Source organism: Bactrocera tryoni, chromosome 3 (assembly GCF_016617805.1).
Source record: "Bactrocera tryoni isolate S06 chromosome 3, CSIRO_BtryS06_freeze2, whole genome shotgun sequence".
Lineage (NCBI taxonomy): Eukaryota > Metazoa > Arthropoda > Insecta > Diptera > Tephritidae > Bactrocera > Bactrocera tryoni.
The window spans coordinates 44,501,163-44,645,341 of NC_052501.1; the positions used below are offsets into that span (position 1 = coordinate 44,501,163).

A 144,179-nucleotide genomic window follows, 5' to 3' on the forward strand; every position below is an offset into this window, starting at 1 on the left:
TATTAGAATTCCTTGACATAGCATGTCAAATGTCTTTACCACTGAAGCACATTACACCCGCTGAAATACGTACTGAAATAGAGAAATTGTCTAACAAGAAAGCCCCAGGGTATGACAAAATTGATGCCAAAGTAGCTAAATGCTTACCTAAAAAAGGAATTGTGTTGCTAACACTTATATATAATTCTATTTTAAGGCTTAACCATTTCCCTACCCAGTAGAAATGTGCTGAAATTGTGATGGTGCCTAAACCAGCTAAATCTGAGAACGAAATCACTTCATATAGACCAATCAGTTTGTTGTCTTTATTCTCCAAAATATTTGAAAAAATATTTTTGCGCAGATTATTGCCAATACTAAAAGAGAATAAGGTGATACCTGAACACCAATTTGGGTTTCGTCGATATCATGGTACTCCCGAACAATGCCATCGTGTAATTAATCACATTATTGATGCTTTAGAACGTAAAGAATATTGTTCAGCTGCGTTTTTAGACATACAACAAGCATTTGATAAAGTTTGGCATCATGGTCCACTATACAAATTAAAAAAAGTGTTTTCCTCTCAAGTATATCTAATTCTCAAGTCCTATTTAACAAGCAGGTCGTTTTATGTAAAGATAAATGACGATACGTCTGACATAAAATACATTAATGCAGGAGTACCACAGGGAAGCGTTCTTGGCCCTGTACTATACACCATCTTTACATCTGACATTCCAGAAACTGAAAATGTATTAATTGCTACTTATGCTGATGACAAGCCAGTCGCCAATTGAAGCAACTAATTTAGTGCAAAGAGAATTAAACAAGATTCAGACTTGGTTAGATTGCTGGAAAATGAAAGCAATCGTGAGTAAAGGCGAAGCGACTGCCCTCCTTTGCTTTTAAATGGTAATACTATTCCTAAAAGTGATTGCGTTAAATACCTCGGCATGCACTTGGACAAACGATTAACTTGGAAACAGCACATACAAGCCAAAAATAAACAATTAAAAATAAAAACCAAACAACCTTATTGGCTATTTGGGCATACATCGCAGTTATATCTTGAAAATAAAATACTATTATATAAATCTATACTAAAACCTATATGGACATACGGTGTGCAACTTTGGGGCACTGCTTGTAATTCAAATATTGAAATTCTACAAAGATACCAATCGAAAACTCTAAGATTAATTACAAACGCGCCTTGGTTCATAACAAATAAAGCCATTCATTCAGATCTGAATGTACCTTTTGTTAAAGATGAAATTAAAAGATTTAGTTCAGCATATTTGCACAGGATAAGTTATCATGACAATCCTTTGGCAGTCATGTTATTAGATGATAGTAATGAAACTATTAGACTTAAAAGACAACATGTTCTAGATCTCCCATTTAGGAATTAAGTAAATGTTTAATTATATATGTTACTACGAAATTAAATGTATAATTAAAATTTTTTATATAAATTTAGAACATATTGTTATATTGTATATTAGATTTACAAAACGTAATTTAACATCCAAAAGCGTCTTTATTCATTCGATAAATGATTTTCTTAAAATCTTTCTTTAATTCGGAACTCATTAAAAACTTTAATAGTACTGCTTCCAAATGTATTCATTTGCAAGTTTTGTCACATTAGTACACAGCTAATTCGAATATTGGTTTTGCGTATGTTCGAAAAGACGAAAATCCAATCAGATTCTGTGACACCATTGAAAATCAGAATTGGTTTGCAATTCTGACAGCTAAGCAATTCTGTCTTGGATTCCACAACACCCCTGATTAAAAAAATGAAGGATATGGTGCTTGGAAATCGTCAGGCAAGTGTTACAGGGATGGAAAGAGAGTTCCACATCTCTCGCGAGTCTGTTCGTATGATGTTTCAACCATCATATTCACCAGATTTGGCTACATGTGATTTTTTGTTGTTTCCCAAATTGTAATTGCCGCTTCGTAGAACCCTTTTTCAGTCGATCGAAGAGATAAACCAAAATTCGCTGAAGCAACTGAAGGCCATCCCAAAAAGTCCTTAAGAAAAGTTTTTCGAGGACTAGAAAAATCCGGGCACTTTTTTGCCCCAATGTAAATCGAAGAATCAAGCCATATTTTTATTAAAAAACTAGATCGTAAATTTAAATATTTGTATTCCATTTTCATGCAATGTATATAGCAGTCAACTCATTTACCTTCGTTAAGATTCTATAACAATTAGATCACGTTGAATAGTAACCACAGGCATTTCCCAAGTGCAAATGATGTTACAAGAATGCATTTTCAATTGATATTTTCCACGAAAATAATAATATTACTTTAGGGTACTTTATTATATTTAGTGCATATTTAGAGTGCACAGCATATGATGATTTAAACCAGAGCGTGAAAATATGCAACGGTCAGTTGAAAAAGTTATGGTATTTGGATTCGAATGCAATAATTTTCATCGATTAATTTGTATAGTAAAATCCATTATACTATTACACTATTATTGGACTGTTTGAAGTACAAAGCGCGGTCCAATTTGAAGAATAAGAAAGCTTTGTTGTCCAAGAGAACGGTACAATGGAAAAACATATAGTACGTATATATGTATGTAAGTTTACACCGTGTCGCAAATCAATGAAAACGATAGAAAACTGAATGAAAAATTAATTGGTATTCGTTTAGTTTCCACCGCATACTTTCTGGTCTCCAGCGAGCCACAATTTCTCTGGTTCTCTGATCTCAAGGTAATATTTGCTGGAAAGAAAATTATTGGTGATGAATAAGTAATCGTCTAAGGTTAACTAAAACCTAATTTAGAGAAAATGACATATCGTCCCATAAAGTCCTCATGTAGGGCGATGTCAACCGATTTTCCTTCGACATGAGACAATCCCATTTTGTCCCCGCTGTCCTGAAAGCAGGGTCCAGCTGCCCCGGAGCTTTTGCCAGCCTTTGGGCAGGGTTACCGTCTGCTCTAAAATGGCGAACTTATTTGTTCGTCTGTGACCGGGTTTGGAACCATAAAAATTTGTGCCTCTGCCACAGCCGAAGCTTAGATGGTTTACAACTTGTGTGAGTGACACCTGGAGTATTAATCCTTATGTTGTTACCTACTCTCATTTTGGTTTAAGCATTTTAGCTTCAAAGCAAATCAAGTTTTATTTTCATTTATTTCATTTTATTACATAAAGTACATTTTACATTAATTTTTCCTAAACAAGAATTGCTTCAAATAGTGATAAGTATCAGCCTAATGTGCAATAAGTTTTTAGTTTGGCAATTGTTCAAGTATAAACGAAAATAATAAAACCATAATAATTAATTTTCAAATGCTTTTCTGTCCCAAGAAATAAAAATTAAACCACATACACTAACATCGTTTGGTACGGAATTTTATGACATTAATTGTAGAGATCCCGTCTTCAGTCTTCTTAATTCATTCTACCTTATTACTGCGTTGTGTTTGTGAAATTTTTAAACTTAAAAAATCTGCGTTCGAATCCAATATTTAGACAGATCCAAAAGGAAATTTGTTCAGTTGTTGGTTGGTTTAATAAGTACTTATTCATACCGTTAGATGGCGAAATTTGCTATGGTATAGATATAACTGTAGACGACTTTCTCAAGATTTCCAGCAGAATCGTACTTATAATTCCGTTTTGAACACATGTTAAAGCGGATCTATGGGGATTTTAGAAAATGGAAAAAGCAAATGTCGGGAATCCGATTCTTGTTTTTGGAAGGAAGTTCTCATTGAAGAGCTTTTGCGTGCTGAATACGGTGGCTCTTCTTCTTCGGTGGCGATCAACTTGGTTTCAACGTGCTTGCATACGTGGTTTTTATGTACCATGCATGAAGTAAAATCTGAACGCTCATCATGTGGCCATGTCCCACCTTACAGCAGTATTTGCCGTTGTTTAAGCGCAATACGAAAGAGTTCCTGCTTTGTTTCGTAACAGTCGACGAAACATGGCTCCATCGGTATGCAATAAAGCCCAAGGAGCGGTACAATTAGTAGATCCGTAAAATGTATGGCCACCATTTTCTTAGATTCACAAGATCACAGTGTTCTACCAATATCGATTTACTGATCGTTTCGATGCCCCATTGCACAGGAAAGCTACGCTACAAGGTGCGTTCCAAAGTAAACAGGATTAAAAAAAAAAAACAGAAGAAATGGTTTTTTCGGCAAAATCAATTTATTTTATTCAAAATAGTCTCCTTTTGCTTCAATACAGCTTTTTGCACGGTCCAAAAGTATGTCGAACGAGTGTTTTAGCTCGTTGGCCGGTATGGCCGCCAGTATGCCGGTGCAAGCCTTTTGAATGGCTTTTACGTCTGCATAACGCTTTCCTTTCATGGGCAAATGCATTTTTCCAAAAAGGAAGAAGTCACACGGTGTCATATCATGTGAATACGGGGAGTGATTAATGGTTAAAATGTGATTTTTGGTCAAATAATCGGTCACAAGCGTCGATCGAATGTTGGATTCTGAGCAATTTTTGGTCGTTAGTCAATTTGTGCGGAAGAAACTGTGCACACACCTTTCATAAACCCAAATGTTCGGTCAAAATACGATGATTCGATGTTTTGGAGATGCTCAATTCCACTTCCAAATCCAATGATGATTTCGGCTGATTTTTGATGAATTCACGCACAGTTTCGATGGCATTTCCGGTGATCACGGATTTTGATTAGCCCACATGTTGATCGTCATTTATGTCCTCACGACCATGTCATGAAATTCTCACTGGACAATCGATAAAGATAGCAGATTCTAACGCACCAGTCGACATATAGATGACGCCACCAGGGGGCGCTAGATTCAAAAAGTCCTGTTTACTTTGGAGAGCAGGTCGCTTGTATTTGGCGTCGAATACTATGTTCGGACCGACAACGAAAACATGTTTTCGTGGGAAAAACTGGTTTTCGCACGAAAACTTGTGTTTTCGTGCATGTAAAATCTATCAAACGAAAACACAGTTTTCGCTGAAAACTACTTGAAAACTTACATTCCACTCATTATAATCGGTGCCTGCTCTAGTTTAATTGATGTTTTTGGAAGACATACATATTTGCCAGCTGCCACTTGATATTCTCATATTAGGGGAATTCTCTTGCTCTTGCAATACCTTGCACGGTGGAGAAATTGCAGAATTTTTCTCTGGTGTAACGGCACAACAACAAACACACGCAGAAAATTATTTGCAATGGCTGTAAAATATGTTAGACCAAAACCCATGTTTATTTTCGTGCCGTCATATATCACTAGATTCTGCAATGGGTGCTCTCTTGGCCTTGCATATTTCGGTATAGGATTTTTGCATTTTCTGTCATCGTGCAATCTTGCAAGAGCAAGAGAATGCCGCTATTGATAGTTGTCAGTGAAAACTCATCGAAAACACATATTGTCGGTCCGAACGACTTAGATTCCACAACATACAAATGTGTTTTTAAAATGTTTTCATTGTCGGTCCGAACACAGTAGAATAAAGTTATCTTTCCCCATCACAATACGCCAGATAACAGCTTCATTGTTTCCACAAATTGGTTCAATTACGTTATATCATATTCTCTAGATTTTACCCATTCTAGTTTTCATACAGGTTTATAAAGAATCGCGGTAGCTTATATCACAACAACTTATCATTTCATAGCACACCACATTCGGTCTCCTTTATATAATATGATTGTATATCGCATCACTTCTTACTACATCATAAGTCATCATCATATTCCATCACATCACTCCAATGACAACTTATCATATTACATCAAGTCACGCACATACGTCACATCACATCATATGATATCACATCGTTTGATACAATGGAAAAAATTTTTTACAAAATACTTTATAAGATTGCCAAAGCTGCTTAATTTTTAATTTAAGCGCATGATCTCATCATGATGTTGATTTAACTCAGATTCGAAAAATGAGCGAAGTTATGTGACCAAACATTTCAAATTTCCTGTTGGGTCTCTGCCTATATATTAATATTTGATCGTTTCTCATGGCAACGATGTACTAAAAAACAATAACAATATAATATTTTGAAAACGAAAACAACAAATTTTAAAATCATGAATATATTTGTCCACACCTATGATGACATACATATGTATGTATATATATGTATACTGTTTATACATACGCACAATGCTAGTTTGTTTGTATGTATGTATTTAACCCTGAGTAAGATCGAAGTGCTGCTGTTTTCATAATTAGCCCAACGCCGCTCCGCAATGCCCCGGCCAACACAACGAAGGTATTGCCCAGTTGGTGAGCAAGCGCTACATGTGCATTAATGGCATCTGTTTAGAGTCACAGTGTCAAAGTGACGTCATCACGGTACGCATGGCATAGAATAGTATGAACGTAATGGACGCGTTCGAGCGAAGCGAATGACGACTTCAACGTTGGCGTCGACAGGCGGCATAGTCGCTAAGCTAAAGAAAAACTGAATACGCGGCAAGTGTTATAGGAAAAAACAACAATGCCACGGCGAGTCACAATGACAACAGCGGCAACAACCACAATAACAACAAGAGCAGCGGTGGCACTGGCAGTGGCGGTGGCGCCAGCGACCACGCTGACTTCAATGAAGCATATTCGTGAGCTTTTATATCAGTCGGCGTTTGAACGTCTAACGAAAAAGTTTCGAGATATTTTTTACTCCAAGTGAAAGTCGTGAAGAACGGTAATAAGAAAGTGAAGAGTGGTTTTATGTAAACATATTTTTATATTATATGCTCGTAAAATATTTGTATTAATTAAAAATAAAAAAAAAATTGTGAGAAGTAAAGCTTTTATAAATATATTTCTCAAGAACTCAAAACATTTAGAGAGCAGCAGTAATAAACGGCATTTTAATTAAAATAAGTGCATCTGTAGTATTGGGAGACCGTCGGAGCATCGCCTACGTCTACTGAAGAGCTCGCCAAAACACCCACGCAATCGACGCCGCATTTGAGACAACTTAATTTAGAAAAAGTAAAAAAAAAATTAGAGCAAAATTTTTGGAAAATTGCGGTGAATTTTATGAGCCTGTTTAATTAACACAAAGCATATGTGTGTTTGTAGCTCATATTTAATTTTCGAATAGCAAGTGGCGTTGCAAAGAATTTGACTGCACCGATATTTTGTGGAATTCAAAAAAAAAAATAAAATTATTTATGAGCTTTTAACAGCTGTTAACTGCTTGTGGTGATTTTTCAAAAGCAAACCGTGTTGGAAAAATAAATAAACTGCAAAGTGTATAAACAAATACACAGTGGTAACATACAAACCTAATAAAATCGTAAAATAAATAAACAACGATCCACTAGTAAGCCACTAAAGGTGAAAAATGGGCTGTGCTACGACCACCGTAAAAATATCTTCGATTCTCTTAAACACACTTTTGGCGGTAAGTTTGTTGACTTTGTGCTGTTGTTGTATTGTTTTTTTTTCAAACATTGTACTGTTATGACTGCGATTGGTGTTGCGCGTTGGTGGCGTTTGTACTATGATGTCATGGTCGTCACCTCAAAAGTAAAAAAGCTATAAAAAACGAATGGCCATTGGTATGAAAAAGACAAAATTAAATTGAGATTTTACTAGGCAATACATAGCAACTTAACCGATTTGGGGGTACAAATGCGATTTTTTGATGAAGTTTTGCGTAAATTCCCATTTTTGGTATAAACTTTAACTTTTGGTATAAAATGTTATAATCATAAACTGTTTCAACCGAAAAAAGATTTTTGGCTGGTAAATGAGGGGCAAACAACTCGAATATAATTAGAAATTCTTCCAGAAATGATTTGGAGTAAACTCTCAAACGCTTAGGAACACCACGGAATAATCATTCGAATGAGTCGTAACGAGTGATCATGAAAGCAACTCGAAGGAGAGACAAAAGTGATTAGAAAATAAAAAAAAAGAGAAATGGGGTAGAGAGATACTTTCTTAAAGGAAAAAGGAGAATCATATGTTCTGTATTAAGGATCCATTGCCATGAACTAGGCCAAGCATCAAGCATTCTACTTACCTGTTTGAGCTCGTTTCCAAATCCAGTAGACACCCTTTAGCATTATTTGAATTAATTACAAGTTCGTAATAGTGTACGCTGGGTTAATATGAAACTATTTAGAAAGTATGTGTCATAAAAAAACGAGTTTTGAAAAATTAGTTAGAGCACTACAAGTTTTAAGGCTACTTCCGAATGGCTAATGGTTATAATAAGAAAATATTTGTGATGTCAGAATGATTTGATGATAGTTGGCAAGTGTTTGTCATTGCCTGCCGCTATTAACAAAAATACCTTTTTCTGATATACAAGGTGCATTCCAAAGTAAACAAGACCTTAAAAAACAACAGAACAAATGGTTTTTTCGGCAAAATCAAATTATTTTATTCAAAATAGTCTCCTTCTGCTTCAATACAGCTTTTTGCATGGTTCAAAAGCATGTCGGACGAGTGTTTTAGCTCATTGGCCGGTATGGCCGCCAGTATGCCGGTGCAAGCTTTGAATGGCCCCTACGTCTGCATAACGCTTATCTTTCATGGGCAAATGCATTTTTCCGAAAAGGGGGAATGGTTAATGGTTAAAATGTGATTTTTGGTCAAATAATCGGTCACAAGCGTCGATCGTCAATTTGTCAATTTGGTCGACAGTCAATTTGTGCGGAACAAACCGTGCACACACCTTTCGTAAGCCCAAATGTTCGGCCAAAATGCGATAAATCGATGTTTTGGAGATGCTAAATTCCATTTCCATGAATTTCAATAATGATTTCGGCTGGTTTTTAATGAATTTATTGTAGAAACTTTAACGTAATACTGAATCTATAAGAAATTATTGCTTGTCGGGAATACACCTTCTATGCGGACTGAAGACTTTTAGAAGAATGAGTAGCTGGAACTATTTGAAAAATTTTGTTAATAAATTGTATTGGGCTAGAAGGAATTACTTTGGTTTCCTCGGGTAAAAACAGCATTTTCGAAAATTTTTTCACATATAAAAAATGAAATACTATTATATTTTTTAAAATTTTTTTATTGTTACAAACATACACAATTAACAAAGAAAATCCGAAATTTTTGGGAAAAAATATTTTAAACTCGCCAATTGTGACGCCATTTCCGGTGACCCCTCGGAAAAAATAGGCCTGCGTTGGTAGGATAACTCCTTACAGAATCATCTAAAGTGAAAAAATACGTTTTTTAGTTAAAAACTTTAACTTAGAACTTGGACGGGGGAAAAAACTAAAAATTGGATTTTTGGCAGACATTTTTACAAAATAATTAAAATTTCAGTGAAAATTTCGTAACATTTTTTTTTAAATTAATTAGTTGTAATCGGAAAAAACCTTCGCCCAAGTCTTTAAGAATTGTATTTCCAGGCCTTGTGCTACGCTAGCTAGCTTCGAGCGCACACGTTCTCAAGGCTGTATCTCCGAAACTATTACTCGGATCAACTTGAAGATTTAGGAAAATATTCTAGAGGTGTTGTAGAATTTAATAAGACAACAAAAAAAATCGATTTTTTGAAACTCGTAGGCTTATTTAACCCCTTAAGAGACATGAGAGGCATTTTATTTAAATTGTATATCTGTTATAGAATACTTATATCTTATTTGAATACTGTAGTGCATTTTAATTTATATCTTATGTTTCTAAGAGTAACCGAAAATAGAGACAGACCTTGGAATAGTATCCCGAAATGATCAGAATTGGCCAAGCTAGTTCTCAAATTCGTTTTTTATATGAGTAGAAGCTATAGCCTTAGTATTAAAGATATCCGATTGAAACTTGATATACGGTTGTATTGTAAAAATTTCTTAAACACTTGTTTAAACTGATCAGATGTCCTTGAAACATATTATGTTGAGTAAAAGTATTTTTACAATAGCCTTATTTGACAGATTACGCGTGCGTCGTGTCAAGCAGTTACGTTATTTTTGTTCAGTATTGTTTGGAATTTCATTATGAATAGACTTACGGGACCCAGCCTTCATTATTGTATAAAATTCGACCGAATGGACCACGTCCACTATGTAGTGAAGAAAATACAGATTTGAAGCCGCTGGACCTTCCCAAGCGACATTACTTCGTTCTATGAGCTCTTGATCCAAGAAGATCCGACGTTTTCGAGCCAAATTTTGTTCAGCGATGAGGCCCGTTTCTGGCTTAACGGTTATGTAAACAAACAAAATTGCCGCATTTGGGACGAAGAACAACCTGAACAGATTCAAGAGCTGGAATCAATGGATTGGGCCTTGGAGCAAAATATCACGCGTGTCATGCGCCATTTACCAGTCAAAAGCGAGCGCTCGAGCGAGTCATCGAAAATTGAACTCAGCGGATGGACCATCTGGGACGTAGCCGTGGCCAACATTAGAAAGAGATAATCTTTAAAAAATAAATACCAAAGAATGATCTTTCGCATTATTTCCATTGAATTTGAAGTTTCAGGGTGTATTAAGTTCGCTCTGAAATTTGTAACACCCAGAATAAAACGTCGGAGATCCTATATACAATATAAATTATCAGGGTGACGTGTTGAGTCAATTAGCTCTATCCGTTTGTCTATATGTACATACATACGAGAACTACTCCCACAATTTTTGAGATATTGAGCTAAAATGTTGCACACGACCCGCTCTAGCCAGGACTGCTGCTAGCCAACTGCTCATTTGTCGGAACCACCGATACAGATGCTATACAAACTGAGCGATCAAAATCAAAAAACTTTTTAATTTGACAAAATATCTTCACGAAATTTCGCATAAGTTATTATCCAAGGCAAAGATACAAGTTTCTAAGCGATTGCTCGTATTTAGCTGCCATACGAACTGACCGCGCAAAATCAAAATGAAGATCTCTTTATACCTTTTATGCTATAAGAAATGTACCTGTGAAGGGTATTAAGCTTTGGAGCAGCCGAAGTTAACGTTTTTTTAATTTTTTAGTTTTTTTTGGAAAAAATATATCCAAAGCTTAAAGCAATATATGTGTGTTTGTATGTAGTATCAAGGTCTGACTTTGCGCACAGATGGATATATGTACATATGTATGTATGGTAAAGCTCGATTTTAATGCTGACTATATAACAAAAAGTTAACATAAATTAACATAGACAAAGGTTAATCACGTTTTTGTTTTTGTTTGATCTTTTAACAACTCATTGAGTATCATTTATTAAAATATATACATGTATGTATATATACATACATATATCTGCTATTATTATTGACTCCAATGTGTGTTTTAATTAAATGTGCACAAAAGTACAAAATGTATTTAGGCATGGCTAACCACAGTTATATGATCTGGAACCACATATATACATATTTACGAGTATAATTGTACTGAAAAACTATATTAATATATGTAGAAAAATTTGCGGTAATATTTTGCGATATGATTTTTTTGTTTTTTCAAAATTTTTTCATTGTCTCATTCGTTGAAGTTCAAAGAGACACTTCAGTTGTGTTTGTTTACTAATAGTATGTGTTCTGACATACATACATATTATGACGCCAAAAGTAAACAGCAAAACTACAAAAATCAACTGTATGTAAAGTATATTAGGCTATACATAGCAACAAACATAACCCACCCGCCATTCATACGATTACGTGTACAAAAACCATCAAAACCACCACCAATCTCACTTGTGAACATTCGCCTGCAGACACCAACTTGTTAACCGCACCACCATTGACCTATTTACCGTTATTTACCAGAATTTTCCGCCAACACATACTCACGCAAACACATATAAGTACTACGTAGACAGTGAGAAATATGACAAAGTTGACTTTGGCGCCTCCCTTTCCACGGCAAAAATCATAGTTTAGTACAAACTTGTAAGCGTCTTACTTTCTAGCGCCACTATCATCGGCGCGCTTCTTCCCGCACTAGACATAACTTTATTGCGCAGCAATCCAATTCTACCCAATTCATGTAATTGTGGCTTATTTATTGTTATATGCTTGTGTGTGTGCATGTGGGTGTGTGAAAATTTTCGAGCTGTAGTTCAAGTAAACACTGTATTTTCACTATAGTGCAGAAAAACTGTACTTTTGGTGTCATTTCACACGCTCTTTTGAATTTTGTATACCATTGGCATTCTCTTTCATCAGCAATATAGTTCTTACATCCTGAACAGGGTATACATATCAGTGATCTGCAGTGAATACTTGGCTTATGAATACACTCTCATATTCATGAATCACCCCCAATATTCACTCACACTTGCTCTCACTAAAAATATTATCTTCTCACAATCACATGGCTTGCTTCTGTAATAATGAGTGTGAATATGTCTCACAATCACTTAGCGCTCACACTTGGCTTGGCTTGCTTCTCTGTATACAATTGTCTGAGCTATTCGTTGCATACTATTAGATGAGTTGAAAGGCTCATGAATACATTCACTAATAAGTGAATCATTGTTTATTCATGAATATATTCACGAATTCCGTGCCTATTCAAAATATATTTTATACCTACGCGAGTGGGTTTTAAAAGGAACGAAACGCGTGATTGTAATGACTACAAAACTGAAACTTCTTTATTTCTTATCCTTTTATTCAATTATTTTCTTAAGCTTTATCTTACATTCTAGAAATTGGAGAGCTGAGGTAGATGAGTCCCTGAAGTTTATACCTACGCGGAGGGGTTTTAAAAGAAACGAAACCCGTGATTCTAGTGACTTCGTAAAAACTACAAAACTGAAACTTCTTTGTTTCTTATCCTTTTTTTCAATTATTTCTTAAGCCTAAATGAAAAGCTTTATCTTACATTTTAGAAAGTGGAGTGCTTAGGTAGATGAGTCCCTGAAGTTTATACCTACGCGGAGGGGTTTTAAAAGAAACGAAACCCGTGATTCCAGTGACTTCGTAAAAACTACAAAACTGAAACTTCTTTGTATCTTATCCTTTTATTTAGTTTTCTTTTAAAATAGCACAATAAATCACATTAAAACATAGTAAAATACATATATTCAAGAAATGTCGGCGGGTTATGTGTCAGGCAAGATGTGTGCTTACGACGGTCCGAGTACTCTCCTACCTATTTGAAAAGCGATAAAGAGGAAAAGATTTTCAAAGGCGAGTACAATTTGGTTTGAAGCTTCGAACAGTATACAGATTTAAGAGTAAGAAAATCGGAAAAGTAAGTCTTAGTAAATAAATTATTTGGTAAATATCATCTTGGGAATTAGTAAAAACAATAAATTACATTACTTAGTTTTAAAATTAAAATAAATTATACGAGGATTTGTTCATATTTTGTTGTTGTTATATTTTTTTAAAATCATGTCTGATCAAAATAGAATAATTGAGAACATTGATAATGGTACTTATCAATTAACGCAGAAAAGAGGTAAAAGTGCAGTTTGGAGCGTGTTTGCTGAAATAAAACAAAGCGATGGAAGTATATTGGAAGGGTTTGTTTACTGCCGAAAATGCAAGCATTTGTTGAAGTTTAATGGCAAGCAAACAAGTAATTTGATGCGTCACAAATGCTTCGCTAACACTTCTGGACAGGAAGTGGTTATAAGAAATGTAAGCCAAGAAGATAAGGAATGCGCTATCAATGGATAATAGAAGATTGCCGCCCTTTTATTGCCGTTGAAGGATCTGGATTTAAAAAGTTAGCAGAATTTTTTATTAAAATTGGATCGAAATACGGTGAAAATGTTAATATACATGATCTTATTCCAAATGCAACTACTATCTCGCGGAGGACCTATAGAATGGCTGAGGAGAAGAAAAATGAAATTAAATCGTGTTTAAAAAAAGTTGTTGATGAAGGAAATGCTTCTGTAACCACGGATCTATGGACTGACAATTATGTGAACAGAAATTTTTTATGCGCAACACTTCATTTTTTCGACGGTTCCAATTTAAAAAACATAGTTTTGGGTATCAAATCTATGGATTTCGAAAAATCAACAGGTATAAATATTCAGTACAAATTACTGAGTATATTTTCACAGTTTGATATTTGTAACCTCGAATCAGTTATATTTGTGACTGATAGAGGAAGTAATATCAAAACTGCATTACAAAACTACACGAGAATCAATTGTTCCAATCATTTGTTCTCTAACGTAGTAAACGCTGCATTTGAGACTGCAAATGATTTAAAAGCTTTAATTAGTTCTTGCAAAAGCCTCGTAAAGTATTTCAAAAAATCGAATCTCCAACATGCATTGCAAACATCTTTAAAAAGTCACTGTCCCACACGATGGAACTCTTACCTAGTAATGCTTAAGTCCATTTCAGACAATTGGCCGACTATCGATGGTATTTTAACGGAAAATAATCAACAAAGTCGTTTGTTAGATATTAATATAAATATCGTCAACTCTTTAGTAGAATTGTGCCAATACTTCGACACAATTTCTAAAAAATTATAGGGGTGTAATTTTGTGTCAATATGTTTTGTACTTCCTTCAATTTTTAGATTAAAGACGATATGTGAAGCAGTTCAAACAGACGTTCCAGCAATAGTCAGCTTTAAACGTAACATATTAACATATATCGACAGTATATGGCTTGCTAATTTAAGCATTTACCACAAAGTGGCACTATTTTTATATCCTCCAGCAAAAGCTATGAGAGATGTCGATATTGAAGCTGTGAAGCATTTCTGCATTGAGGAGATATCAGGCAATATTGAGTTTTACACGTCCGAACAAAATGAGACCCCACAAATTCCATCTTCACCAATTACTTCAACATCAAATACGTCTTCACCTGCAAACGACCTGAACTTATTTTTTCCAAATATTTCAAACATGGGCGCGCAGGAACGTATCGAAGATGAGATAGATCGATATTTTACAGAAAGAATACAATTTGATAATGACTTTGACGCAATTCAATGGTGGAAGCAACATAAAGCTAACTTTCCACGCATATCAAAACTTGCACTTAAAATATTAACTATACCTGCAAGTAGTGCGGCATCTGAACGTGTATTTTCCTTGGCAGGCAATTTAATAACTGATAAAAGAAATCGACTTGCACCCAAAACCGTAGATAATATAATATTCCTGAATTCAATATTTAAGACTAACTAATATGGCAATAAGACCTTAGAAACTTAAAAAACAAAAATATACAATGATATTGAGAAGTAATTTTGTGCAATACCTCAATCTTAATATATATTTAGAAGCTATACTTATAATATATACTTGTATCTTTGGAGTTGAATCTTATGTATGTACATAAATCTTGAAGTAAATTTTATGTTTAGTATTTATATTTTTTTACCGAAATGAACTGAATTGTGTTATTTTGTTTTTTGTTAATAATTCACGTAATTTTTATACCATTAAACTGACGTAATTTTTATTTTTAATTTTAATTCCATTGAAAGGAACTGAATTATCATTTTATAAAATAAAATGTTATATTATAAGTGATAACATGAATGTAAGTATGTAAATATATGTAATTTTTTTAATAATAGAGAAAATTAATACAAAATATGAAAACCCCTTTTTTTATTTCATTAGATCTAGTCATTATTAGTTAGAACCAATTACAAAATCCTTTTTGTTATACAATAATATAATAGTAACTCTTAGTGCTTTCGTAATGGATTTTCTAGCCTTTGGTTCATAGCGTTACGGCTCAAAAGGCTTGCAAGTGGCTTGCAAGTGGCTTGCGCACAACTGAGCTTCTTCGTATATTCACAAGTGTTTTGTATTCATGAATGTCAGAGAATCCTAAGCAAAGATTCATAAGTATTGTGAGCTCATAAGCAAACACTTGTGAATATATGCTTCATACAAGCTAATCAGCTCACAAGCCAAAACTCTCTCTCTCATAATTGTAAGTGAGCAGTATTCACACTTATACTCATTCCGTGAATAATTTGCTTGCTTCATACTCAATTTTTCGCAAGTGGCTCAAAGTTGTGTTTAACTCATTCACTGCAGATCACTGATACATATAAAGTTTGCCACGATGTTTTTAAGACTCAAAAAAAAAAATGTCAAAGGCCTCTGTATATACGCGAACTAATCTCTGAGTTTTTGAAATATCAATCTGAAATCTTGCACACGTCCTTTTCTCTTCAAGAAGCTGCTCATTTGTCGGAACCACCGATATGGGACCACTATGGCATATAGCTGCCATACAAACTGAACGATCGGAATAAAGAGCTTGTATGGATAACTTTTTTTTGTGACGAGATATCTTCATCAAATTTAGCATGGGTTATTTTCCAAGGCAACGGCACAAACTTCGAAGAAATTGTTCAAATCGGGTCACTCTAGCATACGAGTATAGCTGCCGTAAAAACTGAACGATGAAAATCGAGTTCATATGACGAATCTTTCAATATAGCTGCGGTTTTAGTTTTTTTATAAATTAAATTTTTCTTCCATTCACACTCGCATGAGCCTTCTTTGCACTTGGCGTAGATTGTTTGAGCGTCATTTTTAATTAATATGACTAATTTCATTTGAAATTTAATTAATAGCAACATTTACGCTTGGTCGCGCTTAGGGGGTATGACGTTTTTAGATGTAAGAGTATAATAATTAACTGTCTTTAATTCACAATTTTTCTCTCGCTACATTTGAGCATTATTTTATCAAAATTTTGTATGTCAAAGCAACAACAAAGTTAGTTTGTTGAATTTGGTATACAAGATACCATATGGTAAACCGCTTTCTTCAACGCTACCGAATTTTGGTTTACAAACTTTAGACAAGTTCTACCATTGTGAATGGAAAATTCTAGTTTGATACAAATATTTTATTATTATTAAAAAATAATTCTTGAAATAAAATGCAATTCTTTTGCAAAATATTTATAGCGATACATGACCAGATGAATTGATATATTAGAACCGTCAGTTTGTTTGTACAACTGATATCGTTTGTTCGATTCGCTACTCTCTAACACTTGTCAAAACAATTTCAGTCAATATTCTTAATTATAAGGTTATTAATCAATAAAAGTATTCAAACTATACTTTTCTTCCGAGTGACTTATTGAAATCCATTGTTTATTTATTTTAATGGGCTAAAAAGTTAATAATCAGTTTAATTTTGATTTGACAGTTTGTGGTCTGTTAGAGTATTTCCAATGCTATACTTTTTCCATTTGTCGCGAAATTAGTTAACTGATATTCGTTGAGTTGCACATTTCGTTTCATCAAAAAAATTCCGCTTAATTGGAAATCTTAATGAATTAAATGATGCATTCGCGCGCTTATAGAGACAAGACTACGACATGCAATGTCATTTACAGAAGAAAGCGAAGATGCTACAAAAAAAAACTATCAAGTTGCATTAAAATTGTAAACAAAAACATAAGCCTTTTGTAAAATCGTTCAAAAAACTGACGTAATTTCTGTCAAATGCGAACCAAAAATAGTAATGGAGCAAAATTGTCGTAGTTTCGATTTCTATAATTTTTTACCCATTGTAAGATACAATTTAGTTCTGAATGTAACTTCATTCAAATGACCTCCTTCTTTTCCCGGAACGAATTCAATGAACCCAATTTTGGAGTACTTTTTTCACTAAATCAAGTCATTTGTCATGAATAGCACTTTCAATATTGACTTCTAAAGCTTGAAGAGAGTCTGGTAAATTGCTAAAGACCAATGATTACAAATAGAAAGAAGTAGTCTAATGGTGCTAAATCACAACTTCTTGAAGGCCATTAAATGCCACAATTTTTTTAAATAATCAAATCTTCAAACTTCTGGCAATAATTTGGTTGTTGCACATGCGGTGTGCCACATAGCCCCGTCTTGTTGTAACCAGACCTGACCCTAAATTAAACCAAATTGTCAATTTGAGTGAATGAAATATTTGTTCATGTATGTTTTGTGGATTTTCTTCGTACCAAAATCGTCAGTTTTGTCAGATGAAAGTGAGCCTCATCCGAGAAGGTGATTTTCTTAAAAAATTCGTTATCGTTTCCAAGTTTTTGCAAAGTAAAATCAGCTAATTCCCGACGTTTATGGTGGTCCAATGACTTCAGTTCTTGAGTGAGATCAATTTTATATGAATGCAAAACTAAATCCTTTTTCAAAATCCGCCAAGTTGTGGTTTGGGACAGTCCCAATTCTTGAGAATCTCAAGAAGCTGACAATTCTTTCATAAAATGGCGGCTACTCAAAAACAAAGGTCGATTTTTTCACAAATTTTTTAACTTTGTCGAATTTTTTCAAAATAATGCAAATTTGTATTATTATTTTTTTGTTGCTTCATGAGATAGATAGTCATATTCCAAGAAAATCGGGTGATTCGAATTTATGATATTGCGGCAACTATCACGAAATAAATACTTTCGAGAAAAACGCTTTACGTTAAGATTTTCTATCCGAACAGTGATTCTTAAATATACGAGAAACTATTTCGGAGAACTCTAGTACATAAATGAAAGTAGTTATTATATGTTGTGGTGGAGTTACTTTGATGCACTATATTAAATGGTTCCAACAGTTTTAACAAATTGTCAGCTTTTGGATACTTTTCTAGCAGATATTGATATAGTAAATTATTGACGCTCGTTCGCTCACTTGGCAATTATATAATATTTACGTGCTGTGGAAAAATGAACAACTGTTCTTCCCAGCTGTGGCCGCTTGTTAGTTCTCTTATATACCTGTATGCACTCGTATACATGCATATGTAATAAACTGGTGAACTAGTTTTCGAGCAGTGAATTGAGTTAATTTGTTATGTACTAATTGCTATATACTTATGTGAAAGGATAATTTTGTTTGCATTTATAATTTTCCTGCCATTATAAAAAATATTTTTATACTCCAATATCTAGGTTGACAGTAAATTGATCAGCTTATCTGACTGAAATTTAAAAAAAAATTAAGTAACAAATATACACATATTAAAAGTCGAAAAAATGTTCTGGCTTGTTAACAGAGAATGTTTGATAAAAACTCAATATTTTTTAATCAAAAATTTTAAATATAGTTTCTTCTAATCTAAATTTTTAAGAATTTATAAAGAAATTAAGCTTCATTAGTTGATCAAAAAATCCAAGACTGCAATTAAATTTTTTGCTCCTGCAACAATGAAGGATATTAGCTTTAACATCATCATGGTTAATCAATAATTACAATTTTGCTTAAAGTCATCCTTAATATACATACATACATATATACACTCGACAGTAATTTAAAAAATTAATTGAATTATCCTGATCTTCAAAAAAATATGCTTGCGCTGGATCTTATATTGGGACACAGTGAATTTCGAAATTCGATTTATTGTATGAGGATAGTAGATCTATATAAAAGTCGTACCAATTACACTGGTCAACAAATTTGTAATTTTTTTTTGTCATATGAAAATTTATATAAAATTTTGAATATACTAGAGCCACCAAATAATAATAAATCAATGAAAAAAATGTGCACATCATGTTTTTTTGTGACATCAAAACGTATATTTCCGTAAAAGGTACAAAATTCAGCCACACTTACAGAACTATTTCCTAATATCTAATAGATACTTATGGTTTTCTTGAATATTTGGCTTCCGGTAGGTCCCTTTTAAGTCTCCAACAATGGTCTGCTAGCATTCCTGGACTCCATTTCCCTTGATAATGCTTCTCCATTAAGGAAATGTCTTGATGGAACCTCTCACCTTGTTCGTCACTCACAGCACCCAAATTTGCAGGAAAGAAATCCATATATATTTTCAAGGACATATTACACCCCAAAGCTTTAAATGATATCATAAGTTCATTTATTAAATCTTTGTAATTTTCCGCTTTATGGTTACCTAGAAAATTTTGAACAACATTCACAAAACATTTCCAGGCGAGTTTTTCCTGATCATTCAGTTTTTCTTCAAAGCTTTTATCCTTCATCAATTGCCGTATTTGTGGGCCTACATATATGCCCTCTTTGATTTTCGCCTCGCTGAGTTTAGGGAATTTCTCTTTTAGATATAAAATCCATCTCCATCTTTAGGCATAGCTTTTACCAAATTTTTTATCAGGCCAAGCTTAATGTGCAACGGTGGTAATAGTATGTCATCAGGGTTCACTAGAGGATCATTTTTAACATTTTTATGGCCTGGAGTTAGTGATTCACGCTTGAGCCACACTTTCTTTGTATAGTGACTTTTTCTGTCTCTACTATCCCATTCACAAATAAAACAGCAAAATTTCGTATAACCAAGCTGTAGTCCAAGTAAAAGTGCAATGACTTTAAAATCACCACAAATTTTCCAAGCGTGTTTACTGTATTCAATTTTTTCAAGTATAAATCTCATATTTTCGTAGGTCTTTTTCATATTAGAACTATGAGCAATCGGCACTGAAGGAAGTTTGTATCTGTTATGCAGTAACACTGTTTTCAAACTAGTTTTTGAAAAGTCAATAAACAGTCGCCAGTGACTTGGATCATATTCGAAATTTAATAAATTCATCACAACAGGAACGTTATAACAATAGACTAAATCACCTCCTTCAGAAAAGTAAGGTTTTATTTCATCGTCACGACGTCGAAAATAAGAAATCTTTGTAACACGAGAAAGTAAAAAGCTCAGCCTGGTTTTTAGACAGATTTAAATCAGGTACTAAATCCCGTTGTGTCAATAAGTGCGGTTCTTTTGAAGTTGAAGGTTCATAACTTGAGTCGCTATCTTCAGATACCTTATTATGCTGACTGAGAACATATTCCGGACTAAAATTCTCAATTTTTGATCGATTTGGAGGCATCGGCACAGGCATTTCGGTACTATGTAGGATGGGTCTCTTGGCCGAAGACAAGTTTGGATACTGGATAGTGTGTTTGGATTTGGTAGTAATACCTTTTGTTTGAGTCAAACAAACATAACAATCACTTACATGATTCTTTGGTTCCGTCCAAATCATTGGTATAGCAAATGACAAATGTCTAGGTTCTTGTTTAGCCCAACCTAAAAGGAGCCTCACACACGTTACACAACATTTATGTGGAACCCAGTATTTGTCTTGATTCCTCACAGCAAAACCAAAATAGTCTAAATAGCACTGTTCAATTAGTGATGTGAAATTTCGACGCTGAGATGTAAAAGTTAATTCTCCACACACATAACAAAAATTTTCCGGGTTGTTCAAACACTTTCGTGGCATATTTACGATCTAACTAATGTAAATAAAATGTAATTTAGCAAACACAATAGTTCCACAGTCGACTAAATGCAGTTATGTAAACAAAGAAACGTATATGAAGTCAGAAATGAATATGTAGCTGTCACAAGAAAACTGGATGTGATAGAAACAAAACTGTTATATATTTTTAATGAGGGTACACCAACATGAATAAAAATCATAACAAAGTTCATGTGACAAAAACAGTGTTTACCAGTGTTTTTTTTTTTAAATTTGAGGGTGTTAGAATGCTTGAACGAAAGCAACATTGAAACATAGTACCAAAAAAGTTGGGCCTAAGTTCCAAATGGATACGGAGTCCTGAAAATAGTCCTCCCAAAATAATTTGGATGGTAACACAGACCTTGTACTTTCAACCACTTGATAAACAAATTTGTTCAAAATATGAGAATTCTTTTAAAATGGAAATTTCTCGCACAAACTTGAAGAAACTGTGGGCATGTGCATTTGTTCGACTTTTATCTATGGGTTTCTGCGATCAGTGCTTGTTTTCTAATTACACAGGTCAACAAATTTTTTTTTCATCATGGTCCATCTCCACCTGTTCTTTCCAACGGAGTGGAGGTCTTCCTCTTCCTCTAATTCCTCTGTTTCGGATGACTTGACCTTGCCAGCATAGCCGCTGCCTTTCTCTCGAAAACTCGTAGCATCGACTTATCAGATGTTGTCATCGTCTATGCCTCTGCACCATATAGCAGGATGGAAAACATGAGTGATTTATAAAGTTTGATTTTTGTTCGTCGAGAGAGGACTTTACTTCTCAATTCCCTACTCAGTCTGAAGTATCACATGTTGGCAAGAGTTATTTTACGTTGGATTTCGTGGCTGACGTTACTGTTGGTGCGAAGTTATGACTGTCAACAGTGACGATGGAGCCAAGTCGTGAGTGCGGTGACTGTTTGTTTGATGTCAGGAGATATTTCGTCTTACCCTCGTTCACTACCAGACACATTGGGTTCGCTTCCTTATCCAGTTTGGAGAAAGTAGAACTAACGGCGCGGTTGTTGAGGTCAATGATATCAATATCAACGGCGTTCGCCAGCACCTGTACACTCTTATAGAAAATAGTACTTTCTATATTTAAAGGACGATTACAAAACGAAAATATTCAATCATGAGTTCGAAGATTTCACCTGTATGAAAAATTATTTTTCAAAGCTTTCAGGAGCTAAAATGAAAACTGGAAACCCATAGGGCTGCTAATTGAGACGAATTGATCACTGACATGCTTACGAATTTCTCAATCATCGAATTTAGAATACCTTTAAAGATAAATTTAAAAATAATATAATATCTTGGAAAAAGAAGCAAAATATTTCCATTGGGTTATACCATAATGTGATGTGGTTTGAGAGACGTTACCAAGGCCAGTATACTGAAAGCATAATGAATGACGAGATATTTTCAACAAATTTGGCGGGACTATTGTCTAAGAAAATATGTAATGGAATGTCCAATGAAATTGTTCCAATCGGATATAGCTACCGTATAAACTGAACGATCAAAAATGGAAAACTTTCTCATTTGACGAGACATCTTCGCGAAATTTGGTATGGGTTATTGGCATTGTTATTGAAAATAATGCACTCTCCGAAGAAGTTGTTCAGTTCGGATTACTATAGCCTATAGATGCCATATAAATTGAACGATCGGAATCAAGTGCTTGTTAGGAACCTTGTGTATTATAGCTTCGGTGCAACCGAAGTTAACATTTTTTCTTGTTTAAATTTTTTAGCTGCTGACTGAGTGATATGAGACTTTCTAAATATTTGAAGAGTCGGTTGAGACTATCGTTAACAAAGAAAAAAACAATGTGTCTGTAATCATATGTGTTTATCAGGCAGTATCCAACTACACGTGCGTGTGATCTGGATTCGGGTTATCACTATAGCCAACTTCTTTCACTCTGGGTATTTTTGATTTCATTCGGATGGAACTTGATTAGTCTAACCACAAATATTTGATCAATTTTGTAGTTGGTTTTCTTTTACTAAATAGAATTTGTTATTTCGATCATCTGATCTAAGCTGATTTTTAGGCAATAACGCCTAAAAAACTCGAATAATTGATTCATAATTATTAAAATATGCAAACATACCAAGTTTTCGAAACTAGTCTGCCCAGTGCTTTAAGTTATATAGTGAGAGTTATTATGTTATTCAGTAACCAAAATGACAACCTAGTTTCCAACCCAACAGGAAATTCGACATATATACCATTTACATATATTTAAATGCCTTTAAAGAATTCACAGAAAATATTCCATTCAAATTGATTGCTGAAACGCTGAAAACTAATTTGATTATTTCTCGCTTGCAGCTTTTTAGTATTGCCGCCATTGTGCTGATCGCCATCAATCCGGGTTCGGTGCCAGACGACTGGGACATACCGGCATACATCATCTTCGGCTTAGTCATAGTGTTCGCCGTAATAGGTTGTGTGGCAGCGCTGCGTGAGTCAATTTGCCTCACTGTGACCGTAAGCGTTATACCAGTTCAAAATTAAAAACTATTTATTACATAAATTCTATTCTTAGTGCGCCGTTTTCTTGCTGCTGTTGGCAATTCTGCAAATCGCCGTTACGATCAACATTTTGAACGATCGTCACACGCAGAGCGGCATAGCAATCGTGGAAGATGCCTGGGATCACGACAAAATCGACGCTTTACAGCGAGAGTATGAGTGCTGTGGCAAAGATAGCTCGCAAGATTATATTTTACTGAATCGTCAGATACCGCTCAGCTGCTATGAGGGTCAAAATGATGCGGATGCAAATAATATTTATACCGAAGGTTGCAGCGCCAAGTTGCAGCGATACTACGATAGCGAGACCACGAGCATCGCTGTGTCGTCGTGGATAATTGCGGCCATTGAGGTGAGAGAGCCATAATTCCTACAAATAAATATTTACTTTAATTTGATTACATTTATTCACCCACAGATAATTGGCTTTTTGCTGGCCGTATTTTTGGTCATCAATTTCCGCAATAAACAAAGACGCATGCAGTTCTAAAATGTGGCAGCGCTGGCTGTGGTACAGTACAAATTTAACCTGAACGTCTCGAATATTGCGATTGTGTTGCGCGAATAATACTCGTATTCCGCTTGAAGAAATTGCCTTTTTATTTGTGCAATAATTGTAATTTATTTGTTGTGTATTTATTGTATTCAATACTTATTGATATTGCTGCAGAGTAATCGATTATATTAAAAGAAAAATAATGTGTGATTAAGAATTTATTAAATATTTTATAATTAAAGCTATGATAGATGCTCATATAAAGGACTCCAGAAAATATGCTTTTCCAAATTATATGTATTTAGACTAAGCAGTTAAGCCAGTCTAGAGTTCACAAAAACGCCCCACTTTGATAATTTTTATCTGGAAGTAAGGCAAAAGGAGCCTAGCTTCGCTCCTTCTGGCTTTGTTAGACATGTAGTTAGATTAGGTTAGATTATTCTAACCAGCTGTCACGTCATGGAACATATATCTTGTGGTCTTTAATAATGCCAGATGGCGGTTCAGTTTAATTCAACTGAAGTATTAGTCATACCAAACGTCAACGCTTTTTGCCAACTTTAAGAGCATCTTGATACTTAATTTTGATATTTGATCTAGTGCCTGGAATTGTGAAGATATCTGAAACGAGTTCTAGCTAAGGCTGAACTGAAGCATAGAAGCTGTTCAGGCGTATCTCTTATGCCTACTGCCTTGCACTTTCTGTATTTATCTTTCTTATTTATGCCCATCCGGCTCGCATGTGTTCTCAGTAAGTTATGACCTGTCTTTAGACCAACAAGCGTTGTGTAGTCGTTTTGAGACCATGTGAGTAAAAATCCTGCGTATTTCTATTCGGACTCTCTTGCTTTTCCTTATGGCATTTCATCTGACCCCTTATCCGTCGGTCAGAAATTTCATTGTGTATCGTTTTAAGTGACTTACGTATCTCCTCTACTGCTTACTAAGGATATTCTCTGGCATGATGCTATGTAAGATTATTGCCCTAATGGTCAACTTCTTAGCGACGTATATATTTATCTTCTTTAAGTTGTTTCTTGCATTGTTAGCTATCTCAGCCGCTTTCCTGATCGGAAATACTTCCACCTAGAAAATACTGCAGTATTCCGCATGCTTGAAGGGTGCGAGCAATGCATTCTGGCTCCCTCTCCATGGACACCGTGTACTCGGTTAATGCCGAGTTTACAACAGCGCGCCGGTCTTTATTCCTTTTTGCTCTTTGACGCTAATTGGAGATTCCACGTGTACCCAAGTCCTTCTCCACCTGATCTCTCCTACGGAGTGAAGGTCTTTTTCTTCCTCTGCTTCCCTCGTGGAGTACTGCGTTGAATACTCTCTGAGTTGGAGTGTTTTCATCATTCGATAGCTCGTATCGTCGACTCAGAGTGACTTAAAAAGTTTAAGAGAGGATTTTACTTCTCAATAGCATACTCAGACTAAAGTAGCACCTGTTGGCAAGAGTTAATCTGCATTGGATATCGTAATCCTAAATACGTTTACAGTGGTCGTCATCAAAAGGAAATCTTGAATATTAAATTAGTGAAAGAAATAAAATTTCAAAAATTTTAATAATATTTTAACGGGTAACGAATTTTTTATTTTTTTTTTTTTAACTACAATACAATAGTCATATAGAATTTAAAAATGAAAGAATTCTAACTTAAGTTACTTTTTTGAGCGATTTGAAGACGAATTTTTTGCTTTGTTCTCTATAAGCCATTAATTACTCGTATTTGTGAGGTTAATGCACTCGTCAATATTGAATGGTGTATAGCAATAATTTAAGGAGAGAATTAACTTTTCACAAATGATATTTTTAAAAAATTGTGTTGATTCCAAACATTAATATTTTACAGCAAAAAATACGATTTTATGTCAAAAATTCTAGAAAAGATATTTTGAAAACCTAATTTAATTTAAATATTTACAAATATAACCGACTATGTATGCATGAAGAATTTAATCCATTGCGTTCTCTATGAATAAAATTATGTATTGCCATAATTCGCCTGCACAGAACATGAACATAAAAATGTTACGTATACGCCCACGTGTGCGCCGTGGCAAATCACAGACAGTTTAATATGGCTTTCGCAAATATTTACACAACAAACCGCTATAAGCTGCTAAAATTAATATCTCTTGTTTGCAAATATTTTCATACACTAATTCCCCGAGTCCATTTTCAGGTATTTTAAAACGTTTCAAAACATCAACGTTTCGCCACGGTGTTTATAAATAAACAAACATATCAATCAACGGTGTCACATAAAGCGAAACACACATAAATTAGTAAACACGGAGAAAATATTTACATACCGTAATGTGCGGTTTTGCAGTGTAAAAATTCTGCTCTTAACTCAGATGTTATTGCGAGTAGCCACAGTGGGGTTGTTAGTGGTTGTGGCAAACAAATGGTTTCAGTTGTGTTTGTGACCAGCAGTTGTAAAGGCAATAACTCGCCGAATACTCTCTTGCAAAGCGTCTATCGTCCCGCGCTTATCTGCGTAGGCAAGCAACTTCACGTAACCGTGTGAAATTGCATTATCTTGGAGGATACGCCACAGGCTCACGGCGCGAGACAATGCGCTCCTTAATACTTAAATTGATTGTTTCGTTGGCGTTGGTATGGCATTTGGTGTCGCCTTGGTGGAACCAACAGAATCAAAGGCACGAAAAAGTTATGAATCATGGTGCTATAGTGTTCCCCATTGACTCCAAAATTATGAACGTCTTCATTTTTGAAGCAATGTGGACCCTCTGCTTATAGAGCACACCAAACAGTGACTTTGTGAGTTGAATAAAACTTTCTTGTAAAAATCATGATCGGCGGCCATTTTTTTCTTGGGATTGATAGTCGTTCATTTCATTCATCAAATCACGTATCAGCTGTCAGAAAGATCAACTTCGAAAAAAATACTTTCTCATTCTTGACGTCGACCATAGGTGCTCCAACAAAAATCTGAATCTGTCACCAACATCCTAGATGGGTAAAAAACCATCCTAGTACTATTCGATGAAGATTGTTGACAAGTATCAGTAGGGCTCGTAGAAAAAACCTCGGGTAAAAAAGTCTTTTTTCAATAATTGTTTTCTCATATAAAAATGAAATATTTTATTAGAATTTTTTATTGCTACAAACATACACTATTAACAAAGAAGTTCTGAAATTTTTGGGAAAAATATTTTAAAGTCGGCCATTAAGACGACATTTCCGGTGACCCTTCCGAAAAAAGAATTGTATCTATACATATTCCTATACAAAATTTTATGAAAATCGGTTGAGTAGTTTTCGAGAAATCTTGCCAACCAACCAGTTTCGAGGAAAACGCGTTTAAAGACGGCGCCCTTAGCCTATTTAGCCTCGAGCTCACAAGTTCTCAAGGCTGTATCTCCGAAACTGTTACTCGGATCAACTTGAAAATTTAGGACAATATTCAAGAATATTTTAATAATATAGTAAGAAAATCGATTTTTTGAAACCTTTAAATCCACGCAACCCCTTAACTTAACTCTATTTCGTGCTAGGAAAATGAGAAGAGTTGCCATTGAAGCTATTTCATGTAATTTCTTGCAAAGTTTCCAATGTCTTTAAACGTAGTTTGAGACTGCGTATTTTAGTTCTTACATTTCCTTTTTCAAATGAACTCGACTTTTCTATATAATGCTCATTTCTAAATATTCATATAACCCTCGGATCATATTATTTTACCTTGCAGAGACTTAAGTCTATTGCATAAGATTAATTTACGGACAACAAGTCAGTTTTAATTTCTTTGAGTATCAAGGGAGAAAAGGTAAAATAGAAATACGTAGGTTGCGTTTTATATTTCGGGATTCGGCAACCTTAGTGTTTCAATCTGAAAACTTGTGTTGTTTACAGTAACTTAAAATATTCATTTCACCTAAAATAAAATTAAATTGCGAACATTTTCGCACGATTATGTGTTACACTTTTTGACGCTGACTAACTTAATCTAATTTTTGGCGATGAAGCTCCATCAAAGGCCAGTGTTTAACGATGTTATATTGAATTCAATCGAGGTCTTAGATCACTCCAAAACGGATATCGTGAAGCTCGTCCAAAATCAGGTGCTGTGTACAAACTAATATTGCCAAGTAGCCATATATAGCAACCATACCACTAGAACAACGTAGAACTGTAAATGTGGTACATAACCATTTGTTTGGCAGTTGTTTTTCAAGAAATCAGGAAAACCAACCACCGAAGATGGATCACTCTTCACCACGACAATGCAGCCTCTCACACATCGACTGAAACAAATGCATTTTTGAATACTCAAACTTTTTAACACTTGACTTGGCACCGAATGACTCCTTTTTATACCCGTTCGTAAAAAATATACCAAGAGGTCAATATTTTCCGATACCTGAAGCGGCGGTTGATGCATTAAAAAGGCATATTTTCGAGGTACCTCATTCAGGGTGCAAAAGTATATTATAAATCTTAATGGAGAATATTTTGAAAAACAATAAAGCGGTTTTCGATGATTAAATTTTGTTTTTATTCTCTAATCCCCAAATATAAAAGGCAACATATGTACGTTCTTTTTTGCTAAATAAAAATGCTGTGGGTTTTACTTTAATGTTTGGTGGGCTGAGAGCTTAAATATGAAATAGTATGTACGTAAGTGCGATTTAATACAATATTAGTAGTACTTAAAGTTGGAAAATTGTAAGGTGATATCAAGATTTCTGTTATATATTTTTTTGCTGAATTCTTAAAGAAGCAAAACAATTTTCGGGAACATTTCTTGTATAAAGATCATAACTTAACATCATCCACCTAAGACATCTTTCCAAACAATAATTCGCTACAAAAATTAATTAAAGATGAAATTCAAGATTTCGATTCCAGCAGTGCCACTTGTTACTGACATAATTGATGAACCACCGGTTGTCAAGGGAGCTTTAAGGGAAATCACTGGTGAGCCACAACCACAGCCACTTTAGCGAGACCATAACCTAAACAATGTCACGAGAAATAAGGATTTGATTACACAACAATATGGCGCGTTTCAAGAGCAAAATGTGTGTGAGTGTGTGCGTATCCACTACCGTTTATGTACACTTATGCGATACGAAATGCTTTTTGCACAATACGCCGCTAACAAGACAACCTCATATATACATATGTCATATGTATGTATGTATGTTTGTATATGTATATGATGTGTTGGTCTGTTAGAGCGCCCGCAAGAATGTTGGAGACAATGTCGGAGCCACTTGTTGCTTATACAATGAATGCTCTGGATTGCGATGACGCAGCTCACCTTGAACTTTCGCTTCATTCATTTCTATGTTTTTCTGCTTGTGTGTATGTTTGTTTGTGATTGCATTCATCTTTGTAAGTGACACACATAAATTGCATGCGAAATATCGTCACTAATCAAGTGATGATTAGAAGTGCGGCAACTGTCTGGCGCATGGAGTCAACCTTATAAATTGAAATAAATCGAATAAATTGTAGTTGCACATAATTGAGCATTCAGTGCGCTTGCAGTTGTGTACTTTTCTTTGTTGTCCGTGGCAGATGTTAGGTGAGTCAGCTTGTACGGTTAGAGACGATAGGAAATAAAAATTAAACAAAAAAAAGTATATGCATTTATGTACATATGTATGTCGTATACTTGAACCATATTGAAATTGAAGACTTTGGGTTGAAAAAAATATTTGAAAGCGTTTTTGGCTCGGAAATAAGGTTCAATCTCGCACCTCTGAGCACAGGAAAAAGTCGCTCGAGATCAGACCCGCTGATAATTGAGAATGAAGTAGCTATTGAAAAAATATTCATGCTATTTTGCTATGGTTTTCATTGATTTGTGTCGCGGTAAATCAGATGGCTGTGAGATGGCGCGTCACCAACTTTAAACAGACTTTTTGCATACAAAAATTGTGATTAATGCTATGTCTAACAAAGTGTAGTGTTTCTTTAAAGTGTTAGCTATCCTGATCAACACCTTTTTAGGGCCATCTAAAATAATTTTGCGAATTTGGACTTTCCACTGCGTACATTGTTTTTATGTGACATGTATGGAATTCAGCAGCACCCTTATGAATGGTTTCTTCGCTTGCCTTGCAGAGCCGGTAAACAATAATCAAAATATTTTCTGGCTGCTGAACTTTTTCATCAGAAATCATACTTCAAATTTAAAAAAAATTGTGTCTTTGAAAATTTTATTATCATGAGTTAATAGTCAAGTGCCTTCACCTTTTAGAAACAAGTACTGTGGACAAAAAATAGTAAGACAAAAACACATTCGTGGAAATTATTTTTTCTAGGCTGGTATGACTGTCAGTGATGTACTCTGTGCTTCAATTAAAATTTTGAATTTGTAATTTATACTGCGCGTGTTTTTTGAATCGGTAAATTTCTATAACCAGAACATGGTATATTAAGTTTGTCACGAAGTTTGTAACACCCAAAAGGAATCGTCGGACACCTTATAAAGTATATATATAAATGATCAGTATGTCGAGCTGAGTCGATTTAGCCATGTCCGTCTGTCCGTCTGTCTGTCTGTATATATACGAACTAGTCCCTCAGTTTTTAAGATATCATTTTGAAATTTTGCAAACGTCATTTTCTCTTCAAGAAGCTGCTCATTTGTCGGAACGGCCGATATCGGACCACTATAACATATATCTGCCATACAAACTGAACGTCGGAATCAAATGCTTGTATGGACAACTTTCACATTTGACAAGATATATTAACGAAATTTGGTATATGTTATTTTCTAAGGCAACAATGTAATATCCGAAGAAATTGATCAGATCGGTTAACTATAGCATATAGCTTCCATACAAACTGAACACATAGTTACTAAATGTAAAATTGTTTTTCTGTAAGTTGGTAGTACTGTTAGTGACATTTATGCTAAATTTCCTCAAAATATTTATTAGTATTTGAGATACAGGTCATTTTGTGAGGTTCTAAAGGGGAATTCTTCGGTTTTTCTATATCTGAATTTAATGAACAAAGAAGTGCGATAACGCAGCATCTCATACTGCATCGGTTATTCGTGATCACTTCGCCACATTCTAAACTAATATCGTGCCGCAACCACCGCATTCGCCTGATTTACCTTCGTGTAACTTCTTGCTATTCAGCAAATTAACATGACTACGCCGAGAACACCGTTTTAACTCAATTGAGGATATAAAAGCTGAATCGAAGAAGGAGGTTTTTCCAAGTGCTATGATGACTGGAAAATACGTTGGTATAAGTGTATTGCAGCGGGAAGGGATTATTTTGAAAGAGGTGAAATGGACAAATTCACCTTTCAATTTGATCACAGTAGTATGTGCCAAATGTCGCATCAAAATAATCATTAGTGTGTAGTATTAGTAGGCTTGCCTTTCTGAAGTACATAAAGGGCATTCGGCGATTTTCACGAAGAGTGAAATTTTTCAACAAAGAAGTTCCATTAAATTTTGGTTGCGCAATAAAATTTCTGATTCCGAAAAGTTCAGAATGTTGGAAAAGGTCTTCGGTGATAATTGTTTATCGCGAGCAAGTGTTTTTGATTGGTACAAATTATTCAAAGAGGGTCGAACCACATTCAGAACGGCCATCAACATCAACTGACGATCAACGCCTCAGCAAAATAAAGGAATTGATGCTTGAGAATCGCCGATTAACAGTCAGAGATCTGACTGACATTGTTGGAATATCGGATCAGTGAAGCAGATAACCCATTTGAAAGATCACTTGAGCCTAATAAAAGTGAAAGTACGATTGTTACCAAAATCATTAATTTTTTCGAAAAACAACGTCACGTTAACATCTTAGAAACAATGCTTTCCTTCTACCAGCCTGTCATGAAATATATTATTACTGGCGACGAGTTTTGGATCGATGCAACGACACAGAAACGGGCGATCAATCGGCCGACTATTGTGGCAAATGTGAGCCAAAGCCGAAAAGCCCTAGTCATAGTAGTTCCAAAATCAAGGTGGACTCCGAATTCCTTCCGACCGGCCAAACTGAATACTATTTGAGAGTTTTACGTCATTTGTGCAAAGCTATCCCTAAAATGAGGAATTAATGGGCCGACAACCCTTGGTTTTTGCACCAGGATAATGCATCTTAGCATTCTGCATTCTCCATGGGTTCTTCGGCAAATTTCCACCAACCATCGCAACCACCGTATTCGTCTCATTTAGCTCAGTGTGACTTCTGGCTATTCAGCAAACTCAAACGACCGTCCCGGGGAAACTGCTACGCGCATTGAAGCCTATTCCGAAAATAATTGGCATTAACAACTGTTTCGAAGATTGGAAGAAACGTTGTCGCAAGTGTATTGAGCCAAGAGGGATTACTTTGAAGGGTGCGACATAGATCAAGAATTTTAAAATTCTGAACAAAGTCTTACTATTTTTGCTCATAGTAGTATGACTAGTAGTTGTTATTTATAATCGAGGCTGTGTTTCATCACAAAAAATTACTATGAACATTATTAAAATTGTGCTAAACATACGAAAAATTTTTACGTGACCCTACATCAAAACTCAATTAATGACAAGTGTACTAAAATGCTGTTGGATAAAAAAAACTACGTTAGATGTTTTTGTCGCGACAGAAAACTCTTCTAAAATAATTTTTATGAAGAGTTAATAATACCTGGCCGGAAAAAAGCCCTCCTTCAATACGTTACTAAAAACCAACTGCCAGTGAAGATCAGTTTGAGCGTTTGGTATTATTAGATGTCATTCAAGATAGATCAGCTCACATAGACAGCTTATAACGCTTGTCCGTTGTGGTAACTAGAACTCTTACTATATAAGATTGATGATGAATAAACGAAGAGCTTTGATGTGATCGCAAATTTCTTGAGGCGGCTAATATCAGTTTTGCTCTGTCAAATTCACCGAAGGTATGACTGCCGAAGTTTTTCACACTCAGTCAACTATGGTATGCTTTAAATGGGTTTGTGATCTAGATAAATTATTGATTAATGTAATGTGAAGAGCAAATTTGAATACATCAAAAATAAGGTTATGATAAGGGAACTAATATCTGAACACAAGTTTAAGGTACGCCTTGAAGTAATTAGATTTCAGAATTGATACTAAATCGAAAATTTGTTCCATATAACATAACATTTACACTTCCAAAAGCACAATTTTGGAATTTTTCCAGTTCTTATCAGAAATTTGAAAATTTATACATCTTAAAAATAGAAGGAAGTATTTCTTAATGCTATAAAAACCCAGGGATATTTTTTAAGCTGGAAGGGCAAACCATTCGGATATATTTGGAGAATGCTTAAGCGAGTCAAAAATATAAGCATTCTAAATGTATTAAAAAGCGGAAATTAAATTAAATTTTCAGATATGAGACTTGAGAATACTATATTCTGAAGATAATTTTTTTGGATGTAATTGAACTCAATTATTTGCATTTAATATAGAAATCGATATTTTATCAGCAAGAAAAGATGGATTTGATTCACTTAAATTTTCTTTCAAGATGTGAACGGGTGATGTGCGTAGACAAGCAGCTTCACATAACCCCACAAAAATAGTCCAATGGTCCTAAATCGCACGATCTCGGAGGCTACATAACAGCTCCACAAGGTGAGATAAAAGACCCCCCTTTTGCAAACGTGTTAAGGATTGCTGATCGACTTTGCCGGGGTCCGAAATATGGTTATCTGTAGTACTAGATTCCAGCATAGAAAAATTCATCAAGCCTGGCTGTCTCCAGATCGAAAAATCACCAACCAGATCGATCAATATGGCTGTGTAAACCGACGTTGAGCAATACCAATAGCTCCGTAAGGATCGGGAATGACCTCTTCGAGCTGTTCGACACTCCTAGAGAAAATAATTCTAGCTGCAGAGCTGAATAGAAAAGGTAAAATCTTCCATAAGAGTGTACAGCTGCTGGCGTACGCCTATGATATTGATATCACTGTCCTCATCTGCGGAAGATTTTATGGTCCTTTCCGCATTGTATGAGATATACGATGACATTGATAAGAGACAGCGGGTACGATGGCTAGCTCCAGCTCTGAGAGTATTGGACGCAGTACCCTCCGAAGGAAGCAGAGGAAGATTAAGACCTCCATTCTGTTAGAAAGACCAAGTGGAGAAGAACCTGGCAATACTTGGAATCTCTAATTGGCGCCAAAGACTGCGAAAAGGAAGAATGACTGGCGCTCGGTTATAACCGCTGAAGCGGTGTCTACGCCAATAAAGAAGAAGAAAAATATTTAGATACTACTTTAAATTATTTCATAAAAAAAACGGCAGACAAAGAAACTGTCAAAACTTATTTCGAAATTGCTCGAATTTTCATATCACCGAACGACCAATCAACAGTTTAGTGATAAAATTTTACGAATTGCATTGCAAAAGCTCACAGGCGCCCACAACGAGTGGAATATGACGTCTGCCAACTGGTTCGAAGCTTAAACCATGACATCATTAGCAGAGTGAAACGTGAATGTATTTTCCACTCACTCACATGTATGTATGTGTGTGTATGCTCGAATGTTTGTGGTAGGATATTGAAAACAAGCGAAAGGAATTGTTGACCAAAAAGAAACGAAAAGCTGATTACAATAACAACTATGACAAATAAGACAAGAATATTTTAGACGCAGTTTATTGAATTGAAAGCTGCTTTAGCATGGAAAATAAGGGCTAGTCAGCAATTATTTGTTGGAATGTGTGCGTCAAAAAAATATCAAAGCGGAAATATGGCATAGAGTGCCTCCTTTGCTGTGGGCGGCCTATGGTGGGCCGCCTGCCGTAGTGTGAGCTAACCAAACGGACGAAAGTGAAGCAGTTCAGCGAAAGTGTTGACAAATTGACAGTTTAGTTGTAAGCGGACAACGGTTTGTGCAGGAAGCGTGTTGCGTGTGTGGAGAAGCCTGTTGATTAAAGTGAAAATAATATAAATTAATTGAAATTTTGAAAGAGCGTACAAGCGATATTTAAATGTGTAAATTAATTTGCTTGTGAAAAGTTTTCAGTTGATTTTGTGATAGAAGAATACAATTCTGAATAATAATTTCTAAACAATAAAAAATGCATGCATATAAACAAACATTACATGCAGACACACACACAATATATTGATTTTAGTTAGACAACAAAACAATTGAACGCACAAACATCACCACAAATGAAAACGCACAACGAAATATCCACCAATTAAATTAAACGAAAGGCGCTTCGGTGGAGTACTTAAAAGTGCCGTCACAAAAACAAACGAAATACACGCACTTTCAATAACAGTTCATAATTTTTGTACTATAATTAACAATGGCATTGAAAATTTCCTTATTAAAAGCCGTGCTGGCTGTTGTCAACACAGTGCTGCCGGTGCGTATGAGTAACCTTGTTGTAACTTCCTACGCTAACTGTAGTGTGTGTGTGGTTTCGACTAGTGATTGTTTAACTTTCTTTTTTACACAGCTGCTTGGCATTGGCTTAATTGCGCTTTCCGTTTATGAGTTGAACACCTCAACGCCTGGAACTATGCAACACATTTCGATCGTAATACAAATATTTATTGGTTCGTTTGTCGTACTAACTTCATTCCTGGGTTGCTTTGGTCTGTGTCGCGAGTCGTTGGGGCTAACGTGGAGTGTAAGTATGAATTTGTGGCTGGCTAACGTTAACTTTTCAAATCGTAAATTCGTTAACGATGAGGTTACGTTCTATAGTAATACAATATTATATTAAAATTTTTTGTTTATTATTTCAAAAATGTCATACTGTTTTGATGATTGGTGATCTATATTATTATAAATATTTTAACTAAGGATTTTATTAATATATCATTTCCCTATAAGTTCTCACGAAATTAATTATAGCATAAGTTTTATGCTTTTGTAGCACTATTGTTTGTTGTAAGAACCTACCCTCCCGTTAACTATAAGTTGTAAGTGGGTGTTTGTTTTCGATCAGTACTTTAAAAATAAGTTCTTAGACACCTCTAAGAAAGTCTGAAAAATTAGTTGTAACGGAATGGTCCTCCGCCGTTTACTAGAAAATAGGTAGAAAACGTAAAATCTCCAATTTCATATCTACACGTTCTATATATAACACATGCATTCACCGATGAGGATAAACTCAGCTGGAAATTTTAATATTAGGTATATAGGGGCTAAGGGAAATATTGACCCGATTCAACCCATTTTTGATATACAGAAATACTATTATCAGAAACGAACTCTTCCTGAATCTCAATTATATATTATATCTTACACATTGACCGATATTTTCGGTCAAAAGTCAATTATAGTTACTGGGGTTCACACATTCGGTCCATAGGGACTTGAACAGTTTTGGTTGGATTTCGACAATTTTTGGTTACCACAAAGCTCTTACATTCAATCTCGGGTGTAAATTTTATTGTCTCTGGCGTATTTAGTTTCTGATTCTCATCATCCTGATCATTTAGATATACTTGTATACAACTCTATATCTATCTCGGTGATTCGTACAACCGTTAGGTGAACAAAACTGTTATACAAGAGCATAAAATTCTCAATCTTTCAATCCCCCACCCGTAATAAGATTTAAATAACTTGTATTGAGTTAATTGCATTTGGTCTTAAAACCTAATAGTTAGCTTTACGAAACAGATTTTTTACAGAAACAGATTCAATATTTTACGAAATTTCTGAATCCAAATATACTTTTTAAGTAGTTGGAAGCAAGATTTGAATTTTTCAATCTGATAACAAAAAAAAACAGAAAACTGCATTTACAATTAAGAGCTTATACTTGAAGACACTTTCTTTGAAGTGTCTAAGAATTTATTTTTTATTAAAGTATATTGAGTTAGGTCTAATTATATATGGATTAGTGTAATTTAAGCTGCTACAATATCCAAAACAAAATAAAAGCTTAGTTCTAGCAATAAATCCAGCATTTCAGCATCAACTGGTGATGGTTTGGCTTTGACCATTCCATTACTGGTAGAGAGAGAGTTAGTTAATGTGTTCATTGCATCTGTCGGCTATATATAAACCGTTAGAGGGTTGTGAATCGAACATACTACTTGTACTTGTGTTATATAACTATTAGGAGTAAAGTTTTTTTTAAATATTTTTTTTTATACAAATATATGTACACACGATTTTACGTAGTATGACAATGTAAAATATTATATATTAAAGATACTATACTTGCTAGTAAAGTAGACTGACAGCACTTGTGCTGCAATCTAGCTTTAATATGTTGAATATTTTCCTTTATTTTTAACAATTTTTTTTTATCTTCTTCTCACTTCTAGTATGTAATATGTATGCTGATCTTAGTCATATTCCAAATTTATTTGATCACTGTCGCTGGCGTCACCGACTACGTTCAGAACACAACTGATCATTTGGACCAATTATGGAGTAACGTCACATTAAATGCTGCCGAAATCGCACAAGTTGAGCAACAGGTTGACACTCAATAATATATAAGTACAGAGATAATACCACTTTTGAACTAAATACATTTTAATTTCCCTTCCAGTACGAATGCTGTGGTAGATTGGGTAAAGCGGATTATATCAAATTGGATAAACGCATACCGAGAAATTGTTACCGAAACTTCTCTGGCACCGAAAGTGATCTTTATACGGAAAGTTGTCTGACAGTGCTACAAGAGATGGCACGAAAGAGTGGCAGCACTGGATTGGCGATTAAATTGACATTATTTGGTTTTGAGGTAAGTAGTTTAAGGCTAAATTCTGCCAAACTATATAGATATACTTATGTATATTTTACACGAACCATTTATATGAGTATTATTATTTTTCTTTTCTCCAGGTTCTGGCTTTGTTCTTCTCTGGGCTAATGGGTATTACTATACGCCATAAAAGAAGAAGAGATCAATTTGTAGATAACTAAGGATCTACAGGAAAAACTTTAAGTGTGTGTGTATTAACACATAAATAGATAAAATAATTGTTCAAAAATAACGAATTAATTGGATACCTGAAATTATTCACTAAGTGGCCATTAACTGTCAAAAAACAATAACACAAAAAAGATTTAAAAATAATGACATTTGTTACGCAAGTGCAAGCCCTGCAGTAAAGCTCTGCTATTGGAGAAAGAAATTCTGCCATTACAGGGTTAGCCGTTTGTAGCACAAATTTGAGGAGTTGATTTGTTCTGCATGTGAAAATCTAATTGTTGTTGTACACATGTTGCATAATAATATGTATTATAGTATAAGTATTTGGTGTAAAGCTTTTTATAATATTTTTTTTTATACAAATATACACCCGATTTTACGTAGTATGCCAATGTACAATGTTAGATTATGTATTAAAGAAGTAATAAACAGGTATAACAAAGTATATATGTATATACATATATGTTGACACGTAGCAGGATATTTGAATTCAATACATTGACACGGGAAAGTTATAAAGAAGCTTGAGTGTAGTGGGAATGGGCTCAAAACCTGAATAAAGTTCGCAACATCCAACATAACATATCACTTTTTTTACTTGACATTGGCATTCTTCATTTTAAAAATCGCTTACAACATCTCTTGGGAAATAATGAATATGATATAAGAGTTCCTTAATTTTGTGTATAGTATAAAATATATATAAACATATACATATATATGATACTGTTATATAAATAATATCAGATATGCATTCCATAAAGATCAAATTATAAAAAAGGGAGCTATAGAGCCTGAGTTCCAACAAAAATCTTATGAATTTGTCATCCACAAATTGATCCCTAATTGAATAAATAACACTCTTTAAATGTTGACCTTGATAGGAGGCGGTCGATAAGACTAAGAAAGAAGAAGAAAGTAGCAGAACAATACTTAAACTATTATACTACAGTAAGCGAAAATTGTAAATTCACTGATTTGCATACATTGTGACAAAAGGCACCCGGAAACTGTAATTAAATTCCCCGGGTAAATGATATTTCAAAAAATTCTTTTTGCTAATTGGTAAGACTGTCATTAATTACGATGCCAAATATGAACGCGATCTGTAAACCCCTTTGTTTACAGCAGCTGCTTAAGTCGGTACACCACAGTAGTGCTTTGCGATTTTTAATATGGTTAAAAATATCAAACAAAGAATTCGTCTAAAATTTTGTATTTTTAATCAAATTTCGGTGCGGAATCGTTGCGCATTTTGGAAAAGGCTTACGGTGATTCAGTTTTATCAAAAACTCAAGCCTACGAGTGGTACAAAGCCTTAAAAGACGGTGGATCGTTGAAGACATGCTTCGTTCTGTACGAACATCGATCTATTCAACTGATGAAAATATTAGAAATGTGAAGGATGTGGTGCAATCGTCAGGCAAGTGTTAGAGAGATGGCAAGAGATCTCTACATCTCTCGTGAGTCCGTTCGACTGTTTTTTGCTGGATATTTTGGGTATGATTCGCGTTCTTGCTCGACTGATTAATCGTGCGAAATTCCGATCCCACATTCATAGAGAGCAATTTGGCTGCCAACGAGATGTGGGCTTATGAGTGTGACATGCAAACAAGTCAACAATCATCGCTGTTTTCATGAATTTGTTCCGGAGACACAGACGGTCAATAAGAAGTTCTATTTGGCAGTGTTGAGGCGTTTGCGCGAGAACATCCGTCGAAAACGGTCGGAATTACGGATGATAAATTAATGGATTTTACACGATGATAATGCACCATCGCAAAATCTAAAAGCGCAATGAATACCGAATCAACCACCATATTTACTAGATTTTGTTTATCTTCTTCTTCTTTACTGGGGTAGACACCGCTTACGCGATTACAGCCGAGTTAACAACAGCGCGCCAGTCGTTTCTTCCTTTCGCTACGTGGCGCCAATTTTATATTCCAAGCCATGCCAGGTCCTACAGCTCATCGTTCCATCGAATGCGATATTCGTCGTGGCCAACGCGCAAAGGACCATAAATCTTTCGCAGAACTTTTCTCTCGAAAACTCGCAACGTCGATTCATCAGTTATTGTCATCGTCCAGGCCTCTGCACCATATAGCAGGACGGGAATTATGAGCGACTTATAGAGTTTGGCTTTTGTTCGTCGGGAGAGGACTTTACCTTTCAATTTCCTACTTAGTCCGAAGTAGCACCTCTTGGCAAGAGTTATCCTGCGTTGGATTTCCATGCTGACATTGTTGGTGGTGTTTATGCTGGTTCCCAAATATGCGAAGCTATCTACAACTTCAAAGTTATGACTGTCAACAGTGACGTGAGAGCCAAGTCGCGAGAGTGACGACTGTTCGTTTGATGACCTGGAATATTTCGTCTTACCCTTGTTCACTTCCAGACCCATTTGCCTTGCTTTCCTGTCCAGCCTGGAGAAAGCAGAGCTAACAATCAGATACAACAAGCAGATATATATCAACGGCATACGCCAGCAGCTGTACACTCTTATAAAAGATTGTACCTGCTCGATTAAGTTCTGCAGCTCGAAGAAGTCGCACGATAGGGAGACGCCTTGTCTGAAGCCTCGTTTGGTATCGAACGGCTCGGAGAGGCCCTTCCCGATCCTAACGGAGCTTTTGGTGTTGCTCAAAGTCAGTTTACACAGCCGTATTATTTTGCGGGGATACCAAATTCAGACATCGCGGCATATAGGCAGCTCCTTTTCGTACTGTCGAAAGCAGCTTTGAAATCAGCCAAGAGGTGGTGTGTGTCGATTCTCCTTTCACGGATCTTTTCCAAGATTTGGCGCTAGGTCTAAAGCCACACTGATAAGGTCCAATCGGTTTGTTGACGGTGGGCTTTGGTTTTTCACACAATACGCTCGATTGAACTTTATATGCGATGTTGAGGAGGCTTATCCCACGGTAGTTGGCGCAGACTGTGGGGTATCCCTTTTTGTGGATTGGGCAGAGCACACTTAAATTCCAATCGTTGGGCAAGCTTTCGTCAGATCATATTTTCCTATCCCGCATGTGTTGTGGTCGATCGTAACGTTGCGAGGTGGCAGCCTGTTTTCTCTCCGCTGCGATACGGCACTCCTCGTCGTACTTTTTGATTTTCCGAAAACCAATGGTTTCGGTTGCAGCTGTACGTAAGGAGTTTGAAATGCCGTCCCACAGTTCTCTTATACCGAGTTGTTGACGAGTGCTCTCAGAGAGCAGGAGTGCAAGCCGAGTCTGTTGTGATTGCAGCTTCTCGCTTTTTTTTGATCCCCAAACTGAAATTGCCGCTCCATGGAACCCGTTTTCAGTCAACCGAAGAGGTAAAACAACTGGAAAAATCGTAGAGGTAAGTGTATTACGTCTGATGCGGATTACTTTGAAGGCGACAAAATAAATATTGATGAATTACAATTTCCGAAATTTTTCTTGTTTGTCATAATATAAATATCATATTTTTTTAAATCTTTTTATATCTCGACAGTTGAGGAAACCAGACTTCTCACCTCCTTTGTAAAGTTAGGTGAGGATATAGGGATTCTTGAATAGCTTTAAACGTTGGTCATTTGTGGTTGAGTAACTCATACTAAAGGGGCGACGAAGGGTTTAAGCCTACAAAATTTCTTAATCCTGCGTTAATGTCCAGTCCGATTCACTAGGCGCGCTGAAGGTATTAGATCTATCAAGAGGCTTACATTTTTTTGCTGAAAGGTAGACAATAGGGGAGAAAATGCCTGGCAACTAGTCAAAGTTCCAACAATTGCCTCGAGAAGAATCTTGCTAAGGACTAGTACCTTCTACAATAAAGTACTTGGTCTTTTAACTTTCACTCTGGGCTACGAAGTTCGCGCAGCGGCCTAAGTACGAGTATTGGTAGAAGATATGTAGTTGAGTCTACGAAGTTCTTTCAAGCGCGTTCATCGGCTTTGCAGTTTCCAGCGATCCCGCTGTGACTACTCGGTACCTATACATGTCTGTTTGAAAAAAAATACATTGATCGATTAGTCTGAAGGTGAAGTTGATAGAGAGCTTCCGACAGAATATTCTATGTTTCCTATGAGATTTAATCCATATTTTTTTGCTACTTCTTTGGCGGCTTCGCTTTGAGCATGATCCTTTCATCCGTTGAGTTCAATTTTCGATGACTCGTTCGGGCATTTCGACTGGTAACTGGCGAATTAATTTTGCTCCTGCTCCAGGGATTGGCGGGATTGTCCATATATACTGTTAGACTTTACTTATCCCCACAGAAAAAAGTCTAACGGTGTGATATCATTCAATCTTGGTAGCCAATCGATCGGCCCAAAACATGTAATTGTCTGCTCACCCAAGTGTTCTCTCAATAAATCCATTGATTGTTAGGATGTGTAGGACGTGGTGCCGTCTTGTTAAAATTAAATGTCGCCGAGATCAACAGCTTAAATTTCAAGTAACAAATCGCGCAATAACGGTTGCCATTAACGGCTACGTTCTTACCGGCATCATGTTTGAAGAAATATGGTCCGGTAGAATCATGACACTAAACTGTGGTTGTTTTTGTATGAAATGGCAGTTGAAATGCGGAAATTTTGCCAGAAGTGGGCCTCATCGCTGAACAACATTTGGCTGACAAACTTCGGATTTTCTTAGAACTTTTCAAGAGCCCATAGAGCGAAGCGATGTCACTTGGTAAGGTCGAGTGGCTTCAGTTCTTGCACAAGCTGCATTTTGTACGCTTTAAGTTTAATATCTCGCAGTAAAATGGTCCATATTTCTTTAAAAAGGATGGCGGTGAGAACGTAACCGTCAATGGCGACCGTTATTGCGCCATGATAACCGACTTTTTGATGCCTGAAACTGAAGCTAAATGCCAAAGAAAGTTCTCTCGAATGAATCTTTAAAAAAAGTAGTGAAGTTCGAAATGGATCACGTTTTATTAGCAAATATCTTTAGATTTTGTAAAGTAATTAAAAAATAATGTATATAATTGATTTAAAATTTATTAATAACAATAACAATTCGCAGATGTCCATACATATATACATGGTTCTTATGAATATGAAGCATGATGAATACTTTAACAAATCCAGCGACTTGACCTAAGTGCTCATGAAATCTATCAGCTTGCGCGCAATTTTTCGCTATAACGGTCCTGACAGACGACTTAACAAGTGTCTAGTTGTATAAATAAAATGGAATTTGGAAAACCAAACGATCTCAACTGAGTCCATATATTTAAAAGCTAATGAAATGAGTTTAAAAATAAATACGTTGCGACTGATACATCTAATATAGAATTAAAAAATAAAGTAAAAATGAAATAAAAACACAAAATATACATAAACAAAACACACAGACCGAACCAGCAGCAGCAGAACTGATGAGTCTTTTTATTTGGCAATTTCAATGGTGACCGCGAAATTTTCGCGCCTTTCTGCGCCTCCAAAGCAGATGAGAGCAAACATACCTACTTGTACATATATCAACGTCGCCCACTTTTTCTAGCTAATAAACGCATAAGCGGCGAACGTGTGTCACGTCAGCGGGTCTGTAGTCACCATTTGGCGTGATGAGGCTGGGTAAAGAAGGCGGGGTGTGGAAAAGATATATACCAAAATTTTATGAATATGATTATGCTAAGACATGAGGCTCAACAACAACACACTCATCACACGCCCATTTATGCGCACACACTTACAAACACATCCACAAAGTGGCACGTTTCACACATCAATGAGACTCTGTTGTTCGAAATTTTTTGAAAATGCGAGTGTTTTGAAAATCTGAAATCGCTTTCAATGTGACAGTTTGTCGTTCGTCTTTAGAGGTGCCGCAAGCACCTTGTGCGTTCTGGAAATAAATTGTGATTGTGAAAAAGGCCTTAGTAGTCGCCAAATCAACGCGTAGAATTCAATGCTTTACAGAATTTAATAATAAAAACTAAATAAATAAGTTTGAAAGTTTTATGCAAAAAATTTCACAATAATACAGCACAAAAATGCCGTTAACAATGGCTTTTAGCAGATCTTGTCTGCAATGGACTGTGATCGTGTTCAACACGCTGAGTTTGGTGGGTTAAAGGTTTATTACAGAAAGAATCAATATATGTATAATTGTAATCGTTTTATATAAGAAGTATTTTGTGAAAAAATGTTATATAAAAACATCTTCTATAATTTTATATTAATTTCGTGTGATCTCACTGAAATAGGGTGAACGAAAGAAAGTGGTCCATAAAAAAAATTAATAAATAATATTATATGTAGTATATGGGAGTTGAGGTAGTATCGACCCCTTTTTATGTATTAACTATTATCATGACACATACTAAAAAATATTCTCTGGGTTTCATTAAAGTACCTCACATACAATCACCAATCATATGGAGCAAAGTTAGCCGGATGTTTGAAATTGCTGATATTAGTTATAAGGGGGCTAGGTCAAGTTTACGCCTATTTTTATTTATTTTAAATATTGGCTTATATATGCAGTAAAGTCACTCGGAAGTTCCAAAATCTTTATATTAGATATATGGAAGCTCAGGGACCCGATTTTGGCACAGTGCTACTATTCACACGAAAGGATTCTCTCTGAATTTAAATTGTATATCTCACTCATTGACCAATATTTTTTATCAAAAGTCAACTATAGATACTGGAGGCCACATATTTGGTATCTAGAAACAGTTTTAGTTGGTTATGAGCAATTTTTTATCATAAGGTGGCATACTTTAATGAAATTTTTGGTGCAAAATTGTAACCCTTTATATTAATTACTTCTTGATTGGTGTACTGGAAACTGAACGAATCAAGAATTTAAAATTGTGCTATATGGAAAGTAGGCGTGGTTGTAGTCCGATTTTCACACTGTGATAAGAGGTTATGAAAAGAATGGCACGTACTAAATTTAGTCGAATTTAGTAGGGCGGGTCCCGATTTATGTGATTTCACCAAAAAGTGGGTGGCTCCACGCTCGGCGACCAACTTTCACAACGGTTTCTATAAACGCCTCTCATATCATCTCGGAGGTAAAATTTAATGTTTAGTGATAATATTTACTTTTTTCAAAATTCTTTTCCTACATGCGCGCCTTACATCTTATCTTAGTGCTTAGTTATGGCACTTTATAGCTTTTCGGTTATTGGTGTTTTGTGGGCGCAGTGGTCCGATTACGTTCATCTAAGAACTCTTACTTTTTCTGTTACTAGGGAACACATACGCCAAGTTTCATCAAAATATCTCAGACAGGATAGACAGCATTCTCCCGTATTTGAATTCTATTCGTTATTCTGATCATTTATATATATGTATGTAAAGATATAACTCTATATCTTCTCTTCTTAATTGGCGTAGACATCACTTACGCGATTATAGCCGAGTTAACAACAGCGCGCCAGTCGTTTCTTCTTTTCGCTATGTGGTGCCAACTGGATATTCCAAGCGTAACCAGGTCCTTCTCCACCTGGTCCTTCCAAGGCAGTGGAGGTCTTCCTCTTCCTCTGCTTCCCCCGGCGGGTACTGCGTCGAATACTTTCAAAGCTAGAGTGTTTTCGTTCATCCGGACAACATGACCTAGCCAGCGTAGCCGCTGTCTTTTAATTCGCTGAACTATGTCAATGTCGTCGTATATCTTGTACAGCTCATCGTTCCATCGAATGCGATTTTCGCCGTGGCCAACGCGAAAAGGGCTATAAATCTTTCGCAGAACTGTTCTCTCGACCTCTGCACCATATAGCAGGACGGGAATTATGAGCGACTTATAGAGTTTGGTTTTTGTTCATCGAGAGGACTTTACTTTTCAATTGCCTACTCAGTCCGAAGTAGCACCTGTAGACAAGAGTTATTGTGCGTTGGATTTCCATGCTGACATTGATGGTGGTGTTTATGCTGGTTCCCAAATATACGAAACTATCTACAATTTCAAAGTTATGACTGTCAACAGTGACGTGAGAGCCAAGTCGCGAGTGCGACGACTGTTTGTTTGATGACTGGAGATATTTCGTCTTGCCCTCGTTCACTACCAGACCCATTTGCTTTGCTTCCTTGTCCAGTCTGGAGAAAGCAGAACTAACGGCGCGGGCGTTGAGGCCGATGATATCAATATCATTGCCAGGTCTAAAGCCACACTGATAAGGTCCAATCAGTTTGTTGACGGTGGGCTTTAATCTTTCACACAATACGCTCGATAGAACCTTATACGCGAAGTTGAGGAGGCTTATCCCACGGCAGTTCGCGCAGATTGTGGGGTCTCCCTTTTTGTGGATTGGGCAGAGCACACTTAAATTCTAATCGTTGGGCATGCTTTCGTCCCACCATATTTTACAAACAAGCTGATGCATGCTCCTTATCAGTTCTTCGCCGCCGTGTTTGAATAGCTCGGCCGGCAATCCATCGGCCCCCGCCGCTTTGCTGTTCTTCAGGCGGGTAATTGCTATTCGAACTTCTTCATGGTCGGGCAATGGAACGTCTGCTCATCGTCATCGATTGGGGAATCGGGTTCGCCTTCTCCTGGTGTTGTACGTTCACTGGCATTCAGCAGGCTGGAGAAGTGTTCCCTCCATAATTTAAGTATGCTCTGGGCATCGGTGACTAGATCACCTTTGGGGTTTCTACAAGAATATGCTCCGGTCTTGAAACCTTCTGTAAGCCGCCGCATTTTTTCGTAGAATTTTCGAGCATTACGAATCTAGTCTGCAACAAGATAATGGTCCGAGTCGATGTTAGGACCTCGGAGCGTACGAACGTCTAAAACACTGGAGACTTGTCTTCCGTCCATCACAACATGATCGATCTGGTTGGAGGCTTTTCGATCCGGGGACAGCCAGGTACCTTGATGTGTTTTCTTGTGCTGGAATCTAGTACTACAGATAAGTATATTTCGGGCCCCGGCGAAGTCGATTATCCTCAACCCATTTGGGGATGTTTCGTCGTGGAGGCTGAAATTACCGACCGCCGTGCCAAATATACCTTCATTGCCCACCCTGGCGATAAAGTCGCCAAGCTCGATTTTGACATCGTGGCGGGAGCAGCTCTCATAGGCGCGCTCCAAGCGCTCATAGAAGGCATCTTTGGTCACATCGTCCTTCGCTTCCGACAGGGCGTGGGCGCAATTCAGCGATATGTTGAAGAACCTCGCTTTGCGGATTGTGGCTAGACGTTCGACTTTTCGTGAATTGGCTTCCTAATAAATCGATTGCGACATTCGCTGTTCTGTTGGCACCACATAATGTCCAAGTCCATATCATCCAATTCGGTCCAAAAATATTCGGTTATCATTGAGCGATAGCGATTCCCATTCATAGTAACGTGACGGTCTTGAGCATCACGGAAGACCAATGATGCCGCCGGCCTTTAAACCGCACGAAACCGTAATTTTTGCGGGATGCAATGGTGACTTATGAAGTACGTATTAATGTAATTTCACAAAAATAAAGAATTTCATTGATATCCCAAACCGTTTTGTTTTAGCCTTTACATACGATATAGTGATTACCGAGTTTCTAGTTTAATTTAAACAGTTTACTTAGGTCATTTTGTACGATATTTAAAAGAAACTTAGTGTTTTCTTTGCCACCAGCTGATTCTGAACGGAATAAATCTAAACTCCAAACCATAATATATGGAATCCGCTGCATCAGTTACTTTGGCCCCATTATTTTCAATTTCGAACCTTTAATTCGCAATATAACATATCTGATATTAGAAATAAGCATTATGTCATTCAGTAATACAAATGATTTCAAATGTGATTGTCACCGTCACAATTTCGTCGAATAATAGGTGTTGATTTGTACGTAACATTTGTATAATATAAACTTTGGGTAACACTTGAAAATATAACCCGGACTTTGATCTTTGAAGACTAAGCGAATATAAAATGTTCGGTTGCACCCGAACTTAACCCTTTCTTACTTGTTTTTCATTCTTATTTTTAATCTCTGACAGTAATACGGTAGCCTTGTGACTTCGTGGCCAATAATAAATCAGAGGATATTTCTTTATAGCTTCGCATACTTAAATAATTGTGAATATACTACATTAGGGTGTCCGTTATGAATAAAAAAAAACCTAGCTCTCTGAAAAAAGGCATTCAAACAAGTGTACTGAACATACATACAGTACCATTAGACCAGTTTAAAACGTCTTGAAAATGGTAAAAAGTGAAATTCATAGTGGTTTTTAAAAAGTGAAAGATGAAGTAAGAAGAATTAAAGGAAAAATTATGTACGGGTGACTTGAGGTCGGAAGAAATGGTTATATTTTTCAAGGGTTAAAAACTGCCGAGAAAACTGAGAGCCCTATAGAAAAAAGTTATATGGAAAAATTATAGTTAATAAAAAATATATGTAGTTTTTGGATTATAAAATTTATTAATATAATATTTTATTAAATCACTTAACTTATTATAACTTTACATTTCGTTTTTGATTTATTAAGTTTACATTTTTCACAACTAATTATAAATTCAATTGTCAGGCAGCGGCTTGTCTGCCTCTCTTGAATACTTCTGTACTCCTGTGCCACTCAACTATTCTCAACTATGCTCGACTGCATATTTCGAATATTGTTCGAGTGTCGTTGGGCTTTATGTTTTTTACTTCGTACGTTCCGAAATACTTTTGTTTTAGTTTTAAGTTAGGTCCATATTGTGTACGTTTAATCGCTTCTAAGTCTCCTACCTTATATGTGACTTCCGCTTTACTCTTTGAATTAAATGTATGCATATTTTCCAACCAGTTTTCGATGTCATCACGTTCGTCGTCTAATTCTTTCATTATGCAATCTTCAAGTAAACTTCTAATTTCTGTGTCTTCACATTGCCGCATAACCAAGCCAGTAAGCACTCTGAAAGGCGAAAACTTAGTACTTCTAGGAGGTGTATTATTAATAATTCATTGAATTCTTTCAACGTATTTAAGCCAACTAGCAGGAGCTTCATGGCATAGCTTAGCTAACATTGGTACTATTATAAGATGCATCCGTTCTACTTGACCATTTCCCCGAGGGACCTTGTTCTTTACAGTAATTATTGAAAATATTTGATGTAAAAGCAGATCCTCTGTGCGTAATTATTCTTTTTGGATTACCAAATATTGCCGATTGTTTTATTAATCTGTCAACTACCGAGTCAGCGTCCGTACTTTTAGTAGGATAACATCATCGATTAGTACCATTGGAAAGTTATCGCGTATTATTTTTTCGTTTATTTGTCTAAAGCAAAGCCTTTCGTACCATCTTTTTTTTTGATACCAAAACAACTGAAGAAGCATACCCAGAGTTGCTTTGTCGAATTATTCCTTCAATCAACCAATTATCTATTTGATTATCTATTGTCTTCTGATCAGCGGGTGAAACACGTCTTGGTGTTTGGTAAACAGGAATATCATCTGTTACTAGAATCTTCATGTGCACAGGTGATTGTGCCTGCTTTACTGGTTTAAAATCATGAACCATATTTAAGACTTTAATCGCATATTAGTTTTTTAAATATATAACTTATGTTTATACATTCTCGTGACCTCAAAATTTATCTGAACAATTCAAATATCCAAATATTTTGAGTATTTTATTTTTACTCTGCAAAAAAAAAATATTTCTCTCTAATGTTGCAAACACACTGGATTTTTAAATGAAATATTAAACTCTACGAAAAATTATAATTTTGTTTCATTCAAAAATTACACTACTCAACAAATCTAATGAAAATTTTGGTACTAATGTGCTAAGAATGCTGTGGGGTATTAGATTACTAATTTGAGTTAAAAAATTTTCATCACGTAAAGTTATTTTTGTCCTTTTAGTAAATGGTGGTGATTTGACCCACACCCCTTGACTAGAGCACAAAAAGCCCGAGGTGTTGGGAGATTTTTACTATCGTTTGCGGTTTTAGTAACTCAAAATTAGCAAGAAACAGCCTCTAACATCATATGAGTAAAACGACCGAACGAGTGTTATTTACCCTGGTCTATATGTCGTATGAACAACATCGAGTTCATAAGGCACTTTTATGAATGCTCCGTATATGCGATGCAAAACTTTAACTTTTAAGCGCAAAAACTGAAACTTCATTGCGTTTGCAAAATAAAAATCTGCTTGAGAAATAACGGGCACCCTTATATACATATATGTATGTTTGCATAAATATTTATTAATCTGCCTTTAATCCACTATTTTTTATCCACAATGTGTTCATGCATACATATATCTTTTTTGCATATAGTTAAAATGGCATTACAGTTTTATGGATGTTGTCTCATTTTAAGTTGAGCCCCATGAATTTCGCTTTTTTGGTTGGTGCTCAAAATGCTCTTTCATGTTTTTGACACCTTTTATTGTGCGTGGAAAATGAAAAATATGTTTTTAACTAGACAATGTCAAGTTGTCACACTGCAGACATATATAAAAATACAAACACACAAATAAATAATGTTTGCGAGACTTGTATACGAATCCATATGCATAAGAGTATATATATATATATATATATACATAGCATTTACAAGCATGTATTCTCTTATATTTTAAACTAATTTAAGATTTTTACTCACATACATACATATTCCTGTACTATAATATTAATCGCACGAAATTAATTTTATTTTTTTATTGTGGTTCCCGTTTTAATTTCTTATCATTTAGCTTGTTTCCATTTTTTATGACGCACATAATTTTATTCGCTGAAGATCGTCTTATGCCAATTTTCTTGTGGTTTGGCCAAAAGTAGGACGAATACAAGGTTATTTGAGCGTTAAAATGTCTCAAATGCTCCATTAATTATTATACCTTTAAACTAATAACTTTCGTTTAAAATTAAATTTATTTAAAAGAGCTAATTTTTCATTTTTATTGGAATTAATAAGTGTGGCAATAATCTTGTTAAACAATTTAAAGATATTTTTGATATTTTGTTGTAACACTTTTCAAATAAAAATTAACATTTTCATTGAAATTTAATTTTGAACAAATTTGTATTAAAAATTTGTTTGCTCCACTTCTTATTTCAACCACCTGCTTTGGGTGTTCAGATTCACTTTCAATTTATGTAACGTGGCGTATACGCAACCTAAACTATTCAACCTTTACTTAAATATAGATATACTTGTATTTGTGATTAAACAAATTTTTTGTTTTTAGTTAGCATCTGCAAATACTAATATCAATCTCTTAAAAGTATAGCACCAAACTGTATCAATCCTGTCGTTTTTCTCTAACGAAAATCAGGATAGTGTGGACTACCATGCCGTATGAGTAATATCTCAAATCAACTATTGAATGCCCAAAGCCATAAATTATCGACTCTATATGCATCGTTGCAGATAAATTTGATTTGAAAATGCTAATTGTAATTATAAAATAATTGTCGCAAAATAAGTAAAAACAAGAAAACATGGTAACTTCAGTTGTACCGAAGCTAAAATAGCCTTCACAAATGCAAAATAGTCTTTTGTTTCCGATCATTATTGAGTAATTTCTTCGAAGAAAGCATTATTGTTTTTGGATAGTATAATCTGCGTGTAAAAATTTGACAGCTGCCGGATGACTAGTTTTTGATTTATTTAATGTTGAGTGAAATAACTTTTGTTATTATGAAAAAATGAATAAAAAGAAATATCGCATGTTGCTAAAATATTGCATTTTGCTTGGAAAAGACAAAATTGCAGTTAAAGCTTGACGACTAGTTTCCTGATACTGCCCCAGAAAAATCAACCATCTAGGATTGGTATGATAAATATAGACGTGGTGAAATGAGCACACAATGGAGATGTTAGAGATAGCAGGCACTCTAAAGATATCAACTGAATATTAACGTTATATCATTCATGAATAGTTTGGTATAAGAAAGCTCTGTGCAAAGTGGGTGCCGCGCGGGCACACATTTGACCAAAAAAAACTACGTTGATGATTCGGAGCAGTGTTTGGAGAAGTTGAAGGAGAATAAACCTGAGATTTTGTGTTGCCATATGGATGAAAGATGGTTCCATCATTTTACTCCAAAGTCCAATCGTCAGTCATCCGAGTGGACTGTACACCATGAATCCGCACCAAAGCGCGGTAAAACGCAACAGTCGGCTTGCAAGGTTATGGCATTTGTATTTTGTGATGCGCATGGTATAATTTTGGACTACCTTGAAAAAAAAAAGAACGTTAAAATTGACATTGCGTTATTAGGCTGTTTGAATGACCGTTTGAATCGTCGAAAAACGGCCGCATTTGAAGAAAAAGAAAGTGCTGTTTCTGCAAGATATTACACAGTGTCACAACTCAGTGAGAATAATTGGGAAAAACCCTTGAATTGGGCTTCGAATTCCGCATCCACCATATTCTTTAGATCTATGTATATCACTCTTGAAGAGAACTATGTTGAATACAAAAAAGATTTTGCTAAAAATATATATTTTACAGGCTAGGGATTTTTCAATTGGTCTGTTAATGTTAGATAGAGAAGGATCCTAAATATATATTACAACACTTAATATATGATTTTCCGGAAGAATCCGAACTTGATCTGGAAAATCCTAATTCATTCTAGTTTCAAAAAAACTTTTTTTTCATTATTTTTATTATAATTACCTTAAGTACTCTATATTACTTTACGTTTTGAAAATTGGCAGACATCAAGCTAAAATAGACTCAGGTTGCTGGCACCTCTTTTCCATATGGCTATACATATAAAGTTCTTTCCTCGAAAAAAATTTTAAAATTTGACTACTTATTTGTAAATAAAACAAAATGATTTGACTAAGGATTTTGTTATCACAGCTCCTATCAGTATTACAATCATAATTTTACATAAATTGTCTCAAATTGTACTAACAACATATTTTCTCGAATAAAAATCTTGATTTTGATTTTCTACTACAGATAATTGGCATACTCTTAGTGGTTGCCTGCATATATGAATTGGAGAAATTCACAGAAGGATCAGCTGAGCATAGAGAGAAACTTGTACAGCTGGCTTCCGTCAGTTTATTGGTACTCTCCTCATTTGTCGGCTGTTTGGGCGCTATTAATGGATCCGTTAGGATACTCTGTTGTGTGAGTGAAGATTATACAAAAATCAATAGAAAAAACAAATAAAAAAAAAACAATTTTGTTGATATTTCAGTACGTCACAATGCTAATAGCCATGATAGCTTCTCATATCTGGAAGTTATACCGTTACAATGAGAAAAAACAAATGGCTGCAACAGGGAAAATGCTGACCGCAGCCTGGATGTCGGAGCTGGTTAAGAAAGGCGCTATGGATACCATACAGGAGACGGTAAGTTGTGAGATTTTGCTATACTATACACATACTTGTATATCAACTTTGATGACAATGAAGCTAATTTTTCCTTTTCAAAGTATGAATGTTGTGGCGTTTCGAGTAGTTTGGATTATGTGAATCTCAATGTGAAAATACCGCTCACTTGCTATCGTTCTCAGAGCGGCTTGCGCAGCATTTATCCATATGGGGAAGGCTGTTTGGTGGCGCTAAAGCGTGCTTATATGGATATTTATCGCTATGAGCGTTTGGGTCATTCGCTGCTTATTGGCTTTGAGGTGAGATTCACAATTGAAAAAAAAAATTAATAAATATATTATATTAAATATATTATTACTTTTGCTTGTACTTCACAGGGTATCGGCATATTGATATCACTCTTGCTTATCTGCAAGTTGCTGACAAAGTCACGTAGATATAGTTACTAGCATTCTTTTTTTATGTTTAAGTAGGTGTGTAAGATAAAGTAACCAGAAACAAAATTATATTATAATGTCCATAATTAATAATAATTTATAAAATTTTACAGTAAAAAACTTTTGAAATACTTTGACTTATATAAAGTCTGTCGTAAATTGGACCATTGAAAAGTATTTGGTCTAACATTGACAGACAGTCCTTGGAAACAAATGATGACTTTATTCTTCGATATTATATTTTTAATTTTTATAATAATAATTATATAATATACTATATATAGAAACTCAGCATACATAGCATCCGTAATGACAAAAGTACTTCTCGTCAAATTTACATATATTTCTACAGACCCTATATGAAAGCAATGACAGGTTTGACAACAAACCAAGTACGTTTTCTAGAGCTTAGCGAATAATATCAGTCGGCAGCGAATGAATGGCGATCGATTTTTGTGATCCACCGCCAACCAGACGGCGACAGCGCATGTCAATTTTTTTACCGTGATCATTTTGCATTATTTCTCTTCAAAAATACTGTAATTGATGTTGATACGAGCCAAACGAAGTCTGCGTGATGTTGCTGAGAACCAAAGCGTACCAAATGAGCTACGGCGTGAGTAGCTTTGATTTAGAGTAATGCATTTTTTGTAATGGCCCTCCAACATTTCGATATGGGTTCGCCAGTATGGAGCTATGAGACTTTTAAATTTGACGTTCGTCCTTTTGACCCCTTAAAATCAGTCATTTTTGAGCTTAGGAAAAAGAAAAAGATAATGAAAAAATAGAGATTATGAACAGGATCTTGAAAAAAAATTTTCTCCATGAAGTTTATAACACTCTGAAAAAAATTTCGAAGACCTCATAGCTGTTTGATTTAGCCTGTCCATTGGCTTATACGCAAACCGTTTTCTCAGTTTTTGAGATATTGATATGAAACTTAGCACACGTCAAACCACTATAGCATAAAGCTGCAATACAAACTTAATGATCGGAAGCAAGTACTTGTATGGAAGAGTACATATTTCATTTCACGTAGTATCCGCAAGAAATTTGGTAGAGATTATTATCTCCGAAATTTTTTCAAACCGGACTACCATAGAATTTAGTTGTTATACAACCTGACCGATCAAAAGCCAAATAAAGATCTTTTCACATCTTTGTGTGAAATGCACATGTTAAGGGTATTGTAGCTTCGCTGAAGCCCAAGTTAAAATTTTTTCCTGTTTTTGTTTCATTTCTTATCTCGTTGCGCCATCAATGATTTATATACATAAATAGAATACATTTGACTATCTAAACCTAAACCATCCTCCCCTATTTTTTCTGTTTTTTATGGTTCTAATGATATGGAAAATATTTAAATTCCCTCAACTTACGAGGGATAATTAATAAGTTATAGTTTGGTTAAATGTAAAAAATTCAAGTCAAACAAGTAAGGAAGGCCTAAGTTAGGGCGAAACCGAATATTTTAAACTCTTGCAACTTGAAATAATCAAAGTCCGGCAAATTTCTTCAGGTGAAGGCAAAGTTGTATATTAAAATAAGAAAGCTGGGGGTAGTCTCGACCCGGTTTTAAACATTTAAGCCAATAATACTACTATGACCAATAAATAGTAAGACTTAATTCATAATTTAAAGATTATTAATTTGTTCTTCAAACTCTATATTGTCCCCCTCAAAGTAAACCTCATTGGATGCAATAATTCCGTCCTCTTTTTAAGAATAGTTCGCGCAAACCATGCATTAAACTCAAATAGTATTCCTTGTTTGGCCCATCGGAAGAAAACTGTAAACATAGCCTTGATTTTTGACTGCTTTGATGTGGTATTTTCGGTTTCTGCTCACGATATTTGGCCGATTGATCGTCTGTTTGCGGGTCGTAAGCATGAATCTTAAACTCATCTGCCATAATAAAACGTTTCATGACATCGTGGTAGCCAGAAAGCATTGTTTCACAGAAGTTAGCGCGACGCTGTGTTTCGAAAAAATTAAGTGATTATGGAACCAATCGTGCTTTCACTTTCCTTAGGACCAATGACCTTTCAAAATGGGTTTCACCGATCCTTCCGATATTCCAACCTAAAATGTTCCCTGGGTTTCAATTAGATACCTCAGTTACTATCACCAATCAGTATGGAGTAAGGTCAGCCGGATCTTCGAAAATACTGTTATAAATTATATGGGGACTAAGTCAAATCTTCACACGCTTATATCCATTCTACGCACAAAGTTACGCTGTTATCAATGGCGATATATACGGCATAAATTCTCCCAAAAGTTCGAAAACCTTTATATTAGGCATATGGGGACTTAGTGAAGCTTTTAACATTTGACATAATATTATCGGGAAAGGAATCTCTCCGAATTTCACTTATATATCTCACACAATGATCGATATTTTCGGCAAAGAGCCAACTAAGGGCACTGGGGTCCACAAATATGGTACCTAGGGGCTTGATCAGTTTTAATTCGATTTGGACAATTTTTGGTTAAAAGGTGGGCTACTTCAAAGGCACTACTCGTACAATGTTTTATACCGATATATTTACTTTTGCTTGATTTGCATACTGGAAAACGATAAAATCTGATGGAATTTTAAAATATGTTTATGGAAAGTTGGCGCGGTTGTAGTTCGATTCCGCACATTTTTGCACTGAAACATAAAGAAGTCAAAACTCAAAGATTTTCACGTAAATGTGGGCGGTGTTTCATCGTCTTATTTTGACACTTTTTTATTACATAAAAAAATTCATACAACTTCTGAATATATTTTGAAAAATTCTGTCATGTTCTGTTTCTGTTGTTTGTGAACTGAAAATTTGGACTTATCGAGTGTTACTCTACCGCGCAAAGTACATACTTATATATACGGCACGTAATTAGTTGCCCTTATCAAAATACTCATATTTTTGCTTATGAATATAAGTTGGCTTTTCCTTCAACGTCTGGCACAAAACCGATAAAAACTACACTAACATATGTTATGTGTGTAGTCACGTAAATATAACAATAAAATATATAAATAAAATGTGTATTGTCGGCTTAGTTAATGATTCATCGTTCATAGTGCATCTGGTCTCTGTTTATTGTTGTCTGAAAAATATGTTTCTTTTATTCAATCAATATGGACTTGGGAGTGCGGTACATACATAAATATACGATACTTTTGAAGTATATTCTCTTACATATATCCTTTGAGATATCTCGTTTAAATGTAAATTTAAAAAATCGGTAATTTTTATTGATTTAAAAACAACTTAAAATAATCCTGAGAAATTTGAAGTGAAGAGTTCTTGACTTTGAACTTATTCAGTTAGAAAACTAGAGTGCCATAACGTCATTTAGACGTTGAGTCAGATGTTAACCTTGGATTGTAATCACAAGAGAACATCTAAGTAGAGTAAAATTAAGACAGACAAAACTCTCAGTGGGATCTTTAATAGAAATTTTACTATAGAAAAATTGATAAATGTTTCAAGGTCGGCGTTCTCCATGGTTGTATGACCATCTCCACCTGCCATATTCATCGAATCTGAAGCCTGAGGGCCATCAGTTTTACCATCCGACGGAAGTATTCTAAGCTTATGGCTTCCTAGATTTTGCTGAGAGGACCGATGGACTCCGCATTTAGCAGAATCAGCGCTTGTCGATATAGTTCTTCGGTTCTCTCCAGCCTTATTACCCTCCGGTCCGGAGGCTTCCAGCCTGCCTCCCTTCCATACCTCCCCCATTCGAGATACTACCATGGGGGTGACCCCTCTGACTACCTTTAGGAAGACTGAGGAGATAGCCACCGCCACTCTCTTCCATTCCACGCGGGAGATGTCACCATCCACCGTGCTGCGATCGAACAGGCCTAGCTCTATTGAGCCAGCGGGGAAGGTACACTGCGGGCTACCAGGGTTTTAATGGAACGAGGGCGGTTGCGACATTAGTCTGTCAGCCATTTCTGATGAATGTTACCCCATCATACTCAGGTGTCAGAATGCCGCAACCACCAGCTCAGGGTTCTACCAAAATCCTTAAGATCCTATTCATAATCCGGTTTCACAGTTAGAGTAATGAGGAGTTGAAAAGCCGCAGGTAATTTAGCGTTACTTAGGATGCGCCAACTTGGAGAGGACCTGCACCACATTCCCATCAATATATATGTATTTTTTTTTACAAAATTTTCTATTCTGAAGTCCACAATGCCGCGTGTAGAGTTCTGCGCAGTCTTTGACAAATACCACAAAGGCATTCTATTCGAGTTATCGGCAGGCAGTGCGTTGTAAATCCCGTCTGCTCATAAGTATATATGTAAATAAGTATATGTATACAGTTGTTAAGTATTATGCGAATTCCCCGCAAAATTATTTTAGTTGATTTGCGCGCTTCACAGCGAATGAGTTTGACGCCGTCCATCGGCAGACGGTCGCAGTTCATTGCAAATGGGCACGCGTAAAAACTCTATTACGTCGAAGCAAGGAATTCGAAAATAGATTTAATACAAGCAAAGCTATTTTAGTGAATGAAATTGAACAAAGTGCAAATAAAAGTTGTATAAAAATACGGAAAATGCCAAATTAGTGCAAATATAACAAAAATAAATAAATTAATGAAAAAAGTGTTCAACAATAGCAATAAGTAAACAAATTCGCAATGATTTTCGCAACACCTTTAATAAGGCACATGTACTTGTGCGCCAACACGCTTTGTCTAGTGAGTCTTCTCCGTCTTCTCGTACTTGCAAGGTTTTTTCTTTTGTTTACACTTTTACACTTCTTATCTTCACGTTTCTAGAAATCTAACTGCTCATTCACCTATATTTTTTAATTACTTGAAATCGTCGTTACTTTTAAAAGCTTTTGCAAAAATATACGTGTATATAAGTATGTGTGTGTTTACAGATCGTCGGTTTGATTATGGTGTTACTGAGTGCGCTCTTCATGGACTCCGTACAGAATTTGCATTTGATTTATTGCATACTTGGCTTAATGGCGGGTCTCCTAACGGCTCTGACCTCTTTAGTTGGCTATCGGGCCATAAAGCCACCGAAGGCTGCCTTGATGTGGCTGGTAAGAATGTATTGCTAATTAACCATTTTAATGTTGAAAAGTTTCATAGAATTAAGAATTATAAGGAAATTAGGAATTATACCACTATTTGACCTAATTTTTGAAAGAATCTGGAACAAAATTCTTCTACTTATTTTTACTACCTGATCCAGTATTACTCGGACTGACAAAAAAGTTTTCACGTATTTAATACAAATGTTTATTATCGTCTGCAAAATATGTTCCAATTTTCCATGCACTTGTTCTAAGTCAGGGCTGAGATGGCCTTAAGCGAATTTTGATTTTTTTGATTGCAGCTCATTGTTGGACCGCCATTCACTAAATTGTTGGAAAGTTTCGGCGTCATATTCATAAACCCACCTAGCGTTAGCAATAATGATGTGTTTGTAAAGTGAATGTAAAATCCTCAGTTACGTTGTCAAACATCTCTTTTGCGAGCCCTACACGACGTCGTTTTTATAAAAAATTCGTATCTTTTGGTAAGAATTTAGGTTTGACACGCTTTATACTCAAAACGTTAACAAAAATGTGTTCATAAGAGATGTTCAGATCCTTTGGTATGACTGTCAGTGATATCTGTGCCAAATTTCACATCAAAATTATAGTAAGTATTTAGTATACGCTCGTCTTTCTGAAGTACATAAAGTGAATTTGTCGATTTTTACGATGAGTGAAATTATTCAACAAAGTACATAGTTCCATGAAATTTTTTGTGCGAAATCAAATTTCTGGTGCCGAAGTGTTGATAATGTTGGAAAAGATCTTCGGTGAAAATTGTCGCGAACAAGTGCTTTTGGTTGGTGCAAATTATTCAAAGAGGGTCGAGAAGGCGTTGACGACGAACCACGTCCAGGATGACCATCAACATCAACTGATAATCAAACGCGTCAATAAAATAAAGGAATTGATGCTTGAGAATCGACGATTAACAATCTTTGTTGTGAAAACCATTTTGACGGATCATTTGGTTCTAAGAAAAGTGAAAGCACGATTGCTTCCAAAATCACTCAACATTTTCGAAAAACAGTCTGCGAAACAATGCTTTCCGACTAAGCCGAAAAAGCCACGTCAAAGCAGGTTGAAAATCATTTTTATGCTGACAGTTTCCTTCGGTTTTCGATGCGTGGTGCACTCCGAATTCTTTGTAACCGGCCAAACTGTCAACAAGGTATACTATTTGGGTGTTACGCGTCCTTTGCGCGACGCTATTCGTAAAAAGAGGCCGGCATTTTGGGCCGACAGCTCTTGGTTTTTGCTCCACGATAATGCACCGTCGTATACTGCATTGGTTCTTCGTGAGTTTTTCGCCAAATTTTCAACCAATATCGTGCCACAATCACCGTATTTATATTCGTGTGACTTCTGACTTCGATACGCACATTGAAGGGGAATTCCAAAAATGGACTTTAACAACTGTTTCGAAGAACGTTGGCGCAAGTGTATTGGGGATTACTTTGATCTATGTCGTCCCATAGTTTTTAAAGAATAAATTAAGAATTTTAAATTTATGAACAAGTCTTATTATTTTTGTCAAAGTAGTATTTGATGCGAGCCTAAAGGTTTGTGGAATCTTAAAGTTAGTCAGTTGTTTCATAATTTCAAAATGATTTTAATAGTATTACTAGTTATTGCACATACTTATATAAAAATTATTCGGATTTAAATTCATACAAACAGATAATTATATCTTGTCAGTCAAAATTATATATCTACATATCTTAACGCTCCATCCATATTTTACAGCATATAGAAAGCTCTAAACCAAAACTTTCACAGAACTAGGCAGGACAAGAGGCTCTGAGAAAGATTTACTTAGATCCGAAATTACTACTAATTTTCAAGTTGTGTCTCTCTGCAGCAGGAGGAACCTGAACAAATGACCCAGTAGTAGATAAAGTAGAGGCTATTTTGAAACGTTGTTTCGACTTATTTGTCGATAGATTGGTACGGTACAGATCAGCAACATTGGGAAAGCTCTCAATAATGTAAGATTAATAATGGATGAACTATGGACTTGTTGTTTAAGCATTCAGGTTAACCCACAAATTGCATGTGGATTTCTTCCATTTATTCATTGTTCTCGATTGAGTCGGCCTGCAAAGTATCAAAGTAAATAAGTTGTCATTTCTTTAGAGGTGTTCTGACCATTATGTCGATGCGGGAAACGTAAGTAGATGACAATCCAGAAGGAGGGAGAAATCACGTGAAATTTCGAAGTGAGGTCAAAGCGCATGTTCCTCTTTTTAAGAAAAACCACCTTCTCAGTTTAAGAGATGTTAAAAAAAATCTTTTTGTAAAAGGGATCAGATATATCTCTAAACACAATAAGGGATCAACTTCAAAAAAAAAAAAACTTGCATAAAACGCGGCAACATTGTAATCAAACCCCTACTTTTAAAAACAAACATTGAAAAAAGGTTGCATTGGACGTAGGAAAACATCAACCGTAATTAGGCTAATATAATATTTACAGATCAGCCAACTTTTATATTGTTCAAATCTTTGGTACGTGTTTGGCTAAGAAAAAGGAACTATATTTATTCAAAGGAGTGCTAGGGGGTTATATACAGTTAGAAGGCCGAAGAAGCGAATTTCCAGAATTTTTTTTGAGAAAACTTTTAAATTTATTGATCCAAATATTTATACACACATTATGGTATCTTTTAACTGTATTTTAATACTTAGTATTAGTAAAAATATTTATTTGGAAAGGAATTACAGCAAATCTCCGAGAGCTCCTCTCAAAAAAGACGTTTTGCGGTGACCACTATATCCCTGAACTTGATCCTCTGAATTTTAAAAACCAAACAGATTTCTCTAAAGTAGATACTGTTAAATCTTGTAATTAATCGAAGGAATAAGGACTCTAAAACTTTTTGACAAAATGGCGGTTTCTAAAAAAAAATCGATTGAACACAATTTCGGCTTTAAATTGTTTGTTAAAAAAATATTTATCGGTGAGGAAAAATTTTCATTTAAATACTAAAAAATATATTTAAGTAGCTCATATTAAAATTTAGACTAATCGATTTGGCCGTTTTCAAGTAATGTTGGTCATCGACTTTGATAACACCATTTTGAGAAAACCGCCTTTTTCAAATTTCCGTGTAATTTCGAAAATATTCACCGGAACGTTATGCAAATTTCTGTGTGCATTCTTCAATATACATATGTACATATGTATTAAGAAAATAAAATAAAAAAATATTGCTCATGGATTGCGGTTTTGAGGTGCTTCACAAAACGCTGAACGCCGTTGGAATAATAATTGTGTAAAAAGGTTTTACTGAAGTCAGCTGAACTGCTAAAATGCCAAAATAGCCCTGATTGGATACTGCAAGAATACAATAATCGGAAATATAAGAGTAAACTCTGTGCCCAATGGAAAGAAGAAAGCCATATTGTTAATTCATGTTGTCATCACAGTCAACAGACGTCAATCCTATAGAGAATTAGAGAATATTTGGGCTTTAATGAAAGCCAAAATAGATTTAACATCAAAAAACGTTTTAACTTGGGCACTCAAAAATACCCGAATATCGCTTGCTGCGGAATATGTGAAAAATTTAAGTATTGCAAGATGCCATCAAAGATGTCAGGCTTTAATAAAGAACACGAGAGTAGAATAAACGCCCGATATAACAAAGCAATGTATTTTCTTTAATTGCAACATTTTTCCTAACAACTTTTAAAAATGAAAACGTTATTTTGTCAACACACTGTACATAGTTTGGATAACAAACATCTTCAGCCTAACATACAACTGATCAAAGTACATGCTCATAGGTAGGATTACTCATTCGAACTAAAGAACAGTCGATATCTTACATTTACTTACATTCTTTACATTGTGGTTTTTTCTATATTAAGTAAATAATGGAATGTGAATTAAATGAATACTGGACAGCTTTTTTATTTCTTTTAAGTATTGTGCCTTGGTTACAATTATATTCGTCACTCAAATGTATATTGTAACACATCTCGAAGCCACGAGCATAATCACGAGCACAGTGGAAGCCGTAGAGTTACTGTGGGAAAGGGAATTGGTGGAAGAAGGTCCAATGGCTGATATCGAAAGTCGGGTAGGTGGGGATAAAATTTATAAAAATTAAACAAATATTCAGAAATATTTTATTTCATTAAAATAATTTTAGTAATTTTAGTGAATATTCTTTAAATTTGTCTTTAATTGTTTAGTTTCATTGCTGCGGTCTGCACAATTCTAGTGACTACACATCCATAAATTTGCCACTGCCTGCTAGTTGCTTTTATGCCGAGAATGACGCCTGGGTCCATTATAATGATGGCTGTTTGGAGAAGGTGAAATTTGCCGCTGGGAGAGCGAGCAATGCGTTATCTTACGCTGGCTATACACTGGCTGTGGCGCAGGTAAATTTTAAGCGTGAATCAATATATTTTTTATATGAAGTTAATAATTATATATTTTTGCCACCGGCCACCAAATAAGCTAACAAAATGAAAGATCTCCCTTAGGTTATGTTCGGTTAGGTAAATAGGCAGACTACTCATCAGGCCGCGAAGAATCCCACTTGGACTGCTAGAGACTCTTGTCCGTTGTGACCATCAGAACTGCTAGGCATATCGACAAAACGCCTAGAGCCTGCCACAATTTATGGAGACAGCTAATATCAATTCAAACCAATTCGTCGGGTCTGTAAAAAATATGGCAACCGAGATGCTTCAACCTTAGACTGGTAAAAGCTTGAAAGTGGAGAAGATTGCATCTAGATGTTTCTACCTCTTCTTTGTAGCTTTGACAAGTTGCGTCCTCCAAAAGCTTTAGTCTTACCGCGTTAGGCCCAATGGGGCAGTATCAATTAAGAACCCCTATCACTATCACTCGCCTATCAAGGTCTGTATATCACCTGTTCTACCGAAGTGCATGTACACTTTCCTAAAAGAAGCCGCTTTTTGGAAAAATATAGTATATCTGTTGCAGTGGCATAGCTACAACTTCGGGCGCCCGGGGCCAAGGATGTTCTGCCGACCCCCCTTTATCTACCTACCTACAAGTTTCATGAGGTGGTTCGAACAAAAGTGAATCCAGTTTGTAAAAACAAAGTATCTTCGATATTAAGTATATAAAATTTAGGAACTAGAGCCACGCAAATTCTGAAGTTCCAAAATTCTCACAATACGGTTTTTGAGGAAATTGATAGTAAATTTACAAGACATCTTATTAAAAGCCATAGAAACCCATTTTCGCCCTATATCTTGTACACTTTTAACACAATTTGCAGGAATTTTTGCCCGAATTGGAGTTTTTAAATACCATTTTTGAAAATTTGGAGAAATAAAAGTTTTCGTTACATTCGAAGCCTAGGGTAACTGTGAGGGTGACACGTCGCTAGACAAAGCTAGAAAAGTGCATCTTTATGTTCTATCACTATTTTTAAGAAAGATACGAGTATATGACAAATTCAAAGACTGAAGAGTGAGTGTACAACTCTTTATCTTTTATAATAAATTTTGTAAAAAAATTTGTTGAAGTATTTTTCTGAATATTAAAAAACGGCGAAGATCGTTTTGCCGCCCCCAAGACGTTGCGCCCGGGGCCGCTTTTTTCCGCCCAGCTCGTTACCACATTGAGGATTCATTGAGTTAACCCTAGCTGAGATAAGTATCCATTTGTGTAAACAATGGGCAATTAACAACACAATTAATGCCTCATGCAGTCCTAATACTTCCGCTCTCTAGCCGACCATATAACATAAGTCTGTACCATATACATAGCATAGCAGAGCGATAGACAGGAATGATGTGGCCTTTAGAATTTTGAACATAAAAAATTTGCGAAAGATTTATTTGCACATTGTCACAGAAGATGGAGCGTTGAACCGCATAAGCTTTACAAAGATACTGTAGACAGCTTTTATCAAAATCAGAGTACAATGCACACGAACTTAGTACAAAAAAATTGGACGGTCAGCAAACTGAGTCTTTTAATTGAACTAAAATTATGCTACTCATATTTAGCGGCGGAATTTTTATTTAACAAAGCTCAGCTCGAGTCATTTATTATGAGTCATTAATACCATACGTATGTATGAAAGCGATCGGACAATCACTTAGGTTCACCCCTCGATAGCACTTCTAACGCAAGAGCAATGTTCTCGTCGCCGATAACTGTAAAAATTTCAAATCGAACTTGTAGTTTTGTTTTGAACTGTAGTGAAAGCGAGCGTGCGCAAAGATTTTATAAAAGTGGGATTAAAGCAATGTCCGTCGGTGATTCGATTCTTGTTTCCAGAAGGGAAATCGCAGAGTTAAACCACTCTTGAAAGATGTAACGGTTATACTTCAAAACAATTTTAACGAACGGCAAAGGATCGCATCAACTATTGGGCACGAGAAAACCGTCGGCGAATATCGTCTAAATATGGATCCAAAAGTAATCGAAACAGTGGATTTCAACTGATAATCTGTTTCAAAGAAGGCAAAGACTATGCTACGGGCTGGGAAGGGAATGGTCACCGTTTTCTGGCATTCGTACCGTGGGATCTACACTGACTAACTGGTGAAGTTCAAGTTACTTGACTCCTGATTGAAGAAAAACGATCCATTAGGGGAGTAGAGAAGTGTTCGTAGATGTGACCCACTTTTTTGCTATATTCAGGCTGTACTTCTGCCACTTTTGCTATTAAACGAAAACCTATAAAGTGCCATAACTCAGCATTAACTTAGATACAAAACTCAAATTTGGTACAGGGGATCGCAGAAACAAGAGACATCTGTAGGTTAAAATGTTTTTTAAAGTATAAGTGCTCCCGCCGCCTAAATGGTTAGTGCTCCTTAGTTTAAGCTTCGCCCAAAAGTGGTCGAAATAGGACTATAACTTTTCAATAGCCCACCAAAATATCTGGACCCCAGTGCATTCGACCGATTTTTTTATGTTGCTGTTGTTGCCAACTTGACAGTTCTCGGCCGGATAAAAATCCGGGTCGGTTTCGATTACGTTGACCCGACTGTCGTGGGAACGGACTGATATTTTTTTCAATCTATGAGTTCTAGTACTGCAAAAAAAATTTTGTGATGACAGCATGCCCCTGTTCCAAAAATCGGATCAATACCTCCCTTAGCCTCCATATGCCTAATATAAATATTTTCGAACTTTTTCTTACTTATTTTAATATTAAGATATTTTGCATTTTTTTCCAGCTGCTGGCTTTGATATTCTCATTCATACTGACTTTAATTTACCATCGAACTGGAGATTATGAAACCTTATAGTATAAACAAAACTGATTTGTGTAAATATTAGTATTCGTTAAGTAGAAAAAGTAGTTTTTTATTAAAAAAAAGTATATATACAATACAATTCTAGTATACATACTATTTACAATAAAATATTTTGATACTAAATTTTGAGAAATGAAGATGTGTGAAAGCAGTAGCATGTTGTGAATTTACAAACATATTTTAATTAAAATAGTTTATTCATACCTATATTATGCACTATATATATATGTTTATACAACATATCAATAATTAATTTAAGATAACCTATAATTTGTTGGTACTAGTGTATATAACAGTATTTTTGAAATTTTATATAATACGTATAATTTGAATAAAAAAATTAGTTTTTACCAGACTTTTGCATTTCATACTTGTTTTACTACCATTTAGTTAGTTAGACAACAGGTGAGTTCGAGAATTGCAATGATTGATGCGTTGCACCGGCTGCGGTGGCAGATGACCATCCTCAGCTGTGTGAACTGTTGACTGAGTGCGCTTGAAAAGCAAAATACTGAGTATGCACGAGTAGAGGAAGACTGCGCACTACAAAACGAGCATATGGTCACATGTTTTTTACATATTTACGGTATTTAATTAATTTTCTTCTTCATGTTTAAGTCCTACTTACTTCACAGATTAATAATGACCAGTTGAAAATATTTTCACGCTCCATGGTCTTGTGATATGACGTTTCCAGTGCTTCCACACAGCCGCGCGAAAATAAATTCGATTCAAGCGTGACATTTTGGTAGCGATAACAACTCGCGGGCGTCTCCATACGTCTGTACTTGTAGTCATTGGAATTGTAGAGACCACAGCAGTGATACTGAAATGGAAATAATGAAATGTATGTACATATATACATTTGTATGTGTGTAAATAATGTTATGAACATATTGAAAATGAATTGAGGTATATACATAATTAAAAATATATAGTAAACTGAAATTAATTATTAAAAAAAAAACTAATTTTTAATAGAAAAATAAATTATAAATTAACCGAAAACAAGAACATAAATAACATATCAATTAGTTAAGCGAAAAATATATATTTAAACAATAAAAAACTATATAACCTATAACTAAATAAGATAAAAATTTAAAAAATAATATAGATAATTATATTATATTAAAAAAATATGTATTGTATTGAAAAAATATAATAAAAAATAAAAACCACGAAAAAGTGAACTAGAAAACGATAACATTATTTTAAAAATTTTGAAATCAATTAAAACTCTGGATATAAGTTCCTTCTCAACAGTTACATTTTTTTAATTATGAATGAAAAACATTTCGAAAAATATAACCAAAATGAAAATGCAAATTATAAAAAAATTATACAAACTAAGTACAAATGCTTTTTTAATTATCTTGGCAAATAACAGCAACAATAATAAAAAAATTTTTTTTGATCTAATTTAATAGTTTTTTTAGTTCTATTGTAAAACTACATATAATGATCAGTGGTCACCTTTATGCCGTTTAATTATGCCGCGTGATCGTGAGATGCACATTAACTCTGACTACTTTGCAGCTTTCAATTTTAAATCGACTTTCGAATTAAAATTTATTTAATTCGTCTACATTATATTAAGTATAAGTAAGCTATTCTAACTCAAATTTACATATGAAAGTATAAAAACAAATTAAATGAAATAGATAACAATTTCATAAATAAAGGAATATACATACATATATGTATGTATGTATAAAGGCAAAAATTATCCTAAATTATTGAAAAAAATAATGGTTGTCAAAAAAGTCTTGCGGTATTTTCGCTAGTTGGCGCTGAAAGCGCGTAGTTCTAGTTTTATTCGTCGCATCGGGTCATGCTATACCTTTTTGGAAAGCTCATTTCACGCGCTAACACGACTGAGTGATTGTCGCTTCTTTCAAGTCGTTCGTGAGTTATAGCGTCGCAAACATGGAGCAAAATAAAGAGAAAATACGGCATATTTTACAGTACTACTACGTTAAAGGCAAAAATGCATCTCAAGCCGCCAATAAAATTTGTGAAGTTTATGGACCCGATACAGTTTCCATTTCCACCGCACAACGATGGTTTCAACGTTTTCGTTCTGGTGTAGAGGTGGTCGAAGATGCGCCACGCTCCGGAAGGCCTGTCGTCGAAAATTGCGATGAAATCGCTGAATTGGTCGAAAGAGACCGGCATAGTAGCAGCCGTAGATCGGTCAAGAGCTGGGCATGAGTCATCAAAAATTCATTTCAATTTCAATAAAAAAAAAAATCAATAAAAATACCGGAAGACTTTTTTGACAACCCATTATTAATAAAAGTAATTAATTTGTATAATAAAAAATGAAATATTATTATTCTAAACAAATACTTCTAACACACTTACATTTATCTCTACCGACTGCATTCCATTCGGATCCACATCCACATCATCCCAGGCATCCTCCAATAGATCCAGCGCATTTATGAAGAATTTCTGATGTTTATACGTCTGCATTTGCAACAACTGCGTGCACAACAACATCAGCATAAAGAACGAGTACTACAGTTGCATTTTTTTTTTTTTTTTTTCAAATAAATAAATAATTAATAGATAGCAATAAAAATTGAAAGCAAAACATACAATCACATTGACGCCCAACGACTCGCAGATGACGCCATAACAGCCGAATAATGTGGCCATGCATACGAATGAGCCCAATATGATACCAACTATGCAGTATGTGTGCTCATCGGTATTTGGCACGGCAAACTCCAAACCGAAAATATTCAAACAAACAATACAAATGCCCAGTAACTGCAAAAATAGTGGAGAAATTAGCGCAATGAGTGTAGAAGTAAATAAACAATAATAAATAATAAATGGGTCACACAATTACTAACAAAGTAAAGTGTGCAAAACAGTCGTAGAATGCCAACAACAACACTTAAGTACAATTGCACACAACGGCTTTTTTGATTTTTGCTCTCATATTTACTTTTTTTCTTTTGCGCTACACTTACCAAACTAAAGAAATTGAAAGCGAAGACGAAACACTTGACTGCCGCAAAAATCACACTCATTTTTATTTTATTTTGTAGTTTCGCTTGAATTTAACTGAACTGCCGTAATTTATGTAAATTAATGAACGTAAAATATGAAATATTTAGAATATGCTGGCGATTTGTTTCCTTACGGCTCGAAGTTGTTACTGAAATCAGTGTCAGAAAATTGTATGCAAAGAAATAAATATTGAACATGGCTTGTCAATGACACCGGGCGATATTTTATTATTATTCTATTTTTTGTTTTATGCCCAACGAACATTTTCGTATTGATTAAAGAAGTTGTTTGCGCGCTTGACGCCAGAATATGATGATGTATGGAAAGAAAAGATCAAAAATAAAGGAAAATGTAATAATGACTTAACTACTGATTGAATAAAGCAGCTGCTAATACAACAATGAAAGTTTGATGAAAGGTTTCACTGTCTTAACGGGGTAAGCAGAATGGAGTGCAAAGCTATTTGGCGTGTTTATACACCACTACCATAACAAAAAAAAAAATACAAGAAGAAACGTTAACTTCGGATGCACCGCTGCTGTAATACCATCTACAGGTGCATATCTTAATGATGTTGATCCGTCAGTTTGTATGGCAGCTATATGCTATACTCATCCGATCGGACTAATTTCTTATGAGATTATATCATTCCTTGACTTTTAATCCACTCCAAATCTTCTGAAGATATCTCGTAAAATAAAAAAAATGTTCCATGTATTTAATCATTCAGTTTGGTTTGCATGGTTTGTTTGTATCTCCATATAACCCCACAACGCTCCGTACCATCATATTGATTTGAATTACAAGGCATTCAAATCACCATTTGGTTTGTTGGGTGTGTAGTTAAATGTACATAAATATTGCTGTATCGTCTCCTATCAAGTAGCGGATGTTAATGAACTTCATTACTGATAATGAGTAATATTAATATGCAGTACACTAACAAACACTAACTCATAAGATTTGGCAGCAAAACATTTGGCTATTAATACGGTAAGCGGCGTTAGCGTTCATCGCTCGTTAACACTCAGGCGAACATTTTGCATGTTTATGAAAGCGCATACATTAAATATAAATATGTAATTATAATTAAACAAATTAAAATGATTTTAATGCTAAAGTGTTGTTGTCTGATAGGCATCTGCTTGTATGGAAGTAATGAAGACGTTGGTTTCAGGTTTTATTTTTTTTATTTCTTGGAAAAACAATTTATTTCATTTTACTAGCAGCAGTAGTAATAATTAGCGGCGATAGCAATTCAAAGCTTAAAATTGTTTTAATAGCATATAGTCATCTGACGAGTTAAGCAGCAAGAGTATATGTTTTCTCGCTAGGCTTTAGTAAAAACTTATAAGCTAGAAAATATAAATTAGTTTTTATAATAGGTATGCAAAAGTGTATGCATAAGTTATACGTGTTTTGTTTGTTTACAAAATTTCATACAAAATAGTGTTAAAATAAATAGTATAGTATAATTTAGTAAATAACGCCTACAGTAAGTCAAACAGGTATTTAATTCCATATATAAATACATATAATTCGTGGGTAAAGTATTGATGATGTTGCTTGGTGGTTATTGTTTTTGTCGATGTTATTGTTATTTTTGTCGAGTTTTCACAAATTGGTGGTTTTAGTAGTATATATTGTGGACACGGTCGTGTTGTACGAACATAAAAACTCGTATTTTTATCTCCGAAATTTTCAAATAAAAAATATCACAAGCACACGGCGCTGGTATACATACATATGTATATAATTCACTACATGTTTTTCTACGTGTTATCGCACTTCACTTTTACTACTTAACTGTTTAATTCTAATTGTATACTAAAATTGTTTAATTTAATTGGCATTTTTAATTGTGTGTGCAAATCCGTGCTTTCATACTGTTTTTTTTTTTATTGTTTCTTTTTTTGCAAATTGCGTTGTTTGTTTGTGTATTTGTATAACGTTTTTTAAACTCTCCATGGCAGTGGTATGAGACCCCACTTCTGCGTGATGTCTTTGTAATCACAATTAATGGCAACAACGATTTTCTCCACCTTTTGGGTGCGTGGAATTTTGGCTGCCTTCAGCGTGAGGCAGAGCTTCGATTCGCGATGCGAAATGTGCTGAGTCTGCAAAATAAACAATAACACGTACATAAAAGCATATTAAATGAATAAAACTGAAAAATAACATTTTATTAGCCATTAAAACACTCTTCTACTCACATCCATGTCGTAACTCCAAACCTGCCGCGGATCGTCCAGGCACTGGGTCAGCTGTACATTGCTGGTTAAATTGCGACTCTTCAGCTGCTGTATGACGCCAAGTTTCGGCTCACTATACGTCAGACACACATTGTCATTGGTCATTATCTGACCCTTCGGCGTTATGACATACATATCCATAGATTTGCTATGTACATTGCAGTCGCCAACTGTGACCGATTGCACTGATGTGCGCGGCACATCTCTCTCCAGCGGTCGCAAGCACTTGTCGCGATCCAAATCGATTAGCGACATAAATTGCTCAGCATTATTGTCGATCTCTTCGAATATGCGTGGCCATTCGCGTGACAAACGACGCCCCGGTATGTTCTTCATGTGCGTCGTGTACGCTTGCGCACATTCGGTCTCACCATCTAGCCAGATTATTTTGCCAAAGAAGCGATTTGGTGCGGGAAAGAAATGCTCCGGCCAGATATGCTCCAAATACCACGAAAATGGTTTGCATTTGAGCTTCTCACGCAGTGACAAGCGCTCAGTGACATCGATGCGTTCACGTGTCTCTAACGACAGACCGGATGTGTAGAGTAGTATGAAATATTGCCAATCGTCCATCCAAGTCATGGCCGCACGCGCCAAGTTGTTGCCCAGCACTTCACTCATGCCACCCGGGAAGGTGTATGGTGTGGTGCTGCGGAATACGTGGCCAACATGTGAACAGGGACAGATTTCAATACGCCCGCCACACTGCCATATGCGAAAGGACATTTCAACGTTTTCGCCACCCCAGATCTGTAAGGAATATAAAAAGATATATTATGTCATGTAATATACCATGCAAAACTTGCAAACTTACACGCATCTCCTTATCGTACGCGCCAATATCAAAAAAGTACCGTTTGTCCACTGCAAAGAGTCCACCAGCCATTGCCGGTGATGCAATTGCCTGCGTTGGATCAGCATTGGCCGGCGCTATGCTGCGCTTATTGCCGAACCAGCGAAAACTCAGCTGCCAATTGAAGGCACCCCAGTGGTTCTCGAAAGTTTTCGTATAACTGAAGTTATCATCGGAAATTATATCAATCACAGGCGCTACCACACTGTTGCGCGACTCCTTCACACGCTGCAACAGCGGCTCCAGCCAGCCGCGTGTACACTCGCAATGCGCATCCAAGAAGGTCAACACATCACCTTTGGCATGCTCGGCGCCGAGCAAACGCGCTGGCACCAAACCGCCGCGTTTCTGTATGCGCAGCAAGCGCGTTGGCACGGTGAGCACTTTAATGTAGGCCTCGAGTTGCTTCTTCAAGTAAGCTGTAAGGCAAAGCGAAAGGTTAAACTAGCTCAAAAAAAGGTCAACTGTAAGATGTTTAAATTACTGCTTTGCAGCAGCAGTGAACAAATTAGCTGCAGATATGCAAAATACAACAATGTGTTAGGTTGCAATGCAGTTTTCGTTTACTGTTGGAGTGTTTTGTTTTTGTGTTTGTTTGTTTAATTTCTGATGACACTTACAGCGTTCGCTAGCGTCGTCGACTAGTATGATTTCTTTGAGTAATTTACGCGGCGATCGGTTGATAACGCTCGTTATGGTGCGCAGCAGTACCGACCAAGCCTCATTATGGAAAACTATAATCACCGATGCGGTGGGCAGCTCGTTGTTGATATATTTCTTGTCGCGACACCTGCGTAAGAGACAAATGAAAATAAAGCTAATTAAGTGTGTGCGACAGCGTAAATGATTTGATGATTTTGTTTGTTAAAAGATTTTATGCTTTGTCAGCAACTCAGGGCCATTGCACAAAATTTATATGCATATGTATGAGTGGAAAACTTGTTGTTAAATGCTGTTAGGCTTAATATTCACTGCCTTTTGGCACTGACGCAGATGAAACAGCTGCTAATGTTTGCTTGATTTCTTCGCTGATTTGTTTAATTGTTTATGGTCATTGATCTGTTGTGCACTTCACTTACTCCTTTATTCTGTAATCTTTTAATGTGCGATTCAAGGGTATGCGGTCACTGGCCAAAATATTAAAACTATTCAGTCTGAAAAAACGCTGCATGCGGAAACTTTCGCGCGCTGGTACCACGACCGGTCTGCCCTCCGCCCCCTCGCCAGCAATGGGATTGAAAAGATTTACGTTGTAGTCATCTGAAAAGAGTTTCTAATGTTAAACGAATTTTTATAAATATTGATTAGTAGGCCCACACAAAACGTGTGCATAATAATGAATTCAAATTAAAATAAATGAAATAAAATATATAAAAAGAAATAAATAGACATTGTAGTTTTAGTGTTTAACTCAAGTTTCATAAAACTATTTTTTTCCTTTTTTTTTTTATTTACCTTCAGTCATATTGCCGAAAATATCGCCTTTGCCAATATAATGCGCCACTATGTTCTTCGGATGCCATAGCGAACGGCGGCGCGGCTGCGGTTTCGGATGGCTAAGTGTTGCGTTGTTATAATGGTGATTGCGAACGCGTGAAGAAAAAAAAAAAAACAAAACGAAACAATTAAAATTTACATAGAATTGCTAAATAGTGGAATACAATTAAATGAAGGCGCTCAACTGTGATGGTCTGTTGCCACAGCACATTACACAGCACTAAGAAGCGTGGCTGCCTTGCAATACTCTTGCCAAAAATGCGGTTGTAACGGTTTTTAACCAATTTGCAATTTATTAGCACTTTGTGCGCCATATATGGCACGTGGGCTACTTTTGTAGTACAAACACCTGTTCCAATTTATATATTATTCAAATATACTTACACCTTATCCTGATCATTTGTTTGTATACTGGCCACATATAGATTGATACTGAGCGCAAACATGAAGAATGCAAAGAATAGTAGAAACAGGTAGAGCAGCCATAGCTTCTTCAATTGTTGAAATCTCAAACCCATTGCTAATTATGATTTCCTTCTATTTTTGCTGACGCTACTAATATGCTAATGCGTTGCTTGCTGTTATTACTAGAATTGATGACCACTGTCTGTGCGATCACTTTGTGTAATGAAACGTCTTCGTAGCGGTATCTTCGATTTGTGTTTCAAGTTGTTGCGCCGACTACAACAGTTGCTTGGTCAAAGCGTGAATGAGCTCTGTACGTTGTCGACAGCTTGTTTTTGTTTTGATTACAAATATGTTGAGTCTTTAGTGGCAGTGGCAGAGGAAGTTGTTGTGGCTGGTTTGTTGGTTGGATGGATGGCTGCTTTTTTGCTGGTTCCTACAGCTGGCACTGGGTCTTTTATTTGCAGCGGTTGCATGCAAAGATTGCAGTCGAAAAAAATTTGCTTACTTCGTGCTTTTCCCGCATATTTTTGTTTATAAGCCGCAAACGAAGGAGCAAATTAAATAAACTACAAAAAATATTGACAAATTAATTTTGTTTGCAAAACCCGTCTTGTTGTGTAAACGTAAACAGTTGTTGATGAGCCATCACTCAGCAGGGTTGCTTTTTACGGATGAGGAAATTCTTAGCGATCAAACACAATTTTACGAATTTCATTTAAATTCTTATTTGAATAAAATAAATTAAAATTTAATATTTTTTGTGATGAATTTTCAGCTGTTTAATATCTTTTACAATTTGTATTTGATAATCTGTGAATTTCACTGAACTGTTGTTGGCGTGTTGTGCAATTTTTATGGGAAGCCCTTCGCTTAAACGAAGCAACACTGTAAGCGAGGTCACAGACCCACGGCGCTGTGTTTATTGCGCAATCGGCAGTTCCTGTTAACGCTGAGCAATTATTTGCATACTTTTAGGCGTTAATTTACACATAACTTGAGGTTAAATAATAAAATTTTATTTTCGTTAAATAAAAAAACAGGTATAACAACAGTATTAAGCGATTATATGTGTTCGATAAGTATTCGATAATCGATTAGTGTTATTTAAAATAATGAGTTCACAAAACAAATTTGAAAAAATTTTATTCAAATAGAAGCTGCTGAGTACTAAAAATTAATTATTTGCACTCAACACAGTATTAACATATGTTTTTCTAATGTTGCTGTTTTTGTTGTTGTTGTAGCGGCAGAAAATATTGCTGAAGTAATTTCCAGGAATGGTCCTTGGCCGAATAATAATCCGTGACCGTTCTAGTGGTTTAGACCCGACTGAGGTGGATAAGGTTTTTGTAATGCCTAATACTTTGGCTTCAATTGTATATAAAATTACATAAAATAAATATTTTATTATTATTATTCTTTAAAATAAAGCTGCTAATTTAAAATACTATGAAATTTATGCAGTTTAAGTAATAATCTACTAGTAATAGCGCCTTCTTTCCACGTTTTTGAAATTGATGCCCAGAATGCATGCGACAATTATGGTAACACCCTGTAAAAAAAAAAGAAATATATGAGAATAATTTCATGAAGTATTAAATTCCGCTAGTTAGAATCAATAACGTCTGTGCAATAACATTAAATTTTGTAGCACTTCATACTCACCTCCACGCCCACCAACGTCCAATCGCTGATTATTTCAATACGTGATCCGTTAGCAAAGGCTTGAGTTAACTTCCCTACGCAACCAGCTGTGTAGAGATCATTTGGAATGGATGTCTTGCGGTTGAGATAACAGCTCGTAGGTATGGATAGACCACTGTCGATGTAATCGTTGGGTCCATTTTTGCCACAACACTCGTACTGAAAAATATTTACATTCTATGTATTAAAAAATATGGTATAAAAGTTTATTTTGAACTTTTTTGCTACCGAGGTGAGAAATCTGGACTAGTTCCGATTCGTAGTTGCGTTAACTTGCCTGTCGTGGTAATATCAGGAAATTTTTAGGTTATGAAAAACTTGATTCGCGTGAATATTTGTTATATTGATTGAATTTATGACTGGACTGATCTCACTGAATCATAAAATTCGAGCTGAAGGTAGAGGTCACGCAACTTTCCCCCAGACGTATTCTAAAGAAAACAAATAGTGTGTGCAAGGCTGCACAGGCCTCTGGTCACAGGCAAGACTTACTCAGTACTAGCTATTTAAAGATGAGACGAGATCTATTCTGCCAGTGCAGAAGAAAGAGCTATGTCACTTCTGCGTGAGCATTTCCAAGAGACAATTCGGGAAGATCAGTGCCAACTTGATGTCAAACACCAGCCATCTCGCTCGGATTGGATCGTAGCAAGACAGCTGTTTACTGCGGACTCGATCAAGTAGGCTATAGCTTCGTTCGCTAAATACTAGTCTCCGAGGGTCTTCCAGTGTTTCTGCAACTGTGAGAGCAATTTTTACTGCCCTACCTTGTTCGGTTGATGAGAAATATATTCTGGTGTATATCACAGAATCATGGTGGACTGTAAAGTTGATCTTCATACCCAATGTAGGAAGAAAGGACTGATCACTGGCGAAATCCTTTAGGCCAATTAGTCTAACATCCTTCTTACTAAAGAGTACGGAAAAGATCGTTGATTATGAAATAATGTCGAAGGTGCTGAAAATTGCATCCTACTTGCGAATTAGCTTGCTTGCTTACAGAGCAGGTAGTTCAACCAATACTGCTCTGTACCAGCTAGCCATGGAAATCCAAAGTTCGATGGAAGGAGGAGAGGTGATGCAAACATTTCCTAGACATCGATGGTGCTTTTGATAACAAGTCTCACTTGATAAGATCACTGGGGAAAAGGAATGTGACAACACCGGTACGCAGATGGATAGAGGCCGTATTGTACACCAGCTGAGACCACAGTAGGGTATATCAGCATTGGTATCGGCAGTACAACAGGCTGCTCACAGAGTGGAGTGCTATCATCCCTATAATGAAGCATATACGTGACGACCTACATGAACTGTTAACTAATAATGGGATCCGCTGTCAAGGATATGCGGTTGATATTATTATTTTAGCTATGGGAAAATTCGGGAACACTCTCTGTGACATCGTACAAAGAAGATTAGGTCATTCTAAGCTTAAGAAGCACTTATTTAACATGGGCCAAGCCCGTTGTTCAAACTGCCGGTTATGCGACATGAAGCTGGAAACTGCAGAACACCTGCTGATTGACTGCACTGTAGTCTCCAGACGCAGGATAAAGGCTCTTGGATCACATCGCCTCAACATCGCTTAGGAGTACATTGAAATTCATCAATTTGCTGGAGCTGTGTGAGTTGTTGTGAAGTAGAGGGGAGCACAATAGGCCTTAGAACGCAGTGCAAACCTCATTTATTAGCTATTCTATCTATCGTCTAAGATCCCTAGGGCATATAGTAGCTGTCATACAAACAAAAAGATTGAACTTAAGTTCTTGCAAGGAAAACTTGAATCGGTGAAGGTTATTACAGCTTTGGCCGAAGCCGAATTTAACATTTTTTTTTTGTTTTTTTCTTATTATTTGCTGATGTTTCTACCGTAAAATACCGTTACATGTATTTTCAAACCACTGGTTTCTAGAATTTTATAGACAGAACTTATTACACAATCGGGTATTCTTAATTGGTATTCGGGATGGACCCGATAGTAAACATGGTCAAAAGTTTCGGTCTCAATAACCAAAATCTATTCGAGGAATGATTTGTGGTGTTACAAGAATAACAACATGTAAATTTTCGCAATTTTTCTGTTGTTATTGTATTTTAAATAACGGAACTAAATATTACTCATTGTTAATTAGTCATTGAATTATCACCATTTTTTATATTTTGAGCAGGAGGAACAGACGGACACGATAACATTAATTCGTCTGTCTATTAGAAGTTTCCTGATATTAAAATACATATATGTTTACATGTGTACACATTTCGATTGCTGTATACTTTTTTGTTGTTATTGCGACAAAAAACTATTCCTGAAATAATTTTGAAGAATGCTGTCGAATTTACAGTCTTTGGTTGGATAAAAATCCGGGCACGTTTCGGTTACGTGGCTTCGACTGTCGTCAATACGGTTTGTTTTTACTATAGGCTAGGCTAGGTTAGATGGCAGATCGATGATCACACGTGGTATATGTAGTCTTTTGTGAAGCCATATACAACGTCCGGTGTGTTTAACGTGGGAACCTGCTGACGACAGCCTAACTCCACGGTACTCAAAAGTACACGGATCAAATCAATGCGTTGATCAGCGCCCTGAAAATGCCAGGCATTTCCAGTACCAATTGGCAGTGTGGAATGGACACACTAACCACCTTGGTGGGGTTCGAGGCCCATCTAAAACCTCTGCCGTACTTTGGGTCCGGCTGAAGCCATATACAACTGTCAATTGTGTTTTACGTGGGATCCTGCTTATGTAAAGCTTAACTCCACGGTGCTCAAAAGCACAACGGATCAATACAATGCGTCGATCAGCGCCCTGAAAATTGGGTAAGGATTTTCAGTACCAATTGGCAGTGCGGTAAGGACACACTAACCACCTTGGTAGGGCTCGAGGCTCATCTAAAACCTCTGCCGTACTTTGGGTCCGGCACCCGGTTGCAATGCAACTCCACATTCGACTGACAATTCAGTTCTTCCCGCGATTTGGGTTTTAACCACAGCCACCACGAATCTCCACAAAGGGCCAAACCCAATGAGCAGACTGGAGCGAACTCCAGGGGCTACTGCTCCCCGTGGTACCAGGTTAAAGTCTTTGGTATTGACCTTGTAGCCGAAAATACGACCAGTTGAGCCTCCATACAGCCCTGGACTGGTGGCCAGGATTTTAGTCGCCTCTTACGACAGGCATGCCTTACCGCGGGTATATTCGGTTTCCCCTCGAACCCGGAGGGGTCCCCCCGTACCCGCAGGGGGATGAAGCCATATACAATAAAACTCCTGTGTTCGGACTAACAGATTGGCAAAACGCATAGTAGCCAATACAAATTTGCAAAGGCGCTTAATTTTAACTCCCGCCAGACAGTTAAGAAGGAAGTGTTGAGTTGTTTCCACTTCATTTTCTTCCAAACAACTTCTGCAAACGGCGTCTGCATGGACGCCAATAGGACAATAGGCTTTAAAACCCCACAACTAGGGAGAGGCTAGCTTTACTGAAGGCAAAGAAATCGGTAGATCTCCTGCGATCATTCTTGGGCCACAAGGCTTTTGCGACTGCGCCAGGAGTAGAGCACAAGAGGATACTGGAGCACCGACCCGCTCCCGTTCTACCGATAGCGGTTCTAGGGTGCCTTTCATTGCTAGCTCAACAGCTTTACAATTTCCAGCGATTCCGCTATGTCCCAGCCCCCATACCAGTTTTATCACAAAGGCACTCGATGCTATTGATAACGAGGTTAGGCACTCCTCGACCATCCCAGAACACATTGTAAATGCGTTCAAGGCTAGCATCGCCGCTCTGTTATCTGAGTGAATGATCACTTCTCTGATGGAGGCCGCACGCCGGAGCAGTAGATCTACTGCTACCTTGATGGCTGCAACCTTGCAGTCTTGGAAGACACTGCAATAGTCAGGAAGTCTGAAACTGGAGCTTATAGAGAGTTCCCAACAGTAAACCCCTCCATCAAGCTTCATTCCAAGCTTTGACCCATCCGTAAAGAAGCTCACTGCCCCTCTCCTCCAACGGCTTCTTCCCACCCATAGCCCTCTCGTCGGTATATGGGCTGGAAAGGAGCCGCCAGTTTTCGGTTTGGCGACTCCATGATCTAGATGATCCGGTATGTAGTCAAAGTTCGTGAGTAGAACCGATTGTTCAGATACGCATTCTTCTAATAACACAGATTCTCTGAGTCTAATAGGCACTTTCTCGGCCATACACCTTTCGGCAATATGTTCAAAATGGCATTAAGTGACATGGTTGGAGTGGACCTTAGTGCACCACACATGCTGATGAGCCCTCCACCACTATTGTTAATATATACTAACACAAACAACCGTTATGTGAACAGAACTGTAACCTCAAATTTTTGAAATAACTGTATACAATTCAACGCCTGTGTGGTAAAACGAATATCAGCTGGTATAAATTATCTGGTATAAAGAAATATAGAATGATTAATGATAGATAGCGGTTATACTACCCTAAAAACGTATTTACATACTCTCTTACATCGAACTGAACTGGTTAAATTACTTGTCACTTGCATATCAAATATTTCTCGGCAGATCACAGACATAGCGAGCGCGAGCGCGAGCATAATGAATGTGTGAATCGAACAATCCTACTTAAAAAAATTCCAGAATTTAGTGTCAACTTACTCTAATTTGATAATTATCCATGGCGTCATCGCTCATCTGCCGATTCCAAGCATTCTGTATCGTCTCCTCGGCTAATTTGGAGAAGTCTATGGGTAGCGCGAAGATGACGGCGATTTGTGCGAGCAGCAGCAGCAGCAAAAAGATGGCATACTACAAAAGTGCTTGAGTTAAGTGTTTAAAAATAAATATGAATGGAAAAAGACTTGCAGCAAATACTCACAACCAAAATAGTGTGTGGCGACTCGCGTATGGCGCCACAGCAGCCCACTATGGTGGTGGCGAAGAGCAAACCGCCCAACACCACGCCCATAATACAGGGTATCTTAATGGATTCGCTGGCGTCGAATTGCACCAAGGAGTAAGCGCTGGCCGATAACATGAAAGCGCCCGCTATCTACATGTTGAGCCAGGTATTATTTTTTTGTGTGTAAGTGTGTGTGTGCAAGTGCAGTAAGCAGAAAAAACAACGAAAATGTTTGTTTAGTAGGGCTATGAACTGAATTGTATATAAATAAATATTAATAATTGGAGCAAATAACTGGCCAAAGGGACACACAAATGACATATCAGAGCTTAATTGATAAACACCATGATTTATTACATACGTATGTATTACTATATGTGCCTATGTATTACTCACACAGCAGAGCACATTCATTAGAAAGGCTAAAAATTTCACTGTGGACGTTGCACAAGTCATGGCGCTGTATTTTTATTGTTAAATTTTTGTTGACAGCGCAAGGTACCGTTGAGACGAGTAATTAATTAGTGCAATATAGTAACAAAATAATAATAAATTTTCTGTTTTTTGAATTTATTACGCCAATTATGGCCTTCGCTCCCTTTCCACATACAAGAACACAACAAACCGATCCTCAACTATGCCTTTACGACCGCTTGGCACTGCAGTAACTAAACGACTAAACAGCATTGAAATCAAAAAAGATAATATTTCCTCCACAATTACATAAATTTCCTATAATACGGCGCATACAAACGTACATTTTTATCATTAACTTGTCAGCTGTTGTTGTTTCAGTACGTTTTCGGCGGGCTTAACTCAAATTCGCATATGAATTATCATTTGTCGCACTGATAAGACGGTGAAAATGTGCTAAGTGTTTGAGTAGCGCTCAGCGTTGTCGTTTGTGTGGAACCATATGTGTTTACACAGTGAGAAATGTGAGCGCGGCAAAGAGAGCGAAAAAATTGATGTAAAAGCAAAATACAAAAATATTAGAAGTATTTATACCACACACCTTGACAAATTTTTCGGAGTAAAGACGCCTTTGGCAATGAAAGTGCTTTCAGAAAAAAACAGAATAGACAAATTTCTGAAAGTGATGAAAATGTTAAAAGCTTTTTAAAAATTACTACACAAATTGAAGACAACTGTGGATAGTTTGGGTCTTGCGAAGCATTGAATTTTTTAACAAGACAACGATCCAAAATACGGAATATTTTTTCCCGCTCATTTGTTATTTCTCATCAGTAAAGTTTGCCATTTCATCATGGAAATATAAACTATCCAATAACGAGTCGAAATTATTAAAATTTATTACCGAACTTCGGAGTCAGTGGCCTCAACTTTAAGAGCGCTTATTCAAATTTATGGCTGTCATAATTGTCCTGTCAGATCAACAATTGACCGTCTAGTGGAAATATTTGAATCTATAGGCACAGTACAAAATGTTTCCGTGCCAGTGAGACAAAGAAGGCCATAGTGTCGAGAATATTGCTGCCGCTGGCGCATCAATTGAGGAAGACCTAAATATGTCTCTCATACGTCGTTCTCAAACGCTGGGCATCTCAGTGACGTCGCTTGTGGCGAAGTTTGCGAACAGATCTTGGCCTACATCCTTACCAGATTGACGCAAGAACTGAAGCCGCTTGACCACCAGAATCGTCGTATGTTCGCGAATTGGTCTGAGCAAAAACTTGAAATTTATCTGGATTTTCATCGAAAAACCATCTTCAGCGATAAGGCTCCTTTCGGTCTGAATGGCTTCGTCAATAAGCAAAATATGCGTTATTGGTTTGGCAGCAATCTACACATACTCCTTGAATCACATCTTTTTTTCCAAAAAAATTACGGTTTGGTGCGGTTTTTGGGGCGGCTGCGTCATTGTACTTTAATTGTACTTCTTCCGTGATGATCAAGATAGAGACGTTACTGTGAATGCGAATCTCTATCACTCAATGATAACCGAATATTTTTGGCCCGAATTGGATGGTATGTACTTGAACAATATGTAGTTCCAACAGGAACTTCAAGCCACACAGCAAATGTGATAATCGATTTATTGAAAACCATGCTTGATGAACTTCACGAAATGGCCCAGTCAATTAGACGTCTCGGTTGTGCGATTTGACGCCTTTAGACTACATATTACCTATGGAACTAGTCAAGCCTATGGACATAAAGACTTTTTTGATTTTCATATGGATTTGCCAAATAGAAGGGTCGTAGGAGTGTTCGAGAGAAAGGTTTGGCAGAAGATTTGCGGTCATTTGCACTATGACAACGGCGAATACCGCAGTATATGGAATAAAGAGTTGTACGATATATACGGCGACATTAACTGCAAATAAAGAGATAGCGGCTGTGCTGCCTAGGTCATGTTGTCATGAGATCTCTGTAGCTTTGAAAGTATTCGATTCAGTAGTCGTCGGTGGAAGCAGAGGTAGAGGAAGACCTTGTTTCGTTGCAAAGATCTGGTGGAGAAAACTTGGCTGTACTTGGTATCTCGAGAAGTAAATGGTGATATGGTGGACGATGGAGTCATGTGTAGAAGTTCACGCAAGTGCGGAAAGTTCTCTGATCGCCATTCACTTGGGCCAGAAACGATTCTTTTACATATGACTCAAGCAGCTCACGACTTCCGGTCTTTGACCAAGTATCCTCTGGGTAGCCTAAGAACATCCGTTTGATGGCGGGCTAAAGTGAGAAGGCGAAAAATCCCCTCCGCAGGGTTGTCCGCTGGGTTTGGGCCCCGCCACGTAAAAAAATCATACCAATGAAAATTAACAATCAGCCTCGGATGAGAGACCCCCCTTTTGATGACGACCATGGCAAACGAAATAAGGACTACGAATTAAGGGCATGCACCTGGAATGTCCGGTCCCTTAATTGGGAAGGTACCGCTGCCCAGCTGGTTCATGTCCTCGTGAAAATAAAGGCTGACATCACCGCCGTTCAAGAAAATCGATGGACGGGACAAGGACAGAGACGAGTAGGTCCTACTACAGTTACTACTGTGGCCTTATAAAGGAGCGCAAGTTTGGTGTGGGATTCGTGGTGGGAGAGAGACTCCGTCGCCGAGTACTATCATTCACTCCGGTGAATGAACGTCTAGCCATAATCCGCATCAAAGCGAGGTTCTTCAACATATCGCTGATTTGCGCCCACGCCCCGACGGAAGAGAAGGACGATGTGACCAAAGATGCCTTCTCTGAGCGCTTGGAGCACGCCTGTGAGAGCTGCCCCTGCCACGATGTCAAAATCGTGCTTGGCGACTTTAACGCCAGGGTGGGCAAAGAAGGTATCTTTGGCACTACGGTCGGTAAATTCAGCCTCCACGACGAAACATCATGGAAAATATGATGCTGATCGACTTCGACGGGGCCCGAAATATGGTTATCTGTAGTACTAGATTTCAGCACAAGAAAACACATCAAGCTACCTAGCTGTCTCCGGATCGAAAAGCCACCAACCAGATCGATCATGTTGTGATAGACGGAAGACACGTCTCCAGTGTTCTAGACGTGCGTACGCTCTGAAGTCCTAACATCGACTCGGACCATTATCTTGTTGCAGCCAAGATTCGTAATGCTCGAAAATTCTACGAAAACATGCGGCAGCTTACAGAAGGTTTCAAGACCGGAGCATATTCTTGTAGAAACCCCAAAGGTGATCTAGTCACCGATGCCCAGAGCATACTTAAATTATGGAGGGAACACTTCTCCAGCCTGCTGAATGCCAGTGAACGTACAACACCAGGAGAAGGCGAACCCGATTTCCCAATCGATGACGATGAGCAGACGTTCCATTGCCCGACCATGATGAAGTTCGAATAGCAATTACCCGCCTGAAGAACAAGAAAGGGGCGGGGGTCGATGGATTGCCGGCCGAGCTATTCAAACACAGCGGAGAAGAACTGATAAGGAGCATGCATGAGCTTGTTTGTAAAATATGGTCGGACGAAAGCATGCCCAACGATTGGAATTTAAGGGTGTTATGTCCAATCCATAAAAGGGGTGACTCCACAATCTGCACCAACTACCGTGGGATAAGCCTCCTCAACATCGCATATAAGGTTCTATCGAGCGTATTGTGTGAAAGATTAAAACTGATTGGACCTTATCATTGTGGCTTTAGACCTGGCAAATCAACAACCGACCAGATATTCACTATGCGCCAAATCTTGGAAAAGACCCGTGAAAGGAGAATGGACACAGACCACCTTTTCGTCGATTTCAAAGCTGCTTTCGACAGCACGAAAAGGAGCTGCCTTTATGCCGCGATGTCTGAATTTGGTATCCCCGCAAAACTAATACGGCTGTGTAAACTGACGTTGAGAGACATGAAAAGCTCCGTCAGGATTGGGAAGGACCTCTCCGAGCCGTTCGATACCGGACAAGGAAGCAATGCAAATGGGTCTGGCAGTGAACGAGGCCTAGACGAAATATCTCCTGTCATCAAACAAACAGTCGTCGCACTCGCGACTTGGCTCTCACGTCACTGTTGACAGTCATAACTTTGAAGTCGGAGATAATTTCGTCTATCTTGGAACCAGCGTAAACACCACCAACAATGTCAGCCTAGAAATCCAACGCAGGATAACTCTTGCCAACTGGTGCTACTAACGACTGAGTAGGCAATTGAGAAGCAAAGTCCTCTCTCGACGAACAAAAACCAAACTGTATAAGTCAGTCATAATTCCCGTCCTGCTATATGGTGCAAAAGCCTGGACGATGACAACAACTGATGAGTCGACGTTCCGAGTTTTCGAGAGAAAAGTTCTGCGAAAGATTTATGGTCCTTTGCGCGTTGGCCACGGCGAATATCGCATTCGATGGAACGATGAGCTGTAGGACCTGGCTTTGCTTGGAATATCCAATTGGCGCCACGTAGCGAAAAGAAGAAACGACTGGCGCGCTGTTGTTAACTCGGCTATAATCGCGTAAGCGGTGTCTACGCCAATAAAGAAGAAGAAGAAATGGTGACATTACGTCACTCTGCTCTTATCACATCAACAATGAACACAATGTAGAAGCACTTGCTTTGGAGAATATTTGAAGAATAATGATAACAATAACATAACAATGAAAGCTTTATACTGTGAAGAACTCCCGTTAGTCTCTCTGCGACTGAAGTACAGCTTTTATTGTTTATTGAGTGCTTTGGAGGTAAAAATGTAAAAAAAATTTTAGTTGTTTTTTTAACTAGCCTTTATAGTTAGTATTTTATTAGAGAACCAGAAAAGTTGATAATAATATACTATTTGCCATATACATACATATAATAGTTATAATAATATTATTATTAACGTAAAGAATTCTCAAGTCGATCTTATAGCATCTCTTCACTGGCACTCTCGCAGTTTAGTTACGGTTTAAAATGTCTTAAATACAAGTACAAGTAAAACAGAGACTCCGACAATTTTGACAAAAAATACATTGTTTTGTGACGTCATAAAAGATGAAAATGTTTAATTAATACAATAATTAATATATAACGGTTAGTTCAATACTTACACCACACATTTCACTCAAGAAAAAGGCAAAACATTTTACTTTATCCACTGTGTTAGTCATTCTATGTATATTTTAATAGTTTTTGACAGCAAAAGTTTGACAGTCCACCGATACAGTTCAACGGTACAGCTTTCTACCCAAAATATTTGTGCAAAATTATTATTTATAGAAAAAATTCAAAAAATTGAAACTCATTCGAAATTGTTACTTTCAAAGTTTACTTCTTTTTTGGTTCATAACACGCAAACCTAAAATATTATTGCGAAAGTCTAAAAACATACACCGATTTAAAAAATGCCCAAAAGATACCGATAAAATTATACTGATCATTTGAAGTTGAAAGCGATTGATGAACTGAACTTCTATTGTCCATTTTATCGAAGATATTGGTTTGCGAAATTATCGACAGTTATTTACATTATATACATAGATTTAACATGTATGCAAATATATAACATTTATGTACCTATGCATATACAGATGTATCGTATATACATATTTTTATATACAGTCCTACCAACAGGTGTATGTATAGTTCAATATTAATGGTATATGTTGACTTACTGGGGAAAATTTCGATAAGACTAATCTCTACGCACATTTCCTTCTGGATTTGGTTTTATATACATATATTGATATACTGGATGATCCAAGTAGAGGCACTTTTTTCCATAGCCTTTTTTTTTGACAGATCACTCGTGAGTCGTGTCAAGCTGGCACGTTATTTTTGTTCAGTATTGTTTGGCATTTGTAAAGAATGTGTCGTGTGCATCACTCAACTTAAGGTCAACATAACAGGCCTACTAAGCGTACTATTCGCAATATTATCACCCATCTTGGGACCCAGCACTCATTATTGGATAATATTCGACCGAAACGCCCACGTCCACGCAGTGAAGAAAATACACAGTGTAGCCGCAGTAGCTAAGAGTATACACAAAAACCGTGGAGAGTCGATTTGGCGCCGTTCCCAGCAACTCGGACTGACATATGGATCGACTTGGCATAGCGAGATCTTCAATTGAAAGCATACAAAATACAGGAGGAAGGAATGAATTTATTAAGCTGGCCACCAGCATCGTGTGATATCACTAGACTTTTCTCTATGGGAATAAGTAAGGCCTAAAGTCTATGCGGACAATCGATTCGATTTAGACCTTGGAGAAAAATATCACGCGTGTTACCAGTCGAAGTGTTCGAACGAGTCGATCTGAGACGTAGCCGCGGCCAACATTTGAAAGAGATAATCTTCAAAAAACAAATGCCAAAGAATGTTCTTTCGAATGATAATAAACATTCCCCATTAAATTTGAAGTTTCTGTGTCTTTTTTCTTTAAAAAAGTAAGAATGGATCACCCTTTACTACTATAGTGTATAATATAAATAGATGATCGCAGAGAAAATGCCGCGTGAAATATAGCTGACTCACAATTAAGGATGAACATAACATAATTTATAGGTATATTTGTCAAGATATCTTACAATATCTATGGATATATGAAAGTATGAAGTAAATAGCTAGTCTAAGAAAGTGGCGAACCGAACACACCATAACAGCTGTTCAAAGAGCGATTCTACTATATTAATAAGGTATCCGATTACTCTCTTGTATCGAATTCAACTCGTTAATTTTGGTATTGCATTTGATAATATTGTTGTTGCATTCACATGTATTTAAACAGGAGCGAAATGGCAAACCGAACGTAAGTATAGATATTAATTTTTACCGTCACTGTAGTACATAAGGTGATAAATGACATTTTGCAACACTGTCTCAAATATCTTCATTTCCATTTGTAACTAACATTTTTAAATATTCGTAAACAGCAAACGAAATTTAAAAATTTTCTGTGATTATTTGTAATTTTGAGAGAGTACGAGTATATTTCTTAATCAACCAAAATGGATTGTCTAATGATAACAATAAAGTATGTTGTGGTGTTTTTTAACTTTTTATGTGCGGTGAGTATCGGGGTTTTGAAGAAAATCATAAGGGGAGTGTGGTTTTGAAGACAAAATTTTATTGTTTTGATATTTTGTTTTGAGAATGAAAGTTGGAAATCGAAAAAAGTATGCGATGTATTTCCTCCAATTGTTTTGCCTCTTTTGTTTAGCTTTTTGTCTCAAGGGTGATCGAAAAAAAACAATAGGGTGACAATACTAAAAAATAAAATACAACCCATTGGTTGAATTCAGAGTAAAACGATTTGCTTCTTTTCACAAACAAATACAAGGGGATGCCTTGTACCTTTGAACAAAAAACTCTTTTGGAAGCACTATGTGGAGGGAAGAGTATGGAAGTCCGGCAATGCCCCAAATGTATATAGGGAGATACTCGGCACAACCTGGGTGCTGTGTGCCAGGACAGTTCTATAGAGAGTACCGGGAGCTGTAGGAACCTTCCCAACGGCGGCTCTTAAATTAGTAGTAAACCTGCCTAGAAACTTGAAAATCGGCAAAATTGCCGGAACGACGATTCGAAGTAAACTAAGAATGAGAAGATTGTCGAATAGTCATGGTACATAATTACAGGGATGGATCGAAATTGGAGCGCGGTGTTGCGGAACTATAATGTCCGGAACTAAATATAGGCAGCCTTTTAAGCTGCCGGATTACTACAATATATTCTAAGCTAATATTTTTGCTCTTGGGAAAGCCGCGGAGCTAGATTCTAATGGATCAGCGAGCAACTCCAGAGTTAACAACTATGTATACCGCCAAAAAGCAATCAAAGCCAAAACCACGATTCGCATATCGTCCAGCAGTGCCTTGGGAAGCAGCACAGCAGGGGAGAGTGTTCCTAAGAAGAAACGACTTCTCTTCCACTGTGTGTAATTCACAAAGGCATCGAAGACAATGAGATAGGGGACAAGATTGCTAATATTTCCTTATTCGTGGTAGAATATTTCAAAAAAGAATTAAGTGCAACCCAACTTGAGGAAAACCTGAGGGAAATAATTCAAATCAGTATTTAAATATATCATAATATTGCTATATTATATTGCCCCGGTGGTTGCCTTAATGATAAACTTCAATTAGGTGGTACTAGCCGTCTTCGATACGTCATTTCTCTACTTCTTGCGCTCTTTTTAAAATAATGGGTTTTTCCATAAGAGCCCTACTAAAGTTTTCAAATGAAACAAATACGATTTGGAATATCAATGAAATTCTTTATTTCTGTAAAAGTACATTCGATGCCATCATGTATGGAACCGCAGACAGGAAATGGTCTAACGTCGTCAAATCGCACAACCGAGGCGGCCAATTCACTCGGCCATTTCGTGAGTTAAAACTATCACCAAACTTGGTTTTCAATAAATCGATTGTGACATTCGCTGGGCGGCTTGTGGCGCCTGTTCCTGTTGGAACCAGTAATGTCCTGGTCTTGATCATCACGGAAGAAGTACGGACCATTGACGTCGCTGGCCCATATTTGGTGCTGCAGACCTTAAGTTCTTCGGGATGCAATGGTGACTCACGGAGTACGTGTGGATTGCTGCTTGACGCATATTTTGCTTACTGACGAAGCCATTCAGCCAGGGATGAGCATCATGGCTTAAAATGAATTTTCAATAAAAATCCGGATCGTTTTCAAGTTGTTGCTCAGTTCAATTCGCGAACATACGACGATTCTGGTGGTTAAGCTGCTTCAGTTCTTGCTTTAATTTGATCTTGTAAGGATGTAGCACAAGATCTTTTCACAAAATTCGCCACAACGACGTCACAGAGATGCCCAACGCTTGAGATCAACGTGTTAGAGACTGATTTGGGTCTTCCTAAATTGATGCGCTAGCGGCAGCAATATTCTCGATATTACGGGCACTTCGTTGTCTCACTGGTACGAGAGCATTTTGTACTGTGCCTGTGATTCAAAATTTCCCACTAGACGCTCAATATTTGATCGGACAGGACGATTATGACGACCATAGATTGAACATAGCGCTCTTAAAGTTGAGGTTACTGACTTCGAATTTCTGTAGTAAATTTTAATAATTTCGACTTGTTGTTGGATCGTATATATTTCCATGGTCAAATGGCAAACTTTACTGAAGAGAAATGTTGAAAGAGCGGGAAAAGAATGGCGTCGTTTGCTGTCCCTATCGGTCTACTTTTTTCCCTATTAAAAAACCCTTTATTTATTTGTGAAAGCAAAGTAGGAATTTGAATATCTTAAGGAAGTGATACAACAGTATACTAGTTTTGCCATAGTGGATGCCTCAAAGGATAAGTTACTAAAATATATTTTTTTGGATAGAAGAGGTAAAGCATAATCGGTGCCAGCGCTAGGCTGCATAGCAAGTGCCGCCAATCTGTTTAAACTATCGGTATTGTTTGTTCGATTCACCATCCCCGAGGGCTTGTCGCATCAAAGATAGCTAATATTAATTTCGGTGACATAATATTTAGAACCGAATTTATTTCGGAATCATTGAACATTGCATTGCATTTCCTGAACTTCATTTCTCTGTGTAATGCTGTCCTACAGTTGAACATCAACCACCGAATTTTCTAATACCTTTCTTTACAGGTGTTTGGAATTGTCATAGTAGTTTTGAGTGCATTGGTGATGAAGGAACTTGGTGCCGCCAGTAAGCCAATTTGTGTTAGTTTGATCGTCTTCGGCAGCATAATACTTTGCATCTCATTTGTTGGCTGTTGCGGTGCGCTAACCGAAAGTTTATGTTGCATATGGACGGTATGAATAACGAATCTATTTTATAGATTTTTAATAAACAATTTCAAACTTTCTTTAATAAATTTATAGTACGTCCTATGTTTGTTGGTACTTCTCGTGTGTAATGTGATAAATATAATATATATAAATAAGGCTGATAGCGCAGAGCATGCACGTCATGACGTCAATTTGGCGTGGCAGCATATGAAAGAAGGTAGCGATGTAACAATGCATATGTTCCAAAGTACGGTATGTAAAAAATAAATAAAAATCTTTTAATTTTTTTTTTGTGCTTGTAATGATTTCTAATTTCTTTTACTTAGATGGAATGCTGTGGCAAGACAAATTATAATGACTACATGACAGCAGGTATACCAATACCGATATCTTGTTATAGGGACGCCAATATGTCACCTGAAAATTTATACCAAAGGGGCTGTTTAGCGGAACTCACCGATAGTTATAGCTCTTCCTTCAAGCGAATGTATAACTTCAGTTGGGTCGTATTTGCTATTGAGGTGAGGGATTTATTATTTGATTAATTTAAATGTCTTTCAATAGTATATATATTTTTTATATGGGTCATAGAGATATTCAGTAGCAGGTAATGCGCTATAGGTTGAGCCTGTGAGAGCGCCTTGTACCTTTCTAATGTTGATAAGATTTTTTTTATTTCGATCCATTTTTGATTGTTCTCAAATTTTGTATGTTTTGTAATTGGTACATTTTGGTCTTTTTCGGCCCAGTTAATTTGTAGTACAGAATAGAAGGTAACTAATTCGAGTCTATAGAGAAATTTACAGTTGTTAATTAGTTATGTGTCAGTATAAAAATGTTAAATGTTAATGATTGTCTGATAAAATAACATTTATTAATATAACCATTTTATAACAGAAACTGGAATTTTGTTCCAATATTAGTGGTTTCTATTACCTGGTTTTTCTTTCGGCTGTAAACTTGTGAAAAGTGAGAGATTTTAATCCTTTTTATGTTTCGGGTTTTGAGAACAAAAATGAATTTTAATCATCGAAAATTACTTTACTGCTTATCAAAATATTCTCCATTAAGATCTATATACCTTTGCATGTATTTAAACTAATTGTCATAGTACTTTTGTCTCTCACACTGAGGTATCTTCAAAACATACAATTTGAATGCATCAACCGCTTCTTCAGATGTCAAAAAAGGTTAACCTCTTAGTTTATTTTTTACGAATGAGAATTAAAAAAAGTCAATCCGCACTCGATGTTTTGAGTGCTCAAAAATGCAGTTGTTTCAGTCGATGTGTGACAGCTAGCATTGGCGTGGTGAAGAGTGATCCGTCTTCGGCGGTAGGTTTTCTTCATTTTTTGAAAGACAACTGGCAAGCAAATGGTTTTATACCAATCAGCGACATATTAAGTCTTTCTAAAAAACAGGCATCCATTTGCTTGGATGTGTTTAGTGCACGAGCTCGCATAAATCCACGATTCATCACCTGTCACGATGTCACAGACGTGTTTCAGAACACCGTTATCGTATTTTGTTAACATTTCTCTGGACCCATAGACACGACCGATTTTCTGAGCAATTGACAAATTGTGTGGGATCCAAAGTGAATAAATTTTTTGTATAGTCAAATGTTCATTCAATATTGAATTTATGCTAGTACTACTAATGGCCATAGTTGTCTCAATCTCACGATCTGACGATCTTGCAATATCAGTTTGCGCACAGCATCAATAGTTTCTGCATCAAAAACTGATTTTGGACGACTTTCCCGAAATGCGTTTTGAAGTGATTTACGAATTCAATTGAAACCACCATAAAATCGATAAGCACTGGTTCTTGAAATTGAAGTAGTTCATCTATTCAATAATAGTCTAATAGCGAAATAATTTTATTGGCTATTTTTGAAGTAAAATAATATCGATAATTTCTTTGCATATATTTCAGGCCGTTTCTTTAGTGCTTGCTATAGCTTTGGGTGTTGCTTATCAGCTGGAGGACTAGCAGAGTAACCCGAAAAAGCGCAATGCCAAATCCTCAGAAAAAAATTTTATTATAATTCCTAATTTTAGCATTTTGTAATAAAAATATGTATTTTTAAGAATCTTACTTGTTTTCACTTTCTTAATACGTTTCCTTTGGGATACACTTAAATACCGAAATTCAAAATATCGACAAAATTTAAATATGCAGCTAAATCTAAATACCGACAAATAAAACACCGACAACTCAGAACACCGAAAAATCAAAATACCGAGATGTGAAAACTATTTTATCTGGTCCGCCCTTATTTCTATCGAAGCACAGAAAGAGATTTCTACGGACTAAGGGTTATGATCCTGAACTTGTTCGTGGCCGGAGGCCGAAATCCGCAGGGCCTAGAACGTACAACGCCACCTTTTCTTGATTTGTCCGTATTTCGACTGTCGGAATTCTAAATTTCGAGATTTTGATTGTCGGCATTACGTTATACACTCCTTCCCAACATGTTTTACGAGGTATGATAGATTAATTCACTTAACGGTTGTTCGTATTATCTGAAACTAGGTAGATATTAGGATAACGAGACGAGTTGAAATCAAACCTGTCCGTGCAAGTGATAAATTGGTTGAAAATTGAGACATCTTGATAAAACTGTGTACACAAGTTTCTTGGCTTGGTGTTGCAAATGGACACAGAGGAGTGCAGTAGTAAGGGACACCTGTAGATTAAATATCCTCTTGTGCCAAAAATGTGCAAAATCCACTCAATACTTCAATTAGCCCCATATATGTAGTACCTTATTTTGTATATAGCTGTCTGTTGTGATGGTCCATGTCGTACCTTCCCTGTGTTTGCTGACGGGCGATCTTTGCTATACAGATCTTCGCTACCACAAGATAGTGGTCGGAGTCGATGTTAGGTTCGGAGAGAACCCACATCAAGAACACTGGATACAAGTCGTCCATTTATCACAACATGATCGTTTTGGTTTAGAAGTTTTCGATCCGCAGTCAGGCAAGTAGCTTGATGAATTTTTTTTGCTGGAATCTAGTACTACAAATATTTGGCTCTTCTTTATATGGCCGCTGCAATAAATGTTACAAGAACCTTTTCAAAAAGCTAGGCTTAAGCACTTTCTCAATTTAGGGACCGGACATTCCAGGCGCATGCCCTTAAATCATAGTCCTTATTACGTTTGCCTATCCCTAGCGACTATTTCCTGTTCTCAAACCTCAAAAGAGTGCTGTCTAAGATAACTTTTTCGTCGAAAAAAGAGGTAATCGGTGAAACTAAGTCCTTTTTTAAAGCAAAGGACAAATCATACTACTGGTATCGAAAAGTTATAAGTATAAGTTGTATCACCTTTGAAATGAACTATGAATAAAAAAAAGGTTAAAGAGTGGCGAATCGAACAAACTAGATTATATCGAAACAACTCGCTAACTTTGCTGTTGTTGCATTCAACTGTAATTTTTTGGTATCATAATTATACCCTGAACAGGGTATATTAAGTTTGTCACGAAGTTTGTAACACCCAGAAGGAAGCGTCGGATACCCTATAAAGTACATATATAAATGATCAGTATGTTGAGCTGAGTCGATTTAGCCATGTCCGTCTGTCCGTCCGTCTTTCTGTATATATACGAACTAGTCTCTCAGTTTTTAAGATATCATTTTGAAATTTTGCAAACGTCATTTTCTCTTCAAGAAGCTGCTCATTTGTCGGAACGGCCGATATCGGACCGCTATAACATATAGCTGCCATACAAACTGAACGATCGGAATCAAGTTCTTGTATGGAAAACTTTCACATTTGACAATGTGTCTTCACCAAATTTGGTATAGATTATTTTCTAAAGCAACAATGTAATCTCCGAAGAAATTGTTCAGATCGGCTTACTATAGCATATAGCTGCCATACAAACTGAATGATCGGAATCAAGTGGAATCAAGTATTTGCATTTGACAAGATATATTTACGAAATTTGGTATAAATTATTTTCTAAGGCACCAATGTAATCTGTGAAGGGTATATTAGCTTCGGTGCAGCCGAAGTTAACGTTTTTTCTTTTTTTTTTTATTAATTTTGTATTGTCTTTGTACCTATGTATGATAGAAGGCAGCACTGCCTCAAATATATTTATTTTTATATTTTACCAACATTTGTAAATTATGTGTAAAAAGAAACCGAAATTCAAAAATTTCCTGTTCTTATTTGTAAATTGGAGAGATGCTCTTTCTTAATCAACCTAAATGAATTGTCTAAGAATAACAATAAAGTATATTGTGGTGTTTTCTAACTTTTTGTGTGTGGTGAGTATCGGAATATTGAAGAAAATCTTATGGAAAGTGTGGATTTGAAGAAAAAGTTTTGATATTTTTTTTTTGAGAATGAAAGTTTGAAATGAAAAAGTGTTTGTGCGATGTTTTGCTTTTCATTGTTGTGTCCCTTTTGTTTGGTGTTTTGACACAAGAGTCTTTCTAATCAAATTAGCTCTTAGAAGTGTTCATAAAAAATGTACGGGACTTCATGTATATGGCACTTTTTTACTTTTGCAAAATGTTGTACCTAATAATTCTTTCACAGGTGTTTGGAATTGTCATAGTAGTTTTGAGTGCATTGCTGATGAAGGAACTTGGTGCGGCCAGTAAGCCAATTTGCGTTAGTTTGGTCGTATTCGGCAGCATAATACTTTGCATCGCATTTGTTGGCTGCTGCGGAGCGCTAACCGAAAGTTTATGTTGCATATGGACGGTATGAATAACGAAATAACTGTTATTATGTATTTAAAAAAAAATCATAAGTTCTATTTCTCAAAATTTTAGTACGCCACATGTTTGTTGGTACTTCTGGTGTGCAATGTGATAAATTTAATATATATAAACAAAGCTGATAGCGCAGAACATGCACGCCATGACGTCAATTTGGCGTGGCAGCATATGAAAGAAGGTAGCGATGTAACAATGCATTTGTACCAAAGTACGGTATGTAAAAAATAAATAAAAATCTTTAAATTTGTTTTGCTTTGCAAAATTAGAAAATAATTTTCATTTACGAAACACATAATTCCCAACTTCGAGCTTGTACAGATTTCTAAATTCTTTAACATAGTTGGAATGCTGTGGCAAGATAAATTATAATGACTACACCAACGCAGGTATGCTAATACCGATGAGCTGTTATAGGGACTACACTATGATGCCTGCAGATTTATACCAAACGGGCTGCTTAGCTGAACTCACCGATAGTTACAACACTTCCTATAAACACATGTATAGCGGCAGTTTGATCATATTTATCATTGAGGTGAGTGATTAATTATTCGAACAAGTTTAATCCTTAATATAATAATATAGCATTTTTTATATAAATCTCAGAGTTATCCCGTAGGTGGTAATGGGTTACAGCTTAGGCCAGTGAGAGCGTTTTCTATCTTTGTAATGTTGACAAGACAAGTAAAGTTTAATTCCATGCCTCTTTGTTTGCTTTTGAACTTAGTATGGACATGTTTTATAACACAGGCCAGCAAAAAATGGTGTTTTTGGTTATACAGGCAAATGTATGTATAACAAAAAGGACGATTACGATTCGAAAATATCAGCTTTTTAAGCAATTATAACGACTTGGCCATCGCATCTCGCAACAAAGTTGCTAAGGAGAGTATTATAGTTTTGTTCACATAACGGTTGTTTCTAAGTCCTAAAACTAAAAGAGTCAGATATAGGGTTATATAAACCAAAGTGATCAGGGCGACGAGTAGAGTCGAAATCCGGATGTCTGTCTGTCCGTCCGTCCGTCTGTCCGTCCGTCCGTGCAAGCTGTAACTTGAGTAAAAATTGAGATATCATGATGAAACTTGGTACACGTATTCCTTGGCTCCATAAGAAGGTTAAGTTCGAAGATGAAAATCGGCCCACTGCCACGCCCACAAAACCGCGGAAACCGAAAACCTATAAAGTGTCATAACTAAGCCATAAATAAAGATATTAAAGCGAAATTTGGCACAAAGGATCGCATTAGGGAGGGGCATATTTGAACGTAATAAAAGTGGGAGTGGCCCCGCCCCCTACTAAGTTTTTTGTACATATCTTGGAAACTACTATAGCTATGTCAACCAAAATCTATAGAGTCGTTTCCTTCAGACATTTCCATATACAATTCAAAAATGGAATAAATCAGATAATAACCACGCCAACCTCCCATACAAAGGTTATGTTGAAAGACACTAAAAGTGCGTTAACCGACTAACAAAAAACGTCAGAAACACTAAATTTTACGGAAGAAGTGGCAGAAGGAAGCTGCACCCAGGTTTTTTTTAAAAATTGAAAATGGGCGTGGCGCCGCCCACTTATGGACCAAGAACCATATTTCAGGAGCTACTAGACCGATTTCAATGAAATCCGGTATATAATATTTTCTTAACACCCTGATGACGTGTACGAAATATAGGTGAAATCGGTTCACAACCACGCCTTCTTCCAATATAAAGCTTTTTTGAATTCCATCTGATGCCTTCTCTGTATAATACGAGTATAAACATTAGGAACCAATGATGATAGCGGAATAAAACTTTACACAAATACGGTATTTGAGAAATATGTAAATAACGTATAATGAAATCTCGATTATCACTTTACCATGCGAGAGTATAAAATGTTCGGTGACACCCGAACTTAGCCCTTCCTTACTTGTTTAAAATTGAAAACGGGCGTGGCGTCGCACATTGGTATTTCCGTGGCTGAAATTCAAAAATGGCATGTTGTCTGATTTGAATGAAAATTTCACAGTTTGTTACCAACTATCTATACATTATTTTCCCAAAGTATTAGGATTCTATCTGCATTAGTTTTTTGTCCAGAACTGCCCAAAGTTGGTGAATGTAGAAAACATCAAAATTAGCAAAAAATTTACTCAAAAGTCAAATCATTGATACAATATAACAACTATTGAAATTCAACTTTATTATTATTTTTCATTTATAATATGTAGCAAAGAAAAAATTTGCATCAAAATCCATTAAAAAAAATAATGCATAAAAAATATTGTGGAACAACATAATTTGGACGTCAAAATTTCAATGTTCTTCAAATTCAAAGTGGTGCATCTTTTTAGCGCTGTCTACCGCTGTCGACATACATACACCGAATTAAAGCCTGAAGTCTCAGCTAAATGATAAAAAAAAATTCAGCTGCCCCAAATTGCCCCCCTTGAAAAAAACAATGAGATACTCTAAAATGGCAAGTTACCGCCCAAAAGTATGCAATATATATATAACAAGGATTACAGGAACGCATATCCACTAACAAAGATGTAATGCATCACTTACTAATGTCTTCGGATCCGTATATAAACATTTTTCGTACTAAAATAAAATTTAAAAAATTAGATTGTCACGAAGATGTAAAAAAGTTGCTAAAAGAGACTTGATAAAAGAGAATTTAGTTGTATTGGAGGTGGGCGTAAAAGTGGGCGGATATTATTGAAATTTAACACCAACATATATAATGTCATACAAATGCTATGTACTAAAAATCAGTGCTGTAGGTCAAAAATTAAGTTTCACCTTATATGGGAGGTGGGCGTAAAAAGGGGGGCGTGATTTTGATTTTTTAATTTTTTTCTTGATTGGAATCCAAAACAATGATGTACCAAATGTCATTGTCCTGCGACAACTCCTTATATTTTTAGCCGCAGTATGCACTAGCAGAAACCTATGTGCGTCGCCCACTTATGGACCAAAAAGCATATCTCAGGAACTCCTCGACCGATTTCAATGAAATTCGGTATATAGTATTTTCTTATATACTTCCAATATAACGCTATTTTGAATTCCATCTGATGCCTTCTCAGTATAATATATACATTAGGAACCAATGATGATAGCGGAATAAAACTTTACACAAATACGGTATTTGAAAAATATGTAAATGACGGATAATGAAATCTCGATTATCACTTTATCATGCGAAAGTATAAAATGTTCGGTGACACCCGAACTTAGCCTTTCCTTACTTGTTTATTTTCGGGTCCATATAGTGTTTTGACCTTTGAACCGATTCCGAATTCGCTCTGGAATCTGAACCAAAAATACCACCTCTCATCAACTCTGAAGACTTAATGATTTAACAAGAGTCTTAAGTGTACCATTTAGGTAATAGCTGAGGTATTGGTATCGCTATTAAAATAATGGAATTTACTGAACTCTGCTGTTTGAATATCACATAAAAGAAAATGGCACGCCATGGCTTGAAAAATGTTCCTCTATCTTCATAAACGAAGATGCACTCTGAAGCTCTTTCACATAAATGAAAAACTTTTTTCCAAAGTTTTTATAGACAAAAATTGAAGCTGAAATCATTGTGGCAATATTTCAAATCAAAAAAATTCTGGCTTGTGATATTTTCCCGAAGTAGAATCCTTACTTAATTGAATACTTTTGAAATAAAAATAATATCGATAAATTCTTTTCTTTTATTTCAGGCCGTTTCTTTAGCGTTTGCAGTAGCTTTGGGTGTTATTTATCAGCTGGACTACTAACAGAATAAGCCAAAAAAGGCGCAATGCTAAATCCGTTGAAGGAATACAAATTAAATTGTTATTCCTTATTTAAGCATTTTGAATAAAAATATATTTTTCGGAATTTTTGCATTTATTCTTTAAATGTTTTTTTTTTATTTTTTTGTGTTTGAAAAATAAAATTAATCATAAGTTTAAATATGAAAACATGGCTACTCTTGTAAGCCAATATTTTCTAAGCGCAGATTTGTAGTAGCGTTTTAACAGTACAGCTGAGTCACTTTAATATCAGTGTCTTCCTCTGCTGGGTATATTAGATCCACATACGATTTAATATTTAGATATGCTATGGGTGTATGTGATTACATACTATACTATGTGTTTCCTTTGCTGTCGTTTGGTGTGAAAAGCAGATAATTTGCTTATGCTGAAACTTTCTTGACAAGTAATTGTACACGGCTGTCAAAAAGTCTTGTAATATAATTACTTTTATTTCAATTTTCATTAAACAAACAAATAAATATTGTAGAATGTCTTGTAAATAGTATAAAAGAGTCTAAGTCAACTTTTCGATAGTAAAAATAAATTGTTTTAGAAGACACTAAGTACACTAAGTACGTTTATGATTCAAAAAAAAAAAAAAACAGTAAAAAAGGTATTTTTTCAATTTTTATTTTAAATACATCACAGAGATAGTAATGATGTTACTATAATTTGTAATAGTACCTTGGACTAGCAAACCTTGCAATAGAGTAACTATTTCTAGGCACAAGCGGACTAAGAACATCGTGTGGTTCGTCGTCAACGCGTTCTCGGCCCTCTTTGAATAATTTGTGCCAATCAAAAACACTTGCTGGCGGCAAACAATTATCACCAAAGGCTTTTTCTAACATTCTGAACGTTTCGGCACCAGAAATTTGATTCGGCACACAAAATTTAATAGAATTTCTTTGTTGAATAATTTCTCTTCTCGTAAAAATCGCCGAATGCACTTTATGTACTTCAGAAAGACAAGCGTATATATATATATAGGCACAGATGTCAGTAACGGTCATAGCAACCCGAAAAAAAATATTTGGACGAATTGGTTTTTGCGTGAAATTTAAATTAAAAATCCTTAATATTTTTTGCCCACAGTAGTATTTCAACATCTCTGTGCAATCGTGTGAAGAAGCCCGTAGGTTGAATTAAGAAAAAATGACTCATACGTCTAGGCTAACTTCAGATAAATAAATTATGCGAACGGTACACGCAAACGAGTTGCTCAGCTTTTGAGAGAGATATGAGAGATATGAAATCTTTCGCTCGTTCTTTTCTGCCTAAGAAGTCAATAATTTAATATCTTTAAAAAAATTCAGATCGGATCATTATAGCACATGACAGTCATACGAACTGTTCGATGAAAATCAAGTTTTTTGTATAAAAAACCTTTTTTTTGTAAGATATCTTTACAAAAGTTCACATGGTAAATTTTCCAAGGCATCAATAAAATTTCATAAGGAATTTTTCAGGTTGATTTCATATTACTCAAAGGCTTTTAAAAGCCGCAGTGATGACCTTAATTTTTAAAAATGTCCCAGAAAAGCCACTAAGCTAAAACTTAATTTTCCATATGAAAAAGACAACACCAAATGTATTGACCAGGTTCGAGGCCAGGCTTTACATACTGTTTTCTTTTATTACCTTGATGCATAAAAATTTCAACTCAATTAATCAAGTATATGCAAGTAACAATTTCAAATGAGCATATATTAAGCACCCTGTAAGCAATATCTAAATATAAAAAATTGAACTTTTGGCACCTCAAAATAGGCGAAATTACTAAGGCACATCTACAAGCACACTAAAGTAATGGAAGCAACTACTTCTTTCGGTATGGCGGATGGAAAACACATTAGAAGCGATAAAAGCGGATAGTTAATGGAAAACATTTGAGAATCGAGCACGCCTACAATAGAATTAGATTTCAATAGAAGGATAAACAAAGCGCTATACTTTTGTAAGTGTGGATAGCTGATGTAAAGAAGAACAATAGCGGCGAAAAGTAAGTGGCCAAAATGCGCTTTTCCGTCAGCGCGGCAATTCAGTACAATTTACGACGGTGGGATCAACGAACGTGGGTGTACGAAATAAAGCGCGGTGTTGGCAAATGGATCGAGTAAAGGCGTGAGTACTGGGAGGGTTGTGCTAAATGTAGTGAAAAACTTACTGAAAGCAAACAATAACAAAATAATAGGCAATTCAAGAAAAATAGATACAAAATAAGAGTTAAAAGGAAGGATTGGAGATATATTGGGCGCAAAGATAAGAAATTGAACTATGAAAGAAAAATTGTTGTTGCAAAAAAATTGATATACTTGCAAAGGAGTTGCACGTATTTAAATAAGTCTAAAATTGTCGTTAACTGCTGTGCTGATATGCCTCTACCGCGTTCCGCTTGTCGGTGGTTGCCTGCCTTCTGACTGCCAATTGCTACAGAGTTTTACCGGGAAAAAAGTTTAGATTTGCTCGCCGAGCCGCTTTCTCTGTGCGTATGTATGTGTGTTCTTTTTCGAAACTTTTGCGGTTAATGTGTGAAAAGTTGTGCTAACTTCAAAAAAGTAGGATTTTCTGTGTTGTGTTTACCTAAGGTCTGAACTTCTATAGACAGCCCACACATTTATACACACACATGAAATTCTATGGAGAGGCAGTATGAGTGTGTGTGCGCTTGGAAGTTCGCGCAACACTTTAATTGCAAATTAAAAGTTGTGGTATTATTGAAAATTGGCATGTAAACAGAGTAGTAATTTGCCTATCTGGCTTGTACTGAGTTACATCGGCTCATGGTTTCTCATACGCCATTGCATACACTTGTGCAGCCATGCCAGCAGTAACCTGCTTTGTAGACAGCTTTGATTTGTAAAGTAAATATGTGCAGAGCAACGTGTGTGTAGCTTTGTAAGTTGTTTCCCTCACGTCATTGAATCAATAACAATTTAGAAATTTCAAGCAGCAATGCCAGCGTTGTAAATGAATGAAGTATGGAGTATTCGCTTTTGCATATTTTTATACCTTGTACATTAAGTTTGCAATCAAGGTTTTGATACCCAGAAAAGCGTCGGAGATCCTAAAAAATATGTATATAAATGATCAGGATGACGAGCTGATTCAATTTAGTCATCTCCGTCTGTCTGTATATACGCCAACTACTCCCTCAGTTTTTGAGATATTGATTTGATTTCTTCTCAAGAAGTTACTCATTTGTTGGAACCGACGATATCAAGCCACTATAGCATATAGCTGCCATACAAATTTACGATCAAACCAAGTCCTTGTAAGGAAAACTTTTTTATTTGAAGAGATATCTTTTTTAAATTTGGTGTGGCTTATTATCCGAAGCAACGTTGAAATCTCCGAAAAAACTCCCAAAAAAGGTGTTCAGATGAGATAAAAAATGTTCATGTATGAAATCTTTTGTACTTGTGAAGGGTATTATAGCCAAAGTAAACATATTGGTTGTGTTTTTTATATTTGAAAGGGTATATCCATACTGTGGAGTTTTCATTTGGCACCATATTTTTGTTAGTAAAATTCATTGAAAAAGTAGCTTTACTTATAAAGATAGAATTATTTAATTGAAAACGAATAAATAACACTATTTTATAGTAGTTTTGTTGCTCTAGACAAAATATCGAATTTGGATTTATTGGTGCTTGCAATCAGTGATTTAATTTTTTTTTTGCATTTGACGTTACAGAAATCTGAAAAGATGAATGAATATAACAGACATATAGTATTTTTAATAGCAGTTTAGTTTTGGAAAATAAGAATGCATTGAAGTAGACAGAGAGCTCAGTACGGAAAACATACAGAATTTGTCCGGAATGTAATAGGACTGAGTCGATTTTTTTGGGACCATCTTCGCATACACCGTGCGCATGTTCAAGTGCTCCGTCACAATGTCATGAGCCGCAGATTTTGATAAATTTAACATCTTGGCAATTAAACGAATACTTAGTCGACGGTCTGAGTTCAAAACTTTGCGCAAAAGAGTCACATCCCCTCTCCCTCTTCCCTGCCCGGCAAAAGGACCTGGTGCCACGGAAACACATCACTTCTTGCTCAAGCATTATCTAGGTAAGCCTGCTTGATCATATTAAACGTCTCTGTCGCAGATTGACAGAGTTTCACCCAGAATTTAATCGTGTACCTCTGCTCTAATAAACGCTGCATTTTCGGCTTGCAGCTTGACTCACAGAAACACGTCGCGTGAAAATGTTTGTCCTGACTCTCCAAGTGCTCTGAGACAACTGACCAGTCTCTCGTTCGTTAGCTAGGAACGCCCTCTACCGAATCCAGTGGTACGCGCACGCTCCGAAGTACAGTCGCGGCGAAAGAAACTTAGTCCAAAAAACAAACCCTTTAGTATCTCAATAAAGCATCTGCGGCCTCATTATCGAAGCCTCCTCCAGCTTATCTTACAGTGGGGACCGCAGATGCTCACAACGTAGTCTTGCCAATGCGTGACAAGTGCACAAGAGATGTTCCATTGTTTCCATGGTGACATGCTCTAAACTTTTCCTGCAGTCTTCTCGTTCTGTCAGCTCTATCCTGCGGGCGAGTGTTGCCAGCAGATAGTGACCAGTTAGTACTCCCATCATGTGAGTGTATCTCTTCTAGCGAGTGCGAATAGAAATTTTGTGTACTTCCGATCTACCGTACACCGCGCACATGAGTTTTGCAGGTTTGCACCCATGTAGGTCGTTCCATCGGGTCTTGGTTTTCTTTACCATGCTTCTGTCGAGATCGTCGTATAGACAAAGTGTGGATTTCCCAAAGTTGATCACATGTTTGGATGTTAGCCGTGCACCATTCTTGGCTGTCTAGTCCTCTGTTTTATTGCCGTGGATGCCTTTGTGACCTGGCATACAGTAGAAGTGAAGTTGCACTTCTACACTTTTCCCTGCCGCCCTGCTTACTAAGGCACTTCTGGCCGATATGAGATACGATGTTACTGCCTTGATTGGTGCTTGGTTGTCTACGCAGATGTATTAGAAGCCAGCTCTGCGGTTTTAACAATAGCAAAGACCTCAACTTCGAATATACTGAAGTGATTTGGCAATTTAAAAAGTTGTCTTATGCCTAACCGTAGACTGTATATACCCGCACCAACTTCATTACCAATTTTCGAGCTATCCGTATAAATGTTTAGAGTGCTGCGCACAGCTAACATATCTTTACCCCGTTGGAGTTGTGTTAAACTATGTAGCAACCTTAACATCTTTATTCGTTAGATTTTTAGATTATAGTGCAACTGGTGTCTCTGTTTCTCACTATAATTATCTAAATGAAATTGCAATATACAAGTATGTATAATTAAATGAAAATGCATCCAAATGAATGTGGATATACTCCAACTTGAAATTCTTTTTTTCTCGTAGAATCTTAAGTTTGTCTGCATATTTTGCAAAAGTTCTTCATAATTTTGTGTGATATAGTTACCTAGGAAAATGTCCACTATCAGCACTAAACGCTTCCAATATGCGGACATGGGGTGCAGAACTCGACTAAGGTTAGACTCTCGATTTTTGGGATAAACATTTTTATATGAGAACCCACTTTATCAATATATAAGTAAATCATTTTGGTATACCACACATATCGTTTTTTTGAAATTGTCATAGTTATACTTATTAAAACGTTACCCAGAAACTTAAAACGTGTCATTTAATTATAATATACTTCTCGAAAAAAGATTCAGAGATCCATACTTTGCATGAAGAGAGGTTGTTAAAAGTTTGAATATACATATGTACGTCAATACAACTAGCTAACTATGCTAAATTTGGGTAGATATCTGCACTGCAACTTGCTAAATAAAATATCCCTACAAAATATCTTTGTAAACTGAAAAAAAATTAAATGCTTACAGCCAATTAATCAAAAGTCTAAAATGAAATAACAAAGTCAATAGAAAACTTGGAGTCAAAATTTTCTTGATTTTTGATACGTCGTCTATCAGTCTAACGGAACTTACTGCAACATTTCTAATACATTTAAAGCCAGTCTACTTAATTTAAACTGATTTCCTCTAAGTTCTTTCCAATCCCAAGTTTCTTCCAATCGGAGACAGGTTATGTTTATAACTATCAGAGTTGATTACAAACCAATGTGATTACATGTCGATTACTTGGGTTGCGGCTAATATGACAGTATTCATAACTATTACACAGGCCCCCAAAATAAATCTTTGAGGTGTTCCTACCACCAAACCTGGTGTATTATATGTTTCTGGGGTCACTCAGCATGATCCGAAGTCGGTTTTGTCTCATCACGTCATAGTTTTTTCTAACCTCAAAGAACATGGTAGATTTTGAATGGCAAACTAAACCCTTTTACACTTTTTGAAATTTTTGCTTGAAACTTGTTAATCATTTAAATATGCACTTTATAGCGTCTCTGACGTTTCCACTAGGTGCTGTAAACACCTTGGCAAATCTAATAGACCCTCTTCAGGGTATAAAATACAACTATTCCATTAATGATTGTATTTGAAACATCGAAACGACCTCAGACTATATGCATATATGTATATATATATACATATATAGTACTTTATTTTCAAAACAATTTATAAAATTGTTGCCATAATGCACATATGCCGACACCATTGGACTGAAGGTCTTTTGGAACATCCCCCTACTTGTCAAATTCTTGCTTTTACAGCCGATCGTTGGTCGCAGCTCAGCGACTTATCGGCACGACAGCCTTGTGGGTGGCGTCATAGTCACAGCTAATGGTGATGATTTATGGTTTGCAACACGCCAATAGCAGCGAAAAGTAGCAAACCTCAAATGTCACAATCTCGCAGAAATCAACGTAAGTTATATGCAGCCAAAGGGAGGAGAAGGAGAAGGCGATTGACTGGAGGTAGTGAAAGCTTGGCATTGAAAGCAGACTGTCTGCCGCTATCTGCTATCACAGCTAGTTGTATGTGTAAATAATTTATTTGGCTGTGTGTGGGCTGTCGACAACGAACAACTCAATTGTCGGCGGCGAGCATTTGACGCGTTACTGTGGCTTTGTCGCAGTGCGGCGCCACAACAGCGATTCAGTTGCATGCGCGTTGCATTTCTGAAGGCTTGTCAAGTGGCAGTTCCGGTGTTTTTGAATAACTGACGACTTGCGAGCGACAAATTTTAGTGAAATTGTTAAAAATATATATTTGCATATATTGATTGACGAATTGATTGACTGTCCAAAATGTCCGCTTGGCCTGCCGTGCGAAAACAGTAATATGAAAATAGAGTTTTTGAAATATTTAATATATTAAATTTCCAAAAATGTTTTATTTACAATTGAAACTATTCTGCTGTGTTGTTGTAGAATAACCGCCTCAGTGCGCACCACAAATCGCATGAATGCTTTGCTCATGGAATCGATGTTGGGCAAGAAACGCGCCTTACAGAAGCTGCATTCCACCGCCGGTGAGGGCGAAGAAGTTGAAAGCGCTACGGAGAAACCGAAGCGCGAGTGGGAATACTTTCGTAATAATTTCAGCATGGAAGCGGTTTATAAGCTGATTGAAACGGCTATTGAGGAGCGTTTAACGTGGGATCGCTTTGGTCGTTCCTATGACTCGTGGCGTTCGCTACAAATGGCCGAAACACTGGCGGCGGATATACGAGACCGTGTGAAGCGTTTACAGCATAAGAGGTGAGGGGGGAATAAAATTCCACGATATATTATATTACCTTCTATATAAACAAAAAAATATAAACTTAAGGTTCATTTTATAGTTTAATCTTCAATTGACTGATTTCCTCTTTTATCCCCCACAGACATCGCATCGTTTGCCTGCTATCAATAGTGGAAAAACAAAATCAGGGCCTTAGCTTCCGCATGCGCCATTTACTGGATGAAAAGATGGATAATTTTACGAATTTGGTTTATGAACGTCCGTCTTACTACATGGTGGTGACTTTATTTTTGGTGTACAAGGACTGAACAAAGCGATTTTCGTAAAGCTTTTACGGCCTACAAAGCTTTCGTTGTTGATAAGTGGTTTGATGATTGAATATGCAAGCAGCTTGAAAGCTTTTGTTGTTGTTTATATTGTTGAAATTCGATTTAGCATAGTTTAGAACCATATAATAAATGTAATAAGCAAAAGTTTGAGTATAACTATAGCAAACGAAGAACGAAAAGAATTAAACTTTAAAAAATTTAATAAACAAAAATTGTAGCGTTATCCATTTACAAACGAAATTAGTATTTTTGAGTTTTTTCAATGAAAAAGTTTTTAAAAATTAACGTTAACTTCCATTAAAGGCCCCGGCGAGATTCGAACTCACGATCTCCTGTTTACTAGACAGGCGCTTTAACCAACTAAGCCACGGCGCCATGTTGGCAACCCTGCTGAATAGGAATGTTAGAAAACTACCACAGATAAATATGTATGATAACACGGATGCATTGATTTTTTTGAAAATAAAGCAATTTTAAAGAAGTTCCATTGAAAACGTAAGATAAACTAACAAAAATTAGAGGAAAAATCATTTACGGGCAATTTGTGGTCGGAAATAGGAAAGGGATGTTCGTTGATGAATTCTGTTGAGGTTTGCTTTTGCATTTTCTGGTAAAATTCAACATAGTATTGTACATATGTTTTATATCAACAGAAGGTAGAGGCTTCAATAAATATAAAGCTTACAGATTTAAGAAAAAATCTCCTATATTTTTACGTGGGCATTTTTGTTTGAAAACGAGGAGAATTTTTTTGATTTTAAGTCGAAGTAAGGCTTACTCCTTAATATTAAAAAAAAAGCAATTAAGAAAGGGCTAAGTTCGGGTGCAACCGAACATTTTACACTCTTGCAACTTGCAAGAATGAAAGTCAGGGAAAGGAAGTATAGGTCCTATTCAACCCATTTTTGACATACAGATACACCATTGTAAGAGAAGGATTATCCCTTAATTACAGTTATAGTATATGTATTAGAGTGATTAAAAATTTTTTTTTTTTTTCGTTTCGTACTTGGAAAAATAGGTTCTTAGACACCTCTAAGAAAGCCTCTCCAAACATGAGCTTTTAATTGAAACGGGAAGGTCCTCCTACATAAAGTTTTCTATTTTTTCTTATTATCAGATTGAAAAATTTATATCTCGCTTCCAACTACTTGAAAAAATATCTTGTTCCTTGGATTTTGTAGGAAATTGAATGCTCTACAAAAAAGGTTTATCATGATTTTTTCGTAAACCCAACCGTTTAAAAGATATTAACGGTTGAAGTTTGATTATTTTTGGGAAAATATTTTATTTCAATGAAAAAAATCATTATGAATAAGGTTTTTGGAGAGGCTTTCTTAGAGGTGTCTAGGAAGCTATTTTTCAGAGTATCAAACGAAAAAAAAAATTTTTTTTGATCCACCTTAATATGCATTGATGTTTGACGATAAATATCTTGTAAACGCTTAACTTAATCGAAGAATCATAAGAACCATTTTTATAGAGCAGCAAATTTCCTACAAAATTATGAGTTTCATCATTCATAATAATTTTTTTTCATTGAGTTATAAAATTCATAAGAAGTAAAAAATTTTCCCAAAAATAATCAAATTTTAACTGTTAATATCTTTTAAACGTTTGGGTTTACGAAAAAATCATAGTAGACCTTTTTTGTAGAACATTCAATTTAACACAAAATCTGAGAAACAAGATATTTTTTCAAGTAGTTGGAAGCGAGATATAAATTTTTCTATCTGATAATAAGAAAAAATAGAAAACTGTATGTAGGAGGACCTTCCCGTTACAATTAAAAACTCATGTTTGGAGAAGCTTTCTTAGAGGTGTCTAGGAACCTATTTTTCCGAGTACGAAACGAAAAAAAAAATTTTTTTTTTTTTGAATCACTCTAATATGTATATCATACGTTGACCGACATTTTCGATCAAAAGTCAACTACATATGTATAAGTGCCGGGGTTTAAATATTCAGTACCTAGGGGCTTAAACAGTTTTTATTGGATGTAAACAATTTTTGCTCATAAGGTGGTACACACTAAAGACATTATTCGTGAAAAGTTTTATTTTGTTATATTAATTGCTTTTTGATTTGTGTACTGGAAAGTGAAATAATCAATTGGAGTTTTAAATTGTGTTATATGGGAAGTAGGCGTGGTTATTGTCCTTTTGTTCATTTTCACAATGTGCCATAAGAATGTAAGAAGAATGCCACGTACTAAATTTTATCAAAATCAAATATAAACCTCTCTCTTATACCATATCGGTGATAAAATTTAATGTCTCTGGCGTATTTAGTTATTGATTTATCGCGCTTTTAGTAGTTTTTAACAGTACCGTTATATGGGGAATGGGCGGAGTTATCATCCGGCTTCATCCATTTTGACAATGCCGGTAGAAGTTGTTATAGAATTTGTACAAATTTGGTTGTTGTAGCTTAAGTGGTTTAGGAGATATGTATGTACATTAAACTTGTTAGAGACTTGTTTTCGGTTAATGGTGATTTGTGAGCGTGGCAGTGGTCCGATTATGTCCATCTATGAACTCGAATTTTTTTTTAGAACTAAGGAACCCACATACCAAGTTTCATCGATATATCTCAATTTTTACTCAAGTTATAGCTCGCACGGACGGACGGACGGACAGGCAGACAGTCAACCGGATTTAAGTTTTTCTCGTATATATATAACCTTTATCTACTTCGCTTATAGCATTGACATAAGGCAGCGTAAATCCGGATTAATGCAGTTAATTCAGGAGTTAGTGAAGATAACTACGTTGCTAATTTTTAGAGAGTTAGCTGCATTTTCGTTGGCAGCATTGTTATAAATGACCAAATTTAATCTATTGTGAATGAGAAACAAGCAACACTGATAGCTGTTTTTAAATCCTTAATAATAAAACAAGAACTTTTATGTCCCTAGGTTATGTTATGATGCAGTTTTAAAAATAATGTGCTGATACGTTTTTGTAAAAATTGATCTGTTAACAATAACAATGTTTATCTTCCATCCATTTTTGGTACGAAAATATTATAAAAATGACAATCAGCTGTTTACAAGAGTTTCAAACTCACGCAAAGCTGCCATCATGTCACCTACACATTTGGATCTGATTAAGTGTTCAGTTAATCCGGTTTAACGCTGACGTCTGTCAATTCAATATTAGTCTAAGGTGATACGTACAACCGTTAAGTGAATAAAACTTTAATACTCTGCAACAATTGGTTGCAAGAGTATAAAAATACAATGTTTGTGGGACATAAGAAGAGAAGTGTACAACCGATTACGGGAACCAAATTGTTCAAGATAAAACAACTTCTGCAGATGGCGTGTGGTATGATTACTAGCCTTACTGCGTGGACGCCAATTGGGCAGTGACTTGTTAAAAGCCCCACAACTAGGGAGACGCTAGCTTTCTAGTAGTAGAACACAAGATTTAGGATGCCATTTATTGCTAGCTCTTCAGCTTATATGAAGGAGATGAAGGCCGTCCCAAAAAAATATATTTTGGAGTGCCGAAACAAAGGTTAGCAGGATGGAACCAAATGGCAGAATATTTGTACATCGTCTTAAGAGCAATAGTATAATCCTAGGTACACTCAGAAGTCGATAAAGTGAGGTGGCGGAAATATTATAGTTCGGGGAGCATTTTTTTGGCATGGTGTAGGTCCGCTCGTAAGAATCAATGGAAAGATGGACAAGTTTCAGTGCTTGCACATTTTAAAAGACCATGTGGAACCATATGATTTTGAGTCTATGCCAATTAAATGGAAATTTATGCAAGACACCGATCCCAAACACGCCTCTTAGCTAGTTAAAAATTGGTTTTCTGAAGAGAGGATACATATTTTGGATTGGCCAGCGCAAAGCCTTGACTTAAATCCAATTGAAAACCTATGGAATGAAGTCAATACTAAAATTGCAAAGGTTATAAAAAAATATGGACGATCTCTGGTCTGCCGTTAAAAAAAACTTGCCTCGAGTTAAGTGTCAGAATCTCGTAGAAAGTATGGGTCGCAGGTGGGAAGCAGTCATTAAAAATAAAGGTTACAGCACAAAACATTAACAGTAAAAATGTTTGTATGGAACAAAATTTATAAAAATGCAATATTAACTAAATTGTCCACCTTTTTTTAGGTTGTGCTATTTATGTGTCCAGCTCATTATACCAAAGTTTTCCCATTTTGATGATTATTTTTTTAGCAATGAATTGCAACTTTATTTTGTACCATTATTGAAGACAAAGAATTAACCTTTTAAAAAACCCAAACACTTGTTATTGATTAAAAACACAAAAAAGAGATATAAAAAATGTGCCATTTATGTGTCCATAGGCTGTATATGAAAATTTATATATGAAATAAACTATTAAATACGCCAATCTTAAAAACATTTATTAGTACATTAATTTACAAAACTTTCAATATATACTTTGGAGCTTCTTCTATATATTGATGTAATCTATTCGAACCCTTCCATAATTTTTCTGCATATTTCGTTTTCTATTCAATCTTTGTCAATTTTAAATTGTACCTTTAATTTATTGCTTTAGAACTTTCTCAAAAACTCGCAGATTAAAAAACCGATTTTGTTCCAGTGACTCTCACTTGATCACTGTAGGCCCCGGCGAGATTCGAACTCACGATCTCCTGTTTACTAGACAGGCGCTTTAACCAACTAAGCCACGGCGCCATGTTGGCAACCCTGTTGTATAACAAAGTGAGTAAGATATCATAGATTTTAATGTCACTGGGGATATAAATTGATATTTTTTAACTAAAAGAAAAATATTTTTAAACTGGCATTGGTTTCTACAATACAGGGTTTTTTGTTTAAGGACTTAAATTCAAATATATATAATATTCATTTAAACATTTTTCTTAATTTTAAATAAATGTTTTTAAATAAATTTGCTAATACTTAAAACCCAGTAAATTATTTATTTGTATACATAGATATAGCATGTTTTAATTTTAAATACTTTATATAGGTTCAAAGTATAACTTAGATAAAATATAAAAAACTCTTATCTTAAATTTAAACTAGAAATGTATTGGAAGTACAACAATGAACAATAACTTCCATATTATGCTTTAGACTTTATATAAATTAATGGAATATAAACTTTCAGCAATTTTTTTGTATTTTCTTTTCTATTATGTTATTTTTTCATATTTTATTTTCTATTATGTAACCATGAATTTGAAAATTTCACGTTTTCCTTATTTAAGTATTTGTTCAAAAACTCGTTTACTAAAAAATCTATTTTCCAGTGACACCTAAACTTGGTCACTGTAGGCCCCGGCGAGATTCGAACTCACGATCTCCTGTTTACTAGACAGGCGCTTTAACCAACTAAGCCACGGCGCCACATAAAAAACATTGCGCTAAGAAGTCAACAAGCGTAAGCAGGTGGAGAAGAGCTAAAATTAAATTAATAGCACGCATATCATTGGAATGGGTTTTTAGCATTTTATTAGAGACATATTTATAAATTATAGATAAGTTTTGAGAGTTTTGTTTCAAAATATACTTTCATTTATAAATTTGGGGTTTTTGACCCGTAAATTATAATTGGCATATATGGCATAATATTTTTCATAAAATTTAAATTTTTTAGAATAAAATTTTTGAAATTAATGTATGTACGAAGGTAATGAATAACCTTCCACACCTTAGATTTTTCCCAATCACATTCGTTACGCGATTATTTGATAACCAAATAAAAATATATACAAACATACACTCATTCATAAATATTGTAACCTAAAAGTACCCAGTTCCTTGTCGCATTTGTTGCTGCGTATACGTAACATCCGTTAATACTCCCGCCCGGTTGTGCTTAGCCAGCCGATTTCGAGTTGAGTACGTTGAGTCCGTTGAGTATCCGCCATTTTCGTGATTTTTACGATTATTGAAACAATTATTGAGGTAATTGCAACATGTTAAGTACCTTTGCCACGACCATTGCTTCGGCGGTGAGAGCGTCAGTTGGCCTCGAGTGTCGTTTGACGTTTCAAATAAACAGCAGCAAATATCAAATATAAACAACTACAAAAACAAAAATAAATGCAAATACAACTGAACTGAGACAGCACAAATGTACAACAACAAAAATAAATAGAAAACTACATAGCAACAACGTCAAAGAGGCAGTTCAACAGTGGGAGTCTATGTGATAACATACAGTTATGAGCCGAATGTGCGTGTGTATACTTACGTATGCGTGCATTCTTTTTGTATTTTGGACCGGCTAGCAGCACATTTAGTGCGTCGTTCGCGAAGACTGTTGGCGGTTGTTGTTCTTATTGTTGTTGTGCAGGCAGTGTGAAATGCTTGGGGCTGAGATTAAAATTCAAGTACCAACTTTATTGTTATTTTTATGAGTGGTTATATTGGAGCTACTGCTAACTTCCGTTGCTAACTGGTTTAGCTGTTTTTTTGTTGGACTGAGATTGCAGTTAGCTGTTCATAAAAATTAGCTGATGATTGTTAAGCCGATTTGCGCAGCTGTCATATGTCATTAATTGTTGGTTGGTTGTTTCAGCAGTTTGACAGTATTTTTGAGATATTTATAGATATGTTTGTGTATGTATGTAAATAAATAGTAATGAAATTTACACTTGAACACTGAAATATATTTGAATACATAAATACATTTAAATAGTATTGTAAAATATGTTTTTCAGATTTTTCTCAAAACTTTTAGAATAATTCCCCATATCCCAGCACACCAAACTGTCAATTTAGGACAATGTAATGGCTGTTCATGTATAATTTGTGGATCTTCGAAGTGACCATCAATGGAGATGATTTTCTTAAAATAATCGATATCATTTTCAAGTTGTTCCAAAGCAAAATCAGCAAATTCACGACGTCTACCGTGGTCAAATGGCTTAAGTTCTTGAGTGAGAACAATTTTATATGAATGCAGCAGTGCTTTGGGGAGTCTGCTTTACCACGTATACAAGTACTAAAGTGACACCAAGCATCCAGTGGAGGTCGAGAGATCATCGAAAACTTGGCTCATGCGAGTCGTTTGAAAAAGTTAAAGAAAACAGTGGTTGAACATCGTCGTGTTGGCATCAGAGCCATAGCACTGGACCTCAAAATCTTTTATGAATCGATTCAACACATTTTGGTTATTGTTACAAAAGGATCTGAATCCTTTGCAAAAACGACGTCAAGTAGAGATCGGAAAATAAATGTGTGACAAGGTAGCTCAGGACCCTGTATTCATATATTACTGGTGACGAGACTTAGTTTTATGAATATGACGTCAAAACTATCCAACAAACTAGCGAAGGGCTGTAGACCATTCCATCTGAGTTTACATTGTTCTATTGGTTTGGGTGCTTATTTTAAAGGTGATACCAAAGATTTGTTTTAAAATTCATGAAAATGTAAGGTTTTTGCCAGTCCGAGTCAATTTTGATCAGATGTCATTTACTAGTTTTTTCTTTATTTCCATTTGGATTTCTATTATTTAGAAGCTGGAGACTATTTGTGCAATATTATGTATGCAAATTTATATACCCGAAGTATTCTTTGGTAACCTTTGTCTTAAAACCCTTTATTTCACAGGGGTTGGGCACTTTTGAGTTCATGGTGTACGAACGTGTTTTTAATTCGCTCCGTGAATTCTGTGATTAAAACTCAAACAAGCAAAAATTAAAAAAATCAAAAAAAATGATTAAATAGAAAATAAACAAATAGCAATCAGTGCACACAAGTTGTTATAATTAAACATAAACAAATTGTGTACGAAACAAAAAGAAAAAAAAAAAAATCAAAATAATCAAACAAACAAAAATGAGTGCTACTCAGTCTCACCAACAAGGCCGTAGGCATTCTTTAAGTGCCTACTTTAGCTTTGTCGAGCCAACAACAGCAACTCCTGGCAAAAACAAAATTAACAGCTATGACTCATCATCACAGCGATCAGCTGAAAGAGCAAGTAAGCAAGCGCAGTCAGCAGAAGCAGCAGATAACAGCAAACGGGCAACAACAAATGCGCTGACAGCAACCAGCAAGCACACAGACAGCTACGAAAAACAAAAAGCAAGGTGAGAATGTACCAAGCAAAAAAGGTCCGTATGTTCAGATTGGTATTGATCGCTATATTAACGTAAAAAGGAAAGTAAGTCCAGTTAAATGAACGGTCAATACCAAACAATTTCAACCAGGCACGCCAAATGGTAAAAAGCCAGAAATCCTAAATGGCAACAGATTTGCCATACTAAGCAATGGTTCAGACGACGATGCGAAGGGTACCACGACAGTCGTCACCTCCAATAAATTTGCACGAGCGTAGCAGTAATACTCTTGTTGCGAAATTAAGTGAAATTTTAGGTACCAACAATTTCCATATAGTGCCTTTGCAAAAAAGGAATATAGATGGAGCAAAAATTCAGTCCTACACTGAAAAAAGTTTCATGGAAATCGTTAAATTTTTGTCAAACAAAAACAAGAATTACTATTCATACCAACTTAAGAGCTCACAAGGCCTAGTTGTTGTCATAAAAGGTATAGAGTCTTCGGTAGACTCTAGCTATGTGAAAGAAGCACTGGAAGAAGGTGGTTTTAGCATTAAATCAGTAGTAAATATTTTTTACAGGAACAAAGTCCCACAACCAATGTTCAAAATAGAACTGATGCCAAATTGTAACCAACTAAAGAAAAATGAAATACTCCCGATTTACAATTTAAAATATCTGTTCCATCGCAGAGTCATGTCGTTGAGGAGCCACATAAGAGAAATGGTCCAGTACAATGAACAAACTGCCAAGAGTATGGACACACGAAAGCATATTACACTCTATGCAGTGTCTGTGTGGTGTGTGATGATATACATCCTACTTCAAAATGTACTCTAAAAAAAGAGGATTTGAATTACAGGGTTGCCCTGTATATAAAGATTTGAAATCAAAGTTGTCACAGGGCATTCGATCACGTCGTAACCAAATGCTGAATATTCCTCCTAATTAAAATAGTTAATTCTAAAGACAATGCTACACAAAGGAGCTATGTAAACGTGGTGAAAGACAATACTGCACAAATGCAATTGCCCCAAAACCAACCAAATGGAAGCGTTGAAACAATGATTTTCAACTTTACCCAATGAATAACAAAATTTATGGCTTCAATGCAAAATATGATTCCAGAGATAATCAACTCACAATGTTGCAAACTTTTTTAAGTAAACAATGAGTGTATTGAGCATTTGTTTATGGAATGCTAACGATGTTAACCAACATAAACTGGAACTTATTAGATTTCTGGATGAAAATAATATTGATGTAATGCCATTGTCAGAAACTCATCTTACGAACAAAAACAATTTCTTTATACCGGGATTTAGACTCTATGTTACAAACCACCCAGATGGAAAGGCACATGGAGGAACAGCAGTGTTGGTTAGAAAACGGTTAAATCACCACGCATTAGAATCTTATGCCACAGCGCAATTACAAGCTACAACAATAACTATAAAAAATCTCTGCGGAGACTTAAACCTGACGGCTATATACTGCCCACCTCGGTTTAAAATTACAGACATCCAATTTAAAGACTTTTTTGGAACACTAGGCCATAGATTTCTAGCAGGTGGAGATTACAATGCAAAACACACGTATTGGGGTTCACGATTAATTAATCCGAAAGGACGGCAGCTGTATCACACTAACATAAATAGGCTCAATAACCTTGAGATAATATCTCCTGGTAAGCCGACACATTGGCCTAGTGATCGTAAAAAAATACCAGATTTAATTGATTTTGCTGTAATCAAAAATATAGATAAATCGCACATAACAGCTGATACATGTACTGATCTATCTTCTGACCACTCTCCTGTACTAATAAAGTTATGTGAACAACCCATTTTCGTTATTCCAAAAGTGTCTCTAACTTCTTATAAAACGAATTGGCTAAAATATTAAAAATACGTCAGTAGCCACATTAATAATGAGTACCAAATAAATACAGGAAGAGATGTTGACGAAAGCATAAGAGAAGTCAATGATATAATAACCAGCGCAGCTGTCTTAGGAACACCAAACAAAAGCTATAAGCCGCTTGGTTCCAGAAAAATCTCTAGTAGAAAAATAGAAATGCTTGTAAATGAAAAAAGGCGTGCAAGACGTGAATGGCAGATAAATCATTCCCCTTCCACTCAGCTTCAATTGAAATCAGCTGCACGTAAATTAAAAAAAAGCGCTAAAACGTGAGGAAGAATTCAATACCGAAATGTATATAAAGAAGCTGTGTCCAAATTGAAACAAGCAAAATTCCCTTTGGACAGCCCAAAAGTCCATGAAGCCACCAACTGACTCCAACATGCCTATACGAGACTTGGGTGGAAATTGGGCTCGAAATGACGAGGAAAAGGCTAATTGTTTTGCAAATCACCTAGAAAAAGTATTTCAACCCAATTTGCCAAAGAATAATTTTAAGCTGTCAATCTTACCCAACACAGCTAAAGAGTCGCTCGAGTCTTTTAAGACTTCACCTTCTGAAATTCTTGGAATCATCAAAGAACTTAACCCAAAAAAGTCGCCGAGACACGATAATATTTCCCCAAAAATGCTAATTGAGTTACCAATTATTGCTGTAGAGGTGCTCTCTTTGCTCTTCAATGCAATTCTTAGTTTCGGATTCTATCCAATTTCATGGAAAAAGTCGCAGATTATCTTGATAGATATACCTGGGAAAGACTTAACACAGCCGTCTTCATACAGCCCAATCAGTCTTCTACTCTGTCTTTCAAAAGTATTTGAAAAAGTATTACTATCAAAGATGTCACCTTTCCTCCACGAAAATAATACAATACCAATGAACCAATAGCACGGTAGAGCAAGTAAATAGAATTACAATTTGATTTCTGCCACATTCTGGATATAGCTCAGGCAAGAACATTAGAGCAGGAGCATTTAAGTTCTAGATTTCGAAGAATGGCTAGCGAACTGGCGTATAAATGTGAATGAAGGATATGGATGCTACATTTTCGCTTAGACCAAAAATGTGCCCGGGAGTAAAAATAAACAATGTTTTAGTACCCCAAGCGAACGAAGTAACATATCTTGGTATTCATCTAGATAGAAGGCTTACGTGGAGAAAACACATCTCTAGTAAACTTACATGTATGAAGATTAGAGCTGCACATTTAAATTGGCTTTTAAATAAAAACTCCAAACTTGGGCTAGACAACAAAGTGCTTTTATATTATGCGGTCATAAAGCCGATTTGGATGTATGGCTTTCAACTGTGGGGTACGACCTGTGCAACTTATATTGATATAATACAAAGGTTCCAATCGAAAATGCTTAGAACAATTACATGTTCACCATGGTAAATGCGTAAAGAAAATATCCACAAAGACCTTGGTATTCCTATGGTAAAGAAAGAAGTAGAAGATAGCAGAATCAAATATATATCTAAACTCCAAGATCACCCAAACCCTTTGGCTAATGCTTTGGCACATTCCTGCGACAAACACTCCTTAAAAAAGAGATATACCTTCGTATTAAAGAGCGACGTATCACCAAAACAGCTCAATCACTTGACTGAGCCTGTCTAGTTATACTCTCGCAACAATTTTGCTAAGGAGAGTATTATAGTTTTGTTTACATAACGGTTGTTTGTAAGTCCTAAAACTAAAAGAGTCAGATATAGGGTTATATATACCAAAGTGATCAGGGCGACGAGTAGAGTCGAAATCCGGATGTCTATCTGTCCGTCCGTCTGTCCGTCCGTCTGTCCGTCCGTCCGTGCAAGCTGTAACTTGAGTAAAAATTGAGATATCATGATGAAACTTGGTACACGTATTCTTGGCTCCATAAGAAGGTTAAGTTCGAAGATGGGCAAAATCGGCCCACTGCCACGGCGGAAACCGAAAACCTATAAAGTGTCATAACTAAGCCATAAATAAAGATATTAAAGTGAAATTTGGCACAAAGGATCGCATTAGGGAGGGGCATATTTGGACGCAATTTTTTTGGTAAAGTGGGCGTGGCCCCGCCCCCTACTAAGTTTTTTGTACATATCTCGGAAACTACTATAGCTATGTCAACCAAACTCTATAGAGTCGTTCTCTTCAGGCATTTCCATATACAGTTCAAAAATGGAAGAAATCGGATAATAACCACGCCCACCTCCCATACAAAGGTTATGTTGAAAATCACTAAAAGTGCGTTAACCGACTAACAAAAAACGTCAGAAACACTAAATTTTACGGAAGAAATGGCAGAAGGAAGCTGCACCCAGGCTTTTTTTAAAAATTGAAAATGGGCGTGGCCTCGCCCACTTATGGACCAAAAACCATATCTCAGGAACTACTAGACCGATTTCAATGAAATTCGGTATATAATACATTCTTAACACCCTGATGACATGTACGAAATATGGGTGAAATCGGTTCACAACCACGCATTCTTCCAATATAAAGCTATTTTGAATTCCATCTAATGCCTTCTCTGTATAATATATACATACTTTAGGAACCAATGATGATAGCGGAATAAAACTTTACAAAAATACGGTATTTGAAAAATATGTAAATGACGTATAATGAAAGCTCGATTATCACTTTATCATGCGAGAGTATAAAATGTTCGGTGAAACTCGAACTTAGCCCTTCCTTACTTGTTTTTAAATAGATTTAAAATTTTATAAGGGTCTGGTTGGTTCTTTGGTTGAGTTAGAAGTAGAAGATGTATCGTATCTTGGTATTCTAACTTTTCATTCACTCGACTCTACTTTATCAAGTTTCTGAAGGTGGAGTCTTGGTATAAATACACTCATTACTATAAAAATATTTATATTGTGACAAAAAAGAACCCGGAAATTGTAATAAATTAATTATCAAGCAATATTTATTTTGTCGCCTTCAAAGTAATCCCCACCAAATGTAATACACTTTTGCCAAAGATTTCTACACTCCTCGAAACATTTTTCATAAGCACTTTTTGGTATAGCTTTAAGCTCCTTCCGTGAATTTTGTTTCACCTCTTCGATCAACTGAAAACGGGTTCCATTCTGGACTTGTTTGTATATAAAATTGATAAATCTATCGGTAGTTATAATGTTCTCCATGAATGTAGGATCAGAATGCGCAGCATGTCCAAAGAGATATTTTTGAAAAAAATAACATTTATCGGCACTAGTCGAGTAAGAACGACTCTTCATACCCTTGCGAGAGATGTCGAGCTCTCACAAATTCTTTGTGCGATATTTTTATTCATTGTAAAAATCGCAAAGCATTACTGAGGTGTGCGGACTTAAGCAGCTGCTTTAAACAAACTTAAGGATAGTCCTATCAACCTTTTTTTGAAATATCATTTAGCCGGGAATTTAATTGTCACAATGTAGTTCTTTATTTTCTAAAAGTAGAAGTCTTGATATATCCAGTATCAACACTACCCGAAATTACTTGGTACACCTTTTTTTATGTTTTATATTAAGACTTAAGGTGTTACAGTAGGATACATTGCTTCAAGCTAAACATGAAATAGTCTCCACCTTTCACCATGTGTATTTTCTTTTGAAATTAATGGATTATTCGCTTGGCGTTGTATTGCCTATGCAACATGTTACGAGCAGAAAGAATATGGGAATATTAAATACATTAGTCTACAGGCAATATGCAACTGATTGGCTATTGGTGCTTTTATATTAAATTAGGTGTACTAATAATCAATTCATATTTAAAAATCCGTACCACGTAAGATTTTTAAGAATTTCAAAATTATTTTTTTTACGTAGTATTAAGTAAATTTTTTGTTCTACTTGCGCCAAATCCTTATTTTCTTTCAGTTATTTGTTAGTCGAGAGTATTTATGACATTTCTCGTATGTCTTATCTGTATTCTTTCTTGTTTATCAATTTAAAACTTGAAGGTAGTTGTATATTTATTGCGATAGCCGTGGAAAGTGAGGTTTTTTGAATAAAATGTCTAAAGTACGAAAACGTGGTTGTAATACATCGACTGATTCATTTTGTTATGTTTGTGGCTTGTGTACACCTAAATCTCATGCCAGATTAATAACTAAAGTGACTGAATTAGCATATCTCAAGTATTTTGGTTTTCCTATAGTGAATCAAGATCGGAATTGGACTCCTCATATTTGTTGCCAGACTTGTATGTCAAGCTTAAGCCACTGGCTTAATGGAAATATGTAGATCATCAATGGCCTTTGCTATTCCGATGATCTGGTGTGAGCCGACAAACCATGCTACCGATTGCTATTTTTGTATGACAAACGTATGTGGATTTTCAAAAAAAAATAAGCACAAAATTCAATATCCCGACATATCTTCAGCTAAACGACCCGTTCCTCATGGCGAAAATTTACCAATTCCCGTTTCACCATTGCCACAGGATTTAGATACAGAACTTGGACGTTGTGCTGTTGATGATGCTATAGAAGAGAATATTATATCCCGTAAAAGAAGCAAAGAGTCTCCTGTGTATCAGATTTCCGAAGATGATCGAGCAGCCTGAACTTAATGATTTAGTGCTTGACCTTAACTTATCTAAACAACAAGCAGAACTTTTAGCGTCAAGGTTACAGCAGTGGAATTTACTGGCCAAAGGTACAAAGGTCACCGCGTTTAGATACCGTAATGAAGAGTTTGCCTCTTTCTTTACATTACGAGATAAAATTTGCTTTTGTAATGATCCTGCAAGTGTTATGGAGAAGTTAGGCTATCAACATAATCCAGAAGAGTGGCGTTTATTCATAGACTCATCTAAGAAAAGTTTAAAAGGCGTTTTGCTACATAATGGCAACACTAAATCTTCAATTCAACTTTCCCACGCTGTTGATATGAAGGAAACTTATGAAAGTATGTCATTGATTTTGAATTGCACAAACTACAATACATACAAGTGGCAGATATGTGGTGATCTTAAAGTCATAGGACTACTTCTTTGGCTTCACGGGGGATTTACTAAATACTGCTGTTTTTTGTGCCTTTGGGACAGTAGAGCAACAGAACAACATTACAAAATAAAAGATTGGCCGCAAAGAGGTGATTTCGTGCCGGGTGAAGCTAACATCAAGAATATACCTCTAGTTGACCCTCGTAAGGTTTTGCTGCCCCCTTTACACATAAAACTCGGATTGATGAAAAACTTTGTTAAAGCTTTAGATAAGAATAGCGAAGCTTTCAAATACCTCAAAGAAGTTTTCCCGAAGTTAAGTGACGCCAAGCTAAAAGAAGGAATTTTCATTGGACCCCAAATCCGAAAAATTCTGAAGGACAAGCAGTTTGAAGAGAAACTAAACCCCGTTCAACGTAAAGCCTGGATATCATTTAGAAGCACTGTCACGGATTTTTTAGGAAACAAAAAGTCTAACACGTATGAGGAACTAATCGACGAGTTGCTGGAAACCTACCAAAGAATGGGTTGCAGAATGTCACTAAAAATTCATTTTTTACATTCACATTTGAGTTTTTTTCCACAAAATTTGGGTTCCGTCAGTGATGAACAGGGAGAGAGGTTCCACCAAGATATTTTAACAATGGGAACAGAGATATCAAGGCCGCTAGGATCCTTCAATGATGGGGGATGTTGTTCCTAATGAGAGAAAGTAATAGAGAATACAAGAAAAAATCGCCATTTGCAAAAAGGAAATCTACAAAACAGGTTCAATAGTTATATGTATTTAATTATTACACGATATAATAAACGTCTTACATAAAGTAAAAACTTTTTTTTATTTTTAAATTTTATCAGTATATTAGTCAACAGGGCATTTTTCAAATATTTCTTCAAAGAGACTTTTTTTGATGTAACTGGAAAACTGTACGTGATGTTTTTTTTTACCTTCTAATTCAAACTTAGGAACCTTCAAAGATAACGATGCACGCATAGCCAAGACAGTTGCATTTTTTCGCTTTTTATTTGTAGACTTGTGTAATTAGTGCTTTTCCAATATTTTCGGTCAAATATGTTTTTACCCCAAAATTCTAATTTAAAATCGAGCACCTGTTTTAAATATATACTATACTATAACGCAGAATTAAAGTTTTTAAATGCGATAATTGCTTTCCCATAAATCATAATTTTTCTTGAATTTGAAACAATTACTTTGTTTATGTGTGTATGTATGTATGTATATTGTATGCAAGTTTAGAAAAGTTTTAAAATATTTGCAAGTGTTGAGCTTCCAGTTACACTATAGGCCCCGGCGAGATTCGAACTCACGATCTCCTGTTTACTAGACAGGCGCTTTAACCAACTAAGCCACGGCGCCGCTATGTTTGTTACTATTACCTTTTCTTTGAAATTCTTTTAACATTTAACTCTATATAAGGGTTTTCAAAGATAATTTATAACTAAGCAATATCTAAAATGGAACGCTGTGCTAAAAATACATTACCAATGGAACTTATGAAATCATAGATAGGAAAACAATCATAGAAATTTATTTTTGACAATTTTTCAATTTTGCTAATTTCATTATTTTGTTAAATATTATCACTTTTATCTTCTCTTAATTTTTTTGATTTTTGAAACTCCAAATCCAACCCACCACACAGTCTTGCAACAATTTCCTTGTGCCGAATCCTCAAGAAGTGATTATATCTTCAAAGACTTACCAATATCGGACCCTATAGCTGCTAGTGATTATGTGGAAAAGTTTTTTATCTGGCGACTTGGGTTATTTTCCAAGCCAACGGTGCAATCTCCGAAGAAATTACACAACATTTACACTCCCCGTATACACCTGATATGGCACCGTGCGACTTCCTTTTCGGAAAAATGCATTTGCCCATGAAAGGAAAGCGTTATGCAGACGTAGAGGCCATGCAAAAGGCTTGTACCGGCATACTACCATACCGGCCAACGAGCTAACTCGTTCGACATGCTTTTGAACCGTGCAAAAAGCTGTATTGAAGCAGAAGGAGCCTATTTTGAATAAAGTAAATTGATTTTGACGAAAAAACCTTTTTTTCTGTTTTTAAAGGTCCTGTTTACTTTTGAAAGCACCTTGTATAATAAACAGTGTATATACATATAGCTGTGTCTCGATATTGTCAATCCCTAACTTGCTCAACAAGCAGGCAAGCGTGGCATGAATGGACTTGAGTCACAGATGATGACTATTAACATTCAAAAGAAATGACATAAGCACCCTAGTAGGAGTGACAACAGGTCGCTGTATAATTCGTAGACATTCCAACGGACTTGGAATATCATAGAACGACTATTGTAGAAGCTGTCAGGAGGTAAACTAAGAGGAGACTATAAAACATCTTTATGCGAAATCAGAGCTTTGTATAAAAAACTATCGATCGAGGGTTTCTTGACAATATATCGAAAGTTGCACATACTATAAACTTTTTGTATTGATGAACTTCACACAAGTGGCCTCCTAAAACTTGTTTACACAAATTATATAATTTATATTATGGATTTTGGGTCCACATGAAAGTGCATGGTATTATTTTATCTTTTCAACAGCACTATCGTTAAATTAACTCGAATATTACTCCGAAAGTCATATAAAAACTTCAAACCGTTTCAAAAAATGTTAGGTTTGGTAAACTGTGATTCTAAATTTTTAAATGTTTATATTAAAATTTAAAAAAATTTTTGCAAATTTTTCCGTTAGAGAATTGGGAAAAATGCGATTCACGTAGGAAAATTTTGACGTGAACGGTATTTGCACTTGAAACATCGACATGAGTCCAATCGCAATTAAGTGTTTTTTGTAAATCGGATTTTTTGCTCTTAACGTCAAGCTTTTCCAACTTATGCCGGATACCTTCTAGTAACGGGTTTTTCAATAAGAGCGGTTTGAGATATCAATAAAATTCTTTATTCCTGTGAAAGTACATTCGATGCCATTATGTATGTACAACATATTGTCCAAGTCCATATCATTAAATTCGGGCCAAAAATGTTCGGTTATTATTGACCGCTAGCGATTCCAATTCACAATAATTTGACGGTCTTGATGATCACGGGAGAAGTACGCCCCAATGGCGCCACCGGCCTATAAGCCGCATCAAACCGCAACTTTTTCAGGATGGAATGGTAACTCATGGAATACGTGCGGATTGCTGCCAATAACGCATATTTTGCTTATTGATGAAGCCATTCAGCCAGGAATGTTGCACAGTCCAATTCCCGAACATACGACGATTCTGGTGGTTAAGCGGCTTCAGCTCTTGCGTCAATTTGGTCTTGTGAGAATGTTGGTCAAGATCTTTTCGCAAAATTAGCCACAACGACGTCATAGAGAGGCCCAACGCTTGACGTGTGCGAGATTGATTTGGGTCTTCCTCAATTGATGCCCTAGCGGCAGCAATATTCTCGACACTACCGCCACTTCTTTGTCTTACTGGCACGGGAACATTTTGTACTGTGCCTGTAAATTCTAATTTTTCCACAAGACGCTCTATTGTTTTTCTGACAGGACGATTATGACTACTGTAAATAGGACTTAGCGCTCTTAAAGTTGAGGTCGAGTTTCGGTAGTAAATTTTCATAATTTTGACTCGTTTTTGGATCCCATGATGAAATGACAAACCTTACTGAAGAGAAATGCGCGGAAAAATATAGGGTCATTTGCTGTCCCTATTGGTCTACTTTTTTGCCGTCCTTATTGAAAAACTTGTTATTTATGTATATTTGACTAAAATATTTTTTTATAAAGTTATGTTGTCTAATAATTTTTTATGCCTAATCAGTTTTTCTTAATAAGAGAATTTGAACTAAGTTACCTTTGTTTAAGTAAATTCTGTGCAGAACAACGTCATAAAATTTCTGAAGCTTGATATTGATAAACATATCTCGAAAAATATTTCTTCCAGTTTGTTAAAGAACAAAATATTCTGCTAATATATTTTCAAAAGTGATCTAGTTTTTTTTAAATTGTAGAAAAATCGATGGCCGAAGAGCCGTAGTGAGAATTGCACGTATGCCCTTTTCATAGTTTGAATCGGAAGTTGCAGTTGATCATAACCTCTGTATGACTTATTGCTTTCGATAAAGAAAACTTCATTATTTATATTAAATACTAATTAAAACTTTGATGATAAATATTCGTTAGTTTTTTTTTCAAAAAATCTTATTGTATTGTATATTATTATTTTCACTTTATACTACATTTTTTATAAGTTCTTTTCGTATCGATCGACCTACACGGCTAACATAAACAATTACTCTACCTTAGTCCCACCGCTACCTGTTATACGCGCCGTTAGTTCAATAAAGCTACGAACAATAAGGAATTGGAGCGACAAAAGTTTTGCAAAAAAAGTTTATTAAGTCTTGCCATTGGCAGATTTTTTGTTTTAATTCAAATTTCTCGTATTTTTTGTGTTTGTCCGCATTCACTGTCTTCCTGCCATGTTCGCCAGCTCATTTGCATTTACTGCGGACCACAGTAAGGCGAAGTTCCATATGTAGGTGCAAGGAGGCTGCGGCAGTAGCTCCATAGCGCTGCCAGCAATTTGATGCCTGTCTTGAGTTAGTCGCTCTTTCTCCACTTTTACGGTTCTCGGCTTTCGCTCTGTTTTGCCTGTGAGCCGTGGAATTTTCGACTTGCCACTTTTATCAGCGCACATGTATCTTTATATCGGGCATAAGTACATATACTATATATATATGTCGGTATATGTCTATTTCATGCTACATCTGGCCAGCTGTTGGTATTGTCAATGCGGAATATGAAAATGCTTGTAGGTCGTTTTCGTCTTATTGCAGTTCTTTTTGTGATTTTTTGCATTGCGAAATATTGCTTCCTTTTCTGTGGCTCCCACCGCCGTCGCTGAACGCCGTTATCCATTTCAGCCGCAGGCACTTACTGAAATTTATATCTTTTGTTTTCCTCTCTTCACTCTCTTCCTTTGCTTTCTTCGGTCATTTGGCATTGTGGGCTCGCACAGTAGCCGCCTAGCTGTGTGCTTGGTAATATGAAAATGCAAATTTCATTGATAACATTCTCTCAGCTCGAAATAAATGCTGCTCACTTTATGAAAATCACCAGTAATACTCGTATGGAGGCACAAGAGCGACCGATTAGGTACTTAGAGTTTCAAAGTGGTTACACGTCGGTGTTTGAGGAGCCATGCCCAAGTGCTTAGAAAATGGAGACCATACAGGATTGGTCTAAAGTCTAAGATCTTGCTGATTTAAGGTGCACGCGATGTCTGAGCCGTTAGATATTCCAACAGACCACGTCGGCTTGAGGATTGTACGTAAGTTTAAGATCTCGCTGGTTGTAGGTTCACGTGACGACGCAGTACCACGTGGGCCATGGAAGTGAGATTCCAAAGTAATTTCTTTACTCTTTGTAACTGCTGTCGGAACATAAAGCCACTGCTACTTACCAGACATCTAGGAACCGTCGAAACAGTGGACTTAAGTCGACAAGCCTACTCCGAGCAGAATTTCCATCACCTCAGCCAAATCGATTACCTTGAGAACGGCCAAACCATCATAGAACTCTGGTTAGACGAGCTTTTGGGTGTATTTTGATTAAAAAAATGTACTCTTCCACCCTGATAATAAATCGGCTCAAACATCCGCCGACGCGGATCTCGGTAGAAACGAAAGAATTAGGCTACGAACTGTCTCCACATCCACCGTTTTCTCCAGATTTGCCCCGTGCTACTATTGTTCGAACTTAAATCGAAACTCCGCCATAAAGGCCTACTGGCAGACCCCCAGAAATCGTGTTTTTCAATTGAGTTAATGAAGTTGGTGGGTCAGGTATACCGTTCGAAACCGGCTAAGTACTTATCGGCCCAGTTTCGTAAATGAAAAGCTGAAGTAACTGGAATAGAAGCAGTGAACAGCAATCTTAAGTGGCAAGCTTGTTGACTTGTCGGTTAGTTGTTGTTGTCGGCTTCTCTAGTTGTCAGATTTGGCGTGATAATGAAAAATTGTAATAAGAAGCCATTTAAAATATTTATGTTGCTACATCAACAGCAACAACTAAAACAACAACAAAAAGAGAAGCAAGTTGCAACAAACAATAAACGTGAGTGTGTGAGCAAAAAATGCTCCACAAGCTCTGTGCAAATACTTACTACGGATATCAATATCTATTGCGCAATAACAGTAGCGGGTTGTTGTTGCTTGTGTTTTCACCATTTGCTGTTAACTCGGTAACTGGCTTAAAGAACTTGCCGCACTCTTTATTGTTATTGCGTAGACAAGTCTTATAACTGCAAATACCAAAATAAAATCAAATAGAATTACAAACACATACATGTATTTATATGTATATGTATGTATGTATGTACGTTGCCGTAAATGCCATCAGATACGCGTGTGGAGCTAAATCCGCTTAACGCTCTTGCTGTTGTTGTTTACCATATGCAAATGTAAATTGTAACAATTTGGCAAAACGGCAGATGCCAAAGGCAGCATCTTACAACGGATTGTCAGATAAGGTAAGTGCATTTCAAGTGGGCTTAGTCAAGGAAAATAAAGAAATTTCTAGAGGAAACCGAAATAACTACGATTTCTTTGGAAAAAATGAAAAATATCGAGACAATTTTCGTTGGGATATTTGCTTTTCCTAGAAGTTGTTATAATAAAACATAATAACATTCTGTAATATTATATATACATAGCAGTATATGCATATGTTTATATCTGGGTACCTTCAAAACGGCTATTAATACATACCTTCATTCCAAAATCATTTAACGGTAACAAACCGTTAGAGTTCATACTCCTCGGTGCTCATATGACTTCTAAGGAATTTAGCAAACTACTTTTTAATGTGTAGCCTATAGCAGAGGCCTTCTAATCCAGTTGTTTTTTTTTAATACCAAACTTTGCGTCAATCAAACGGTATATCTCAGGAACCTTGTAATGTACGACATTTGTGAAACTTCTATTTGTGTCTCTTGATTGTTAGGTCATACTACAAAATATATGCATTCATTTTGATCAGAAATTTTCACTTTGAGAGATAGCTATTAGATGGTTAGATTAGTTCTCACTTTTTTTTTTAAAGAAAATGCAATTTTATTTCAAGGAAATACTTAGTTACCAATGAATGATTGGAAGTTCTGACAAAATTCAAGAAGCCTTTCTCGATGTCGTCTTGTGAGTGGAACTGCTTCTGAGTCAGACCGTCTGTCATCGAACGGAACAAATAATAATTGGACGGTTCAATATGTGGCGCATATAGCGGGTGGGGAATGTAAGACTTCCCATTTAGGCGTTTCCAGTAAGGTTTTAACAACGGGGGGCTCAGCGTTGTCAAGTAGCATAATCACTTTCTCGTGCCTCTCATGATAATCAGGTCATAAGGAACCCAAGTTTCTTGTTTCTGAATCATTCCCAGTGCATGAAGTCGCTTTGAAATGGCTTAGCGAGGCCCAATACTGGAGCAAGCTCTTCTTGCGTTTGACACGGATTGTCATCGAGGAGCGTCTCCAATTCACCGTCTTCGAAGGTTGTGGTAACGCAGTTTCTTTTTCAAATGTCTAAGTTAAGATGAGCTCGTTTTGGATACATAAAAATCGATCACCACTAATGTGGGAGCCATTACTGCGTTTTTGGCTTAGTCAGTATCCTTATAAACACAATGATTTCTGTTGGGATTTATGCGATTAGCTACAACTTTTGTAAGAAATCTTGGTATATGTTGAGAACACTTTGTCAATGTTTAGAAAAGGTACTTAGAGATTGTGATGCACCTGACACAAAATGATAGTCCGTGTAATTGAGTTTCAATTAAAATGCAAGGAGAGGGATTTGGTCCGACAGTTGGAAAATTCAGCTTTTATGATCACACTACCGACAACGGATTGATGATGATCGGCTTCGCCGCAAGAACATTTTAGTAAGTGTCACCAAGTAACATTCGTATTAAAGAAATGAAGTCAAATTAAGCATGTCGTTATAGACGGAAGGAATACTTCCAGCATTCTGACGAACGCTCGATACTTTGGACTCAAGGTTCGTACTCACCACAGCGATATTTTGAGAGTGAAAAGAGTATTTTCAAACGGAAGATGAAAGAGGCAGAAATATGTGAGTGCGAAGAGCTTATGATGTTGGTCGAAGAACATGGCCTAATACTTCATTCGAGAGATCTTCCGCCTAACTAGGGGCTTTAGATCCTGATCGGAAGACGCCATGCCAAACGACTCAACGAATGGAATCTGCTATGCGATATCCTCAAGAAAGGAGATCAAGCAATCGATGCTAACTTCTGCGTTATCAGTCTTCTGAATATTGCAAATAAGATCTGATCGAACGTACTCAGTGGAAGACTGAAGCCCATCAACAACAAATTGATTGAACTATCAGTGTAGCCTCCGACTAGGTAAATCAATCATCGATCAGACATTCACGATACGACAACTCCAGGAAATGATTCAAGATAAAAGGAACGGCAAGTACCAGCTTATTAACGATTTCAAAGTTTCTTTCGATAGCACAAAAGAGATCGCCTCTAGATTTGCTGCAAAGTCTGAATGTGTAATCCTTACCAAACTTATACGGTTATGTAAAATTATTCTAGGCACAACGATTTTGCCATAGAGCCGTGTGTGCAATATTCTCAGTCTGATGGTAAACGAGGATCTCGTTTCATGAAATAAAAGGTCTCAACAGTTGGGGGATTTCGTCAGTTTTGACAGCTATAATTCCGAAGTAGTGAAATACTTTGACCGTTTAGGATCTCGCACACATTATTACATCAGCCGCGATAATTTACAGAGAATTTCACTTGCTAACATGTGTTATCATGGGCTCAGCAAGCAATTGAAAAGTAGGACAACACTAAACTAACGCTTTATAACTCACTCAATTATATAGGTACGTCTTGCTATATGGCGCGGAAAAATGGAGCATGATGCACAGCGGTAAGCAGTCTTTAGGAGCGTTCTAGAGAAAAACTCCGAGGGAAAGGGAGTACCGGGTTTTAAGAAATGATTAGCTGTATGTGCCCTTGGTGAAATGGACATAGTGCAGCGCATATAAAAATAGCGGTCCCAACTTGACAATTTTGCCCGAATAAAAGAACACTGCAGCTCGTAAAATGTACGATTCGGTGGCCGACGAAGAAAAGGACGACGTCAGATAGAAGGATCGAGTGGATGAAGACCTGGTGAAACATGAAAATTGTGCCGTGGTGCACCATGCAGAGACGACTGACAAAGGCTTATCGACGCGGCCAAGATCAACACTCGTTTGTAGTGCCAATCTGATGATGATTCTTTTAAATTCTAACAGTGTGGAGAGGTGTGTGAGGTATTTTTAAATTTCATAGTTTTCATGGCCATATGAGTATGCCGATGATATTATAATAATAAAAAAATAAAAAATCTCTGCTGCTTTCTCCGAAAATTGTCATAAAGTCAGTGCTACTGATATTTGTAGCTTACTTTGACTTGATCCTCGTTTTTTCTGTAATAGTTTCTTAATAAGAAAGGCAACAAATTAAAACTCTTGTTTCTCATATAATCTAACCTGATCCATCCATTTGTATACTAATTTAGAAAGTGAAATTGTTGTGTCCAAATTTCACTTTCACTATCATCCTTAATCAATCTACGTAATTTATTATGGTTTAACTGACCTGGAAAATAACCAGTTGGTCATTATTCAACGACAAAGCGTTTACCCCCAACAGAAAAAGAGCGAATAAAGTCATGTCGTTTGTACAAGAGAACTAATACAATTTGTAACAAATAGATCTTCGCTGATTGCGAATGTCAATAAAACATGCGAATCATTTGGCGAGCGTTAACAATAAAACATTTGCCCCGGTTTGTTAGATTGGCCAATGAAGCATAAAATAACATTTTGCTAGCAGCAGAAAATGCCCACAGGATCCAAATAAATGCGAGAATACTGACGCACATTTCAAATACAATCGGATGATTAGCACATTTGTATACATAGTTGTTATACGTATGTAGATGGTATTGCATGTGCCTATGTATATTTCTCCGCCTATCGGGGCTTGTTGATCTAATTGCCAAACACATCTTCGACGTTTTGTGCGTCAATTTGCAAATTCATTTTGTGCGTTTTTATTCTCTGCTCATTGCACGCTTTCTCTCCATATTATTTGTGTTTATACGAGGGTAGCTCGATACATCTTCGGCTTGTAGATTTTTTCGCGCTGTGGGTTTGAATATAACACTGATGATGTTTTGAAAATGGTGAAAGGCACAACTAGAGATTTTGTCAAGTAACTGACTTCCGAGAAAAATGTTGATGAATGTTTTGTCAATAATTTTTGTACCTGTTTGTAAAACTTAACAGTATTTTGGTAAGGAATGGCGTACAGCTATTATGGGTCTGTGGATAGAAGGGCATAAGGCCTGACTATTAGACTAGCAAAGCGGGCACCAAGTCGATTATTCTAGAGCCAGCTATTGGAGCGGTGATAAAGCACAGTTTTGTCTTACACCGGCTTAAACTTCGATGTCATTACTGAATCTGAGTATAACTCTTTTATATGGGAGATACTTACACTCCTTTGCATACAAGAGCTCGCCAAATCGAGATATGTTTATTGTGTTAAATATTATGTTTTTTTTAAATCGATGAAGCAGAAGTGAAATGGCCTGCGCCATTCAATCGACTGCTCGAAAATTGCTTTCAAGATGTTCAGAAAGGGTGATAATGGAGAATGTTTATTATCATTCGAAAGATTATTCTTCGGCGTTTAGATTATCTCTTTGAAATGTTGGTCACAGCTACGTCGAAGATGGTCCATTCGTTGAGTCCAATTTTCGACGACTTGTTACGATTGCTATACAAGGTGCTATTCAAAGTAAATAGGACTTTTTGAATCTAGTGCCCCCTGGTGGCGGCATCTATATTTCAACTGGTGCGTTAGAATTTCGATTGTTCAGTGAGAATTTCATGACATTTCATTGACTGGAAGTGAAGTTATTGCGTTTTAAGTGTCAGTATGTTTGTGTTTTCGGTGCGAAAATGAGTTTCGAACAAAGAGCCAACATTAAATTTTTGACCGAACATTTGGGCTTATGAAAGGTGTGTGCACTGTTTGTTCCGCACAAATTGACTGACGACCAAAAATTGCTCAGAATCCACAATTCTAAGGCCTATTATTTGACCAAAAATCACATTTTCACCATTAACCACTCCCTGTATTCATCTGATATGGCACCGTGCGACTTCTTCCTTTTCAGAAAACTGCATTTGCCCATGAAAGGAAAGCGTTATGCAGACGTAGAGGCCATTAAAAAGGCTTGCACCGGCATATTGGCGGCCATACCGGCCAATGAGCTAAAACACTCATTCGACATGCTTTTGGGCCGTGCAAAAAGCTGTATTGAAGCAGAAGGAGACTATTTTGAATAAAATAAATTGATTTTGCCCGAAAAAACATTTTTTTGTTTTTTTTTTTAAGTTCTGTTTACTTTGGAACGCACCTTGTATTTTCTTCACTGCGTGTTGTACGTGGTCTATTCGGCTGAATATTATCTAATAATGAGCGCTGGTTCTCAAAATAGGTGATGGTGTTGCGAATAATACGCATGTAGTAATTATGAAATGCCAAGAATCTTTATCTTTATAGACAAGACAAGGCAAGAATACTGAACAAAAAAAAACATGATAGCTACACACGGGATCTGTTAAAAGGCTTTTGAAAAAAGTACCTATACTGAGATCACCTGACATGATCAATACTTCTTATTATTTATAAATTCATTGAGATATCAAGCGGACCTCGTTGTACTTTTGCTATAGCTGTTGTTTTTGTAGTAGCCTTTGAACGCGCCTCTGCTTTATCTTAATGACTTGGCAGCTATGCGTTTCCTGCGTACGCATTTCTGCTTTCAATATTATTGTATTTGTATTTTGTTGTGTTTGTGGCAAGTTTTTCTAATTTCTTTTACTTAGTTATTGTTATTGTTGGAACTGTATATTTATCTTCGAATTTTCGTCGGCTTGCAATGCTAAGGACATAGAGTATACAGGTACAGACAACTTAACTTTTTTCTTTGACAGTTCTAAATATACACGTACATATGTATGTATGTGTATGGGTAAGTATGTATTAACTCATATGTGAATTTTGTCCCTGTTGACTGCTTATCAGCAACAAGCAATAAATTCACCACTGTCGTTTACTACCTTCAGCCTTCATTTGATACTCTGCTATACAAAAAAAAAAGCTTTCCTGCTTAAAGTTCTGCCTTTAGCCATCTCCATCGTCGCTGCGATGTCATTGTAGCGATTGGTTCGAACAAAATCGCAAATCGTTTTCTTCGCTGCCGCAGCTAAGGGCGGCAATGTGTTGGGTTTTCGCACGTTGTTGTTGCTGACATACTGCCACATATGACTGTGTCTTTATCTGCAGAGCCTTTAAATGTTTTCGTTATTGTTGCTGCTGTTACTCCTTAGTTATGTTGTCTTATTTATACGAGCATTTTGCGCGTTTTGTTTCCTTTTTGTTGTTGTTCAGCGACAAATCTTCGCGCGGCTCTTGTTTTTAGTGTTGTTGCAGGCTTTTATCAGATTTCATTTGGTTTGTGCGTAGTCGCCGATATGTTTTTACGTTTCACTAAACACGCTTTTGCGAAGCGGAATATTGACACGTGATCGCAATAGAGAGGAAACACCCGTGTGCTTGCATAAAAGTTGAAATATTTCGGGATTAAGTAATCCAATGTTGTTGATAAATCGTATACTATAAGTACGTTGCTATGGAGAGAACTGTGATTTTGAGATTTCTCCAATCTATAAGAAATGCGACTATTGAATTTTCACCAAGATCCATGAATTCTTTATTGCCGTAGACATCGCTTATGCGGTTATAGCCGAGTTAACAACAGGATTCTACCTGGTCTTTTCAATGGAGTGGAGGTATTCCTCTGCGTCGAATGCTCTAGCTAGTGTAGCCGCAGTCTCTTTTAACTCGCTGAACCATGTCAATGTCGTCATATATCTCGTACATCTCATGCTTCCATCGACTACGGTATTCGCCGTTGCCAATGCGAATAGGACCATAAATCTTCCGCAGAACCTTTCTCTCGAAAACACGAGCTGATTCATCAGATGTTGTCATCGTCCATGCCTCTATATGATATAGCAGAACGGGGATGATGAGGGGGTAGTGAATATCTGGTTATTAATTTTTAAGGCCTGAAGTCACATTGATAAGATCTAATCAGTTTGTTGACGGTGAGCTTTAATCTTTCACACAATACGCTCGATAGAACCTTATATGCGATGTTGAGGAGGCTTATCCCACTGTAGTTGGTGCAGATTGTGAGGTCTCACTTTTTGTGGATTGGCAGAGCACACTTAAATTCCAATCGTCGTGGATGCTTTCGCCCCACCATATTCTATTAAGAAGCTGATGTAAGCTCTTTATTAGTTCTTCGCCGCCGCATTTCAATACCTCGGCCGGCAATCCATTGACTCCTCCGCTTTGTTGTTCTTCAGACGGGTAATTGCTATTCTGACTTCCTCATAGTCGGCCAATGGAACGTCTGTTCCATCGTCATTGATCGGGGGATCGGGTTCACAACCTTCTAGTGTTATGCTTTCATTGCCATTCAGCAGGCTGGATTTTAGTATGGTCTGGCCATCAGTCACTAGATCACTTCTGGGGGTACTAGTACATTCATAATTTGTTAGTGCTTGAAAAATATGCTTTAGAATCATCATTAAATTCGACAATTCTTCTTGAAATGTGGTAGATTATTCTCTTATTTTGAGAAAAAAAGTGGTAAGTAAGTGGTGAAGTAAGGGATAAAATACAGACATAAGAGCTTTGTAAGAGTATATCAGAAAATATATTTTTTCTTTATTTTTCAGGACTTGTTGCCGTGGAATTCATTTGTTAATATATTTTTACTCTGATGGGTAGAAAAACGGAAACACCTCTATAGACTCGAAAGGTAAAATTAACGGATTGAGCCAGTCTCGGTAATATTGTTTATTGGTTATTTTACTAATAGCAGTGACAGACGGCAGCCTTAAACCAGATTAATTGCATTTTTCGGGATTAATTCAGGAGTTACCACAGCTAACTCCGTTGCTGAATCCAAAAATAACTCTCAAAATTTTAGGGAGTTTGTGAGATTTTCGTTGGCAACATTGTTAAAAATGGCCAATTTTCATCTATTCGGAATGAAATACAAGCAACCCTGACAGCTGTTTATCAAATTCTCAATATAATATCAATAAAACTTCTATGTTATGATGCAGTTTTAAAAATAATGTGTTGATATGCTTTTGTAATAAAGAATGGTTTGGTAAAATATGGTCGGCTAACAACCGTGATGTTTATCTTTTATCAATTTTCATTGAAAATATTATAAAAAGGACAATGAGCTGTTTATGAGAGTTTCAAACTCGCATAGCTGCCGTCTGTCACCTACAAATTTGGATCTGATTAAGTGCGCAGTTAATCCGGATTAACGCTGCCGTCTGTCAAGGCTATAAGTTCGACATTGTTTTTTGGTTGGTTGAAAAAGAAGGTGTAGAAATCGCAGTCGGTCGCACTTAGGCTATCATTAGAGTCATTGAGCTCGCGTGTGGTAACCAAATTAAGCCTTGTCTAGGAACTCAGCAGATAAGGTAAAATACCTATATTCTTTCACTCCAACTGCCCAATATCTTTAATGTTGGAACATTGTGAGGCAAATATATCTCATCTCAGCAAGCTGAAAGTTAGGTATTCGCATTCCGACGAATCCACTTTCCAATTGTGCCCTGTCATGATCCTTACAATATTGTTAAGCTCCCTTTTGTCTAGAAGTAGAAGCTTTTTGGTTTGACTACCACTAACACTTCCCCAAAGTAAAAAAAAAAACCACTCCGGAACAATGTGTGCATATCGTGAAAATTTAAAGCCGATAATTCCAGTAACTATGCATCATTTTCGCACCACGTTTACTTTACTAAATAATACATAATGCATTTTCAAAGACGCAGTACAGTGCTTACCGAAAACTCTATTGCTGCTGTGGAACAGAGTATCGAAGAAGACCCGAATGAATTCATCCGGGTAACAACAGGTGCTTTGTCAATCCGCTTTATGAAAGATTTTGTGGAAGGATCTTGGTTTGCATGCTTACTAAATTAAACTCGTTCAAGAATTGAAGTTGAACCAGCATCAAGCGGGTCGCACGTCCTGTGAGTGGACACAAAATGAGATGGCCACCAATCTCGATTTTCACAAGACAATTTTGTTCACCGATAAAGCTCAAGTTTGGTTGAATGGGTACGTTCATAAACAAAATTGTCGCATTTGGAGTGATGATAATCCTCAAGCCATTGTGGAGAAGCCATTACATTCTCAAAAGTTACCGATTGCTGTGATCTAGGGGCAAAGGAAATCATAAGCCACGCATATACCAGCTTTGATCCTTTGATATACCAGATGGAGTGTTGTTGCTAGGTTCAAGAGAAGTAGTAATTCTTAAGGATGCCTGCGCTTGATGCGAATTTTTGACTGCTGCTTAGATGTCCATTTACTTTGGAATTGTCTGCAGGTGCATTAGAGGCCAGCTCCACGGCTTTCGCAATAGCAAAGACTTCAGCTTGAAATATACTGCAGTGGTACGGCAACTTAAAAGGTTGCCTTATGCCTAACTATGTGTCCATATATACATATATCCATCCGTATAGATATTTAGAGTGTTGCGCATGCACATGGGATTATGTGGTCGGTGTTTGCCTAACCGCCATTACCCACCGAGCTATGCCTGAAGGTTCTATATGTAAATTCTCCTGCAGCCAGTAGTCGCCCCTCCGATCCCGCGCAGTTTTCAGCGAAGAGGTCTGTTTACCAAACTACTGCACCATAGAGCAGAATTGGTCTTACAATACCTGTGTAGTACCAGTGAATGAGAGAGGGAGAGAGCCAACTGGTTTTGCCGAGCATCCGGATACTTTAACACTGCATCTCGGTAATCTTACTTTTTGCGATCTCGACGAATTGGTTGGAATTACATATTAGTCGCTTCAATAAATTTATGGCATGCTTTAGGCCAAATCCATTTTTAAAAATTAAAAAAATTCATACTCGATTTTTCGGTATTTTGGAATTTATCTCTATTTTACATTACAGAAATCGGTTTCCCTTGTGCCGTTAAACGAAAGCACATACTCACACTCGTAGAACTTTAACCTACTCGTAGCTTATCCTTGTGAGAATGACGCCATTTGCGTTTTTAGCTTTTAGCTAAGCGCAGCATTGAAAGTTATTGACATGGAAAAACGTCGACACAGAAAAAGAGAATGTTTTTTCTCACACCCGCAAGTAAAAGAATAAATAGATAAAGGTGCAAAGCTTAACACTCAATTTTCCGCACATAAAATGAAAAAAAAATCAAGTAACATTTTTTTAGATGCAGAAACTTTAACTCTCCAGCCTGACACAACTCAATTCTATGCCGTCAACCTCACAGTGCGCACATTGCGAAATTCTCAGAAGATAAATGTGGAAAAAAGCCTAAATTGTGTAGCAACATATTAGTATACTATATGTATATATACATACACACTAGTCTGGTTGTTTAGTTCAATAAATACCTTCAAGCTCATCACAGCGCCCCACAAATCTTTCGCTTGAGCCCTGTCTAAGCGGTTTTAGTTTTTCGAAAATTTCTCTGCTTCTCCGCTATCAGCAAATAACTTAGTATAAAGGTATTAAGTATGTATAAATATGTCGGTATATTTGTGTGCGCCATAGTATGTGTTAATTCTATGCATTTCCATTTCAATTTCCGTTTGTGGTTTGACAGCGGCTCGCAACACCTTTCAACACACATTTTGACGTACTCGCACACACAAGCTCATTGCCGAACCAACCGCAAAATGGCCCCTAACCTATGCTCAAAGTCTTAGCAGTACTCTCGTCTGCGGCTAGTGAATTGCCTGCTGTCAGACTATCATATCATTTGGAGTGTTTAAGGCCCGAAAGATTCATTTGCGTATTGTCAGTTGGCAGTTGATGGGTACTCGGCTCGATACATATTAGCTACATACATACATATATACTTATATAGCTTGCATATATTTACATACATAAGTATATAGTATATGTTTATGCCAGTTGCTTTTGTTTCACTCGTTTGCAATCAGAAAATTGCTTTTCACATTCGGCTTACCCCGACCTCTTCTAATAGGTTGCCATTTTCTATTTATTGTCATCAACCTCGGCGCTGGGTAACACCAAATTGCACCGCATCGATTACGGCGGATTTATTTTTATGTGCCTGTAAATTGTGCGCAATTATTTGTACATTAGTGCCAATGGTATTTTGACAATTACTACTCTCTCCAGCTGTTCCTCTGCTAAGTCGGTTGAGCATCAATCTCATTCCATTGAATAACCCACCGTTTTAGCGTAGTTGAGTTAAGTGTGTGGGCTCAATTTGGAGATTTTAACATAGTTATCGAATGCGCCTGAGCCTTGAGAATTCATTACACGCATTCACAGAAGGATTTTCATAGCACTCCTTTGACCTTCTTTATTTCCGACTTGTGTATGGCAAGTCCGGTCTTTTACAGCGCCCACTCGTCATTAGAAAAACTTTTGCGTTCTTTATTGAATAGTCATTTACTTGAAGATGTGATCAACGATAGTTTCGCTGTCTACCAAATGGGTTTCCATTTTCCTTTCTGCGTTTTCAGAGAATATGATTATTTGGGATAAGCTCTGCATGCCGCACTGAATATCTCGAACTACTTACCAATCGCAATGAGCACTGAGTCGCAACCTGACGTGGCCAGTTTCTAAAATTCCTTAAGTCTTTACTAGCTAAACGTACTACGTCCAAGCTAATGCTAATAAACGCATAATCAGAGAAGGTGTGATCGTTAAGAACCCTCCAGTTGGAGTAAAGACCTTCGCTGCGAATAAAATCAGACAGGGACTCATCTCTAACATTTATGACCGAGGCCAATGACTTAAAAATTAATTAATTCGGCGCTAATTCCAGAGTAAGTCCAGGTCCTTCTCCACCAGATCACTCCAACGCAGAACAACTACATAAATATCATCGTCATACGCCAGCAGCTAAACACTCTGAAACAAGATTGTACTCTCTCTATTCAGATCTGCAGCTCGTACTATTTTCTCCGAAAGTAGATTAAAGAAGTCGCAGGATATGGATTCGCCTTGTCTGAAACCTCGTTTTGTATATAAAGGCTCGAAGAGGTCCTTCCTGATCCGGGCGTAGCTTTTCGTATTGCTCAACGTCAGTTTGCCCAGCCGTATTAGTTTTGCGGGGATAACAAATTCAGACATCGCGGCATAAAGTTAACTTCTTCTCGTGAAGTGGTGGTGTGTGTCGATTTGTTTCGGGTATTTTCCAAAATCCAGTCTTCTAAACTTCTGTTATTTGCCGCATATTTTCGCAAAATTGGCTGCAACAAGATAGTGGTCCGAGTCATTGTTAGGACCTCGGAGCGTATGCGCTTCTCAAACATTCCAGACGTGTCTTCCACATATCACAACATGATCGATCAGGTTGGTGGCTTCGGAGACAGCCAAATAACTTGATGAATTTTTCTATGCTGGAATGTAGAACTACAGGTAACCATATTTCGGGCCCCGGCAAAGTCCATCAGCCTCAACCTATTTGGGAATGTTTCATCATAGAGGCTAGACTTTTTCATATGCTTTGATTATTATATACCGATAGTAAAATGCTCCAAAAATTTCTTCTAGTCGAATGGGAAAGGTTTTTTGACCAAAAAATTGGATATTAGAATGGTATGAGTGAGTACGGAAAAAGAGCTTGGTTATCGACATCTCATTTTGTAATAAATGTTGCTGAAAACAAAATTGGCCCTATTGCATATTAGGCTATATCCCTAATATGTATTATTATATATTTTTGTAAATATTTTTTCTTATGATGCCTATGAAGTATTTTAGAATATGGAAGCACAAGTTGTTTATCTGTCTTCCTGTGTAACGAACTTAGATTCCATTCAAAATTACAATCTCTAAACGATAATTAATGTATTATAAATTATCTATGTTTATTCTGCTTCAGCGCTAAAAAATAATCGATATTGCTAAGTAAATAAAAATACAAAAAAAATCTCAAATAAACAAACGCTATTTAAAAATTTTAAAATCTTGATCCCTTTCTTACTTACGCGCTGACGCCTTCGCGGTTTTGCAGACGATTTGTTGCGGTTGAATGCAAATAAATCTATTCAGAAGTCAGTGCAACACAATTCGAACAAAATGAAAAGGAAAAGCTGCAAAACTAATTTATCGGTGTACTACTTTAACTTTACTTTTTCGCTAAAAGATAGAAAATACAACGCTTCAACGGGTCTCGAGGGTTGTGTGTGGAAACAGAGTTAACCGGGCTCACCCCTTTTAGCGGCGCGAAAAGAATGCGAAAGTGAAAGTGAAAATCTACGCACGGTTTTTTTTGTTGGTGGAGAGAAGATAAACACATTGAAAATTAGTGGCTCGTAAATCTTTGCCACTGCCAAAGCGGATTACTTAAAACAGAGTTAAAAGCCAAGTGCGGAGGCAGAACTTTACTGCTTTGTTAAAAAAAAAATATTTAAAAGGAATTGTTCTGATAATGCATTTTTTAGGTGGATATCGCAAGGTCAGCCTTTTGGGAAATAGCACAGAAGAGATTTGTTTTTGTGGTAGAAAAAATACCAAGTAAAAATAACCAAAACATAAGTTTTTAAATGTTCCTGATTATATTTCATTGTATTTTAAAGTTTTTACATTTCTTTAAAGGAAATAAAAAACCATTCCATTTACTACATAATTTTTTTTTGGACTTAAGTCGGTTCTCTCAATTTCTTTGTCAATTATATCAGACATTTTTATAAACCAAAATCAAAACGAACAAATTAAGACGGGTTAGTAACGGGCCAATTCAGAACTAGTTTGAAGATTAGAAGAGCATGCTTATATTTCTCGCCAGTTATTCTGTATTATTAAATATTATTCTCAATTTTTATTTTTATGCGCCCATAAGCATGCGCCAGCCCACACACGAGTTCTTTCCTACATTCCTGAACACCTGAGTCTATTACAGACAACACTTCTCATAAATCCATAAACAGCGATTTCGCTAAAACATTGCTTTAATCAACTATAAGAATAATAGAAGTGAAAACAACAACATGTTAATGCTTTAACCACATGGCAAACATCTTCCTAACATGCAATCATCGTCAAGGTGTGTTCACTGAACATGACTGTAATTTTCATCAGCCTTAATGATGTGTGGACATACAAGAATCTATTTATTTACTTTACTTGGTGGAAATCAGTAGGAAGAAAAAGAAAGTGGGAAACAAGGAAGAGGAAGGGAAGAACAGCGTAAAGATAACCGCAAAAAGCTTGACGATAGCAAGTACAACTACACAAATAACAAAAGAGACTAATAATAGACGGAATGGGAGATTTCGCAGTAGAGTTTAAACAGGCTACTGCTCTCTCAAGTAAGTAAAATTCATTGCATTTCGTCGATGACAAGAGGTAGGTTTGAGAACACTCTTTGCGCTACAATATAAAAGGGTATATACCTAGCTTAGGCATGGTGTATTACGTTTGGGTGAAGTACTATATTAACTCGTCGAAAACAACCATTGTCCCTCTTACCAAAAGATGGACCCTAACCTTTGACAGTAAAGAGTTAAAGATGGTAAATGAGGTTAAATATTAGGGCCTCATCTCGAACTCCATTAGACATTATTTAAGCCACAAAAACACTCATTGTCAGCAGACAGGCTTAAGTATCATCAGGCGGCTGTATACTATGAACGCGAGTTTGGATGTTATATATGGAGTGGTTGCTTGGCCATCAAAAGTATTTAATCAGATTTCAAAAGAACTTCAACTATGAACTGCTTGGAACTTACACCGCTCCATATAGTAAATTTTTACATCAAAGCTAATTCAAGTCAGCAGAGGTAAGGTAGTACCGTCTCAAGAAATAAAATACATTTTCAACGCAATTATCGCAATCAACGTATTGCCATACTTAGCGATAGTCAAGCGAAATCAAAATCGATCAAATGCTATGGGATAAAACCGCTATTGGTGCAGGACTGTATACGCAGAACCGCTGAATATCGGTTTGACACAGTGGGTGAATTGGCTGATGAACTTGCCCGCTCTGCTGCTACCTCTAGGATGGTGGGACCTGAACCTTGTATTAACGAGTTCCAAAATCATCATGAACCTTCGAAATTCAGTCAACATTTTATATTGATCATAACCGGCTCAAGAAGTATCTTTTCAATATGGCCATAGCTTGTTGTGCATACTGCCAGTTTTGCGAGATAGAGCCGGAAACTCTGGATAACCGGACTAGGTTGCACAGCAATTCGTAAATGCAACCTTAAAGCCCCAGGAATCATATAATCAGTTAGGTATCACATCACTTCAGTAGCGCCTAGCGCTTTCCTGGAATTGATCATCAAAGTTCTAGAGCTTTATGAGAATGTGTGATAGAGCACTATAGATCTTAGGTCGCTGTGCCAGCCTCGATTATTGATATACATATATACTTATTTTGTTCTAAGTTCATTGGATTTCCTTAAGAAAGAGATGACAATATACTGGATTAAAGTAGAAAGCTGGGCTAAATGGAATCACCTATCTCTGAAATCCTGCCAATTTGCTAAACGAAGTCTTTTATGTCAAAAAATAAAAATAAATTTTAATTGCAGACATTTAATTTGGGCGAGTTCCCCTCTAATTTGAGTAATGAATGTTATTCAACTGGCAGAGGATCACACCAGTTTTAATAGGCTTCGTTTTCGCTGAATGGTTTTGATTTCGAACTGTTTCATATAGCTTATATCACTTACTTCCGCCGACAGTTGGATCTATATACTATACTATATAAACGGATCCGTATTATT

At 36.3% G+C, this 144,179-nt stretch overlaps 10 protein-coding genes and 4 non-coding genes across 17 annotated transcripts; 7 read left to right on the plus strand and 7 right to left on the minus strand.

The window, feature by feature from the left end:
* Window positions 1–6,602: 6,602 nt before the first annotated feature.
* Window positions 6,603–24,428, plus strand: LOC120771670 (protein late bloomer). The gene is made up of 4 exons (XM_040099785.1): window positions 6,603–7,385; window positions 23,452–23,610; window positions 23,669–24,007; window positions 24,074–24,428. Exons 1-4 carry the CDS (start codon window positions 7,326–7,328, stop codon window positions 24,143–24,145), a joined length of 630 nt encoding a protein of 209 aa, XP_039955719.1. The 5' UTR covers window positions 6,603–7,325; the 3' UTR covers window positions 24,146–24,428.
* Window positions 24,429–29,624: 5,196 nt separating this feature from the next.
* Window positions 29,625–38,279, plus strand: LOC120772747 (protein late bloomer-like). 2 transcript variants are annotated; one of them, XM_040101509.1, is made up of 5 exons: window positions 29,625–29,712; window positions 35,603–35,776; window positions 37,431–37,586; window positions 37,661–37,855; window positions 37,957–38,279. In XM_040101509.1, exons 2-5 carry the CDS (start codon window positions 35,666–35,668, stop codon window positions 38,035–38,037), a joined length of 543 nt encoding a protein of 180 aa, XP_039957443.1. In that variant the 5' UTR covers window positions 29,625–29,712; window positions 35,603–35,665; the 3' UTR covers window positions 38,038–38,279. The 2 variants fall into 2 exon arrangements, with proteins under 2 accessions (XP_039957443.1, XP_039957442.1); XM_040101508.1 differs by lacking the exon at window positions 29,625–29,712 and adding an exon at window positions 34,834–35,509.
* Window positions 38,280–44,020: 5,741 nt separating this feature from the next.
* Window positions 44,021–53,733, plus strand: LOC120772641 (protein late bloomer-like). The gene is made up of 5 exons (XM_040101365.1): window positions 44,021–44,092; window positions 52,884–53,057; window positions 53,128–53,283; window positions 53,367–53,564; window positions 53,643–53,733. Exons 1-5 carry the CDS (start codon window positions 44,021–44,023, stop codon window positions 53,712–53,714), a joined length of 672 nt encoding a protein of 223 aa, XP_039957299.1. The 3' UTR covers window positions 53,715–53,733.
* A 4,356-nt stretch (window positions 53,734–58,089) lies between these two features.
* Window positions 58,090–66,063, plus strand: LOC120771538. Its single transcript, XM_040099593.1, has 5 exons — window positions 58,090–58,406; window positions 58,595–58,762; window positions 62,689–62,844; window positions 62,960–63,151; window positions 65,942–66,063. The coding sequence occupies exons 1-5, from the start codon at window positions 58,347–58,349 to the stop codon at window positions 66,011–66,013; spliced, it is 648 nt and encodes a 215-aa protein (XP_039955527.1). The 5' UTR covers window positions 58,090–58,346; the 3' UTR covers window positions 66,014–66,063.
* An 89-nt stretch (window positions 66,064–66,152) lies between these two features.
* Window positions 66,153–69,359, minus strand: LOC120771407 (protein late bloomer). Its single transcript, XM_040099381.1, has 5 exons — window positions 69,007–69,359; window positions 68,627–68,800; window positions 68,390–68,545; window positions 66,651–66,848; window positions 66,153–66,565 (listed from the first exon to the last, which is right to left on the minus strand). The coding sequence occupies exons 1-5, from the start codon at window positions 69,064–69,066 to the stop codon at window positions 66,413–66,415; spliced, it is 741 nt and encodes a 246-aa protein (XP_039955315.1). The 5' UTR covers window positions 69,067–69,359; the 3' UTR covers window positions 66,153–66,412.
* Window positions 69,360–70,866: 1,507 nt separating this feature from the next.
* LOC120771850 (polypeptide N-acetylgalactosaminyltransferase 3) lies at window positions 70,867–74,623 on the minus strand. The gene is made up of 7 exons (XM_040100093.1): window positions 74,033–74,623; window positions 73,607–73,707; window positions 73,231–73,411; window positions 72,772–72,941; window positions 72,113–72,570; window positions 71,260–72,048; window positions 70,867–71,163 (listed from the first exon to the last, which is right to left on the minus strand). Exons 1-7 carry the CDS (start codon window positions 74,164–74,166, stop codon window positions 71,002–71,004), a joined length of 1,995 nt encoding a protein of 664 aa, XP_039956027.1. The 5' UTR covers window positions 74,167–74,623; the 3' UTR covers window positions 70,867–71,001.
* Window positions 74,624–75,173: 550 nt separating this feature from the next.
* Window positions 75,174–81,345, minus strand: LOC120771425 (protein late bloomer). Of its 2 annotated transcripts, XM_040099414.1 has the most exons (6): window positions 81,051–81,345; window positions 80,631–80,804; window positions 80,411–80,560; window positions 75,722–75,919; window positions 75,505–75,608; window positions 75,174–75,424 (listed from the first exon to the last, which is right to left on the minus strand). In XM_040099414.1, exons 1-5 carry the CDS (start codon window positions 81,108–81,110, stop codon window positions 75,537–75,539), a joined length of 654 nt encoding a protein of 217 aa, XP_039955348.1. In that variant the 5' UTR covers window positions 81,111–81,345; the 3' UTR covers window positions 75,174–75,424; window positions 75,505–75,536. The 2 variants fall into 2 exon arrangements, with proteins under 2 accessions (XP_039955348.1, XP_039955347.1); XM_040099413.1 differs by lacking the exon at window positions 75,174–75,424 and having other exon boundaries at window positions 75,453–75,608.
* A 6,717-nt stretch (window positions 81,346–88,062) lies between these two features.
* On the plus strand, window positions 88,063–92,834 carry LOC120770610 (protein late bloomer-like). Its single transcript, XM_040098212.1, has 5 exons — window positions 88,063–88,129; window positions 90,696–90,863; window positions 90,933–91,091; window positions 91,166–91,360; window positions 92,778–92,834. Exons 1-5 carry the CDS (start codon window positions 88,070–88,072, stop codon window positions 92,832–92,834), a joined length of 639 nt encoding a protein of 212 aa, XP_039954146.1. The 5' UTR covers window positions 88,063–88,069.
* Window positions 92,835–95,501: 2,667 nt separating this feature from the next.
* Window positions 95,502–99,351, plus strand: LOC120772676 (protein late bloomer-like). Its single transcript, XM_040101413.1, has 4 exons — window positions 95,502–95,568; window positions 95,640–95,798; window positions 95,926–96,120; window positions 99,295–99,351. The coding sequence occupies exons 2-4, from the start codon at window positions 95,754–95,756 to the stop codon at window positions 99,349–99,351; spliced, it is 297 nt and encodes a 98-aa protein (XP_039957347.1). The 5' UTR covers window positions 95,502–95,568; window positions 95,640–95,753.
* A 2,081-nt stretch (window positions 99,352–101,432) lies between these two features.
* LOC120771731 lies at window positions 101,433–107,640 on the plus strand. Of its 2 annotated transcripts, none has more exons than XM_040099891.1 (3): window positions 101,433–101,496; window positions 106,699–107,028; window positions 107,154–107,640. In XM_040099891.1, exons 1-3 carry the CDS (start codon window positions 101,480–101,482, stop codon window positions 107,317–107,319), a joined length of 513 nt encoding a protein of 170 aa, XP_039955825.1. In that variant the 5' UTR covers window positions 101,433–101,479; the 3' UTR covers window positions 107,320–107,640. The 2 variants fall into 2 exon arrangements, with proteins under 2 accessions (XP_039955825.1, XP_039955824.1); XM_040099890.1 differs by lacking the exon at window positions 101,433–101,496 and adding an exon at window positions 106,447–106,604.
* Window position 107,641: 1 nt separating this feature from the next.
* Trnat-agu lies at window positions 107,642–107,715 on the minus strand. The gene has a single exon. It is a non-coding gene; the product is annotated as a tRNA-Thr (tRNA).
* A 4,238-nt stretch (window positions 107,716–111,953) lies between these two features.
* On the minus strand, window positions 111,954–112,027 carry Trnat-agu. Its single transcript has one exon. It is a non-coding gene; the product is annotated as a tRNA-Thr (tRNA).
* A 604-nt stretch (window positions 112,028–112,631) lies between these two features.
* Window positions 112,632–112,705, minus strand: Trnat-agu. The gene has a single exon. It is a non-coding gene; the product is annotated as a tRNA-Thr (tRNA).
* A 10,815-nt stretch (window positions 112,706–123,520) lies between these two features.
* On the minus strand, window positions 123,521–123,594 carry Trnat-agu. Its single transcript has one exon. It is a non-coding gene; the product is annotated as a tRNA-Thr (tRNA).
* Between the last annotated feature and the right edge of the window lie 20,585 nt (window positions 123,595–144,179).

Excerpts from the sequence above, each read along its gene's own strand:
- LOC120772641 (XM_040101365.1), top strand. The coding sequence starts at position 44,021 with ATGCCGTTAACAATGGCTTTTAGCAGATCTTGTCTGCAATGGACTGTG. Across the intron at positions 53,058-53,127 it reads CCGTTAGGATACTCTGTTGT|TACGTCACAATGCTAATAGC; the intron begins GTGAGTGAAGAT and ends TTGATATTTCAG. Across the intron at positions 53,565-53,642 it reads CGCTGCTTATTGGCTTTGAG|GGTATCGGCATATTGATATC; the intron begins GTGAGATTCACA and ends TGTACTTCACAG.
- LOC120772676 (XM_040101413.1), top strand. The coding sequence starts at position 95,754 with ATGAAAGAAGGTAGCGATGTAACAATGCATTTGTACCAAAGTACG. Across the intron at positions 95,799-95,925 it reads TGCATTTGTACCAAAGTACG|TTGGAATGCTGTGGCAAGAT; the intron begins GTATGTAAAAAA and ends TCTTTAACATAG. Across the intron at positions 96,121-99,294 it reads TGATCATATTTATCATTGAG|GCCGTTTCTTTAGCGTTTGC; the intron begins GTGAGTGATTAA and ends CTTTTATTTCAG.
- LOC120771538 (XM_040099593.1), top strand. The coding sequence starts at position 58,347 with ATGATTTTCGCAACACCTTTAATAAGGCACATGTACTTGTGCGCCAAC. Across the intron at positions 58,407-58,594 it reads GCGCCAACACGCTTTGTCTA|ATCGTCGGTTTGATTATGGT; the intron begins GTGAGTCTTCTC and ends GTGTGTTTACAG. Across the intron at positions 58,763-62,688 it reads AGGCTGCCTTGATGTGGCTG|TATTGTGCCTTGGTTACAAT; the intron begins GTAAGAATGTAT and ends ATTTCTTTTAAG.
- LOC120771670 (XM_040099785.1), top strand. The coding sequence starts at position 7,326 with ATGGGCTGTGCTACGACCACCGTAAAAATATCTTCGATTCTCTTAAAC. Across the intron at positions 7,386-23,451 it reads TCTTAAACACACTTTTGGCG|CTTTTTAGTATTGCCGCCAT; the intron begins GTAAGTTTGTTG and ends TCTCGCTTGCAG. Across the intron at positions 24,008-24,073 it reads GGATAATTGCGGCCATTGAG|ATAATTGGCTTTTTGCTGGC; the intron begins GTGAGAGAGCCA and ends ATTCACCCACAG.
- LOC120771850 (XM_040100093.1), bottom strand. The coding sequence starts at position 74,166 with ATGGGTTTGAGATTTCAACAATTGAAGAAGCTATGGCTGCTCTACCTG. Across the intron at positions 73,412-73,606 it reads TTTCGGCAATATGACTGAAG|ATGACTACAACGTAAATCTT; the intron begins GTAAATAAAAAA and ends AACTCTTTTCAG. Across the intron at positions 72,942-73,230 it reads AAAGATTACAGAATAAAGGA|GTGTCGCGACAAGAAATATA; the intron begins GTAAGTGAAGTG and ends TCTCTTACGCAG.
- LOC120771407 (XM_040099381.1), bottom strand. The coding sequence starts at position 69,066 with ATGAGTGTGATTTTTGCGGCAGTCAAGTGTTTCGTCTTCGCTTTCAAT. Across the intron at positions 68,801-69,006 it reads CTTTCAATTTCTTTAGTTTG|TTACTGGGCATTTGTATTGT; the intron begins GTAAGTGTAGCG and ends CTATTTTTGCAG. Across the intron at positions 66,566-66,650 it reads GGTCATTATTAATCTGTGAA|TGCGCAGTCTTCCTCTACTC; the intron begins GTAAGTAGGACT and ends CTCGTTTTGTAG.
- LOC120771731 (XM_040099890.1), top strand. The coding sequence starts at position 106,576 with ATGTCCGCTTGGCCTGCCGTGCGAAAACA. Across the intron at positions 106,605-106,698 it reads TGGCCTGCCGTGCGAAAACA|AATAACCGCCTCAGTGCGCA; the intron begins GTAATATGAAAA and ends GTGTTGTTGTAG. Across the intron at positions 107,029-107,153 it reads AAGCGTTTACAGCATAAGAG|ACATCGCATCGTTTGCCTGC; the intron begins GTGAGGGGGGAA and ends TATCCCCCACAG.
- LOC120772747 (XM_040101508.1), top strand. The coding sequence starts at position 35,450 with ATGGCATTGAAAATTTCCTTATTAAAAGCCGTGCTGGCTGTTGTCAAC. Across the intron at positions 35,777-37,430 it reads CGTTGGGGCTAACGTGGAGT|TATGTAATATGTATGCTGAT; the intron begins GTAAGTATGAAT and ends TCTCACTTCTAG. Across the intron at positions 37,587-37,660 it reads TCGCACAAGTTGAGCAACAG|TACGAATGCTGTGGTAGATT; the intron begins GTTGACACTCAA and ends TTTCCCTTCCAG.
- LOC120771425 (XM_040099414.1), bottom strand. The coding sequence starts at position 81,110 with ATGACTTGTGCAACGTCCACAGTGAAATTTTTAGCCTTTCTAATGAAT. Across the intron at positions 80,561-80,630 it reads CGCCACACACTATTTTGGTT|TATGCCATCTTTTTGCTGCT; the intron begins GTGAGTATTTGC and ends GCACTTTTGTAG. Across the intron at positions 75,920-80,410 it reads TGGATAATTATCAAATTAGA|TACGAGTGTTGTGGCAAAAA; the intron begins GTAAGTTGACAC and ends AATATTTTTCAG.
- LOC120770610 (XM_040098212.1), top strand. The coding sequence starts at position 88,070 with ATGGATTGTCTAATGATAACAATAAAGTATGTTGTGGTGTTTTTTAAC. Across the intron at positions 90,864-90,932 it reads GTTTATGTTGCATATGGACG|TACGTCCTATGTTTGTTGGT; the intron begins GTATGAATAACG and ends ATAAATTTATAG. Across the intron at positions 91,092-91,165 it reads TGCATATGTTCCAAAGTACG|ATGGAATGCTGTGGCAAGAC; the intron begins GTATGTAAAAAA and ends TCTTTTACTTAG.